The sequence below is a fragment of the Electrona antarctica genome (genome assembly GCF_951216825.1).
Source record: "Electrona antarctica genome assembly, chromosome: 14".
In the NCBI taxonomy this organism is placed as follows: Eukaryota; Metazoa; Chordata; class Actinopteri; order Myctophiformes; family Myctophidae; genus Electrona; species Electrona antarctica.
Window position 1 is genome coordinate 21,502,013 of NC_136795.1, and position 144,179 is coordinate 21,646,191.

At 42.6% G+C, this 144,179-nt stretch overlaps 2 protein-coding genes across 2 annotated transcripts; both read left to right on the forward strand.

The window, feature by feature from the left end:
- Positions 1–6,004: 6,004 nt before the first annotated feature.
- On the forward strand, positions 6,005–112,781 carry LOC306937073 (shisa family member 6; the record flags this gene model as incomplete). The annotated part of the gene is made up of 10 exons (XM_079520745.1): positions 6,005–6,588; positions 21,328–21,482; positions 30,361–30,459; positions 35,524–35,592; positions 97,189–97,251; positions 98,298–98,321; positions 100,292–100,471; positions 102,353–102,501; positions 102,652–102,829; positions 112,018–112,781. 10 exons carry the CDS (start codon positions 6,005–6,007, stop codon positions 112,779–112,781), a joined length of 2,265 nt encoding a protein of 754 aa, XP_079376871.1.
- An 11,758-nt stretch (positions 112,782–124,539) lies between these two features.
- On the forward strand, positions 124,540–124,755 carry LOC306937408 (ATP synthase subunit e, mitochondrial-like; the record flags this gene model as incomplete). The annotated part of the gene is made up of 1 exon (XM_079521146.1): positions 124,540–124,755. One exon carries the CDS (start codon positions 124,540–124,542, stop codon positions 124,753–124,755), a length of 216 nt encoding a protein of 71 aa, XP_079377272.1.
- Between the last annotated feature and the right edge of the window lie 19,424 nt (positions 124,756–144,179).

Below are 144,179 nucleotides of genomic sequence, written 5' to 3' on the forward strand. Positions count from 1 at the left end.
TATTTTCTCAACTGATTCTTGTAGCTTGGGGTCACCTCTTAATAATTCAGGAGGGTGCCCGGTGATATCCCTTGGGCATTTTTAGTTATTAACCCCTTAATGCCCTAAACACAAAAGATCCACCCAAAAGAAAGAAAGTGGATATGCACAACGTATTTGATTTATGATTAATGCATTATTAGTATTACTTAATGCTTATTAACCCCTTCATGCCCGAAAATCCCCAAATTCCATAAAATATATCTTTTGAGATTGTATGCACAATAATCATGTCAAATGTATCAACTTTGCTTTCTACAATCTGTATTAGTGAAAATTTCTTTTCAGGTGGTGGCATTCAGGAAATGTAAAAAAACCCCACCATGAATATGTTCCAGTGGATCTAATGTAGTTAGTTCATTAGTCAGAAGCTCTTGTTAATACATTTGATTGGTTACATATTTATAAACAACCCACAGCCCACAGCCTTAATGTAAAAAAAAAACATGAAAAGATGACATATAGCGATAAATGGTTTCTGCTTGAACTAGCGACAACATAAGTCATGCTTTCGTCAATTACTTAAGACGTCAACTCTATATGGCAGACCACAGAGCATGTGTACCGTACCCACGACAAAGTGATCAAATGAAGATAAACTACAGCTCCAACCAGCCTGTGTGCGTCGTATTGGTGTTCAGAGTGGACCTGTCACACAGTAAATAATGTGACATTGATGCATTATGTATAAATCTGAGAGACAGTGTGGCTATTAGAACAGAGACGTATCCAAACACACCTCTGGTTGAATGGTGTTATAGGGCATGGGTTCTCAATGTGGGGTCCTGGGGGTTCCATGGGAGTCCCCAGCAGAAGTGACATAGCATCACAATCATGTTAACCACTTTATCCATTTATATGTTGGCTATTCAAAAAATAGCAGATCTACAAGATCACAGTGCGCCAATTATAGCCTTGTACGTCTGCTATTTTTGTATACTTTACAGTTATACAAATCTTCTCTTCAGGGTCGAGGGTCTGCTACCACATACATATTCATTTGGGGGTGGTGGCATGAAAAAGTTTGAGAACCACTGGTACAAGGCACTGGTTTTAAATGACACTTAACACAGGACCAAAATGGACTTGTATAAATGATGGGAACATTTGGTTCCATTTGTTCACGCTCAGACTTAAAGAGGGTTTTGACATCATGATCTGGGGGGTCAGTGATCTCATGAAATTGACATCTTTATTGAAAATGTAACATATTATGTAAACAAATGAATGAGTGTGTGTGTGTGTGTGTGTGTGTGTGTGTGTGTGTGTGTGTGTGTGTGTGTGTGTGTGTGTGTGTGTGTGTGTGTGTGTGTGTGTGTGGGTGTGTGTGTGTGTGTGTGTGTGTGTGTGTGCGTGTGCGCGTGCGTGTGCGCGCACGCTCGCATGTGTGTGAATATGTGCACAGAGGCGCGCATGTTAAGGGTCTAGTATGTTTTCTTTTCTCTCTATTTTTGCAGAATTTATTTTCTCTCTATTTTTGCAGAACAGAACAATTTCCCTCAGCATGAGAAGTGGGCCATGCGTTTTAGTTGAATGGTGCTCTGAGCTATCAGCTCATGAAATCCCTGATTGAAAGAGAAAATATAGACCAAGTGCATGAGAGAGAGAGAGAGAGAGAGAGAGAGAGAGAGAGAGAGAGAGAGAGAGAGAGAGAGAGAGAGAGAGAGAGAGAGAGAATATGGGGCATATTCACCACACTTATATCAACGTGACAATTACAAGAGCAGTAGTGTCTGACAGTCTCTGAACATACATGAACTGAACACTCCCAGCGCGTTGCAGGGCTTGTAGATTGTCTATTTTCGGTCTGTGTCGTATAGTATAGTATTATCGTCGCTGTCGGGCAGAAACCTTTATCTTCATGTTTTCACTTTTTGTCCCTGAAAGCTAGATTTGGATATGATGAGGTTTCCACCCGACAGAGTCAATATCGGCCTTAAAGCCTGATATTGTTGTAAGTGATGTGCTGTACAGTAAGTGTGTTGTAAGTGATGTATTTTGGGGAAGTAATTATAAGACATTATATTTGTTAAGTGCTTCTTAGCCTATATCAGATGTCACTGCACGTAATCCATGCACGGGCTGGGGGGGCGGCACCTGTCAGCAGGGAGTGTTGGGCGGGAGGAGTAGGATGAAGGCTCAACAGTAGGCTACATCCTCCCGGTGGGGGTTCCTCACTGGGCAGGTGAGAAAATAAGTCGTAAGACTTTCTTGTGTCTATATGTAACGCCCAGGATTTGAACTTGGGTCTCCCGCGTGAAAGTGCAATATCTTAACCACTAGACCAAAGGGATCTCCCCTATGGACCAGGGGAGATATTAGACTTTTGAGGCCATCAGGCAGAGGCTCAGAGCCACTCTGCTACATATATATCCTTGACACTCCTAGATGAACATGATCTTGTTTTTTCTTGCATGACGTCTCAAATGAGACGTGACAATACACACACGCACACGCGCACACGCACACGCACACGCACACGCACACGCGCACACACACACACACACACACACACACACACACACACACACACACACACACACACACACACACACACACACACACACGTGTGCATGGGGAGGAATTAATTAGCGACTAAATTGGGGAGAAAATTGGGTAAAAAATATATTTTCTGTTTCTATGGTGGATAGACGAGAAGGCCTCTGTTATTGAACAAACACTCAATGAAAACACTCGGCCCAATGTGGAGCTCAGTCATTTCCTGCATGAGGCCAGCGCTGTGCACTCTCTAAACACTGGTGGAAAGTCATTAAGTAGGCTAATTTTACTTAACCACGCAGAAAATAGCAGATCGACAAGCTCACAACACAGCGTAATTGTCAATTGGCTATTTTCAGTGAAAGCTTTCCGCTCCACAATAACAGAAAACAGAAAATTCACTGGTCAACCATATAGGGTTTATGTGGTTAAGTCGTATACTTATATCTGAGCTAGTGGTATCTTTCTTATATGATGGACTGGATATTGGGCTATGGTACCCATGCTTATATAGGCTTGTTTATGTGGTGTCTTCCTATAGGCTAACTGTGGCCAAACCATTGTGTACCATGTCTGTGCCATGTAATGACTGAGGAGCTATTCTGTTGTGCAGACTTTATTTTAAACTTTACATATACCCTGAAGAAGGCCATAAAAGCAAAAAAGAAAGTGTTGTTTTTTGTTCAAAGATGAACCAGCCTAGCTGTGCCTTGTTGTTTTTTGAGCGGTGCTAACTGCTCCGTGTGGCTTTAGTGTGTTTGTGTGTCTATGCTCTTCCCCTGTGATGTCATGTGGGTCAATATACATCATCATGATAAAAGGCACCGCTCAATTCACACAAGTGTGATTTATTCTCAACTGAACATTTCTGAGGTAGGCCTACTTATACTGTAAGTATTGTATAGAGGACTTTTACTTGTAAAACAGAGTATTTCTACGCTGTGGTATTGCGACTTTTACTTAAAAGCAAAAGTACGTCTTGTTGTGCCAGTGCCACTGATGTGGAGCCAGCGGTTCTACCTGTCAGTGCATTGTGCTGAGACTAGCGTTGTGCGCTCTCAGCGCTGTTAAACGCTAATGGACAATCCCTCTTCCCCATCCCGCTCAACACGCCACCTGACGTGCATGCCGTTCTGACTGACAGAGTGACGGGGGGCTCATTTTCAAAGCTCTTTCGTCCGGAGCACCCCGGGCATGCACGGTCGGGATGCATTCGTCAAAACAGCCCATCATCATCATCATCATCATCATCATCATCATTGGGGCCCTCTTCTTGTCTGCTTGATGTGCAACGCAGGCACACACGTGTGAGGACAAGTGAGGTGGGAGCACCAAATCTTTGTGCGATAGGAACTTTTTTTTTTTTTTTTTTTTCAGTAAAGGTATATTCAGTGATTTGACTTAATCTAAATATCACTTATTTTTTCTTTTTTTCTGGATAATCCTCCCTACTATAGAGTGTGCTGACCATATAAGGAGTTCCTCCCTGTCCCCAGTGAGCCCCTGTGGTCAAAAAACCCTAGTTTCAGTTTTGGTGGGTGGCAAAGCCTTCATCCAATCAGGATGCCTCCAATCATGATCGAGTGGGGGCGGGCCTTGGTGCACATGCTGTTGGCCTGTTGCACTTCCCCCCACTGTAGAGCGTGCATGTGCACATTTTGTTACCGGGGCGGACTGGGTGGTTTTCCAAATCACTCAAATCACTGAATGCTCTTGAACCACTTGGTCCATGACTATACCCTTCAGAGTTAAATTCCCTTGCATGATCTGCTGCTTCAAGCAAATGGAAAACTATGATTTGGCTGATTGGAATTCTATTGTAGCCTACAAGTACAACAACCCACATTATGAAACCGCCTGCGCAATGGATGAGACTTTCCAGAGGTGCATTCACTAGTCTGTATAGGCAACTAAGGCAAGTACTTTTACAGTAAAAGTTTTACTGCACTTGAGTATTTCCACCTTTACAGGGTCGTGCACTCTCGGAGTTAAATTAACCCCGAATTTACGGTATGTACTCATGTTCTGTCCCTCTCCCACAGCCAGCAGCCATTTGTTTGCACACGCACGCAAACAAACACCGCGACAGGCGATATGACTGCATGGTGACTGACTTTAGTCACACTCACATTAACAGTCTTTGTATTGAGTTGTGCTTAAATTGTACTGTAATTCTGCAAACTGTTGTGTTGTGCAGTGTGTGTGTGTGTGTGTGTGTGTGTGTGTGTGTGTGTGTGTGTGTGTGTGTGTGTGTGTGTGTGTGCGTGCGTGCGAGAGAGAGAGAGAGAGAGAGAGAGAGAGGGAGAGGGAGAGGGAGGGAGAGAGAGAGAGAGAGAGAGAGAGAGAGGGAGAGGGAGAGGGAGAGGGAGAGAGAGAGAGAGAGAGAGAGAGAGAGAGAGGGAGAGGGAGAGGGAGAGAGAGAGAGAGAGAGTTTTGCCTCCTCGTGTCTTTCTAAGGTTCTTGGATTCAGGCGGCCACTCGCAGGACACCGCTGCATGTCCGTCTGTTGTTATAGGCTATACCAGCCTATACTCGACGCTTTTCATGTATCTTAAACTGTAACAAAGTTTAGGATCAAACCCCCACTCATGTGTATTGGGAACAACAAAGACGGAACATTTGCTGTGAGGTAAGGGAACAATGATGATGATTTCATGTTTTTATTTCTAGATTGCTCTCGTGTGTAGCCTTTACAACGAGATGTTCTCTTACAGAATAACGAGCTACAAAAGTCGTTATAATAGGCATATAGCTAAGCTAGCCTATAATAATAATAATTAAATCAAAGAAGAAGATTTCACAATGTCTCATTTCTGTTGGCAAAAGTGCTGCGGAGCTGTCCAGGCTAGGGTGCTGAAACTGCACATATCGGAGTTCGGACGACCATTAATTTATAAATGCTGAGCGTCAATTTAACTCTGATATTGTGGCGGTCCATTTGGTCACTTTTGCACACCATAGGCTGTCAGAGTTACAAAGGCATGCATAAACTATATCACTTAGTTAGGAACTCGCTGTTTCATATATCTGGCTGTCTGTCTTTGTTCATAGGACAAAATCTGAGTTTTGCCTCAGTCCGCGGTGAAGACAGAACTCTTGGATCAGCTCTTTGAGGGTCGAACCCTCCACCCCCTCTCTCCACCACCCTCCTCCACACCCCACACCACCGGATGACCGAAGAAACTCCACTTTGGCCGCGCCACGCGCTAAGTGCCGCTCCTCCGACTGACTCACTGCGGGTTGATTCTTTCTCAGCGCACAGACCGGAGCATGACACCGCTGACCATCACCTGTGGTGGGAGCATCTGGAATGAAGAACTCCCGCGAAGAACCGTTGAGAAAATCGGCAACTAATAAAGGCTCCGCTCGGTGAGAGAAGTTGGGGTGGAAACGGCCAAAAATAAAGAGAGAGAGAGAGAAACAAACCAGAGTGGAGGGAAAAAAGAAAAACACGGACAGAGGAGCGATGGGGATAAAACACCTCCTGCTGCTTTTCATCTACTTAGACCCGCTAAACGTGCTGTGCGCCGCGGCGCAGAACAAGAAGAGCAAACCGCCTCCGAAGCGGAACCAGCGGAACCAGATGAAGGAGGCGATCGGCAACAGCAGCACCGCGGTGCCCGGAGCCCCCGGCGGCGGCGGCGGTGGTCGGGGCATCACCACCCAGCTGCAGGCGCCCCCGGCCGGCGTCCAGCACGACACGTGCCTCGGCTACTACGACGTGAGCGGCGCGTTTGACAAGGAGTTCTCGTGCAACAACACGGACCACCGCTACTGCTGCGGCAGCTGCATGCTGCGCTTCTGCTGCGCGGACAAGAGCAAGCGCGTGGAGCAGAAGACGTGCACCAACTACAACACGCCCGACTGGATCAAGACGCAGCCGCCGTCCCCGGCGCCCACGGGGGACACGTACGACCCGGCGCTGGACCAGACCAACACCACGGTGTACATCACCTGCGGCGTCATAGCGCTCGTCATCGTCATCGGGATCACGGCGAAAATCGCCTACGATAAAGCCACCAAGCCACCGCAGGAGATGAACGTCCATAGGTGAGTCACCGCTCACCGGTCCTGTTTTAGGCTATTACTAAAACTACAGTACTACTACTACTACTACTACTACTACTACTACTAGCCTACTGCATGCTGCTAAATGGTGCGTTCAATTATAAATCTGAGAATGAGTGTGTGCAAGTGTAAACCAAGTGGACCATAAAGATCCATAATGGATCATCCATTTACATTGAGTGTGTGCAAAGTGAGTGCACTTTGGTTAAACTGAGTGTGTGCAAAGTGTAACCAAATGGATCCATAAGGGTCCACTTGGTTACATTTGCACACTCAGTTACATGACTGAATACATCGACTAATATTAATGTGTCGACTAATTGATTAGATGATTCAACTTGGTATTGGCAGTCTTGACTTGGTATTGAAGGCCTACACTGAGTGTGCATGTGCAAATGTAACCAAATGGACCCGTATGGGTCCATTGGTTACATTTTCACACACTGAGTTGAGTGAGTTCAGACTGCAGTTACAGTATGGTGAGGCTGTCCTTGACCTGAAGACGTCCTTCGTCGACTAATTATGTCGACTGATAATTGATTGGATTATTTAACTTGGTATTGGGTTTGCTACATACAGTCATGCAGAGAGAGAAGCCTTTTCAAATCGGTGTGTTAGAAATGAACAGTATATAATGTTGATTTCAACTTATAGGACTACTGTCTGGCAGAATGAGCAGATACTGTATCGGCTATGGTGGAGAAAAGTAAAATGAAAAATATGTGCATATGTGCGTGTGTGTGTGTGTGTGTGTGTGTGTGTGTGTGTGTGTGTGTGTGTGTGTGTGTGCGTGCGTGCGAGTGTGTGTGTGTGTGTGTGTGTGTGTGTGTGTGTGTGTGTGTGTGTGTGTGTGTGTGTGTGTGTGTGTGTGTGTGTGTGTGTGTGTGTGTGTGTGTGTGTGTGTGTGTGTGTGTGTGTGTGTGTGTGTGTGTGTGTGTGCGTGCGTGCGTGCGTGCGTGCGTGCGTGCGTGCGTGCGTGCGTGCGTGCGTGCGTGCGTGCGTGCGTGCGTGCGTGCGTGCGTGCGTGCGTGCGTGCGTGCGTGCGTGCGAGCGAGCGTGCGTGCGTGCGTGCGTGCGTGCGTGCGTGCGTGCGTGCGTGCGTGTGCGTGTGCGTGTGTGCGTGTGCGTGTGCGTGTGAGTGTTAAAGCACGGTATTCTGATAGTAATCATAAAGTGTTTGTTCAGCGACAGCTCTTTAATACAGAAAATACATTTTCAGGTATGTGACAACATTTCAGCCAATCAGGAGAGAGTATAGGCCTATTTACCAGCTTCTCATTTTATATTTCCAGATAGATCAAAATGTATCTGTCCATTTATTTGTGTCATCAATTCTGATTTCACTTGTTTAATCCCATATTCTGACTATACGTCTGACTTCTCAATCCCAAATTGCATCAAATTGGTATCCTGACCTGAGCATGCATTTTCTGTTACCTTTGCCCAACTATACCAATTTGACTAAAAGCACTAATAATTGATTCATTGACTAGAGCTGCTTTGTAACAGGGGACATTTCCAAAGCTGCTTTGGTATGTTTAAACAACCATGTAATTTACTGTGTGTGTTGTCTCCGGTGGTGACTATTGCATCATCTGCTTAATGCTTTGGCGTGAAATGTGATTAAGCATGCTGTAGTTTGTCGACACACTGCAGGGGCCTGTGCTAGTAGGAAAAGGGCGGTTTGATCTTGATTCAAACTCTCTAAGCACTACTTCAAACAGTTAAGTTAAAATCACTGATTCGTGTGGACTGTGAGAACATTAAATGTGCCTTTGCCCTCCCTAAAATAAGGTTGGCTGCACTTGCCTTTATTAGCAACTATACTGCCTTTATAGAGTACAGTGTACCAGCACTCAATCTGTACACCTACAACAACCCCCCCCCCCCCACACACACACACACACACACACACACAAAATCACACCTGTGTGAAGTGAGGGGCGCTAATATATTAAAGTCTAACTCATGTTGATTAGGTGATGTAATGGTGATGTAAAACAAACGGTGCCAACACAAACATTAAAGGCCATTAACAGTAAAGAGACAATATGACATAATGAGTTACAAAATTACGTAAGTTTTCCCTCCATGGGGACCCCGGACCCCACTTAGAGAAACACTGCTCTAGACAGTATAGTAGAATCTATGAAGGATTTATACACAGTGGCGTTGGGGGTGGGGCTCATGCACCAGAGATGCTTTCATTTTGCAGCAACTGCCTGAAACATTTTCAATTTGTTTTTTTGTTTATTTTTTTGTCAAAGGAACTTGTATACTTGATAGCCCGAAGCATTCTCCAGTCATGTTGATTCTGGCCTTGGAAGCGGTGTTCTAATTGGTCTCTGTAGATTTTACACTAGCTGCGGCTCCATTCTATTTTTTATTACTCAAGAGCAAGTGGACTGCACCGCAAAATCCTCAGTGTTAATTCAAACATTGTGTTACTCCAAGAGTGTACATTTTGGTTGCATTTGTACACTCTTGGAGTTGAAAATGCTTTACTCTTGTTGTTATGGTACATAGGGTACATTGTATGTACCTTGTATCTTGTAAAGAACATGTGTCCATGTTCTATCGATGTCAACTGCATGGCGTACATATGGCTGACGCATGTGGATGATGCTAGGACCAATCCGCTTTGCCAGTCGTGTCAAAGATGTGTGTCCTGACAAATTGTGAAACGAGGGCATCCAGACACGCACAATCCTGAGCGACAGTTTAACTGTTGAGAGTGTAAAAAAAAATAGACCCGAAAGTTACACTGTCAATTTGTCACTCAGGATTTGCCTTCTTCAAGGCTGCGTATCAAATCCTGCAGCATTTCTCACACGTCTTCTTGAACTAAATTAAACACAAAGTTCCTCATCTGAACTGAGCTTATGAAGTTTGAGTGATGCAAGAGGGGTGGGGTGGTGGAATGAAAGTATATGCTTTTTAATTTGGTGTGGTAGTAGTTTAATTGGGTCTAAAGTTCTACCAGAACCACCACCAGCCTCGGCAGATGGCTTTAGAGGCAGCTAAAAACACACTTCTATATGGCCTTTCTTTTTAACTGATATCTTTTTAACTGATTTTACGCTTCTTAATTTCACTGTTTTAATTTCACTCTTGACTAGACTTTAACATATTGCTTTGTTTGACCTGTGTTTTTTAAATTCAATATAAAGCACTTTAAACTACATTCATGTCTGAAATTTACAAACAGGCACATTTTTCCTTTTTGTCTCAATATTCCAGAATACCTTACGGTTCCCCAATTAATTTTCCTCAATGGCCATATTTTGACTAGGGTACCAGGCTGGGGCCGAGTCCGCAACGTGTGAAAAATTGGGGGTTTTATATATATATATATATATATATATATATATACTAGTCCTTACCCGTTCTGAATATATGAACAGAAAATGATGTTGGCCAGATGGGGCAGTAGAGAGTACTCGCTTTGCAGGGCGCAAATGGCCCACGGGCCGCCTATTGGGGAACCCTGGAACATTGTTCTGTGAGAAAGGGGTCCCCGGACCCCACTTTGAGAAACACTGGCTCACAGGCCAGCCCCCTCTGGTATGAAAACCTAAATCTGTCCAATGACATCAGAGCAGAAGACAGATGCTTTTCCAGTGAAGAACAATTACTTACAGACCGACTGAATATTTTACTCAAAGGTCAATCGACCGGTTTATAGATCGGCGTTGTGAGAAAGCACCAGAAAGGCCTTAGTGTGCACAACAAATGTTTTCCTGATGAAAAGCATAAATAAGATCATGCCAATACACAGTGGTGGACAGTAACAAAGTACATTTACTTGAGTACGGCATATATTCTTTAGTTTTTTACTATGGCCCCTTTTCCACTGGTTGGGAACCGGTTCAGTTCTTTTTGGTTCTTAGTCCATGAGCCAGAGTGCCAAAATTGGAAGGTTGATTATGACTTGAGTGTGCAAAACCATATACCTATATTAAATTGTTTATAGGGTCAATATAAGTAAATGATAACCCTTCCACAGGAGCAGCATTTTCATATTTTATTACACATTTTGTAATGTTCACCTATACAGCAGGCCTATACACTGTATGTAATGTAATTAATAGTTACTTATCACCATGAAACGTCTGCAGTTGATAACTTACACGAAGACAATGATTTATTGTATTACACATTTTCTCAAATTGTACATTTAAATATGCAAATTAGGCATTATATAGGAAAATATGCAAGAAATTGAAAATATGAAAAAGCTATACTGTGGGTCTGAAAAGTGTCCTTGAGTGTTCCAAATGACCATGTATGGGTCAGTAACTCTGAGAGAGTACAAATTTAACCAAATGGACCTGTGTGACTTATGGGGTTCCACGTTTGAGAACCACTGTACACTAAATAGAACAGATAGTATCATCGGTGAAGGAAGTAGGGAAGGGGCCCGGAAGTGGAAACCCCATGCGGGTCCCCACGTGATTTTGTGGGGGGGTACCCAGATGACAGGGAAGTGATCTAAGACTTCAACAAACTATAAAAACTTGTCAAACATTGGCCAAATTGTCAAATAATATAAGAAAGAGGCAAACATGTGAAAAGCAACCTTGTAGATCTGCTATTTTCACAACATTTATTGTATCTGTGGAACTAAGTCAAACGAAATTGAAAGTAATAACGAAAAAAACAGTTTTGAACATACAAGGTTTCCACCCGACAGCAATGAAAACGTCTCTTGCCAAAGCCAGCTGACGTCTATTCCAGGAGAAATCATTATGACAGAACTACCGCCGAATGATCGTCGGAAAAAAAAGAAGGGAAAAACAAGGCTATTGAGCATGCCTTCTCATTTATTCGTCCTTGCTCCTCCGGCGCTCTCCCCTCCCTCTCTCTCCACACATCCCACACCAGTGTGTATAATATAAAAGTAGCGGCATTAAGCAGCTCCACTTGAAAAGCGTGCGCCCCGTGGCTGGGGATATGGAGAGCGTTAAGAGGAGATAAAACTCTGGCGTCTACGACGCGCTTATAGACTCACCACAGCCATGGAGAAACCTGCAGCGTCACAAGCTTTAATATGAGATCTCGGTCTGTCGTTTAAAATAAGAACCGTATAGAGTTTCCTGAGTGTCCTGGATTAGCCTCGCAGTGGTGGAAAAAGTACTCAACCCCCAGTACTTGAGTCAAAGTATATAGTATATTGTTAGCCTCGTAGCATAATTGCCTACAAAAGTCATATCTTTTAAGGTTTTCAGAAAAGAAGAAAAGAAAAAATCACTTATCTGCCTTAAGCCCAAACCACACCAAATGGTTGTGTTGGGACAAAACGTTTTTTAAGGTATAGACCACACCAATGCAACTCATTGCAACTCAATGAGGTTTACCTTAAAACAGTTTTGTCCCAACCCAACCCTTTGGTGTGGTTTGGGCTTAAGTCATCTAATTCACTTAATCATGAGGATTGTTTTGCCTAAGGTGACCTTCACACCAGAAAGCTTTACTGCGATTAAAACGAATCCTGCTGCACATTGTCGGAAAGTGTGCTTCGTTTGGCAGGTGTGAAGCATCATTTGAATCCTAATGCGCATCAAAGAACCGCATTCTACTCCGACCAAAAACGGGGGTTTTGCCTCGCTTCCAATCGCATTTGATTACGATTCGGTGCAGGTGGGAATGCAATCCACAGCAAATAAAGGAAATGAAGCAAACAATGTGGTGGGTGAGGAGCTAAACACAGTTGGAGACGGAGGAGGCATATTTTACGCAGCGCAAAGATGTCCCGTTACCGTGGATAGACGTGGTCGAATGAGGAGACCGAAGCCCTGGTCGAAATGAGGACTAGTACATTAACCAATTGCTTAAGGAAACACATAAAAACACTGCAGTGTATATAGCCTACAGAATATTCTGCCTGTATGTCTGTCTGTGCGTGCCGTTGCCGTACACATGGAGTGCTGTCACTGTGTGGGGAGTAGCCCTGTCTGTCTGTGCTCAGTGCGCTGAGCGTGCTCAGTGCCTTTATGCCCAAAGGAACAGTGCGTGCGGACTCCGGAGGGGGAGAGAGAGAGAGAGAGAAAGAGTGAGAGAGAGAGATACAGTCCCCGGCGGCACGACGCATGCACGTTATGAGTATCATTTTAATACCATAGATTTCACTGTGTAGGCTATAGTTTATGAATTGAACACATTGATAAGGTCCCTGCTGCGTTTTCAATTGCTGCGGTTATACAGCACAGTGTGAAGGCAAACCGCAGCAAATTAAATATGCAAGAATCGATGTACTTAGGCAATTATGCTATGAGGCGAATTCTGGTCAAATATTGACTCAACTACAAGTGAAAGTTGCTCAGTCAGATTTGTTCTGAATTGGTCCTCACTAATGCTCATTATCTTATGGGACTATTGTACTCGGTCTGTGTCTCATAGGAGGGCTGTGGACACTTCAGAAACCCACACCAGTACAAACTGTGTATTAATATCAATATCAATATCAATATCCAGGGGACCCCCGCAAACATTTACTGCCAGCTGTGTTTCTCGCTGCGTTTAGCCCTTGTCACGTCTTTTCAGAGCAAGCTCTTATTCTGAAGACCAAAAACTTGATCCGTGAACCGGAAGTAAAACCCGGCTGTGCAACGTGTCGCGCGATCTTAGTTTAATCCACCCGGAACATAAATGTTGTAACCGCGGCCAGCAACATTTTGGTTATGAGCTGTGAATAAAGCTTGTAATGATCAAAAACGCAATCTGGGAAAATAATCTGAGATGAATGGATTTTAAAAAATAGGTTAACATTGAGCGGACGGAGGCGGACCTTTTCATTTCCGGTTCATTTCCAATTTATCCAACGCCTAGCAACCGAGAGCTATTCATACGGTGGTGGAGAATGGAGATCTAACAATCTAACTTAATTCAATAAAAACCTAAAACCTCGTCTAACTCGTCCTTGGCAGTCAATGTAGGATCACAAGCATTTTTACCACTTCATCCATTTCTACGTTAGCAATTCAAAAATAGCTACATTCTACAAGCTGCAAGCTTATGCATCTGCTTTTGAATCGCAAATGTTTGGAAACTTTTTAAACGTAACTTTAACTTAAAGGGATACTAGCAAAGTATAGGCTACATATGATTTTGGGGGTCCAATTGGCACGAGAACAGTCTGAGAACCACTGCTCTAAAGTGGTGGTGATGTCCACCTCAGCGGAGAGGGGGGGGGTGGATTGTGAGCAGAATGCCGGAGATGTTGTTGGCAGTGACCTTTGCCGTCTCACCCGTGACCTTTGCCGTCTCACGTGACCTTTGCCGTCTCACGTGACCTTTGCCGTCTCACGTGACCTTCACGGAGGAGGCTGAAGAAGAAATGCTGCTTGAGGTTTCCACCCGGCAGAGACGATATATACACACACACACACACACACACACACACACACACACACACACACACACACACACACACACACACACACACACACACACACACACACACACACACACACACACACACACACACACACACAGAGGTGGAAAGTAACTGAGTTAATTTAATCAAGTATACTGAACTTGAGTAAAAGTTCGAATTTGACTTTACTTGAGTATTTAGATTTGGTTGATACCGTATACTTCTCACTACTGCATCTCAGAGGTACAATGGACATTTTGTCTTAGCTTGCAGATTAGCTTTTTTAATTTGACTACTTTAATTTACTTTTGCCACTAACTCCCAAGTACATTTTGATCCTTTTGCTCAAGTAAAATGTTGAATACAGCAATCCTATTTGCAACATTGTAAAGTTGGTATTTCTACATTAATGTATACTGTTGCTTAACCACATACCCCAGCATCAGTATTGTGGGGAAAGCTTTTGCCATAGTCTACAATAATCTGCAAGCTTGTCGATGGGCAACTTTCTCAGCCAAAAGCTTCCGCCACAATAACAGAAAACAATTGGGGGCCGGGATAAAAGGAAATCAGAGCACTCTCCTTCAGCACTGTGCAAATGTGACAAAAGGCTCGAATTGGTTGATTTGTATGCAGGGCCCGCCTTAGCCTTTCACGTTTAAACACACTTGGCATTTATGAAATGGGGCTGCCATAACAGCTTCCATGGCACGCTCAGACATCCCATTTGGCTGCACTCGGCTTGTACACTGCAGGGCGAGAATATTAAACCATGCGTCTTTTGTGTTTCCGTCGTCCATGAGTAACACTACTGCAATATCATCGCTGTCTAGTGGAAACCTTGTACTGTATCTCGGCGCTAGCCCCTCCAATACATGGCTTTTGAAGATTACGTCATGGCAACGGAAAGTCTATGGGATACTTAATGTTTGTTTAGAGCACTTATGACATAAATGGTAAATGGACGGTGCATTTATATAGCGCCTTTATCCAAGGCGCTTTACATAGATGTGCATTACATTCACACATTCATACACCGATGGCGGAGGAAACCATGCAAGGCACCAACCTGCACATCGGGAGCCATGTCTATGGACTTTAGTACTTGTTTAGGGCAGTACAAACGCCATTTTGTTCCATACAAGAAACAAGACAGGATGGATAAGGGGATAAGAAACAGTACAACTGTAACCAATGTGGAAAAAGCTTCACAAGAAACAGTCAATTGAAAAGAAAGAAAGAAGCCAGCTCCTTGGCTGCCACCTCGTCATGTAGCAGCCAAGTCTATGGATTATTTTGTTGTTAAATGAGGTGTGAATAACTTTACAAACGCCATAGTATGCTGTTGTTACAAATGTGTTGTTTTAAATGGGCAAATACAAAAAATACAAAAATAAATAAATAAATAAAATAAAAATAAAGAAAGAATTAAAAAAAGCGTTAATCTACAAAAAAACATAAAAACTTATCGATTTAGGAGGTTTCTGCCCGACAGCGACAATATGAACATATACAGACTTAACTACCACTCTCTTTGATAGTGACGGCTGCTCAACTTTGGCTGTGTGGAAGTATTATTTCCATAACTCCTGCTGCATAAAGACATCGCCGCCAACTGGGCCAATTTAAAATCAGGTCGCCTCTCTCTGTGAGCAAGCTATGGTTAAAGTGTGCTCCTCCCTGGAAGGGAATGCTATTTATATGCTGTATATCACCCAAAGTCACAGAGTTGGTTGCTTTAGGTTGACATTGACACAGTTAGATTGCCCTTTGGAGTTCCTTCTAGAAAGCAACACAATGGTACTTCATCTTAGCAAAGGACTCCTACTTCATGTCAGTCGTTCTCAGACTTTCTTCGAATCTTACAGATCCACAGTTTGGTGTGCAAAATTAGGCCAGTGGCACTATATGAAATTGCCCAAGAACTCCAATCTGAAAAAGTTTCAAAATTATTTTCCGCAATTTCATTTTTTCTTTCTCTCTCCCCAAATCCCATCATGCCCCTCTCACGGCAAGGAATGGCAGGGCTGCATGGCCATATATGTCGCATAGCCTATAGTAAAGCATCCTGGTCTCGTGACCATGATACTGGCATGATACTGACCATGATATTAACATGAAATGACCATGATACTGATCATGATACTGACATGATACAAGCCATGATACAAACCATGATACTGACCATGATACTGACTGATACGGACATGATATTGACCATGATACTGACATGATACTGACATGGAACTGACCATGATACTGACCATGATACTAACATGATACTGGCATGATACTGACATGATACTGACATGGAACTGACCATGATACTGACCATGATACTAACATGATACTGGCATGATACTGACATGCAGTGCAACTATACACAATTCAGAAACATGCCTCATTTGACTGCAAAGTTAATAAAACAAGTCTAGGATGAAATTAAGAAAATAAAATGCACTTCAATATATTTTATTTACAAACAAAAAAGCTATCGAATCCAGCTTAAAATGGTTTATGTCTTCAAAGTAAAAACGGCCTAAACCCAAAATATATGGAGCAGTTTGTGTATAGTGCAACCAATCCGTACTTTATTAGCGAAATGCATTTCCTTCGTGACAGTGTGTGTAATTAGGATTTCCAGTATGACTTCGTTGCTGATGGGCAGAAACCTCTTATCTCCATACTTTAACTTTGGATGTTTTTTGAGTAAATTAATGCCCTACTTGGTCACACTATACGTGTCACACAAAATTTGAAAAAAACAGACGATCTACGAGATCAAAACACAACATGTCTTGAGCTTGTAGATCGGCTATTTTTTGCTATTCATGATAGTAACAGTTTTTGACATATGGGTTTCCACCCAACAGCAACGTCTTGTTTCAAGGCTGGGTGATTTAAATGGAATCTGTATCTAAATAAATGAGGCTGGCCTTCTGGGGCGGGAAGATGATGGTGAACACGGCACATTATGATGACTGCAAGGCATCAAACTGTCTTGTTTCATCTTTCTAAAACTCCATCGTTTTGGTTGGGTTTATTTTTCCCAGAGCGCTGACAGATATTTTGTAATGTACTTCTTTTTTAATGCAATTTTGTAATTTCAAGGATCCCCCACTGTGATGAGAGTTGTATCTCTTAGCTAGAGATGTAACTGTTTTTTCATTCCCAATAACCATTCCGATACCCATAACTTACATATATGTCGATAATATACCCAGTACCTATACTATACCAGTTTGTAATGTAAAAACATAAAATAAAATTAAGGCTTTTTTTTAAGCTTTGGCAGATATAGGCTTTAAGAAACATATTCAAAGAGCCTATCTCTGATCTGCGGCTACTCAGTCAGGGGTATATTATATAAACTGAATGTTGGATGATTAAAAGTCCTTGAGCTTTATGGGATTACAGTCACATACTGAGGAGGTGTTTGTTCAGCCTCTTCTTGAAGGCATGAACACTACTTGATGTGATGTCTCCAACAACCGCAGGGGGAAGGCTGTTCCATATTGTTATAGCAGAGTGGAAAAAAGCTCCTATCAAGGCATTTGGTGTTTGACTTGGGGGTTTCCAGGGCGTGGCTTGGTAGTACCCTCTGGGTGATTCGACCTGGGGTATCAGCTTGGGGTAGCAGACTAGCAGTGCTTTGAGACACACTGGACAGCTGGGAGTGTGCATCTTGTAAAGAACAGTTAATTGTTGCTGCAACTGTTCAACGACGACTCAGCTTGCTGATAGAATACTGCTGTAGGGCAAGGTCCTCATCCACCCCAATGATTTTAAAGCCTTTTTTTGGATGACGTCTAGCTGCCTAAGAGTGGAGAGGCATTACTCTATAGGAGCTTCGCCAACGGCAGGGAATGTGTTCATCGCATGCTTAATCGCACAGCAATATTTGACTCCTTACCATAGAGTCCTTACCATATAGGCAGTACCACATCAGCACCAGAGTCAGTACCATATGAGTCAGCACCAGAGTCAGCCCCATAGTCTGTATACCATAGAGTCAGAACCAGAGTCAGCACCATAGTCAGTATACATTACCGTATAGTCAGCACTCAGCACCATAGGCAATTTCCGCTACTTAGCAGCCCATAAAATTGCAGCAGGGCTATATGGTAGGAGAAAGCACGCAAACTACCAGTGTTCCATGCATTGACGGGTTGTGACACTGTGTCAAGCATGTTGGCCACGGGAAAAAGACTACGTGGGCTGTATGGGCTCCTGAGTCTTCAGCCCCACATGACATACCACAGAAGGTATTTCACAGCAGTCGTGTCATGTCACCAGTGTGCCCTGGTTGTGTTTCAACATCCACTCTATTACATTTCCATTAATTAAATGGTTCATTTTGCAGATAGGGATTGTTGAAAATGTTAAAAATAGCTCTATTTTCTTGCGATTATCAAATAAGGATGCTTCTGGCAATTCCAAAGTTCAAAAATTGAATTCTGGATCATAAAAAATGACTGATTTGACACCGAGATCACCCATATCAGACAATCATCGGCTGCCATCTTGAATATTCAATGACAATTTTTGCAATTATGCAAAAGACACTTACCAAGTACTATATATGGTAAATTAGTCTGAAATATCATATTATATCCATCATTCATAAGAAAACAGTTGTTTCAAAATGGCTGCCATGGGTGCCATGTTGAAAATCCATATAGCCTTTGGCTATATGTGTACCAAATTTCATGCTTTTATCACAAACTGAACAATTGTTTTGGTTATCTGCTGCACTACTACTTCATCATACATTTTGTCATGAACTGTGTACTTTTATTGTGTAGTTATGTTCCTAGTGTTTCCTGTCGGCTCTATTTGTTGCTACATGTCTTGTCTCATGCACCTACCCTGATTACTAACTTGAATCCACCTGTGTCATGCAGTTCCAGCGAATCATGTGTTGATTGTAGTTATGTTTCACCTGTGTCTAGTTAATCTGTGTCTATTTAAACTTCCCTGTGTTCAGTGTTCCCTTGCCAGATTATAGTCAATGTTAAAGTGTATTCCTGATGTCTGCGTATATGACCTGCTTGGTTCTGCTTCTGGGTCCTAACCTGACTATAATTAATTTACTAAACGCATATCATGATGATTTAAAAAAATAATACCTGGTAAAACTTTAAACTTGCAACTAGCAAAAGAGAGCTGAGCCAGAAGGCAACGTTCTATACCGAGCAATCTTCGTTCATACTCACCTATGATCATGAAGTGTGTGTCATGAAAATGAGTTTTCCCAGACCAGTGCCTGGCATCTCCCTTAGAGATCGGTTGAGATGTTCAGTCTCATGAGAGAGACTCGGAGTAGAGCTGCTGCTTCTTCGCTTGGAAAGGAGACAGTTTAGGTGGTTTGGGCATCTAGTAGGCTACGTATGCCTCCCGAGCATCTCCCTAGGGAGGTCCTCGCTGCACCTCCCACCGGGGGGGGGGACCCCGGGGCAGACCAAGGACCAGATGGGGGGGATTACATCTCCACACTGGCCTGGGTACGCATCAGGATCGCATCAGTTGCTACTGTTGCTCTGGAGAGGGAAGGCTGGAAAACGCTGCTCAAACTGTTGCTTCTGTGATCAGACTCTGGAAAATCGCTTGAGGATGGATGGATGGATGGATGGATGGATGGATGGATGGATGGATGGACTTTAAACTAGCGATTGAAAACAAAAAGTATTTATGAAAATGTTCCTCCTCCAATATCCAGCTTTTGGTGTGTGTCCACAAACTTTGTCCTACACAAACATTAAATTCCCATTGACAATGAATGGACATTTTACGTCATAGTGTCTGAGCAAATAGACATAGGCCCTCATTTATCACTGGAGTGTAAATTCTGCCTTAAATTCGAGCGTGGGTTTTTCCATACGTTCATGTCAGCACGGCATTTATGAAGTGATCGCAAACAGCTGATCCTTGCGTAATTTCGGTCTTAGCGTTGATAAATGTGATGGCTGAAATCAATCTGGCACACCCTATAAAATCAAACCTCACCCTCGTTTTTGCGACATGAATAACTGGAATACGATCAAACAACATAGGGAAAGAAGGTGGAAAGCCAATAAGAATTAAGAAAAAAGTTTCCAACCAAACACCTCTCGCCTCGCTGCCTCTCATGCCCCCCCCCCCCCCCACACACACACACACACACACACACAGACGCACGCATGCACACACAACTTCCACACCCAACTGTGTGTTGTAGGCCTATATTAAATAAATTAATATATATATTATATATTGGTGACACCTGAACCATGAATTATATAATAAATAGCTGCAGGACTATAACACTATCACATCACATCGTCATGATTGGATGAGATTGGACACACACAGCCCTGGCATAGCCGCACGCACGCTGCTGTTTTGCAATTTTTTTTATAAAGGAGTGAATCTTCTCCTCTGTCATTGTGTCCTCTGTTACTGTGGTCTGTGACACCACGTTTATGAGCCATGACAGATCGATAGCCAGTGGTGGCTGTCAATTATATGAACGTTTATGGAGTGACTGATTATTATATGAATAAACTGGTGTGTGGTGTGGTCGTGGGTTAACCTATATCTCACGGCGGTAGCGGCATCCACCACTCGCAAACCCTCAGTGGCGGTGGATCACTCTACTGAGGGTTCCTGATCGGCACAGTTTATGCTTGAACGAGGACGAGCAGAGGATATTGCACATAACTCCAGAAAGACATGGGCCTACTGTAGATTACAGTAGCCTATACCCACGTGGGAGACATCAGCTGCAGCAGTCACTCCAGTGCCTTTCCATGTCATGAAAATAGACAACACAGGCTGCGTGATGGTCTCCCAAAATCCTCGCATGTTTGCACTCATCCAAAGCTGTTTAAATGGCTTAAGCATCTTACTTGCAACATTGTTTTTAATTGCTCGATTTTAACTGCTTGTACACTTGGAAATATGTTGTCCATTTCATATTACATGCCTTTACAATTTCTTTTTCACATGTATAATATTTAATAGTTTTATATATATTTTAAGAGTGTGAATACATAATATGTTTAGATGCCTGTACAGCCTGTCAGCTGGTCAGTCAATGCTGCCCCGCTTGTTTACGACAGAACAACAGGTGTAGGACAAAGCCTACGACAGCTCCCGACCTGGCGTGATATTTGGTGTGGTGTGCGCCCAAGTTCAAAGTCACGCTGGAATAATAAATGCCGAAAGTTGTGGTGATTCCAGTTGTGGTGATTTTTCAGCATATGCCGCGTTGATAAATGAGGGCCTATAGTCTATTGTATGTCATGATGATGTACGATGATAAGAGCGCCCCTCACTTCACGCTGGTGTGATTTTTGTTTTTCCAGAGCGCTGGCGGATATTATGAGGCAGCAGGCTCAACCGCCTGCGCAGTACGAGCATGAAAACATCACGTCCATGGAGAGCTCGCCCAAAGAGGAGACCCCCGTCAGAACCTCCAAGAACCACTACACCCCCGTTCACACCAAGATCTCAAACCACGGTAAGGGCCCTCATTTGGGGTCTCAGGAAATGGCAATTGCCAATGTTAACACCCCCTTGTGTTAACATTGAACATCAAATTCAGTTATTTTATGCATATTGAGTGTGTCTCATTTCACGCCTGTCCATCATCTACATATGACACGTGTTATTATACATTTTCTTGTCTGCAACCCAACCATACAGTTATTATTAACCACTTTAAACCCGTCATCCCTAATTTGGGCATGTCATTATAGTTTCATACATTAAATGCCTATTTTCTTCTGAAATGGCTTGAGTAATTATGGCTCCTCTGAAACTTAGTTATTAGCAATCATCTGGTCAAAGAAACACAAAAATAATTTTGCTACGAGACAGCCAATGCATTCATGTCTTTAGCTAAATTTCACCAAATATCCTTAGCCTGTTAAAACCGGCATCTGTGTCATGTTCAGTGTTGGGCCTAACGCGTAACTACTTTTTGTGGTAACTAATGACATAACTAGTTACCTTTTCCCATTCAGTAATGCCGTTATAGTTACTGTGGTTTAATTGGGTACGTTACCAGTTAGTGATCCAACTGAACTGTTTCCCCCTGTGGAGTCTAAGCAGGCCTAAGGGAGAGAAGATAATTATTTAATTCTCCCTTAGACAGGTGATCTGCGATCCTATTGGTTCACCAATCCCTCTGTCTGTTGTTTGCCCATGGTGCTAAAAGTGCACACAATGCAGTAGAGCTGTCCATGGTTCTGAAAGTACACACAATGCAGTAGAGCTGTCCATGGTTCTGAAAGTACACACAATGCAGTAGAGCTGTCCATGGTTCTGAAAGTACGACAAAAGGCAGTAGAGCTGTCCATGGTTCTGAAAGTACACACAATGCAGTAGAGCTGTCCATGGTTCTGAAAGTGCACACAATGCAGTAGAGCTGTCCATGGTTCTGAAAGTACACACAATGCAGTAGAGCTGTCCATGGTTCTGAAAGTACACACAATGCAGTAGAGCTGTCCATGGTTCTGAAAGTGCACACAATACAATAGAGCTGTCCATGGTGGTGCAAGTGCACACGATGCACCTACAAATGACACCCGTGTGACGTGAGGGGCGCTCTTATCATCGTACATCATCATGACGTAGCACATATGATGTAAATTCTCCATTCATTGTCAATGGGAATTTAATCTTTGTGTAGCACAGAAATAGCAGATTTGCTCGTCCACATATGACGTAAATTCTTCATTCATTGTCAATGGGAATTTAATGTTTGTGTAAGACAAAATTCTACACTAATAGCTGAATATAGGAGGGGCTACCAACCTCATTTTTATTCTCTTTAATATATGTATTTAGGCAGTGGACACCATTCTGAAAAGGATTTGTTCCAGGGACCCCCAGAAGAGAAGATTAATGTAAAAAGAAAAAAAGGAAAAAGTTGGGATGGTTGAAACACGGGGTTACCAGCTATAGGGAGTAGATAAGATAGTGAGTTGTGAGTTGTAAATTTAGATTTGTTTCCAGATTCTTCACACTATGAATAACATGGCATCCATTATAAATAGATTTATCTAAGGTCACCGGTGATAAGATTATTGAACACAAACACTTATCCTGCTCCAACTGTAGCCGTATATATATATATATATATATATATAGCTAGCACATGTATATAGCACATGTACAGTACAAGCTGTGAACTTGTAGATCTGCTATTTTTGAATGGCCAACATATAAACGGATAATGCGGTTAAAATGACTGTGATGCTATGTTTACTGCCAGGATGGAGTTTGATTGACGTCCACCGAAATAGACGGAACGGGCTCTCTGAATCAAGCCCCCCCCCCTTCACACGCACACGCACACGCACACACACACACACACACACACACACACACACACACACACACACACACACACACACACACACACACACACACACACAATAATCTTTCTGAAGGAGAATATAGAGCAGCAGATCCTGGGGCCTGTGCCGAACATGCTCCCGTCTCCCTTAATGCCGGGGGTCCCATAAGCCTGCTCAGCATCGGCTAAAAATGTAGATGCAAATTAAACATCTGTGAGAAGAAGATGGACATGTTGCTGTTTTTGTCCAGATTTAATTCCTTCTCCGTATCGCTGCCTGGAAACACTCTTCAGTGGTGGAAAAAGTACTCAAACGTTTTACGTGTGTAAAAGTATCACTACTGCAATGTAGAATTACTTATAAGTAAAAGTATAATTCAAATAGTACTTAAGTAAAAGTACAAATGTACAAATGCATCAAAATGTACTTAAAGTACCAAAAGTAAAAGTACTCATTATGCAGAATGTCCCATTTCAAGTTTTCTAATGTATTAACATCTTTTGAAAATAGCAGATCTACAAACTCGCAATGTGTCACATCGCGTCACATTGTAAGCTTGTAGATAGGCTATTTTCAAATATACATAATTTATATAGGGTTGAATTGGTTATGTATGTTTTGTAATATGCTACTAATACAAATCAATAAAGTAACTAGTAACTAAAGTTTTCAAATAAGTGTAGTGGAGTAAAAGTACAACATTTGGATCTGAGCTGTATAGTGGATTAGAAGTCAAATAATTTAAATTTGGAAATACTTAAATGAAGTACAAATACCTCAAAATTGTACTAAGTACGGTGCTTAACTTAACTTAGTTACTTCACACCACTGCTGGAAACGCTCTTCCTGCTCCTATAGTGTTCTATCCAGACCTCCAGATCCCTGGCTGCTCCTATAGTGTTCTATCCAGGCCTCCAGATCCCTGGCTGCTCCTATAGTGTTCTATCCAGACCTCCAGATCCCTGGCTGCTCCTATAGTGTTCTATCCAGGCCTCCAGATCCCTGGCTGCTCCTATAGTGTTCTATCCAGACCTCCAGATCCCTGGCTGCTCCTATAGTGTTCTATCCAGGCCTCCAGATCCCTGGCTGCTCCTATAGTGTTCTATCCAGGCCTCCAGATCCCTGGCTGCTCCTATAGTGTTCTATCCAGACCTCCAGATCCCTGGCTGCTCCTATAGTGTTCTATCCAGGCCTCCAGATCCCTGGCTGCTCCTATAGTGTTCTATCCAGACCTCCAGATCCCTGGCTGCTCCTATAGTGTTCTATCCAGGCCTCCAGATCCCTGGCTGCTCCTATAGTGTTCTATCCAGGCCTCCAGATCCCTGGCTGCTCCTATAGTGTTCTATCCAGACCTCCAGATCCCTGGCTGCTCCTATAGTGTTCTATCCAGACCTCCAGATCCCTGGCTGCTCCTATAGTGTTCTATCCAGACCTCCAGATCCCTGGCTGCTCCTATAGTGTTCTATCCAGACCTCCAGATCCCTGGCTGCTACTAGTGTTCTATCCAGGCCTCCAGATCCCTGGCTGCTCCTATAGTGTTCTATCCAGGCCTCCAGATCCCTGGCTGCTACTAGTGTTCTATCCAGGCCTCCAGATCCCTGGCTGCTCATATAGTGTTCTATCCAGGCCTCCAGATCCCTGGCTGCTCCTATAGTGTTCTATCCAGACCTCCAGATCCCTGGCTGCTCCTATAGTGTTCTATCCAGGCCTCCAGATCCCTGGCTGCTCCTATAGTGTTCTATCCAGACCTCCAGATCCCTGGCTGCTCCTATAGTGTTCTATCCAGGCCTCCAGATCCCTGGCTGCTCCTATAGTGTTCTATCCAGGCCTCCAGATCCCTGGCTGCTCCTATAGTGTTCTATCCAGGCCTCCAGATCCCTGGCTGCTCCTATAGTGTTCTATCCAGACCTCCAGATCCCTGGCTGCTCCTATAGTGTTCTATCCAGACCTCCAGATCCCTGGCTGCTCCTATAGTGTTCTATCCAGGCCTCCAGATCCCTGGCTGCTCCTGGGATCAGCTCGCTCTGCTAAGTGCCCCAGAATGATGTCCCAGATTATTTTAGGCGTTTTGCTCTAGTGTCAAAGTAGACACCCCCCTAGGGCTGGAAGAATCCTCGTTGACTGATTAATTTCCGTGGAAATAATTGGGATTAATGTTTTTTTCTTTTTTTATAATGTTTTTTTTGCATTATATATTATATTTGCATTATATATATATATATATATATATATATATATATATATATATATATATATATATATATATATATACATATATATATATATACACACACACACACACACACACACACACACACACACACACTAGAGCGGAGCCTGTTGGGCACTGGTTTACTTGGAACAATGCAAGTTGGAAATGAATGCCCCACCCAGGTATTGTGTCCCTTTTATCCCCATATATGGAGTTCTATGTCAGGCATGCCCAAATATTGAGTCTATGCAGAAGTCAGAATGATGTCAGACCAGCACCATATATGGACAATGGGCAGGGGCCCTGTCCAGATCCCGGGCAGAGGCCTTTTTGGGGCGGTTCTGGACAACCGTGGGTCCGACCGACTCGACACTGGGCACTGCACTCTCTGTGGGGGTGTGGAACGCATGTGTTGAATTTGGGCGAACGGTTCTCGAGTTACGTGGATTACAGACGTACAAACATACACACACACACACACACACACACACACACACACACACAGAGACTTTGTGCATATAGTTAGATATACTAGACTGGTGGTGCTTGGCTGTAGAGGTGGTGCTGTAACCCCTCCACCTCCCAGCACAGCAAGTATTCACAGCACACTACTTTTGGATTTATTGGCGAAAGGAGGAGATCAACGTCAACGCAAATTGGTGAAGCAGCAAGCAGCAGCTCGACAACACTGGTAGGCTGCAGGTTTTATTTGTATTTTTTTTTCTTCTCGAGGGTGGGTTGTTGTTGTCGGTAAAGCAAAATAATGCAAAAATTATCTAACAAGTTACTTTTCTCAGAAAGTAATCTTGTAACGTAATGGGATTATTTTAATGGCAGTAATCCGGTAACCTAACAAAGTTACTTTAGAAATGAACGTTACCCAACACAGGTTAAACGTGACTGAAGCTCAGCCATTGTGTCAGACTTCAGTGTGGTCACGGTCCCATGCAGGTTTTTCTCATAACGATCCATTTGACACAGTGCTGGATGGAGGCTTCTTCCACCACGGCCCCCCGGAGCGGATCTCGGAGCCACACTATTGACTCTGATGAGGCTTTCTTCTGAGACGCAGCCGTTGAACTGTTTGTCAGTTAATGCAGGGGGAGGTTCGGTTTTATATAGACCGACTCCATCGATCCCGGAGTTTCTTTGTCCGTGGTTTAGATTAAACAAGCCCTAATCAACTGAGAAAAATGTCTGCACTCGCACTCAGTGGTGGACAGGAACGAAGTACATTTTGCTTGAGTGCTGTACTGCATGAATGAGGTTTCCACCCGCCAGATTTGGTATTGTTTGGATACCAAATATTGTATTTTTGAGTGGTGTAAACCACTCCTACAACTGGCTTTGTTAGTCTGTCTGTCTGTCTGTCTGTCTGTCTGTCTGTCTGTCTGTCTGTCTGTCTGTCTGTCTGTCTGTCTGTCTGTCTGTGCAGACAAAATGAGCATGGTTGCTACGGTCACCCAGTTCACCCGGGTGTGATTTCATTACGTCAGGCTATATAAGACCTTACACCCCTCAGTTCACACGGGTGTGATTTTTTTTACTCAAAAAGGTACATTATGTATGAATGAATGAATGAATGAATGAATGTTGATGGGCTTGTAGAAAGCTATTTTTGACAAAATAGTAAAAAACGGCAAATAAGTTTAGGGATAAGGGATAAGGGTGGCACAAGATGGAGCCCATGGAGTGTTTGTTCAATAACAGGGGTCTCCCTAGCCTCGGGACTGCAGGCGTTTTGTTATTAAAAGGAGAACAAAACGCCTGGGCATGCGAGTCAGGAACTCTGGTCTAAGAGTGGGACTGAATCTTGTATTTCCCTAACCAATAACAGTGCAGAGGGTGTCACTCCAAATCTGGTCACGTCAGTGTTCTCCGCTGTGTTCTACCAGGGATTGGATCTCTCCTATTTAGGTTCCAATTTTGTCTGCTTATTTATTTGTGTCATCACTTCCAATTCCACTCGTTTATTCTGTGTCTTACATGAGTTCTGATTGGATAAAATTGATATCCTGACCCGAAAATGACTTGTTTTAACAAAGTTCTGGAGAGACAGGGACTCAACGACTCTATTGCGTCCATGCAGGACTATTTGAATATAGAGCTATTTAACACTTATTTTAACCAAAGACAATAGCAAGTGTTGTCCCTGTGGGAAGTGTCTCTAAACTGTCCACGCCATCCTCTTAGTTGAGACACAGACCGACTATAGACAGAAATGGTGGCGTCTCACAATGATCATCAGTTGAGGACCAATTACATGAAGACAGCTTAAAAACAGGTGAAGTGCTATAGTTTATGTCTTCCACCTGCTTTTCTACTCCACCTCTGTGTGGTGTTGTGGGGGGGTATCTTGCCATGTGATTGACAGCCTAAATGGAGCTTGTCGGCGGGCGTGCAGCTTTTGACGCGTACCATTGTGTACCTCTGCTCTCTCAATTACAGGCTTGGTTCCACGACCGCACAACAGTGGTCCGGAACACATTGCGTTACCAAAAGTGATGTGTTTTGGGGTTTTTTTTTAACACTGAGGGACATTATTGTCGCTGGCATGTGGGAACCTTGTATGTCCAACAACCCTTCCGAAATATTATTATTATTATTATTATTATTATTATTATTATTATTATTATTATTATTATTATTATTATTATTATTATTATTATTATTATTATTATTAGGAAACACCTACAGTATGAGGAGTTTCTGGGAGTTTCTCCACGTTTAGCTCTGGATGGTTCATGATTTTTATTTTATTTAACCTTTATAAAACACATTGAGACTGAGTCTCTTTTGCAAGTGATATTATGATATATGCAAGCACAGGATCCGAAATGTCATTTGGCCCTAAACCATTCACTTACGGGTCCATTTGGTTCTATAGCGTGTGCCAACGTGTACGTCACCAAGAGGGGGGCGGCGTCTAAAAAGCTAGGGACGGCCCCCTGGTGGGCATTAAATTCTAGCCCGCATCACTCAGAATAGAATGACGGTGGTATGTTTTTATAAATATTGAGCTCGTTCTTGGCGATAACATAGTGAACAAACACCAGGATGGATAGAAAGAACGTCGGGCCCAAATACATTACAAGGACAAGGAAAATGTTGTGAACAAACACGGCTGTGCTTAGATACTTTGTTGAACGTTATGTCTCTGCGCCCGTGCGCCGATCCAAGTCATTCTACGTCTTTTTGTAAACTCGTCAATCTGGGTTCCTTGATGCTGTCTCCATGCTGGAAAGCTGAACATCTAATTCCGTTTTCTGGCTCATTTCCTCGACGCGACCTGCTGTGGCACTTATTTACTGAGCAAGTCTGCACCATTGTGAGGTCAGTTTAGAAAAAGAACGTATACAAGCATACGGATGGTCGCTCAATGTAAACAAACCAGACAAGCCAGCAAGTATGGCGGAAGCTACCACGTGACACATATGTTGACGCCCCCTCCAGGAGATTTTGGTACACCCTATTTGCAAAATCTCAGAGTTAAATGAACACTGCAGATTGTACAGGCTAGATTGAGGTAACAATCCCTTGGCATACAGTACTGCATATCAAACTGGGAGTCCCTTAAAATGGAGGGAAAAGTGTTGAGAGGGAACACTGGTTTAAACTTTAACTATATAGCTTGTAGCGCTGCGGTGGGCTTGTGAACTATAACGTTAAGTGGGATGGTAATCCTGACTGACTGCTAATCACTCTCTGCCTTCACCACCTTGGTGTAACCAAGGATGAAATGAGCTATACACTTAACTTAACCAGTCAGGATCATTTTAGGACCATTTTAGGACCATGCAAATGTTTGTACGACAATTAAACATCAACTAAGGGACAGGTCGAAATTTAAATATAGGATACCCCTGGAGGAAATATATGTGCCCTGATATAAAATACCATCACCCTCCCTGTGAATGAAAATAAAAATAAAAATCTAGTCCCCTCCCCAGGTGATTAAACAAAAAGGAATCACCCTCCCCTATTAACCTATTAATTAACATCACATTTACCTCAGTATTATTTATTCCTAATTTTAATCTGGTAGCGTTTTTAATAATTATGTGAGAAAATAAAGTGAAAATCGCGAAAAATCACTGTCCACTGTGAAGTTCGAACTCACAGCCAACACAGGCAATGGTCTTGTAGTCTAACGCCTAACACAGCAAGCTATGCAAGCCATTGAAAAGTGGGGGTTGTATAGTGTGTACTCTGTCTAGTGTGTGTTGTAGTGTGATTGACACGGGGAACAATGAAAACCGGTCCTGTTGGGAAGAACCAAGTGAAAGCAACAGAGGGGTATCGTTGACCAAAGTTGTACTTTAATTCAGAAAAGCTGTAGTATTAGATGTATATATAAAACCCAGACTATTTTATTATCAAAATTGGATCACCCTCCCTTGGACTCGAAGTAAAATTAGCTCACCCTCCCTCTGACTAAAATTAAAAATACATGGCCCTCCCCTATTTTCCTCCAGGGCCCCCTTTTCTAAATTTCGACTGGTCCCTAATGCATTTTGTAAATAAATAAATGGTAAATGGTGCATTTATATAGTGCCTTTATCCAAGGCGCATTACATTCACCCATTCACACATACATTCATACACCGATTGCGGCGGAAGCCATGCAAGGTACCAACCAGCACATCGGGAGCAATTTGGGGTTCAGTGTCTTGCCCAAGGACACTTCGACATGTAGCCAGGAGGAGCCGGGATTCGAACCGCCGACCCATGGATCATTGGACGACCTGCTCTACCTCTTGAGCCACAGTCGCTGATTTTGTAATCATGACAGCCCTATTTTTGTTTTGTTCGTCTGTCAACAGGACACCACATGAAGGAGAACTTCATGCGGTCTCAGTCGCAGGACCTTCACAACTACATCTCGTCAGGCTACGTCACGCTGGGGCGCGGACACTTGAAAGGTACATTTCACTTCAGCCCATCACATCCAATCTGGTTGACTTTAGTTTTTAAGTTTACCTCTGTTTGCCTTTTAGGACCATTTCAGAACCATCTTAGGACCATTTTAGGACCATCTGTTAGTACTGTTTGCCTTTTAGGGCCATTAGGCCACGATGACTCAGCTTTCAGCCTGGCCTTCCTATTTTGGGCCATTGGGTCATTACAAGCAGAAGTAGTGAAAATAGCATTGTCGATGAAGTGGTGGAAACATTTTTATGTTAAAAAAAACAAAAAAACAACAATGTATAGTTATTATTTTGTCTCAAGCTCCTAATACTTTTCATTAGTTCAATATTTATAAAACCCACTTAACCGCTTTCAACCTATTGAGCATGTCGTGAACCTACACTAATACTATACTATACTATACTATACTATACTATACTATACTATACTATACTATACTATACCACACCGTACTGTGATCAGAAACAGTTTTATTAGCCACAGGTTTGCAGTTGTAAATCAGTTGGTTATATTTTTTATTTTTTTGTGCACAATCCACAATCCACAAACATTTGGGAAAATCTGCGTGTCAAAGGAAAGTGTTCCAGGTCAGGCCTTGTTCAGCAGTATAGTCTGATGGCACCCAGGTGGAAGCTGCTCCGAAACCTGGTGGTCTTGCCTATGATACCACAGTAGACATCCTTGCCCGTCCGCGGTCATAGAAGCGGGGTGAACAAACTGGTTGTGGCTTTACATACACACTGTTTCCTGTACAGCTCCTGTAGGGAGGGGAGCCCTATACTATTATGCGTTCAGCAGTCCCCTCAACCCACCGTGGGTTTTCCTTTGCAAGTGAAGCAGTACAATGAGGTCTACAAAAGGCATTAAGCATGTGCTTTTCTCCTCTTGTTCATAAGCAGCTAGTGGTGACGGTGGATTCACAAGGCTATGGCGCTTTTGTGAAACAATCATTCCATCATGGAGCTATGACAGATTCATTTATTTGCTACAAAGCATATACGTGTTGTGTGCTGTACTGCATTGTTCCTCATGAGAATGTCGCTCTATTGTCCATCATGTTCCCTGGCTGGCTGTGCTCACGCACTGAGCCACAGCATGTTGATGAAATAGCCTCGTATATGGAGCGCCATTATCACATCATTCTAGTTCTTTGAGGAACTGAGAGATATATATATATACAGTACATACACACACACACACACACACACACACACACACACACACACACACACACACACACACACACACACACACACACACACACACACACACACACACACACACACACACACACACACACACTATGTTACTATGTTTATATCACACAACAGTACCTATAGCATTACTTTACAAGGAGAAAACAAACACAACAAGTTGGAGAGATAGAGATACATGGTTTCCACCCAACAGCAGCAATTTCTTGATTCACGTTCAAGTGTGAACTTTAATCATGTGTTAAATCTATAACTAGCAGTCCTATATCCCTGCAGGTAGGGTAAGAACAGCCATAATTTTGTTCATGCTATTTCTCCCTATCTGCATGTTTATTAGTTCATGTTTGTGTATCCAATTGCCATCATCTCCTTATGTAAAAACTCATGAACTGCCATCACTGTGTAATCTCTGAATCCATATATAAAAAGTTCACTATTTCATCTGTGCATGGGGTAACAAGGTTGAGGTACAAAAATATGTTATTTACGACCAAAATATCACACCACATTTTTTGTACCACCCATTTGTTGTTGTACAAAGTTTGAGTAGATGGGAATCAAATCATTAACAACTGATCTGTAAAAGGTAAGATAATTATTTGTTAATAGTTTATACGGCTACGTTATTGGGACGCTATTCTAAAGTACTCCTCATTTACTAACATGAGTAAATGAAGAATAATTGCGACTTTAGAATAACATGTGTATAAAGTATTAACAAATACTTATTTAGCCATTATGTAGCCTAAGTGATTTACTAATAGCTTGTTCATAATCTATTAAATGTGTATAAAAGGCATACAAATCTATTAGCTATCTAAGACGTTAAACTATTAAAACACATTTTCACAAGCCACCCATAACTCATTAACTAATAGTGTGAGTCATCTATTAACTATATATTTGTCATATTTATAACTCCTTTATTAACTGTTAACAGATATGTAACAATACATTAACAACTCATCATGGTTTAATTATAAACAATCTATAAACTGATTATAAGGCGTTGTTATTATCCTTAACTATTAACAAATGCTTATAAGACTGTAAGTCATTAATAACTCATCAACTAACAGTTTGTAAATGCTCTATTAACTACTTATAACAAATTATTATTGCTACATTTTAATTTAATAATACCATTAAGGTATGTTTTCTGCGCTTCAAATGTTATCAACCAATAATTACCAGTAGGTTACTTATCAATCTTATCCATCAACCTACTGGATGTAGGCCTATCATGGGAGCCTACTGGCTGTCATTAGGAAACACGGAAGTGAAACTGATTTATGTGGCCGGTGAAGACTGATATGAGGTTAGGGGACTTACATGGCTGGTTAAAACTGATATGAGGTTAGGGGACTTACGTGGCTGGTTAAAACTGATATGAGGTTAGGGGACTTACGTGGCCAGTTAAAACTGATATGAGGTTAGGGGACTTACGTGGCTGGTTAAAACTGATATGAGGTTAGGGGACTTACGTGGCCGGTTAAAACTGATATGAGGTTAGGGGACTTACGTGGCCAGTTAAAACTGATATGAGGTTAGGGGACTTACATGGCCGGTTAAAACTGATATGAGGTTAGGGGTCTTACATGGCCGGTTAAAACTGATATGAGGTTAGGGGACTTACATCGCTGGTTAAGACTGATATGAGGTTAGGGGACTTACGTGGCCGGTTAAAACGGATATGAGGTTAGGGGACTTACGTGGCCGGTTAAAACTGATATGAGGTTAGGGGACTTACGTGGCCGGTTAAAACTGATATGAGGTTAGGGACTTACGTGGCCGGTTAAAACTGATATGAGGTTAGGGGACTTACATGGCCGGTTAAAATCAGAGGTTAGGGGACTTACATGGCATGTTAAAACTGATATGAGGTTAGGGGACTTACGTGGCCGGTTAAAACTGATATGAGGTTAGGGGACTTACGTGGCCGGTTAAAACTGATATGAGGTTAGGGGACTTACATGGCTGGTTAAGACTGATATGAGGTTAGGGGACTTACGTGGCTGGTTAAAACTGATATGAGGTTAGGGGACTTACGTGGCCGGTTAAAACTGATATGAGGTTAGGGGACTTACGTGGCCGGTTAAAACTGATATGAGGTTAGGGGACTTACATGGCTGGTTAAAACTGATATGAGGTTAGGGGACTTACGTGGCTGGTTAAAACTGATATGAGGTTAGGGGACTTACGTGGCTGGTTAAGACTGAGGTTAGGGTTAGGTTTGGGGTTATAGTTAGGTATAGAATTAGTTGGACAACGTGACCAACATGTGTCAGACATCTCCGCGTTTCCTAATTGCAGCCCAGTATGCATGCAGTAGGTCGATAAGATCGTCTTGATAAGTAACCTACTAATCTGCTAAATATATGCTTAAAATGACTATTGCACTGAATGACATTGATGAAGCACAAAATCCACACAAAAGTGCTTCGTGTTTTTAAATATTTGTGTACAATATATTGCCCATTTATACAGTATATGTTGCTGTAAACACTACAACACAATTATGCCATGTGTTCACTTATTTTTTATTCAAAAAATACTTTTGTCATTAATATTTTAGCTCGGGCAGTTATACTGAATGACATTTTGACACTTAAAAGCTGAATATCTAACATCAATATATCAAATGAATAGTTTGCAGTACAAATATGTCTGGGTCAAAAGAAGGGTATGAGTTGAGTCATTTAATATATATGTTTTCCTCTTTTTTTTGTCTCATCTTTGACCGATATAGAAGACACTACTAAAAGACGTGCTCCCGGCTTGAAAGGTATAACATATAGTAGGGGATATTATTGTTAACAAAAATAGCCAAATCGATACGCGGCAGATAAAAGCATGACATTTGATACAGATGTCCCTTGGGTCATCCTAAAACCTCCTGCAATGGGTGCCCAAACAAATCTTAAACGGGAAGTGAGTTATGGACTAAATTCAAAATGGCCGCCTAAAGCAGTTGATACAAAAGAAGGGTCATAAAAGTGTATCGTTTATTATGTACTTTGAGTGGGAGCCTCTGGCAAGAGTGTCCATAAAAGTGTCCACAAATCAGCGACTTTAATCTGTCCATATTTTTTAGAAGATGGTAGAGATTGCATAGCTTTCAGGCTTCTGAACCAAAATGTTAATGTTGTGGCAGTGCAGCCTGTGTGGGAGGAATGTTTTCCATTGAGACATTTTTCTTTAGACCATTGATATTTTCAATGTCAGTTATCTTGTCATACAGATTAGAATACAGCTGTATATTTCAAGCACTGCAAAACTGTTTGATTCCTGGCTAAGTGCTTCAAAAGAATTAACCGTCAGTTTCCGTATCAACTGCTTTAGGTGGCCATTTTCAATTTAGTCAATAATTCACTTCCTGTTAAAGATCTTGTTGGGCACCCCTTCTAGGATGTCTTAGGATGACCCAATGGACATGCATGCCAATTTCAAGTTTAGGTAGCCATTTTGAATTTTGTCCATAACGCACTTGAAGGATGACCCAAGGGACATGTATTAAATGTAATGCTTTAATCCACCGCGTAACGATTTTGACGATAATAACCCCTACTAATAGGTGTTCGAGCAAACTAAAGCATGGCTATTAAAAGGTTCCTCCTCCGTAAAATGTCTCGTTTGTCTATAGGGAAAGATAGTGGAGCACTTGTTTTTATGTTACGTTTTTATGTTACTGTCATTTATCGTGTAATGTGTTTTTAAATATTAACTGTTGCTTGAGGACCCACGATGGAAATTAGTCTTAGGACTGCACTGTGCGTATCCTTGAACTTGAGAACTCTTATTGCATTTCAAATGAATCAAATGGGCTCTCGTTTGTCTCCACAGCCCAGCTCTCTGTGGACGATCTGGGCCAGATGTCCTGGGAGGGTGACCTGGACATTCCAATCTCCTACAGTACGTATAGCATGATGATATCCACCACACACTGCTTCGTAATGTGTTCTGCAGGAGGAGCTCAGCAGCACACTGCACCACCGCACCACGTTCTGTTCACATCTGATAAGAGGTGGGGAAATATGCCATGTGTTCCACATCATAGCCTGGGCCCGCAGAGTGGCTCGGGCTGATAGGGACGTGACAGTCACTGCTGCGTAGGTCTTAAAAGGGGCATGATGTATCATGTGACACCATTAGACTGACGTAGTTTTGTTTTCTTAAAACAAACAAAAAACAAAAAAAGTCTGGGCGAACGAGCCAGGAAATGTGGCATAGGAGTGGGAGTGACCATCGCTTACCACTAACAGTGCCACTCCAATCAGTGTTTTCCGCTGTGTGTGTGTGTGTGTGTGTGTGTGTGTGGGGGGGGGGGGGGGGGGGGGGGGGGGATAATATAACTTTTTTATAACATCTTAACGTCATTCGGAGCTTTTGATAGCTTTGTTATCCACAATTTAGACGCTCCTGCAACCCCAGACATCAAGTCCAAAACAGAGTCTTTTTATTTTTTCGTCGGAAGGAGACGTCAGAATGGAGCATGGTACTGGCCTTGAGGTGGGACATGGAAGGGTGCCAGACATTACCAGGGTCTGGAGCATTATTAATTATGCCAGCTCATGTGTGAAGGTGTCACTGCGTTGGCAAGCTACAGCAACATACACATCCAAGTATCCAACACATTAGAGTGTCTTGCAAGGTAAGTGGAAGTGTGTCTCCTCTCCCAACACTTCAAATGTGTTGAATCAACCGAGTTTTGTTAATTAGCTTGAGTAAATAGTTTTTGAACTAATATATCCCAGAGTACCTCGCAACATCAGTGGAGGTATTACTTTGTTTTTCGCCTCTAGTGTACTGTTCTATATTCTCTCGGAGAGCCCCACCCCCTGCTACTGTATGTGTCAGCTACAGAAGAAGAAAAAGAGTTCCAGACCCACAGGAACGCACCCAGGGTGCCGGCCCGGTTCCGGCAAGCCACCCCGCGTCCGAAACGTTTGAGAAATGACATGAGTTACCATGTGCCGGTCCCTCTACTGTACCCTCTACTGTACTGTACTGTTACTGTACTGTACTGGCACTCCCAAAATCATACAGTTAATATGTGCGTGTGTGTTTGTGTGTGTGTTAGGTTGCGCGGTGGTGAAAAACAACCATGCTGTTTTCGTGCTCATACCCAGACACCCAGACACCCACCCACCCAGCCAGCCAGCCACCCACACACCCACACACATAACTCCGTAAGGGAGTGGTTGCACCACTCAAAAACAGAGATTAACCAATATAATTTTGCTACGATTCTCCGCTTTCATTATGAAATGTAAAACAAAACAAAAAATGTGACAATTTCATAAAAGCCAGCGTTGGCCTACACCTGGCCACAAATGGTGCAGTGTGACAATGCTGGAAACTGGAAATATATTTCACAAGGATTTTGCTCTGTCGGTAGACCCAGAGCCATAGAGTAAGACAGAAGTGAACTCCCTTCACTTCTATTGAATGGGGACAACACATGGGGACAACCGGAAGTTTATGGAATGCATTTGAGTCTATGGACTTGCGCGAGTACATGAACCGTGATCAGGCTGTTTTCTGCCCCCTCAAACCAACTGTGGGAAAGTGGACTGACTAAGTTATCAAATGGAAGGTATGGGGGATTCCGATTCGACAGGTGAGGGGAATTTTGCCAAATCAAGCCTCAAGGCTGCAGTTAACCACATGGAAAACAATTGGCGATGTTGGTGCGGTATAGTCTAGACAGATCCAGTCCCAGATTGAAAGGCATAAGACGTATAGGTTACAACAGGTCTAAACAGGTGTGTGTGTGTGTGTGTGTGTGTGTGTGTGTGTGTGTGTGTGTGTGTGTGTGTGTGTGTGTGTGTGTGTGTGTCCACTCTCTCTCTCTCTCTCTCTCTCTCTCTCTCTCTCTCTCTCTCTCTCTCTCTCTCTCTCATGTGACAGGGCTGTGTACTGTATGTTGTGATGGTCGTATATGTGGCTGTCACTTCCAATTGGAGGTTGTCACTCTGTCTTGTCGTGTCGGCAGTGTAAGTGTGTGTGTGTGTGTGTGTGTGTGTGTGTGTGTGTGTGTGTGTGTGTGTGTGTGTGTGTGTGTGTGTGTGTGTGTGTGTGTGTGTGTGTGTGTGTGTGTGTGTGCGTGCGTGCGCGTGCCTGCGCGCCTGCGTGCCTGCGTGTGTGTGATCCATTCAACTCCTGTCAGACGCCAGACTGACAGATGTGCGTGTCTGTCAGTGCCAAAGTGCCGCTCTGCCCGCAATATGGCTCTATTCTACAAACAAGTCATATCTCATGCGGCCCCATGGGACGTGTCGAGTCGCTTTCGCACCTTCAGGGAGACGTCGTCGTTTCTGATCGTTGCCCCATTTGGGATTACTATAGCACCCCTGATTTATTGTATTTGATGTATTTGGCTGCGGACCCCAGCCCCATCTGAAAAGATTTTGTGCCAGGGACCCCTCTTAAAACGTACCAGGTGTTGTTCAAATGTATCTAAACTATTCCAAATATTTAATTATTTATATATATATATATATATATATATATTATTATTTTTTTTCTGGGGACTGGGGACCCCCTGGAGCAGGGGTGGGCAACTGTGACGATGGAGAGGGCCACTATATTTCCACACTCACTCCCTAGGGCCATACATTACTGTCGTAGCAAAAATAGCCGATCTACAAGCTCAAAACGCGTCGCGCTGCGACGCGTTTTGAGCTTGTAGATCGGCTATTTTTGCTATATTCAAATTGAAATCTTGAATAATGTTTTGCTATTTTTGAATTGGAATCCTGAAATTTTACATTTTTATGTAATTTCAAATGCCTTTAATATACTTGTGTTGAGCAATGAGCTACTAATTTAGACTGAAGTAATTAAAGCGGGCCGTGTTTGCATGTTATGGAATTGTAAACCAATATTATGTCAGTATTCTGACATTCACCTGAGGGCCACATTAAGTGAAGGGGGTGGGCCGCATGTGGCCCCCGGGCCGCCAGTTGCCCACCCCTGCCCTGGAGCCTCCACAAGGACCCCTGAGGCTCCCTGGACAACCACTTTGAGAACCACCAGTGCATCATGAGCTCGTGCTCCTCAAAATGTCACAAGGGCCATGGCGCTGACGGTATCAAGGCAGCCCCGAGGTATATACGTGAAAGCGCAACAGTATATTTATTCATGAGCACGTCGGGTTTACAGAAATCCAATTCGGAACTACTGTCGAGCGTAACGCTGCATAACTTGTATCACGTCCCCAATCTAATTGTGTGTAATATTGCATTTTTGCCTGAGTGAGGTAAACACAGTCAGAGAGACCTCAAGCACAGTACAAGCACAGCACATAACATGAATACAGACCTGAAGCACAGTACAAGCACAGCACATAACATGAATACAGACCTCAAGCACAGTACAAGCACAGCACATAACATGAATACAGACCTCAAGCACAGTACAAGCACAGCACATAACATGAATACAGACCTCAAGCACAGTACAAGCACAGCACATAACATGAATACAGACCTCAAGCACAGTACAAGCACAGCACATAACATGAATACAGACCTCAAGCACAGTACAAGCACAGCACATAACATGAATACAGTACAAGCACAGCACATAACATGAATACAGTACAAGCACAGCACATAACATGAACACATGCAACGACAACAACGAGCAGCAAAAACAAACGCCTCTGGCAATATTGATATTAATATTCATAGCATTATAGTGATATGTCATTCCGGCATATTTTAGTTTTTTGTATCCGATTCCATGCTATACCCTTCTAGGAGTGGCAGCAACACATGGCCACCTGCTTGGGGCTGGTTGCTCAGGATCAGAGAGTGCGTCGGGGACGCCAAGTGACAGTGTAGAAGCCACGGTGCCAAGGGCATATAAGCGCGTGATTTATATATCGTCCCTGTTGAGTGGAATGCTCATTACAGTATGTCCAAAACTGTTACTTCTCAGGATTCAAATTCAAAAGCAAAAGTACATGCGTTTCTGGCTTACGGATCTGCTACTTTTCATCCGTGAAGTTTTGTGTGACGCTGTAGTATTATTAAGTATTGACCTTATGCACAACGCTGCTTGCCAGCAAGGTGCTGTCGTATCAGAACATGAGATATTGTAAGAATTATTGTTTCCAGATTCCACAGTGCTAACTAGGTGCATTTTCCCATTGACAGCCCATTCATCCAAATAGAAAAGTCATATCTGATTGTATTAAACAAAGTGTTTGTTTCATAAAAATCCACTGTAGACATGAAGCTACTTCCTTCCAAATTCCTTGCAGGTGATTTTTTAATTCCTAAGTGTTGGAGTTTGGAAGTGCTCGTTGAATATCGGCCCATGCGTACCACCTGTTTTGAATTTGCACATTCCAAACCCGCTTCCAAACCCTGACACTTCAAAAAATGTCATCTGCAAGGGATTTCTTGACAGGAAGTAGCTCATAACATGTCTACTAATTTGTATGCAACAAACACTTTGCAGATAGAAAGAGGATTATTCAAGCTTTTCATACAGCTGCATTGTTGGTGAGTTTGACATTGTTAGGGGCTCTCAATAGGAAATTGCATGCACCTATAGTTACCACCACCTTGCTGGCAACATGGCCAGCGGTGTGCATAAGGTCAATGAACACAAACACAAAAAGTTAGAATTGGAATTTGGGAGATAAGAGGTTTCTGCCGACAACAATGATATATGCTAGTGGAGACTCGAGGAGACTGCATGGATACCCCTGATCTCGGGGGTCCTTTCAATAAGAAACGTTGAGCAGCACTGATTGATTGATCAAGAGCAGTTGGGATGGACCTATGTTCATTGTACGTTACAGAGGCGAAACCTCTTATCTCTGTATTGCAATTTGTTGTGTTCTTTCTTGCAAATGAATGCCCTACTCGATCATACTACATACAGCATCACACAAAACCATCACAAGAAGCAGATCCACAAGCTCGAAACGTCATATGTAGCGACCCATTTTGAGTTTGTATATCTGATACTTTTGCTACTTTTTTATTTGAAACCCCGAAAAGTATAACCATTTTGGACATTGTATGAGTATGAGGTTCCCCCCGACAGAGACGACATTCCTTTCTCTATCTGTGAGCTATAGAGCCAACACAACACTCCACCTTGACATTGACACAAGACAAAGTTTATTTGTATAGAGAGCATTTTAACAGCAAGGTATTTCATTTCAAAGTGCTTTAATGAAACATTATACATTTAGACTCTTACGACACAGAACATTAAGAGAGTGCAAAAGAAAGTCATTATAAAATGGCATTTGAAGACAATAAATAAGCCACAAACAGCAAGGTCTTCTCACAAATCAAAAACACAAATCTTCTCTTCTGGGGGTCCCTGCCACAAAACATTTTCAGATGGGGTGGTCCGTGGCCAAATACATAATCATTGGGGGTCCTAGCTTCCTTGACACAAAAAAGGTTTAGAAGGTATTTGTAGAATCGGCCTCAGGTCTTAATGGGTTAAAGTAGCCAACAGTTGTAGCAGATCTGCAGTTTCCTGGGTGTTTGTCCCAGATATGCGGGGCATAAAGAAACTGAACACTGCTTCTTCCATGTTTAGTTTTGAATCTATACGATCATAATACTCACATTTCGGTCTCCAAAATATGTCTTGTGGTCTTCGCATAACGTCAATGTCAGAACGTAAATCATCTGTTTTGCTTATTAACAGAGTTAAAGCTGCAGTAGGTGGTATTTAGGCCAGTATACAGTATATTGCAAGACCTCAATGAGCATTATGTGAAGTCCACAAGATTGGTCACATATTTTGGCAGGTCACCAATTTCACTGTAACACGCTGGGGAAACAGGACGGCGGAGGCGAGGAGGAAGAAATGTGTTTGTGAGTAGTTTTTTTTCTTCTTTTTTTTTAATAATGTTTATCCCACGATTTTGTAACCCATTTTTCACCCCTGTGTCAATTATCTAATGTGATCCTGGGCTCTACACACCCTCCGCCAACCTGGTTAGAGCAACGGACTTGAACTCATGCTTCCTTCATGCATGAGTGTCCAAGTCGCTCCTTTACACCTGACAGGGGGGAGTTTCCCTGGTTGGACGTAGCGAGTGGAAGGAACACGTTATTCCAACCAGTTCCTTTCCCCTCCATCAGGCGCCCCAGCTGGCCAGGGGGAGGCAGTTTAGAGACCAGATTGTGAGTAGTTCTTAGCATCCATCGTGATGAATCACAAAACAATTAAGTTATTCTTCGTCACACGGGACCCGAGTTCGCTCTGTACTGTTGGTGCAAGTGGTTAAAAAAAGTTACAATTTAAAATAGTTTAAGCATATTTTCATATCATGATAATGATATGAAAAGTTATCGTCCCGTCCCTAATTGGGATGCAAGAGAACTTCTCTCACAGCAGTGACCCATTTTGATTTAGTCTTAGTCATATTTTAGTCACCTGTAAATTAGATTTAGTCTAGTTTTAGTTGACTAAATATAATAACATTTCTGTTTGTTGATAGAATTGTCAGTATATTTCGTCATAGTTTTAGTCATCATTGCTTCGTTTTGATGTAGTTTTTGTCAATGGACAAAAGGTAGTCGATTTTTCCTCACAGTTTTGTATTGAAACACTGTCTCACAGACCAAAGTGCCAGTGCGCCACGCAGACTGCCTCCGATACCCATCATTAGTAGCTCCCTCCTCTGAACATCATCCCCAACCTCCCATTTATGTGTGGGAGGCTAAATGATATCCTTTGTGCGTCAGGCTAGCATCTCGCAGATATTGCACATACAAACATTAGCCTCCCCCGGGGGCACCCGTGTGTGTGCGTGCATGTCCGTGTTTGGGGGGGTGGGGGGCCCAATCTACTATCCTCTCGCTTCCCCCCTGCCTTCCGTGCTTCTCGCTTCCCACTCATCAGCTCCCATCCTACTTAATTACTTTTTCATGACTCTCTCCCCCGTTTGGGTCCCGGGGGGAATTGCTTTCCGCCCCCTCGTCCCACGGAGCCACTTAAGGTGACCTTGTGTCGTCAGGACACAAACTGACTGCTGCTGCTGCCACCTCTAATCCCTGCAGGCTGGCTGTTTATGCACGCCCCCAGTGTGTGAGCGAGAGAGAGAGAGAGAGAGAGAGGGAGAGAGAGAGGGGGGGGGGGAGAGAGAGAGAGGGGACAGACAGACAGACAGACAGACAGACAGACAGACAGACAGACAGACAGACAGACAGACAGACAGACAGACAGACAGACAGACAGACAGACAGACAGACAGACAGACAGACAGACAGACAGACAGACAGACAGACAGACAGACAGACAGACAGACAGACAGACAGACAGACAGACAGACAATAACACATTTGGAATGTGGCCTGAAGAATCACCCTGTGATTAACTGTCTCTCTTGATAGCAGTCGACTAGTTTCAGAGAACAACCACATTCATAGCCTCCCTCCAGTATATTGTCCATGCTTGTATATACACTATAAAACCCTCTGTCCAAATTATAGCTGCACTGTACTGTATTTGTTGTATACCACCACTGAGCTAATGGAACCTGCCCGCATGCTCTGGGGAGATATTACATTTTGACCAAACCAGAGACAGGATCATGTCAAATATCGTGTCCAAAGAGATACGTCTTAAAAAGACAAAAGAGTGGCCGCACACACTGATACAAGTGCCGATTATTTATTAGGATGCAGAGTAGGAACCAACGTTTCGGCAGATCATGCAACTACCTTCTTCAGGGTATAGTATAAAGATCGTGTCCAACCTAGACACAGGATCGAAATGTCTCAATAGAAGAGCAGTGAGACCAAATGTTACATTGTATTAACATACTCATACTACTTTTACTCAACTCTTAAATATATATTTTTCCATGGTGGCTAAAAGCCGTGCGGCCTCATCCTTCTCAACATCATTCGAGTTGTTCTATATTGTTCATCTACATACAGTATGCAATGATGTTGTACCTTATAAGTCCATGTGGGCTGCTGGGCACCTTTGGCACATATGACACAAAAATAAATACATATATCCATAAAGTCTTTGTAGAGAAGTAGATTGTTTGTCTGCTTCTGGTGCAGGAGCAAGCCTAAGATAATCATCCGTCGCACATTTGAACCATATTCTCAACTGTCTGTATTGATCAATACAGACAGTATTGATCAACTCCAAAGCAAAGCAGTACTGCGACTAGCACAACAATGCTCTGTGTTTCTGTATTGGTCCAAGCCCTCTGAGGACTGCCGGCTCCTGCAGACTACTGCTATTTCATTTGTTATTTAATTTGTGACACATGCGCACAACAAGGTGCAACATCGGCCGACCCATTGCAATAGAACTTTTGGACACCTGAAAATCCGACGTCGGTTGTGACTGCCAGTCTGTAGTAGTCTGAAGTAGTCTATTTGGTGAAGGACCATCTTTACTTGACTTTGTATTAGTGTGAAATTTGTGTAGCAGTGTTTTATTGCAATATTTTATTGTTATTCCTTGCTTGTTTGCTTTTTTGTCCAAAGACTCCATTATGAAAGAGACCACAATCGCAATGGGATATAGATAAAGGTGAATAAAGGTGAAATAAAATAAATAAATGAAATGAGACGAGATAGTCTTGAGCCGTGGGGCTGTATACAATGATAATGAAGCTAGTTCAAGTTTATTCGTGCCATACAATAGTTACAACGCGACTATAATTACGAATGGAAAAGTTTATAACGTAATCTAAAAGATAAAAAACAAACGTGAAGCTCATTGTAGAAATTGTCCTCTGTCGGGTGGAAACCTCATTATGCCCAAAACTTTTCACGATTCAAATTCAAAAACAGTGAAAGTAGCAGATCGACAAGCTCAAAATGCGTCGCTTTGCACTGTGCTTGTGGATCTGCTAGGTTTGATGCTTTGCACTGTGCTTGTGGATCTGCTAGGTTTGATGCTTTGCACTGTGCTTGTGGATCTGCTAGGTTTGATGCTTTTGTGTGACAGTATACATGAATATAAATCAAAATGGGAGTGTATCCAGAATAGGCTCTATGCAAATCGGCGTGTGTGCGATCAGTGGTGCAATGACGTGGCACAAATGGCTATGAGAGAGGGTGAAACAAACAATGCATCCTATTAACCACCTCAACCTAAAGTGTCCATATTCCGGGGCCAATTTTGGTGAAAATTGCCGAACTATAGAGCTCTTGTTCCCTATTCTGGGCATGCCATTATAGACAAAATATTTCAAATATTTTTTTCCCAAATAGTGAAAATAGACAATCTGCACGCTCACAGTTGTATAAGCTTGCAGCACAGATTTTCTATATATAATTTTTTATATTATTTTGCATAATACTGTCCTATGGCAAAGTACTGTAAACAACAACTTAAAAGTTGAAGGTTTCTGGGTTTCTGCCGAAATGCGACCATATCCTCCTATCTGTCTGGATCCGCCCTCTCCTCATGCATTATGCAGTGCTGTGGTACATTGAAATCACATCCAAAAGAGATCTGGCCTTTCTGGCCGGAGTGTAAAGTGTGTGTGTGTGTGTGTGTGTGTGTGTGTGTGTGTGTGTGTGTGTGTGTGTGTGTGTGTGTGTGTGTGTGTGTGTGTGTGTGTGTGTTTTGTGTTTTGTGTGTGTTCGTGCCTGCATGCGTGCATGGGTATGTCTGTGCGTGTGTGACTTTACATACTATCAGAATTCTGATGGGTCGTCGCCCGGCCCTATCTTTCATGCATGCATTGCATATTCTTCCCCAAATAGGCTTTTATCTCAAATTGGAACTAGGGCCTATGTGTGCACCCCCCTCCATCTTCCTATCAAGGGCTAGTAGCACGTATAGCGGGCTTGTGTTGGTGTCAGCCACTTCAGAATATCATTAAATATCTAACCATGAATTCAAATGTCAGCTTTGCAGCACTATTTCCGTATTTTGTCCGTATAAATGATCAAACATTTTCAATCATTTAACCACTTGAACGGACCCCTCCAGCATCCACATCGTGGGGTGGAACATTGGGCAAGAATAAGCCAATCTATTGTCTATTTTTATTTCCAGGGAAGAGATTTGGTGTGGGCGGGGGAAATAAATGGTCCAAGTACAGAGCTAGTCAGCTTAATTGGGCTTAAAGGTTTCATGGCATTCATTTTCATTTATTTGTATTTTTTGTTTTTCTTTTAGGTTTTATAACCTCAATTACACCCACACAATCTGAACTTTGAACATTCAGTGGATTTTCTGTGGTCTGGGGTTTTCTCTGTGTGTTCTGAAGCCTTTTGAGCTGCAATGAAAACAGGCAAACAGGCCTCAACAGTGACATCTGCTGGCAAATTGGTACGTCATATATCACAGTCCATAGGGAAATCAGAGCACTTGTTTGAGCTAGAAAACCCCAGACCACAGAAAATCTACTGGATTTTAAAAGTTCAGGTTTTTTGGGTGCAATTGAGCTCAGACAAAAAAAGTAAAAAAAATAAATAAGAAAAATTACATTTGTTTTATGTCACGATCCCTTTAAAGCTAAATTACACTTTGGCAGAGGTTTGGATTGTGTTATCTCGCGCTATCGTGCCGTTGATGTATCGATATAATATATCTGATCTTCACAATAAGATCCAGTCCTCCAGGCCAGAACGTGGTGTCAGTGCCAGACAAATCAACGAAAATAAGCATAGGAGACCTCCGCCCGCCCGCCTGCCCCAGAAGTGATTAGTCCTTGCTATGGTTTGTATAGGGAAGGGGATGGAGCGGACAAGATCAGCGATGGTGATCAGTGTGGCGTGGATTAACGTATTAATAGGCTATAAAGATGGCATTTTATGCCATTCTAAGCATAAATAAGACTAATAACCCCATGCGTGTGTGCACGTGTACCGCGGATTATCATGTACGCTGTTTCTACAATGAGAGGCCTATGGATGCCAGCCGCGGCAGCTCACCGAGACAAAAAAAAGGTAAATAAATATTTTTTTAATCCCACGATTTTGCAACTAATTTTTCACCCGGTGTAATCCTGGGCACTAACCTGGGGAGGGCTGACCCCCGCTTCCTTCTATTCATATTTTCACCTGACGGGGGGAGTTTTCCCGGCCGGACGTAGCGCGTGGAAGGAACACGTTATTCCAACCAGTTCCACTGGTTCCTACCCTTCCATCAGGCGGGCCATGGGGAGGTATAGTTTAGAGACCAGGATTACTGCAATGTTTTTTGTGAGGGTAAATACCTGAGGGGACACGGGGAGAACATGCAAACTCCACACAGAAAGGCCCTAGCCAACCCTGCCTTGGGTATGGGCACCGATGACGCATGCGGAGGAGAGAACACGCCCCCAGCGCCCACAGTGTCCTCAGCGGGAATCGAACCCAGGACCTTCTAGCTGTGAGGCGACAGCACTACCGACTGTGCCACCGTGCCCCCTAAATACATATTTTTAAATCATTGTTAATCAAATCTCGTGTTTTTCGTAGATGGCCCAGGTGACCGTAATACCTTGAACCACGAGATACATGTTTGGCATAGATAGAGTTAATCCATCCAGATCACTGAGGTCAGCTAGCCAATTGCTGCTTGTCGTCCCTAATAAGCAAAGAGGCCAACAAGCCTTCTCAGTTATTGCTCCCAAACTGTAGAACCAACTACCCATACATGTAGCCTGGGTCCCACACTACCTGTTTTTAAAACTCATTTTTATTCCTTGGCTTTTAAACCCTGATTGATGTTGTACTCTTTGTATTGTATGTTCTCTTTGTATATATGTTTTTATTTGTCTACTGTACAGCACTTTGGTCAACTCTTTTTTTATGTGCTTCATAAATAAAGTTGGATTGGATTGGATTTGATGTAATTCTAAATTTTGGCAAAAATATAACCAATAGTTGATCCACTGATCAAAAATGCATATTCCAAATTGGACGTAATATAACTTGATGGGAAATATGAAAGTAAATTAAAGTACAAGAGCTGTTGGCTGTACCTACCCGCATGCAGCATGGATTCCATCCCATCTAATATACACACTGTAATATGAGCCAAATATAATGAAAGAATGAATAATTCATTTGCGTCTTAATGATGGTGGAGCAGGTTGATTGAAACCTTCCAGCGTTGTTAAAGAGGGGGGGGGGGGGAGGGGGCAATTGTTCTGGTTACCCCTGTGAGCCTGACAGAGAGCTGTTGTATAGAATACCGAAGTCCTGACATCACTCCCACTATAACCCTGGGTCACAAAGTTATTTTTTGTATCGGAATTCCCACTGGCAAGTCTTAGATAGTTCATTTATGAACTGTGTTCCTAAAATTGGGGCAGCGGGCAATAGTTGGCAGCGAGAGCCACACTCCACCTGGCTCCACTGGCTAGGTGCCAGTGGTAGGTCAACTACGTCAATTCCGCTATGCAGCAATTCCAGCAGTCAGATTTGTCGTACTGGGTGGCAAACTGCAGCCAGGATGTTCGATGGAATGCATTGCAGTCAAAGAGGGCCAGATAGACCAACTTATGAATGATTGAGAACCTTATAAAAGACTTGGTCAAGGAAAATAAACCGATTAAGCGACAAACGCGTTTGTTCCGAAATATCGTTTGTTCAGGAGCTGGTCCAGACGGCTCTCATCGACTCCAATGTATTTCACCGACCTTCCGGATTCCAGTTTTTGCCTGCATGCGAGTCAATGGTGCTTCCTGCCTGGCCAGTAGGCTTTCTTTACTGTCTTCTATCATAGCCTTGTTAGCAGGCAGATTAGCATTATGTCCACCCCGGCTGTCAATATCTATTATGAGAGGAGAGCAAGGACGGGTCAGTGGACTGGACACGGAAATGCTTCTGTCAGCACACGCAGCCGGAGTGAGAGGACACTGGCAGCCTTTAACCACCACCCACAATGAATACTTAAGCAGGAGAGAGCTGCTCTACGGAATGCATAGTCTTATACTGCCCTGCGAAGCCCAAAGTGCAGTAATGCAAAGAATCACACCGATAAACCCAAGCTTTAACCCATTAAAACCTGATTCTACAAATGTGTTCTACATCAGTATAGTTCTCAAACTTGCAAAGGAGGACCCCCCCCCCCAAAAAAAAGACATATATTTGGCCGCAGACACCCCACAATGTTTTGTGCCAGGGGACAGAAGAAATTATTCAAAAACTTTCAAAGATTTAAAAGAAATGTTGATGTACCAAAGCACCAATGTTCATTTTGACATCATCTTTTGAATACAATTCCATTTAATTTTAGTAATAGAGCACCGAAGTCTGACATCACTTTCAGTAGAGGGCACCAACACACAGGTTTATAGGTTTTTTATTTGTATTGAAATCTCCATAGGGCGATTTTATGTCGCTTCATATAAGAACTGTGTTTGAAAAATAAACCGACCACCCCGGCGTTTCTGTCAGGGGAGTGGCTGTGCGTCGTTAATGATGTCCATTCATATTTGATACAGCCAGTTTCTAGAGAAAATGGAATTAATGTGACCGCAAAAGCCTTGAAACTACATATGAATGCAATGTCGCTGAGCATATACGTCACGCCCAGCTGTCAACATATTGCGTTCCTGAGATTCCTCGTTGACATAAGCTCAGCTGGTGGTGACTCGACTCGTACTAACCACGATAAATTATATATCAATAAAATAAAAATAAACTTAATTAACGTTCAGTTTCTGTTGCGGGCAGAAGCAGCCTACCCGGAAATGTAGTCTCTGGGTTGTTTGGCTCGTTTCTAACGCTTATTTTGTTACTCTTTGGGTATATTTGTACATTTCCACCTTCAGTCGATGCTTCATATCCATATGAGTGAAAAGGCCGGGGTGATCGGTTTATTTTTCAAACACAGTTCTTATATGAAGCGACATAAAATCGCCCTATGGAGATTTCAATACAAATAAAAAACCTATAAACCTGTGTGTTGGTGCCCTCTACTGAAAGTGACGTCAGGACTTCGGTGCTCTATAGTTTAGTAATCTGAAATGTTTTAATTTTTATCTAGTTTTAGTCGACAAAAATGTATTTTGGCAGGCCGTGTTGCCGTAATACCTGATTCCCAATAGACCTTTCGCTAAATCCCGCCCCAAAAGCAATAAGGGCCTTTCTCGGCCCCACCCCTCTCCCATGTGTTTAGGATCCAAGATGGCCACAGCACCAAGAGAGGGTGGGGCAGAGGTGAGCAGGGCGGGGTCGACATATGCCCTTACTGAGCTACATTCAAGACACTTGCCTTGTGTCTGACACTTGTCTTGTGTCTGAACACAGCTTTGATGGATGTGTTCTGCCCCCCTCCCCCCCATCAAACAAAATGTTTGGTCAAACCATATGGGCTTCCATTGGAAATGCATTGGAGCGGCCATTACACACAGACACAAGACAGACACAAGACAGGTGTCTTGAATGACTGAACGCAGCCCAGTAAGGCCACCCCCTCCTGGTGCTGCGGCCATCTTGGATCCGAAACACATGGGAGAAGGGTGGGGCCGAGAAAGGCCCTTTAACAACCATTCCTAAGCTAGCATATGGTTAGACAAGCTTCCATCTCCTGCCATAGCTGCCAATGTTATTTTGCCTGCACACACACACAATCATTTGCAACACTAATAGCAAGAATAGGAATACCAGTATAACGCAATGGTGTCTATTTTGGCCACATTGCTGCATTTTAAATGCTGAACGTTCAGATTTCAAATGGACTGTGACGTGCACATGGAATCACATCACCCCAATTTGGAAAACAAATAACCTTTAGTGAATGCACAATTTCAAGAATGCACACCCACAATCCCACATATACGCACGCACGCACGCACGCACGCACGCACGCACGCACGCACGCACGCACGCACGCACGCACACACACATCGCTGTGTAATAAGAGGCACAATGAGCTCATCGTGACAGCGGGAGAAGAGTGCAGTACAAACAAATCAGCGTGTGCAGTTGTCGGGTCACGGCTGTGATTTGGATCCCACAACAAACCTCTTTACTCTCTCTCTCTCTCTCTCTCTCTCTCTCTCTCTCTCTCTCTCTCTCTCTCTCTCTCTCTCTCTGTATAATGTTGGTGGGGGAGCATCAAACAGCCATCAGTCGAGTAACAGCCGAGTTAACACTCCACCACTGACAGCGTCAATAGAGCTTATCGTTGTTGTTGGGCAACGATAAGCTTTTCTCCACTTTTCTCCACGTTTTAACTGTTTTTATTGGGTTTTTTGAGTGGTGCTAGCCACTCCTATGCGGAGCTATGTGTCTATGTATGTGTACGTACGTAAGTGTATGTATGTGTACGTTGCTGCAACACCTAAAGTGGCCAGTAGAGCGCACACACACACACACACACACACACGCACACACACACACACACACACACACACACACACACACACACACACACACACACACACACACACACACACACACACACACACACACACAGTACAGTACAGTAGTTTTGATATGCTTGGAAACTTGTAAAGGGCACATTCTGCATAATAAGTACTTTTACTTTTGGTACTTGGCCCGGTGAAATGGCTTTTTGCGGTAATTCTGTTTTGAAGTCAAACTTGTACAAAGGAGGACCCCCCAACAAAAACAAAAAACAAAAACATGTAATGCACAATCTATATAAAGCACTTTGGATAAAAACGCATTGCAATACACCATTTACCATTAGCATTTATTTACCATTTTTTCACCCGGAGCCAATTCACCTTTAGCTAAGCCCCGTCCTCTCCCACTTAGACACTCCCACTTGGACACTTTCCAGCCGGGCTCATTCATTCCAATGTAAATATCATTGATTTTACACATTAAATACTGGTTCATTTTTGGTACCAGACCTTCAAAATCTCTTCCAAATCCGTCAACAAGGCCTGCCGTATATGCACTGGAAAAATATGTGCGCGACGTTTCTTTTTTAAAACAATGTTTTATCATATAGGAAAACTATTGGTGGAGATGTTTGTCTAACCCATGTTATGCTTAGCTGTGATTGGACGATAGTCGTTTGGGGAGGGGCTTAGCTATAGGTCAATTGCCGCCCTAAACTGTAATCCTGGGCGATACTCTCCCTCAGCCAACCTGTGGAGAGCCCCCGAACGGCATGCATCCTTCAATGCGTGAGAAGTGAGCAGGCCACTTCTTATCACATGACAGGGAGGAGTTTCCCTGGTAGAATCAGAATCAGTTGTACAGGTAAAAAAGTGGGTGAAATGCATTTTTGTGCATAGTTCCCATCGTGTCATTTTAGCAAAACAAAAACAGGGGAGAAGAATATTGTGGTCTTACAAGCTTTGCTACAAACTGTACAACCAAAGGGTCTCTTAGCTAGCCAACTATCCCCTAGTATAATCCACAGTAGGTTCAGGAAGAGCGGAAAAAAGGTCTAGGAGCCAGCCTAACAACATTGCCCTGTCATCAGGCCACTTAGCAAGACTTGCGCAGTGTTCTGTTGGCAGTCTCATGCCATGTTTCAGTGTTCTGATGGCAGTCTCATGCCATGTTTCAGTGTTCTGTTGGCAGTCTCATGCCATGTTTCAGTGTTCTGATGGCAGTCTCATGCCATGTTTCAGTGTTCTGTTGGCAGTCTCATGCCATGTTTCAGTGTTCTGTTGGCAGTCTCATGCCATGTTTCAGTGTTCTGATGGCAGTCTCATGCCATGTTTCAGTGTTCTGTTGGCAGTCTCATGCCATGTTTCAGCAATCTGACGGCTGTCGGGTGGAAACTGTTCCTTAGCCTGGTGCTGCTGCTCTTGATACGAAACGCGTGGAGGGAACACATTATTCCAAACAGTTATTTTCCCCTCCATCAGGTGCCCTGGCTGACCAGGGGGAGGCAGTATAGAGACCAGGATTACTGCACGTTTTTTTGTGAGGGTAGGCTATACCTACCCTAGGGGGCACGGGGAGAACATATAAATTCCACCCAGAAAGGCCCTTTCGCCAACCCCGCCTCGGGTATGGGTGACTTTGACTTTTAATAGAGTATTTCTACATTGTGGTATTGATACTGTGAGTGAATGTGTTAGGACTTCCATAACTGACTGCCTCCAGCCATGGACGCCTCAGCACAGGCGGTAGGCCTATATACCCTCGGCCCGGGAAACTTAAAAGATTGAATATCCGGCTGCATGTGATGCACCGAGACACAGATCAAGGAAAAAGCGGAAAGACTAGCAGAGGCTCGGCTTTTTGAATAACGGAGGGGTGTGTGTGTGTGTGTGTGTGTGTGTGTGTGTGTGTGTGTGTGTGTGTGTGTGTGTGTGTGTGTGTGTGTGTGTGTGTGTGTGTGTGTGGAGAGAGGGGTAGATGATAGGACTTTTATAAGCCTTGTCCCCCGTGTGTCGTCCTGGAAAGATATGCCAACGCTGGCAGACCTGCCTGACAACACAGGGGAGAGAGAGAGAGAGAGAGAGAGAGAGAGAGAGAGAGAGCAACAAATAGAATTTTAGACTCATATGGAGTTGGGGAGGGGGGTACTGTACTGTAATAGGGGGCGTCCCCTGTAATGTAAGCCATCTATCTAGGGGTATGTTCGCCTGGCTGTCAGGCCACTATTTTACTACCTCATTAATAGTGCACATCATTTGGGAGGACTGCAAGAGAACACAGCCATTCTGCTCTCTGCGTACCTTCGGCTGAGACGGAGTCCCACCTGCAATTTTGGGGAGGTATTACATTTACTCAGTGTACAAATGGAACCCTAATGGACCCATAAGAGTCCATCTCAATTACCATTCGCTGTGCTTTATTTCTAAGTTAGAAGTAGTGGGAAAAAAAATCTTCAAGCTCACAATACATCACCTCGAGTGTCATACTACTTTTGTGTGACACTCTTATATTAATTTAATTTAAAATAAATAAATCATCATAACGTGTTGAAATATGCAACTTGCAGATCGTCTAGCTCTGCGTTGATTTAATTATAAATGTGCTTTTTTCCCCTTCCTAGAAATGTACTGGAGTCAAAAGTGCAATGTTTGTCTTTGAACTGTATAGGCTTTATGAGACGCAGCAAGATCAAAACGCCAACCGACATGTTGGTCGGTCTCGCGGGATGTTGGTCGGTCTCGTGGGATCTCCCGCTTGACCAACCTATATGGAAAAAAGATGATATGACTGGTAGGCGGGTTTCTGAAGTGTCCCTCTTATGAGATAAGGACAGGGTAGATTTTTATATATTTTTAACCATTTCATCATGAGCTATAGAGGACCAATTATATGAAGATATGTTGAAAATGGGTGAAGTCATCCTTTAAGTACATTACTCAAGTAAATCTACTTATACTGTCCACCACTGAGGCGGGTGGGTTGGCAAACGTTAGCTCAGGGGTGGATCACGTTCTTTTCATCTCTTTGGGTTCCACACAACCACCAGGCCTCGGCAAGAAAAGGTCTGCGGGCTTCGCCGACTGTGAAATTAATTGAACTTTGTGATCCGAGGGAGTAGGAAGCGACATCCATGCGTCTGTCTCTGTGTGTGTGTGTGTGTGTGTGTGTGTGTGTGTGTGTGTGTGTGTGTGTGTGTGTGTGTGTGTGTGTGTGTGTGTGTGTGTGTGTGTGTGTGTGTGTGTGTGTGCGTGTGTGTGCACGTGCACGTGCATGTGCGTGTGCGCATGTGCGTGTGCACATGTGCGTGTGCGCGTGTGCGCGCGTTTATGCTTATACCTTTGAGCCAATGACCAAAAAAAGAAATAAACAGCAACAGCCGGGCCCCACGGGCCCCACGGACGGCGTGCCGGGCCCAGGTCAAGGCTTTCCTCCGAGATGCAAGATGTCTGCGGACAGATTACTGCTTCGCTTGACTCGCGGTGACATTGACAGCGGTGTTCTTCAATCGACGTCAGGGGGAAAGATAGTAATATCCAAAACTGTGACTTTTCAGGACATATTGAACATGAAGAACCCGTGTTCCGATGCAGTTATCATTTAGTCACCAGCTCTTGTCAATGTGTTGTTTGTGTGGGTTAAATAAGTATAAAGCCCACAGAGACACTTAACCACTATTTTCGCTACTTTTGTGTGAGACTGTTTAGTACGACAAAGTAGGCGGGCACTAATTTATGAAAATGCATAAAATGTGGAGATTTCTGCCCGACAGCAGCGACTTGCGACTGTACTCTACTGCTGCCAAGAATGAGAAGCAGTGTTGACCCAGTACATTCACACATGCAGTACAGTACAGTACAGTACACGGTAACCTCCTGTTTCCCTCTTTTCCATGAGTTGCTTTTTGTCTCCATTCTGATTCGGAACTGTCTGCAGCATATCATCATGAACATTTTGTACATCCCTAAAACGCGTTGAGTTGCTACCATGTTGATCGGCTGTTCCCAAACGTGCTGCATGGAGCAGTTGGACTAGTGTACCTATACTAAAGGGACACTCGTGCTTGGGCAAAAACGAATTTCACCCATTGATTTCCACCTCTAAAGCTTTAATGTGACAAATGAGAATGTATGTTTTTCATTGTCTTCGCACCAGATCACAAATGAACGGTTGGGGGCGTAGGCCATCGTTACTCTAGCAGTACATCCCCATCCTTGCAACACTGATAATAGATTCCATTAGAACTATTTGTGTTAAAAACTTTTCAATAAAAATCATTCAGACCCATAGCATAGTCAACAGCAACAGCAACAAACTACAACATTTGATGAACATAATTGTAACGATAAAAATAGAAAAAAGAGAGAACCGTGACTCTACCTTACAGATTGGACAAAATGATTGTATTATTCTTTTTTAAGTTCTTAAGTTAAGTTCTAAATACATTTCCGTGTAGTACTGTACATGGTTCATTGTTTATACTGTCTTCGTGCAAGTACATTCACTTGAGTACTGCACCGTTTGTATGTTTTGGATGACTTTCATCCACTACAGTACATTTCCAAGACACATACTTTACTTTTGACTCCATTACATTATTGGTATCAGGAATTAACCCTATTTCAAGTAGTGGAAATAGCAGATATACAAGCTCACAACTTGCAAGCTTGTGAGCTGTGATATGTTTTGGGGGAAATGTCAAAGATTTAATACAGCAATTAATTGAAATTAAAATGAAAGGTGAAGGTATGTTGTGCATTTGAATACTTTAACCTGGACCAACTTTAACTTGTGGAGTTCATTTTTGACCAGTATTTATAGTATTTATACTTCGACTTCGAAGTACTTTGACCACCACTGCATACCATCTCTACCAAGCACCTTGCTGTAACCCATTAAGACCTGAGACCATTCTACAAATGTCTTCTAAATCCTAACATTTTTCTGAGGAAAGAATAAAAGAAAGTTTGCCATATCAGTGGTGCTCAATTTTTTCACATCAAGGACCCCCAAAAATATATTGTTTTTGCTGCTGACCCCATCTCAAAATACTGTATGTTCTTCCAGGGACCTCCCCCGGAAGCAGTAATTTTAGTTTAAATGTTTGCTTGAAAAAATACAATATTTTCAAAGATTTGCACACATTTTTAACATCTTTCAATAATAGCATATCTAGTTCATATGAGCTCTATGAGCTTGTATATCTGCCATTTCTGAATAGCCCACTACGGATACAATGTTCTGTGTGCCGCCCCACATTAGCTCAGTATCCTCCGGTTTCCTTATTATCCAGGTCACATTGCACCCGCGCAGAGTGCAGAGTGATGACGGGCTACGGAGACTGAGCCTGGAGGTGCCTATAGGAACACTGTACTGCCGCATGCAGCGCTCTGTGACAAAAAACACCATACTGCCAGGCAGGCCAAAAGTATTCCAGGTCAACTCCAATGGTGTCACAGCCAGCACTGTTTGGAAAGTAACTATCTATTTTTACTTTCCTTGAGTATTTCCATTTTTCAATGCTTTTACTAGTTTTAATTTCATCGACTGGAAAGTACATGTCGACTACCTGATAAAAGTTATGATGACTAAAACTAAATATATTGGCAATTTTGTCAACAAATAAAAACTAGACTAAAATGTTAGGGAGGGACAAGTCGTGTTATGCTTGGTTGCATGCTGAAAATAGCACATCTACAAGCTCACAATGTGTCGCAGCGCAACACGTTGTCAACCCAACCGTTGCCACAGCCAGCAACTATGTCAATCATTCCCATAGATTTGGTTAATAACGGGTCATATAAGAACTGTGTTCCTTGATATGGATATGAAACATATACTGACGGGGATAAATCTCTAACATTATCACCGCCCGCATTAATACACTTTTAGCCAGAAATGGACTGTATCAAATTTGAGTGACTGACAGTCACAGAGTGACAATATCGGGACAGTTTCTTTATTCTTGAACCACAGTTCTTATGAGACGATTATAAGTACTTATACGTGAACCAGGGGATGAGTGACGTCAGGACTATAGACTCAATGTTGCCTGCGCATATTTTTGCAATCCATAAACTAGATAATTCCTGGCTGCCTTTGCCCCCCCATAGCTGTGGCATGGAATGAGAATATCTTTGATTCAGATGATGTTACAGTGTACACGTGTAAAGGGATTCATCCTAATTGATCGCATTGGCTAGGTCTCACAGTGTGTGTGTGTGTGTGTGTGTGTGTGTGTGTGTGTGTGTGTGTGTGTGTGTGTGTGTGTGTGTGTGTGTGTGTGTGTGACTGTGTGTGTGTGTGTGTGTGTGTGTGTGTGTGACTGTGTGTGTGTGTGTGTGTGTGTGTGTGTGTGTGTGTGTGTGTGTGTGTGTGTGTGTGTGTGTGTGTGTGTGTGTGGGGGGGGCATCATGCCGTCTCATTACACAATCGGTGGCTTCAGCAGGGCAGATGGTGCAGAGGTACGCTACTAGGGGACTTTGAGAGGGGCCTTAATTAATTCGGCTAATTACAACAGAGCCAGGTGCATTGTCACATGTCACTGAGAGGAGGGACGGTCTGCCACGGAGGGCGTATGGACAGTTCACCAGCCAGTAAAGCGTCCAAGTACTTTTTACTCGCCTGCCGAAGCACTTCACTTGATTTCTTTCCATTTCATATTTTTTCACACGCTTTTCAGCCGATAGCGAGAAGCAAGAAAAGGTGGACGACATTCTAAAGATCTTGGACTTATAGGTAAAAGTAGGTAGATATACCACAGTGTGTAGTGGAGTAGAAGTAGAGCAGTGGAATCTCAAACCTTTTTAGTCCCAAGGACTAGGGATGGAGCTCGATACCTGATACCCGAAAAAACCCGAACAAGCTTATTGAGTACACGGTATCAATAAGCTTTGGGCTTATCAAGCCTGTTATCGAGCAGAGCGGCCCAAGACGTCGTCATGTTTAAACAAGCAACACAAGAGGCGATCAAGAAATAAATCGCACATGCTGGCACAAAAAAGTGTAAACCAGGTATGTCCAGGTTAACAAAATTACACTTTTAAAGTGACGTTACACATATTAACCAGTTAACAGTTTCTTGCCTTCTGTCTGTTTGAAAAGTATGTATTTTAAGGCCATAATAAAAAAAAGATACTTTTATGTTGTCTCCCGTCTTTCCACAAAATAATAGAAAATACTCGATAGTGGCCTCGATACCAACCCAGCTTGATTAGCCTTATCGATAAGATGCTCCTTATAAAATAAAATAAAATAACAAGCTCCATCCCTACCAAGGACCCGTATAAAGTGTAGAGGAAATGAAATGCTCAAGTAAAGTACAAGTAGAAGTACCACCAATATTGTACCTTGTGCCTTTCTCTCTCAAAGCTAGGAGAGCCAGATGAGGACAGTGCACAAAGGGAATGATGGTTAGGCTATAATGAACAAAGTCATATAGAAGCCCATACCAGTGGGAATGTCTGGATGGAAATAAGGTTATGACACAGAGGGGGGTTATTGAAAGAAACACAATTTCAATGGAACTTCGGAGAGTGGACACTGATAACATTGACACCTACTCTCCCTGCAAGAGAATTGATTTAAGTCTGAGAATTACATCTTCAATCCAAAATGTTTTTGTGTGTGAGTGAAAAACCTTATTTTTACCATTCTTGTATAGAATGAAGACTGTTAATTAAGCACTATTACATAATCACCTAATCACAATTATTTGTATGTGGTCGCTTTCTTATAATTATATATATTCTTTTACTTTTTTATGCACTATATGAGCTTACCCGCATGACCCCTGGGGGTTCCCAGACCCCACTTTGATCACCACTGATATATACATTTGTTTGGGCTTGTTTTCATAAACCTGGTTGCTTGTTTCTCTTGCAAACTGGGGGTCCTAGAAAAAAAAAAAAAAAGGTTTGAGAATCCCTTCTTTAAACGAGCATTCAGGACGTCACAGTATAGTATTAATACACACATGACCTGCAAACACAGCAACACACTGCTGAGGTGTGAAAACCAAGCAGACCGTTCCCAAGTTAATAAACACAGCACACACTTCCTAATAACATCCCATAATGATCGATTGCAGCAATATGAGTGCTAATAAGAGAGGCCTCCCACGAGGCCCAGATGAGATTAGATATTTTGTCTCTGTCGGGTGGAAACCTCATATGTCCGAAACTGTTACCTTTCAGGATTCAAATTGAAAAGCTTCGCGCCGCGTTTCGAGCTTGTAGATCTGCTACTTTTGATGCTTGGCGCTGCAGTACGATCAAGTAGGGCGTTCATTTACGAAATATCACAAGTTAATATATGGAGATGGAAGGTTTCTACCCGACAGTAAATGAGTGCCCTTGACATGGTACCGCACAAAACAGTGGCAATCAAGTCGAGTGCTTAATTAGTTACGATGTTTCAGTATTCAAGTAGTTTTTCAAAATAATATTTAATAATTAGTATTTGGTTTCTGTCGGGTGGATATTATTTCTTTCTTCCAAAACTGTTACTTTTAAGTAAATGGACAAAAAAAGAACCTGTTGTTCCAATGGACCCAATCTAGTAATTTGTTGCTTGCTCTTTTGCTTTTCACCCCCTTTTCTACCCATTAGTTATGGGTTATAGTTACATACATTTAGTGTGTTGTCACTGCTTTTTACTGACTCACATGCCAGTGAGGAGCCCCCACCGGGAGGGCACAGAGCGTCCTCCCGGTCGTTTGCCCTTGCAATCCTTTGTACAATTGATTTGAAATCAGACAAGTAGGCTTGCCCTTGAATTAATATAATCCAATAGTGATCTCTCCTGATTATCCTCGACAAACTTTCTTTTCTTGGACAGCATTTTGATCACAGCAGCAGTCTCTTCTTCTCAGTCCTTGGTTTTAAGGTGAATGTTGAAACATGGGTAACCTGAAGCCTGCATGCATGCTGTGAAAGACCACGTAAATGAGGCCACCCATAGTGAAACTATAATGCTATATAGTAATTACGTGCGGCCAGACTATTGTTCTCTTGTCGCTACGATGGAACTTAAGTATATATGCTAATTCTGAGCGTCGAGGGCACTGGCATGAATGGCTGTTGTCCTCTTACCACCATAGACGAACACATGTGGGGTGGTGGCGGCGGATATATACATTTTTTTATTTTTTTATGAGAATCATTTTGGGGGCCGAATGGGGGTGCGGTGGATTTGAACTCTCGGTGGACACTTATTTGCTGTGACATTGGAATCATGTTTGTAACCACCCTTTGAAATAAATCTTCCACACCGAAGTTCCAGTCTAATATCTATGCAGTGATATTAGTCTGGCCAGGGGGAACATTCGGCAAAAATAGACGATCTACGCCTTGTCAGCTTTCAGATATACTGTAGCTCTTTTTGGTGCTGTATTTGGTGTAGACGGGGAAAAAAGGACTCCAGTCCAAGTACAGTTGCAACTAAGGTCCGTTTCTCTGAGACTTTAAGCGGCTAAAAAGATCCATTTAATCTCTCCCGTCACCTTCCTCCACGTACAGCTCCCCTTAATGACTGAAGTCTGATTCACAATCGATTAAGCGTTCACTCGGCCGCTCCCGTTTTGGCGATAAGACCGGGGGGAGTTAATTATGTTGTGGCGTCTGTGCATGTGTAGCCCCCTAAAGAAACAAGAACCCCCTCCCCCTTTCACCGCACGACAAGACAAAACCAGCTGTGCAGCCATGTTTGAACAACAGAGGCATGGGGTGAGAAATAATTGGATATTCTGATAAAGGTGCAATACCACAACAAAGCAATGCTCTATTAAAAGTAAAAGTCTGGATTTTAATTGATTGCCATCATCTCTCATTACTGCATTACTGTATTGCACTCTGGCTAGACGTCACTATTAAGTATTTGTATACTCTGTGCAGTGACAATAAATTGAATCTAATCTAATCAAAAAAATCACTTCATCACTTCACTACAATTGGTAGCAGAAAAAACAGTAGCAGATCTACGAGACATCAAGACGTGTCACGTTGCAAAGATCTGCTATTTTCTAATAGACAACGTATAGGACTCCACTACTTTTACTTTTATCACTCCACTACTTTTATCACTCCAATACTTTTACTTGTATCACTCCACTACTTTTATCACTCCACCAGTGATAATTGGGATTGTTTGCTCTTTTGTAAAGTTCGCAGGTAAATATTGGTAGTTGTGGGTAGTGAAAATGTGTTTGTGCCAAGGACTTTGAATTTGTGTTGCTAAAATGTTGTGTTCATTTGGCTCTATAGTCACTTCTTTTGGGCTTGTTTTCCACACACAATTTGTAAACAGTAACACCGGTGTCAGCAGACTCAGCATTGACACTATAATTCAACACTTCAAAGTTGCTTTCAGTGCTCCTGACCCGGACATGCAGCATGTTCTAATCTGGAACTGGAGAGCCTTTATCCATCCATCCTTACATCTTCAACTGCTTATCCGTAGTCGGGTTGCGGGGGCAACGGCTCCATCTAAGAGCTCCAAATTTCCCACTGCAAAGCAACATTAGTAACTTCCTCCTGGGGTATCCCGAGGCGTTCCAAGGCCAGTGAGTCATGACACACTTCATGACCATAGGTGAGAGTAGGAACTTTGTAGACAGAGAGCTTTGCCTTCTGGCTCAGCTCTCTTTTCGTCACAACAGTGTGGTACAGCGACTGCAATACTGCCCCTGCTACTCCGATTCTCCGGCTGATCTCCTTCTCTGTCCTCCCCTCACTCTTGAACAAGACCCCGAGATACTTAAACTCCTTCACCTGGGGTAATGTCTCATTCCCTACTTGGACTGCACAATCCATCGGTTTCCTGCTGAGAACCATGACCTCAGATTTGGAGATGCTGATCCTCATCCCAGCAGCCATACACTCGAGCTGAAGGTTTTGGACCGATGGGGCTATCAGGACCACATCATCTGCAAAAAGCAGTGAAGCAACCCCAATTAGCTCTACTTTTACCACTCCACTACTTTTACCACTCCACTACTTTTACTTTTAACAGGAGTCAGTCAGGAGACAGGAGTCCGGCCTGGCTGCGCTGAATGATCATGATCCATAAACTTCACTTGAAAGTTACGTTTGGCAAACTTAAATAATTGTGACAACAGCGTACGTTTTTCTAACATGAAGGATCTGGCTCTTCTCTGCGTGGCATGTTTCTGTCGCCTGTGTGCCTTCGAACATGCAGTGGAGTGCAAGCGCTGTAGCTCCGCCCCCAGCCGATTTACAAGTCCACCTCACGTCACTGTTGCAACACTGTGTGGGTTTATAGGTCAGCTCAGCTGTATTCTACATGAGAAAAAGCAGCAGGCTGCTCTGGACCGGAGCGCACAGGGGCATAACGCGGTGTTTTTAATACAGTACCTGTCCTGCAAGGCGAGTAGGGGTGATGTGATGGCCCCATACAAAGCCATAAATTAGCATTTCTACGGCCGAGGGTAGCTTCACTAAATGGACAGGCGATTGTCTGTGTGTCCGTGATGGACGAGTTGTCAATGGAATGCAGCGCAGCTATTGTTGTCTGGAGAGGTGGTACATTCATTCCATTTCTTTGCCGGCACACTTTGGCATTTCAGACGGCACACTAAAGTGCCGCGGCACACAGGTTGGGAATCACTATAGTCGACTATAGTTGAATAGTCGACTAGTTGCTTAAAGCCCTACGTTTCAGCGCCTCTCATGCCAACAGTGCCCCTGCATCTCCCCTCTGGGATGTTTAGTGCCCTCTGGGTTGCATTTTGAATGCTCCCAGATGACACTACCACTCTGCGTGTGTAAACAGGAACTCTCAACACACTCCACTACTACTACTACAAAAGTCAGCCCTCTTTGATGCCAAAGTATTTCCCTGGTGAATAACGACAGACACAGGCTGAGCCACAAGGCTTTGTTTAAACAACCTGATGCACAATAGATTCACTAAGAACATTCTGAGGCACGCTGTGTGGTTAGCCTACAGTCCCTGTTATGCCTGTTACTCAAACAACCAGCTGCTGAATCCCTCCTGCATTTTTATCCTTAACCACTTGAACCCTTAGTCTTAGAAAACTGGACTTAAATTACAACAGTACTTTTTCCATCTACACCAAATGTCTTCGCCAAACATAGCATATCTACAAGCTTGTAAGATCTGCTATGTTTTGGTTACTGTCCACTATGGAATTCACTTCTAGTCATTTTTACTAGTTGACTAGTGGCCTAATGTTTTTTTGGGGGGGGGGGGGAATAAATATTTGTACATTTAAAAACTGTGTACATTGGTGACTATAACTATAATCTACCTGAGCTTGAGGCCTACAAAACTAGTACCAACAAGGTCGACTAGTGGATTTACTAGTCGACTAGTTGAATAGTCGACTAGTTGCTTAATGCCCTACTGTCCACAAGTAGGCCCCGGACCACAGGCCAGAGTCACTGCTTTATCATGCTAAGCTTCAACAACATGGACAGCACTCACATATCCACATACCAAGTTTCAGCACCATGCAGCACTCACATATGCACATAACTAAGGTTCCGCACCATGGACAGCACTCACATAACTAAGCTTCAGCACCATGGACAGCACCCACATATACACATACCTAGGCTTCAGCACCATGGACAGCACCCACATATACACATACCTATGCTTCAGCACCATGGACAGCACCCACATATACACATACCTAGCTTTCAGCACCATGGACAGCACTTACATATACACATAACTAGGATTCAGCACCATGGACAGCACCCACACATACACATAACTAGGCTTCAGCACCATGGACAGCACCCACATATACACATAACTAGGCTTCAGCACCATGGACAGCACCCACATATACACATAACTAGGCTTCAGCACCATGGACAGCACTCACATATAGAAAGAGAAAATCCGCACGCTCAGTAGTAATAGTCTTATTTAATAATAATGAGGATCTGCAACAGCAATCAATCCAGACAAACGCGCTTCGGCGTTAAATTCTGACACTGACGAAGGCCTGCGTGCCGAAACATGTTTGTCTGGATTGATTGCTGTTGCGGATCCTCATTATTAATTAATAAGACTCTACTGAGCGTGCAGATTTTCTCTTTCTATATGTTCTCTTTGAATCTGCACCCAGCACACGCCTGAACCTTTAAAAGACTGTCTGAGTTGAGCGAGCCTTTTTCCTTCAACAGCACTCACATATACACATACCTAGGCTTCAGCACCATGGATAACACTCACATAACTAGGCTTCAGCACCATGGACAGCACTCACATACACATATTCCACACTGCTTAACCACAGGTCAGTAACCTGGACAGGGACAGCACTCACCCATCCACATCTAAGCTTCAGTACCACATGTAACAACTGACACTAAAATCAGCACAATAGGTCATAGCAGTGGCGGTCATTTTATGATTTCCAATCATATAAAAATATATATATATATATATATATATTTATAGGTATTGATGTACATGGTATGCACTACATTGAACATGCCAATTTTATTTTTATTTTTTTCCCTCCAAAAGACAAATACACGTAAGTTACCATACGCATATTACAAATAACAAGTATACAAAAATGAAGGAGGTGAAGGAGTTCAAGTATTTCGGGGTCTTGTTCACGTGTGAGGGGAGGACGGAGAAGGAGATCAGCCGGAGAATCGGAGCGGCAGGGGCGGTATTGCAGTCGCTGTACCGCACTGTTGTGACGAAAAGCGAGTTGAGCCAGAAGGCAAAGCTCTCTACCGAGCAATCTTCGTTCCTACTCTCACCTATGGTCATGAAGTGTGGGTCATGACGAAAGAATAAGGTCACGAATACAATCGGCTGAAATGAGTTTTCTTCGCCGGGTGGCTGGCAGTGAGAAGTTCTGTCACACGAGAGAGACTCGGAGTAGAGTCGCTGCTTCTTCGCCTGGAAACGAGACAGCTTAGGTGGTTCGGGCATCTTGTTAGGATGCCTCTCGGGCGTCTCCCTAGGGAAGTCCTCGAGGCACGTCCCACTGGGAGGAGACCTCGGGGCAGACCAAGGCGCAGTTGGAGGAAACACATCGACTCACTGGCCTTGGAACGTCTCGGGATCACCCAGGAGGAAGTCACTAATGTTGCTCTGGAGAGGGAAGTCTGGAACACTCTGGTGGAGCTGTTGCCCCCGTGACCCGACTACGGATAAGCGGTTGTAGATGGATGGATGAAGTATACAAAACAAAACAAGCAAACAGACAAAAAAACAGACAAAAGAAGACAAAAGAAAGAAAAGAGAAATCTAAAACATGTGTAGTTCAGTTACCATAGTGTGGTCTGACCTCTTATTGACATAACTATAGAGTGCCCACAACTTGCTGGACGGCCCCCAGTGCTCCCGTTGAAGGGGAAAAAAGTGTTTGAGGAGGATAAATATATAATATATATTAAAAAAAAATAAGTCTAGAAATAATAAAGCCATCCAGAGTGCAGGTGAATCATGACTATAAAACATGTGATTCTGTGGAAAAAAAGAAAAGAAAAACAATATTGTATATGGGGAAATGTTTTGTTTGAATCTAAATTCAAGAAGAATTACGATAACGCTGACCTATTAAATGTCAATGGATAATGGATAAATAAAGGATGCGTTATTAAATGTAAGTGTAATATTAGAATAACAAATATTTTGAAGACACATGAGTACTGGCATTACACTGGGAAATGAAAATGTCTCTTAGTTCAGCCATCATTATGATTTGGAATACTGAGATATAATTATCAAGCAATTACTATTTTAGTAATGGGGTAAACTCCACCCTTATGTAAGCTGATCTGGCCATTTTAGTGATGGATCTCAAAATAACATGAGTCAAGCTTTAAACTGTAAATACACAGCCAGGAATTCTTTCAAGCTAGTTTGTCTTTCAAGAATCACTTCGAAATCCTCTGATTTTTGTATTTAAATTGAAGTAGCAATAGTATAGAAGAAGAAGAAGAAGAAGAAGAAGAAGAAGAAGAAGAAGAAGAAGAAGAAGAAGAAGAAGAAGAAGAAGAAGAAGAAGAAGAAGAAGAAGAAGAAGAAGACGACTTTGGTAAAAGTATAAAAGTATCGAAATGTGTCAAACTAATTTGTATTAACTAAAGTACAAAGCAGGGCCTAAGTGGTTCAATATGTTTCATAATAATAGTCTGAATCAGCAAAGTAACTTTTAACTAAAGTGGAGTGGATTGAAGTAAAAAGTACAATGATTGCCTCAGAGATGCAGTGGAGTGGTAAAAGAACCTCACCTCACCGCTGCTTTTTGTCGTGATGTTCCAACTTCTAAAAGGATTGTATTGGAGCATGAGAAAAGCCAAGAATGTGATGAAATGGATAAATCGGATGAACGCCTCAACAGCCACAAAGCTCACATTTCCTGACACTCTGTTAAAAGCCATTGATTTATGCTGAATAGGGACAAACCTATAAGTACTCACATAGTTTCAAGTGTTCTGCATCAAATCTAATTTTATTTAATCTAACTTAATCTGATTAGACTGTAATGTATCCATTTGTAAATCTGATTGCATGCAAATGACCATAATTGTCCATTTACATTTATGCATGCTCAAAGTTAAATTAACGCAGTGATTGGTGGCTAAATGACTCCATGTGAACAAACCTTCGATCCAGGGACCAGAAGGGGTCTAAATGGACACGTATGGGTCCATTTGGTTCCATAATGTACGCTCTCAGAGTTAAAGCTGCACCATGTAAATTTTCTCTTGATTTAAACTCAGGTTCCTGCATAAGTGCTGCCATTGACTAACCTGACTCCGCCAGATGGGGCAGCAGAGAGTACAGCCATTGACCACTGAGCTAACAGATTGAATCTTGACCATCATATCAAAATGTGTATAGACCAGGCATTTTGCATTGAAGGGTGGCAATGGTGACATTTCATTAACTTAATGGCCGCCATGGTGAATAGTGTCAAAGGTCATAATCTCACCAAGGATCTAATTGTCTCAATAGAAGAACAAGGAGATGAAATACAACCACCGCAAAGTTATATCGACATACTCTAACATACCGATTGGGCAAAAAAAAGTACATATGTACATATGTGTAGATTGGCATCCCAGAGATACAAGTTGACTGGTCTCAGAAAGTCAGAATTCAATTACGAGGTCAACTCCAAGCCGGAGAGCAGGAAATCTGTAGACTTTCTGGGTGATTATATACACTACATTTCAAGGCCTTTTCTCAATCGGAAAACAAAGGGTAGTGATTTTTGTTTTGTTTTGTTTCCATAACTGCTGAGTCTTTCAAAACGACTAGGAGGAGTTGATACAATATTAATTTGTAGGAGAAAGCCCTGTGCCCTTGACAGAACTGACTTTTCGTCTACCTTGCAAGATGCCAATTTACAAAATACTGCATGTAGCACGGAGCCTGCGACAAGCCCCACCTGCTTCTCTTACAACCTAGTTTACATTTTTGCAAGGAGTGACTGCATGGCTTCTTTTACCTTTATAAAGCCTCAAGTCCCTATAGGGCATGTCATTATAGGTCAAAATTCTCAAAAAATAGGCCTACTGTATGCTTTTAGCTATACAGCAGTGTCGCGCCCTAGTACATTCACAATTAGGCAACACGTTCTCACTCCATGGTGTCAGTAGCCCTAAAACGTCAACATTGCAACATGACGGGTCACCAACCCAACCGATGTTGCATGTTGCACTATGCCTAACCAAAACCCTAACCGATGTTGCCTGTTGCACTATGCCTAACCAAAACCCTAACCGATGTTGCCTGTTGCACTATGCCTAACCAAAACCCTAACCGATGTTGCATGTTGCACTATGCCTAACCAAAACCCTAACCGAGAGCCCACTGGTTCGCAAAGTGGGACCCCCACCTTCACTTAATGCGGAATACTGATATATTATTGATTGATGTTTTTATGTCCAATGTAAGTTCATAAAGATAACATAAGTAAACGAAATGCATACAAAAAAACAAAACACTTAAGGATTCCAAGCGAGTGAGCAAAATCGCAGATCTACAAGCTGAAAACACATCACACTGCAACGCGTTTTGTGGCCAAATAGGCGTGTTGATGTGCTTTCCTTGAAAGTGCCTCCTCAAACCACCCGCAATGCGAATTCTGTTTGATAGAAGAAGTCGCTCCTGAGTTGGAGCTGCCAATTATTGAAAGGCTTGATGGTAAGGAAGCAATGGGTGTGATTTCCAATGTTATTTCGCCTCAGTTCATCGCAAGTCTGTTTAATTAATCCAAACTTTGCTTTTCGCTTGATACGGTTTCATAGAGACAATAAAATCCCGATATTATTATCAAATATAAATGTATTCAAAGGCAGCAGCTCGCGTGGCTCTTCTATGGGCCATAGTGTAAGGCAACATAGCACTGGGGATAATGGGTAATGCATAATGGGTTGTGCAGTCTTTTCTTAAAGGCAATGGCATGTGGCACTGTGATTGGTTTCATTATTGTAACGCCCAAACCACACTTACAGTATGCATAATGTAACATGCATGCATAATGTTTTAGGGATTTTGGCTGGGGTACAAGATAGCAATTTTTACGGGGGAACGTCTCTTAATGCAATGCTAAATGCCCAAATTACGGATTTAGTGTCTCTGATGCAAGATAGGGCCCTCACTTTTTTATAGATTTCATAGATAGCTTTGTATACTTGCTTCATCCATCAGTGTCGGATTTGTGTTTATGTGTATTTTTCAGACATAACGTGAACGTGACCTTTAGCTCCGCAGAAAATAGCCAGTCTACAAGTTCACATTGCATCGCGCTGCATGTAGATCGGGGTAAATTGTACCCCCAGAATAGGGATGCTAGCGTTCAAGTGCATTACTTTACAAGTACACTATTTTATGTTTTTCTTTTTTTTCCTTTTTTTAGCTCCGATCACACAACCAATGACTAATGTCTAACCAATGACTACTCTAAACTAAGTATGCACCCCATGGTATAGAGGGTTTAAGTGGTAAAGAAAAGGAAAGGGTACAATTTCATGTACCTTTAAGTGTTTAAAGAAAGCTGTACACTCCATTGCACACCTCCGTGCACCTTTTTGGAGTCCTCTGAGGAAAACATAACCAAGATTTTTTTTAATAATAAACAATGTTGCATCCTATCTCCCCCACACAATGCCCGAGCATCCATATCCAGTAATGAGGTCATTACTATGCGTCTCAGAGAAGGCTTTTGGAGCACCGCGGCTTAAAAGCAGCTTACACATTTTAATTGATGCTAGGCGAGGCGGGCGGCAGCCGTAGCACTTTTGTAAGCGCCGGGCCGCTTGTTTCTTGAAGGTCGTGATATTTGCAAGCCATATTCAAAGAAACTCAAATTAAATATGACTATAACGCTGACTTTTATAAAAACGCCTTTCATTATTGGACCCCGCCACAGAGCCGGTATTGTGTCAACGTCGCCTCAAGACACCGGGTGAACGTTAAACAATAATATAAAAAGGAAAAAAAGCAATTCATCCACAGACCGGTTTTTTAATTATTTTCCCCCCATAACAATGTAGTCTAGAGCAGTGGCTCTCAAAAGTGGGGTCTGGGGACCCCAAGGGGTCCTTGGGGGTGGGTGGGGGGGTGGTTTTTGTAAACCAGTGCCATACTACATTTGTTTTAACTACTTCTGAAGTTAAGTTAAAGTGGTCAAGTGTGTGTGTGTGTGTGTGTGTGTGTGTGTGTGTGTGTGTGTGTGTGTGTGTGTGTGTGTGTGTGTGTGTGTGTGTGTGTGTGTGTGTGTGTGTGTGTGTGTGTGTGTGTGTGTGTGTGTGTGTGTGTGAGAGAGAGTTTAAAAAATATTGAACCAATTATTTATTTATTGAATGCAAAGTCCTTAAGCCAAGCGGTTGCCTCCTGGTCTGCTGTATGGAGGGTGATTAATCCTCCTTCCAGTCTTTGGAGAGGACAAACTTCTATGATATGCTCCATAGTTTGCTCCTCACCACACGCACACAGTGGGCTTGGGCTACTGCCCCATTTGTGAAGGCTGGCCAAGCAGGGGCCATGTCCAGTCCAGGGTGGTGCCAGGGACCTGTTGGTTGGGGTCTGACACCAGGTGTTTGTTTGGGACCTCATTGGACTCCCATTCCCTTTTCCAAGCTGATTGGATGGTGAAGTCAGCTGATGGGGGGTTCCTCCAAATTGGTCGTCTGGATGAGAGTCGAGTATGGCAAGTATTAACAAGAGCTTTGTGACTAAATAATAGCTATACATTGGGTCCATTGTAACAAAAGGTTATTTTTTCCCCCATTTCCTGACAAGTAACAGTTTGGGACATACAGGTACAAGGTTTCCACCCGATAGCCACAATAATGTTTAATTCAAGCAGGAGATGTAAATTCAACAGTGGATAAAGAGTGGATAAAGAATGTAATTTTTTTCCCTTCCCTTCCCTTCCCTTCCCTTCCCTTTTCTTTTCTTTTCTTTTCTTTTCTTTTCTTTTCTTTTCTTTTCTTTTCTTTTCTTTTCTTTTCTTTTCTTTTCTTTTCTTTTCTTTTCTTTTCTTTTCTTTTCTTTTCTTTTCTTTTCTTTTCTTTTCTTCTCTTCTCTTCTCTTCTCTTCTCTTCTCTTCTCTTCTCTTCTCTTCTCTTTTCTTTTCTTTTCTTTTCTTTTCTTTTCTTTTCTTTTCTTTTCTTTTCTTTTCTTTTCTTTTCTTTTCTTTTCTTTTCTTTTCTTTCCTTTCCTTTCCTTTCCTTTCCTTTCCTTTTACTGGAAACCTCAGGCTGATCTTTGAGTAAGTAACCTAAGTAAGTGAGGTTTGCCGTCTTTGTTTCTGACAAACCATAATTATCTCCCCTGGTACCAGGCAGAGTTGTTGTTGCTAATTCGCCCTAAGCCAGCTCATTTCTGCCGTGGAATGAGGTTGCATAATGAAACTTTGTTTACAGAAGAGGGAGTGCATTATCGCGGCTAGCAGCGCGGCTGTGCAGCACAGCACGATGCTAAGCCGATATCCACTGTTTGTTTTAACTGAACAAATATCACTTACACTAACTTTAGCTAACTTTTAAACGAGGCATTATAAAGGTCAACGTCTATTGATATTGACCCAAAATCCTATCAGACACAGTTTGTGTTTGGTAAACCTTATACTGTAAGTGAAATAGTGTTTGTTTCGTAACAAGCCGCCATTGATATTTAACCACTTATAATAGCCTCGGGGACCGCAGGCATTTTGTTTTCAACGTTTTTCAAAGCCTGGGCGAGGCCGGCAGATAAAGTGGCATAGAAGTGAACCTTGCATTTTGCTAACCATTAACAGTAATGGTGGTGGAGGTACACATTTTTACATATATGTCCGATAGTGATGATTTGTTACAGTCTGTGGAGTCACACATGGTTAAATGAAGATGTTTTTTACTGCGTACTGCAGACATACAGCAGGGACATGACTGTCGCATTCAAGTATGAGTGCAGATTCATATTACACACACGCGCACACACACACACACGCACACACACACACACACGCACACGCACACGCACACGCACACACACACACACACCTCCCCCCAGGCGTTCCGAAAAACACGAGTGGATTTCTGTCAAGGTGTGTTGCCGTGGTTACTGCCATAAGGGTCTGCCTACAGTATATGGCAAGGCATTCATAATCAACCTAAATGAATGTGTCCTTTAACCCATTCTGGGCGGGACCCCCTTTTGTTGTTTCAAGCATTCTGTTGTACTTTAGCTATTGAAAAATAGCAGATCTACAAGCTCATAGCGCGCCACTCGGTGGCGCGCTATGAGCTTGTAGGTCTGCTGTTTTTGAAAAATCGTTAAAATGTGCCTCAAATCTTTCAGAAATTGTCATGATTTAGAAAACATTTTGTTTTAAATTTCGACGTCAGGCCTGAATGGGTTAATATACAGCAGGGAGGCATACATAGTATAATGCCGATTTACAATAATTAACCTCACAATGCTTCATTCACTACTTTTTTGTTTCACAACTTGTATGATGTAAGGCATTAATTTACTGGGGGAAGACAAATAAAACATGAAACGATGAAATATGGAGATAGCAGGTTTCTGTCTGTGTTAATTTAAAGCAGTGGTTCTCAAAGGCGGGTTCCTTGGGGGGGTAACTTTGAGAGTGTACAAATTGAACCAAATGGACCCTTTACAGGTCTGAGTGTACAAATGGGACTCTTATGTCCATTGTTTTTATTTGTACAGTCAGAGTTATTGGCGTTCTTGAAATGAAAAGGTTTGAGAACTATACTGATTTAAAGTAGCATATGCCTCTTGACTTCTGTAAATCTGTATGCATAATATGTTAAGTCTCTAGAAAAAGAGAGGTAGGCCATTCTCATTTGCGATGGACACATACGTTTCAGCTTTGCAGACAAACCAATCTGCTTGTCATTGGTCACAATTATGACTGGCTGCCTTCAAAGAGCAGCGTCCATGTAGGACTATGCACTATGTGTGTGTTTGTGTGTGTGTGTGTGTGTGTGTGTGTGTGTGGGGGGGGGGGGGGGGGGGGGCAGTAGAGTGCTCTGTTCAAGTGTTTAGAAATATGTCGTGTTGCAGTGTGTGTTGTGAACTTGTGTGTGTAGCTAAATGCAACCCCATGCTGTAGCAGCCTACAGTACGACAATGACATGAAATTGCATGCACCTCGATTAATAAGAAATCCATGATGATCACACGTGGCAGTGCCACGGTGCACTTCGACTCCATTGGCTCACACTTTAACTGAAGATCGCAGTAGTGTCCTCCCAGTAGTGTGGGGACATTGAGAAGCAGCAGAGTTGCTAATGGAAGTCAGAGGGTACAAATGGAGCTGTGGTACGTGTGTGGTCTGGCGTCCACTGAGTTATAACCTCTCACTGTCTGAGTTATAAAAACTGGTTGAACCCAGCACCACCCGCACAGCAAATATGAGTGACTGACTATCGAAAGGGGGGGACGTGGTATGAGTTGTCAAGTCAGCATGGAGCGCCGCTCGGTAATGGTATGCAGCGGCATCCGTGTAGTGAAGGGTTTGTTGAGCCCAATGGCGTGGCGTTCAGGGGGATAATTTTGGCTTGAGATGGAAGCAAATGGACCCGTGGATATGTGTATGCTGTCAGAGTAACCTGTGGTGTGCTGGAGGCGGTGCTGTGTGTACTGTACTGTATGAGGAGAGTTGAAGTAAACAAAGTCTTCTGCCTGTCTCTGCCCCCCTCTGTCATTCATTGTGTCGCGTGTGTGACAATGTAATGCAGTGCGTCGACGCACGTGTCACGTCATCGGCCGTAGCCAATCAAAATAAGGAAACATGGAAAGACGGGAGCGCACTTTATGGCGTTTTAAGAGGCTGTTTGCTCGCAATCTAGGCTGCATCCGCGTGAGTGGACAGAACACAGACGTTCTGGGATCATTTTGGATGTTATGCTGTGTTGAGGTTACAATATTAACACTTCTACTGAAGAGAAGTAGAAGTTTACGATGGAGGGACTGAGTGTAATGGCCGCTTTCACAAATGGAAGCAGCCGTGACCGGAAACCGAGAAGCTTGGTCAACAACGCAGAGTTGAAGTGAGTGACGTCAGAGCGGAGGCAGAGCAGAGGCGTAAACGGCCGTTCTGCATACAGTGCTGTGTCTATGACACAGGATTGTGAACTCAAATGTGAGCAGTGAGCAGCCTATCCTCAAATATATGATAGAAAATAAGTCATTTTTGGAGTGAACTGTAACTTTCACTTTCAGAATCTTTCTAAATGAACTGATCTACTGATCTAGCTCATGGCATGCCACGTTGTTTGAGCTTTTAGATCAGCTATTTTCTCTACATTTTCACAGCTACATTTGAGACAGTGATGATATTATAATAAATATGCCGCATGTTACAACTGTTAAAACCGGGAATGCTATTAAAAAAATAGCAGATATAAAAGCCCTTAAAGCTTCTCTACTGATTTAGGCATTAATGGGTTAACAATTCATTGTTAGATCTTGGCAGATGTGTGAATGCACGACAGTTTTCTGAGATAAAACACAGTTCTGTGCAAAACACACCTCTTCGCTTCGCCTACATAATGGGGTCACATTAAATTATGTTTGGTCTCGCTCGGATTAGGTTAGACTGGCCCTCCCTTTTTATTGGCATTAGGCGCTTGCTTGCTATCAACATTTAATTTACCCGAAAGCTGTGAAATCCTCTGTGACAATCTTAACTCTGAGAGCGTATGCCGAGTTACAAATTATTAAAAAGAAGTACTACTGTTTTCAACTTCTACTGAGCAGAATTAAATAACTATAATATAATTTTGTGATAAATACAGTCTATGCGTAATGCTCATGAATATGAAGTAATGTTCCCAAGAAAGGGGTATAATGTTTTGAACAAAAATAAAATTAAATAAAGAAACCAATTTAATTTACTTTATTTGTTTATTCGAGAGGTTCTAATGAACAATGCATTCAAATACAGCCCAGTACAGTGTGGAAGTGTGGAAGTGTGTGTGTGTGTGTGTGTGTGTGTGTGTGTGTGTGTGCGTGTGCGTGTGCGTGTGCGTGTGCGTGTGCGGGCTTGCGTGCGTGCGTGCGTGCGTGAATGGGTGAATGCTATGGATAAAGCCACTATATAAATGCACTATATTTACCTCAAGATACTAGCAGACCTAATGCAAAGCCCTGGGGCACTCCGGTCAACCAAGTATAGGCCTATTGGGTTTAAGCGGATAACAGTATCTACACCCCGTCCTTGAATCTCTTTTCTAATATCACCTTCCACTGCTTGTTGCGTTGTTTTGTGCTTGGTGCAGTCGATGGTTGTTTTCTTTCCATCGCAGCCGCGCTCCATTTTAAAAGCTGTTTTCTTTTTCTTTTTTTGTGTTATCCTCGGATCCCTGCCAAGCGCGTCAGGCTAATTGCGTTCGGCCTCTTCCAGAAAGAAAAGGTTCAGCACTCGTGGCACGTACTATAGCCCCGACAATAGATGTAATCATTTAGCCAGGGTGGCATATGGGCGGCTGGCTGAATGACGCACCCAACAAATCCTGCTTTTTCCTCAATGTGAGAATTTATTCATGCCAGGGACCCAATTAGTGGAGATCTGTGTGCTCGCACCGCTGATCCGCTCTGCTTGTGTAATGAGTATCAGGTGGATGGGTTCAGAGGGTCGTCTCTGTCGGGTGGAAGCCTTGCGTGTCCAAGACTGTTACTTTTCAGGATTCAAATTCAAAAATAGCAAATGTAGCAGATCTTCAAGCTCTCGCTTTGCGCCATGCTTTGAGCTTGCGGATCTGGTACTTTTGATGCTTTTGTGTTACGCTGTAGTATGATCGATTGATTGATTGAAAATGTTATTAACAGTTTGCAGAATTACAGTACATTTCAAGCACAAACTCAATACAAAGGCTGTTAACTGTGAGTGGACGACCCAATTAAGCATTACACTTGTTTACAACAGGGTCCACCATGTTCAATTCATCAAAACATTTAGAGACGTACAAATAGACACTTCTATATAAACAAAGAACAGAACAGGAATTAATCATAATGGAGGTAAAAAAGGGAAAAGAAATATATACAGTGAGGGGAAAAGGGGTATAACTATACGATATAGGAGAGGCTAGCAAAAAAACAAACAAAAAATAAATAAATGGTTAGAATATGGACATATAGGTTTCTGCCCGACAGCAACGATATACGATACTCGGACCAAGACAGAGATTGTGAGGAAAGCTTTTTTAAGTGCGCTCCAGAGAGGTATATGTTGCAGTGGTTGGAAGAAGTATACTCTCAGATTTGTCTTTTTGATTAAGTTAAGTAAAAGTAGATCCCACCACAATATGGGAAAAATAAACTGTAAGTAACTGTAAGTAAGTAAACTGTGCAACGAGTAAAAGTACAAAAGTAGTGACATCAAAATATACTTCAAAGTACCAAGTAAACCCTCAGAAATAGCAGATCTACAAGCTTATAGCCAAAGACTAAAGTACAATATAAAATACTGCTTGAGAGATTGATGTTTTGTATTAATAATCTAAATCTGCAAAGTAACTAGTAAGCTGTTGAATAAAGTGTATTAAAAAAAATATATAAGTCCATCAAAATTGCACTTAAGTAGGCCTACAGTACTTATAGTTACTTTCTGCCCCCTGACTTGGGGAGAGAGATTATGGCGAATGCTTTAAGTGTGCTAAAGGAAGGTTTGTTGGGGTATGAGTGATGCAACCCCAACGCTATTAAACAAAGCACGCCTTTTTGTCTTACAATGCATAAAAGGGTTATAAGACTCATACTACGTACTGTATGTGAGTTATTGTTTATCCATCCATGTGTAACTCTGAGAGTGTACACGTTCAGTAATGGACCCTTAAATGTCTTTTGTCAAAATAACTCTGTATTCTGACATCATTGTTATAGATAGAGTGTTTGTTCAGTAACAGGGGTCTACGTGTCTCTCAAGCTCTTCTTTTGTGAACTGAAAATGCATTTTCAGGTCGGTATACCGTACCAATTTGATCCAATCCACGCTGGGCAAGACCTACACTGTAGGGTGCATTGCTGGAATTTGGCAGAAGTAGCGGGATTTTTGCGGAAGTACCGCTCAAGGAAATGACGTTGACCCTTTACAAATCTGTAAAGGGGACATACAGTACATCTGACGGATGTTCCAACCCGACACTTCTGGCTCTGCACTCTCTGCCTTAGGTTGTGACCAAGCTTTTCTCTTCGCAGATGAGTAAGGCTGGGACCGAGGCAAGAGAGAGGATAGACACGTGAAATTGGAAGTGACGACACAAAGCAATGAGCAGAAAGACATTGAAATGGGAACACTATAAAAAAAAAAAAAATTAAGCTGATGAATGGATACTCTCTCCTGGTCATCTGAAATTGGCGAATCTGATAAAGGGGACTGCCCATAAGTCCGACATCCCGTTAGTCAGACCTGTGAGGTTATAGTGTTAGGTTATAGGGTTTGGGATAGTCTTAGTTCGGAATTATGGGAGGTCGGAATATTGAGAGGTCAGAATAATGACATGCATGGCACCCTGAAAAATGCATTTTCTGTGTATTAAAGAGCTGGAGGTCAGGAGGGAAAGGGTGACACGTGTTATTGGAGAAACACTCAATATGAATTATGATTAGAATTTAGAGCTCTAACCTTTTCACATTTATTCTAGGCTACCCTGATCCATCTATGTTTAGTTTGTCAAACATATTATTAATAGACCTGCGCGGCAGATAAATGACAGCGAACGGTCTAACCATTAAACTCCTCGTCACTGTGGTGCACAAATCTCGTATCTCCATCCAATATTTGAACTTTTTTTCCCGGTAAAATTAAAACGGCACTACAGTTGGAGGCCATCGATATTGTCCTTTTCTTTTTGCTGAGGTTTGCGTGATCTGCGCAAAAGGACAGTTAACCCATTTTGGGCGGGAACCCCTTTTGGTGTTTTAAACATTGTTATAATTTAGCTATTGAAAAATAGCAGATCTACAAGCTCATAGCGCGCCACCGAGTGGCGCGCTTGTAGGTCTGCTATTTTTGAAAAATCGTGAAAATATTTATTTCAGAAAACTGGAGGATTTAGAAGGATTTTTTAAAATTTTGAGGTCAGGCCTAAATGGGTCAAATGATAAGGGACAATATCGGTGGCACCCAACACTATGTAACTTTTGATTGTGTCCAATCTGTATGTTAATACAATGTAACTTATACAATCTGTATGTTAATACAATGTAACTTATACAATTGGTGTTGTTGTATTTGGTCTCCCTGCTCTTCTAGTGAGACATTTAGATTGTGTCAAAGGTCATGTCTCACCTATAGACATATGATCTGACATAAATGTTGCCCTGATGGTCGAGATTCAATTCATCCCCTGAGTAAGCAGGCAGGCTCTATTAGCTCATTGGTAAAAAAAGAAAGAAAAAAAAATCAGCACTTCCGTCGTATAGAAGAGAAAAGTTACATAGTGCAGCTTTAATGCCCTACGTACTTCGTAAAGGACTTCACCACTTTTCATCTTCATATAATTGGTCCTCACTAATGTTCATGATAAAATACCACAATTATTTTCTACTCTGTCTCATATGGAGACAGGACGGCTGTGTGCAGTTCAGAAATCCATCCACTAGTGACATCGTTAGGCAGATTTTTCTGAACTGCCCACAGCCCTCCCATGAGACAAAGACAGAGCAGAAAAAAGAAAGAAAAGAAAAGTGGTGAAGTGGTCCTTTAATGCTACAGCGTGTTATACAAATGTATCCGATCTACAAGCTCAGCTCACAACTTGTCGCCATGCGACACAGCAATTCATTGTTGCTATGTTAGAAACATTTTTAAATTAAATGTGTGGGTTCTGAACCAGAGCATTAACAAGACCTTGTGATACTATATCATTAATTAGGTATTTATATTATGCCTAGGATGTTGCACAATCTACCCAACAACATTCCGCTGCTTGTTCTTGTAAAATAAAAACAAGTCCTTATTGGGATCCATTGGAACACAGGTTATTTATTCCCCCCCATTTTGCGGAGAACTAATGGTTTTCGTGACATACAAGGTTTCCACCAGACGTCTTCTTGTGCTTTGCAATAAGGGCGTTATTGCAATCGGATAACGCTGAGCCCATTACCTGGACCTCACAGGAGCCCTGTGGACGACGACTATCATGACTCACATTAGATTACTTCCAGGCCTTTCCTTTATTGCTCTCCGGGGACGCATTCATCTGCGAGTCACCAAATATTGGCTGTAATGGTGACAAATGTGGCCCCGCATAGTACAACACTTTACAATTTATATTGTACCCTTCCCCATGCGAGGGGCCCGGCCTCCAGGTTCATTAATGGAATTCATTATGTGCGGTTGGACTGGACAGCGGCTGTGGGGTGATATTGTGGAGGATTGAAAGGCACCAATTTACTTTTTAACAATATGCAAAGGGAGCTAATCCCCTGGCCGGAGAGCTCATCAATGGAAAGGAGATGTGGGGCGCCATGAATCTTGTTTTAACCCACCTCGCTCCGTCAGGTTGTTTTAGAAAAAAAGGGGCCTGATTACAGAAGTTTGCTTCAGCTGGCAAAGTGGTGGAATGTAAAATGGAATGCTCCGCCGTCTCAAACTTTGTCATGGCAGGGAACCCCAAATTGATATGCATTTGGCCGCGGACCCCCCGTCTGAAAATGTTTTGTGTCGGGGCCCAGGAGAAGAGAAAGAAAAGAATCTGAATCACACAAAAAAAACAGATTCTGTATTTTTCACAGAGCAGAGCTTGCCCGCGGACCCCACTATTTTGAGAACCTTTAAACCACTTTAAAGCTTTAAAGAGAGCTTTGAGAGCTTTAACCCAATGGTTAATATCGGGTCCGGAGAACCAAGGTTCCAGAGTTCAATTAACGTTGAGGATTTGACAGTAAATAAAAAATAATTAAAAAAAGATCAAATGGTTCAAAATTTTAACTTTTCAGGATTCAAATAATAAAAAAGCAGAAGTAGCAGATCGGCAAGCTCAAACGTGTCGCTTCGAGTTCCGAGCTTGAGGATCAGCTGCTTTCAATGCATTTGTATGACACTGTACAGTAGTACTGTATGATCAAGTAGGTTGTTAATTTACGGGAAAAAATAATATATGGAGAATGTTAAAATTGCTCGACAGCAACAATATCAAATCGGCGGGGACCTTCAAATGAAAAAGGTCTAGAAGCACTAGGTCTTTGCGGCTTCAGGGTGGTGTGTGTGTAAACGTGCTATGCTGTGTGCTATGTGGACAGGTTAAAGCAGTGCGGCATGGGTGTAGCGCTATACCCCCAGCCTTCACGCACTGCCCTAGTTAAAGGGGTATTTTAAGACTTATCCCAGACGGCTTTCTTTGCCCTCTAACTGTCGCTTGTCTCCTTCTCAAGTGTGGCCGCTCTTCCTTCCCGTGCATGCATCCTTTTTTCTGTCACAAGAAATGGGGCCCAAGACAACAGGGCATGGCAGCATAGGGCCGGTGCCGTGCTTAACACGGTATATGCATCGGAAGATAGTGATACTGTATTGTACGTTCAAATCAAATCATTAATTCCAGTGTGTTTCTCAAACCTATTCTGTGAACAAAAAATATACACTTTGACTTATTTCTCACTGTTATATTTAACTCTGACGCACATGAGATGATGTGATATTCTGCGTTTTGTTTAGTTAAATAGCTTTATTCAGTATGACAGTATTTAATACATTTTCACTATATGAATATAGCCAAAGTCAAATACGTACACCCAGCCCTATCAACAAACCCTCCCCGGGACATGAGGCTCACAGAACGGATACATTGTCAGCTCCTTCTCGCTGGCTAGGGAGGGCGAGAGGGAGGGACAGAAATGGCGTGTTGGCACGTTCTAAAGTGACTGTGATTGGCCATATAGAGGGTATGCACATGCATGAAGTGAGTTTAACATTGTTTAATGCAATCAGACTGGACTTTTCTGCTTGGATGTATGGGCCAGAATGTAGTTTGTTGCTACTCAGTAGGCGTTCCCGCATAACTTCCGGGTATATTGACGATGTCATGCATACCCTCTATAAGCGAATACCAAACGACACTGCCCTTAACATCCCACCCCTCAATTGCTGTGATTGGTTTAGATGCGCAGAGGGAGTGTTCAGAGCAGGAAGCCAGACGGACTTTAGACGTACGGATGCTTCAAAGGGTCTAAAAAGTTGAGGTTTTCGGTGAAAATTCCTATAGTTTTCGTCGTTAGTTTCATTAAACTTTTCCGTTTTTAAATGTCAGCTGATTATTTTGAAGGCCTCGTGCCAAGCACAAACGTTGGCAACATAGTGTCCATACACACTCCTCGGGAATGCCCCGGGCCACGCCCCAAAATACCCCTATGTGTGTCTGTCTGCTATTCTCTTGGGTTCCTTTTAATGTGGTCATGCGTTAAACGTGTCAATAACGCATTAACTCGGACACCACTACACACACACACACCACTACACGCACACACACACACACACACACACACACACACACACACACCCACACCCACACCCACACACACACACACACACACACACACGTTACATGACACTCTGTTTTCAGATATCCCTCTTGCCCTCATCTCTTGCGTCTGCTCACCTGCACCTAGCCAGTGTCTCATATCTATACAATATATCTAATACTGAGATCTTATTTCACGTGTGAGCAAACACAAAGCATCAAGGTTTTGTTTCAAAGCAAATGTTGCTAGTTAAAGTTACATAATGTCAGGATGCTCTGAAGCGGCCCCCACTGTTGTTATAATTAGTTGTCACTCCTGTGATGGGTGGGGGAGGGGAGTCTGGGTAGACCAGTGACGCTGATTATTGATTATATGAAAACCTGCATCTACCGTCCGCCCGTCCCTCCGTCAATTAGTCACCCCATGCCTCCATATATGGTCATACCTTGTGACATCACACCTCCATATATGGTCATGCCCTGTGACATCACCGTGACATCACACCTTCATATGGTCACGCCTCGTGACATCACGCCTCCATATATGGTCACACCTCGTGACATCACGCCTTGTGACACTGACCTCATCTAACCGTGGAGGATAACCATACAGCAGATATGGAGCCGGCCAGCAACTCTACATCTGACCTCAAACCCTTAGATCTCCATATATGGAGCTGACCTGTTCTGACATTCCATATGTTGATCATCCCCACCCGTCATTCCTGTTCTGACATTCCATATGTTGATCTGACCTCATCAAACCCTGTACACTCAAGAGACGCTCCATATATGGCCAGTACAGAATTAATTCCATATGTTGATCTGACCCCCCATGCCAAAGACAAAATGTTTGTTGTTACTTTGCAGATTCTGAATACAAAACCCCAATTTTGCATTGGAAAATAGCCAGTCCACAAGCTCACAATTTGTCGCATTGTGATGTGCTTGATGTTTTGAAATATACTCACAGATGTGTGCATGCGTTTGTATACTTCAAGTATTCATTAGTGCCAATATGTTTGCACTTTTACGTCAAATATGAGGGACCGGCAGAGTCTTTCCATGCACGTTGAATTGTATACGTCGGTGGAGAGATAGGGGCAGCGACTTTTGCAAAGTATTGCTACTTCTAGGTCCTGGGCAACAAATCGTGATCACCGGTGCATGGCAACAATCACTGCATGTCAGGGTGTATTATTTCCAACGACATAGCGGACCCTGGATTGCATCTCAGAGCCCATGCAGGCAGGTACCATGGCTGCAAAGCCCCGAGGGACGCCACAGCCCAGGAAGCTCTGGGCACAGTTCCACTTGAAGGAGAAACCAGACACTTTTGGGGGTGTTGTTTTTTAACCAACCAACCTCTTGACATCATCTGACCTCGCCTATATGTGGCTCCGGGTAACATGAGGACAGCAGTCGGTCCAGTCCAGACAGAGTGTCTGTCTGGGGAGCTGAGCTCTGAGCTCTTAACAAGCCCCACACAGAGCCACGTGCAGGACCCAATATGGAGCTAGACAGTGTCGATATATCACCGCATAGCGCTTGGTCGCCGCAGTACCTCATAACAATAATTTGTTGAACTCCTCTCGCCCCTCACGGCTAGGGTCCAGTGCACAGGCGCAGTGCAGCGGCGGAACAACTATATTCACAAGTAAAAATATGAATATTACAATGTGGAAACATTCTGTTACAAGTAAACATCTGGTATTCGAAATTGACTTGTTAAAAATGTACAAAAGTATTGGCATCAAGATATACTTCAAGTGCCAAAAGTACAAGTACTCGTTATGCAGGATGTCCCGTTTCACAAGTCATCATTGTCTAAAATGTATATACAAAATAGCAGATAGCTCACAACAAACTTCGCAATGCACTGTGAGCTTGCAGATCGGATATTTTCAAATAGCCACATTTTAAATAGGGCTGTATGTTTTGTTATAATCAAAGTCTACAAAGTAACTAGCAACTCAAATAATTTTAGTCCAGTAAAAAGTACAATATTTGCCTCTGAGATGTAGTGTAAGTAAAAATATAGATCATTTTCAAATACTCCAGTAAAGTAAAAGTACAAATTTTACTTAAAGTACAGCATACTTGAGTATATGTACTTAGTTACTTTCCACCCCTGCTGGTAAAGCTTTAATTACAAATAGAAAATGAATACCCACGCACACGCGCATGTGCGCGTGTGATCTCGACACCATTGCGAATGAGGGCATCTCAATGCTCTTTTCGAGAATAAAGGTTTCTATCAATCAATCAATCAATCAATCAATCAATCAATCAATCAATCGGTCAATCAATCAAAACAAAAACGGATTCCATTTTCTTCTCGGGAGCTGGAAATGTTACTGATTAAAATAAGCAAAAAATAAACAAAATCCAAAATGGTCGCAGTAGTTGTCCTTTTGTAAGTGATCACGGTCATCTTTTTGTATTTCCTTCAAGTAGCAAGCGTATGAACATGACTTGGCGATCGATATTGTTTTAATCCCATCAATGGGCTGGCATCCGAACGCGGGCATAACTCTGCGGAACAGTCTTGACTTTTCCTTTTGTCATCCTAACCTGTCGCCTGACGTTGTGTTCTCATAAACCACGCTCCAGCCGGTGCCAAATTCTCTGCCCCTTGTATGTCTCCACCGGCGTATGAAATGCCATGCGCACGTTGGCAGGGTACATGGACACTTATCCAGTTCAATAAATCACAGTGGTCAGACTGAAAAAAGGCTTTGCCTCATAACATTGACCACTCCTTGAAAAACCGCCAGCTGCAAAAACAAAACGAAAATCTGCCCGGTAACAACTACATTTCCATCCGTAAAAAAGAAGGTCTGTTGATAGAACAGCTAGTGGTGGTTGATTATATCACGTCCTATGTTCCTTTATCTGTTTATCTATATCTCTGAGAGTGTAGTAATGTAACCAAATACAATTTTACTCTTAAATTGTAATAGTGTCGTATAGTGGCATAAACAGCGTTTGCATCTGAATCAACTTTGATTATCACATTACAAGTTTTCAGGTGTAAAGAAGTGGATGGAATCGTTTCATTATTACTATTTTAATTCTATTTAAAAATGTGGTGCAGGCTCCGTAGTTTTTAGGCATATAAAGATAGCAGATCATCATCATCATTTTTCGACCGCGGTCGAGATCATGGATTTCACAATGCCATGCCAGACTTCCCGGTTCTTCATTGCCATCCCCAGTTCCTGCTTACTGATGCATGTGTCCCTAGCGATGGCATCAGGGAACGACAGTTTTCTACCTCTGGTCTGGTTTGAGGCAAGACTCCAGAGAAGAAGGGAAGATATAACCTCATTGTCAGCTCTGTAGCAGTGGCCGGCAAACTGTGTTCTTCTGGATCGGACTAGTGAAGAAACACGGGGAAGGTTGCCGTATATTAGATTAGTCGATGGGTGGCTCTTCCAAGACAGATTTTGCGCTCTCATTAGAAGGCGGGTGTAAGTGCCATCCAACCGTTTCTCTAGTTTCTTTGAAAGTGTCCATGTCTCAGAGCCATAGAGTAGAATCGACTGAATGGTCGTCCTAAATATTTTTTACTTTTAACATATTACTAAGCTGGAATGACCAGATCTTATGCATGTCATTGCAGGCTGACCAGGCCATACCCTTCCTAGTTTGAAAGTCCTTTTGGGAAGAAGATATATGAACCCAAATACTTGTAGTCATCAACCTGTTTCAGAGGAGCGTTGTTAAGTGTTTGTATAATGTGGTTATTGTTGTATTTGCATATATTTACGTATTCAGTTTTCGTCTCGTTGAGATAAAGACCAACACAGTTGGAGGCCTGCTCAGACAGACAGACAGACTGCAAATCTTTATCTCAATGCACATACTGTATCAGGCTTTTACCACTGCAGTGAAGCCAGCTGCAAACGTCTCTCGTTGTCTGACATCCTTACAAAGCTATATGGCAGATGAAGGCAGCCAGCCAGCCAGCCAGGCAGGCCCCCGACTCCCACAACTCATGTGGCGTTCCCAAACAAGTGTTTGGCAACAGCCAGCCTCTCCCCTCCCCTCCTGTCAGGTTGGAAGCTGCTGGGCCTCCAAGCTCATTATGGCGCTGTATTAATCAAAAGTCTATACTATTAAACTCTTTTAGACAAATGCCATAATAGTGTCTGAACACGCAGCGCCTCGCGGGCGCTCAGCCACTATTAATTAGCATCATCGTCGCCAAATGTTTATACTCGTGGTGACTGATCATTTAATTAGGTTACACTCAGATGATGGATCCAAATATTATGGCTCAGATTACAAACTGGATCACCACGGCAAGCATGGCGGCAACTTAGAGACGGGCTTATCTCCGCAGGACAAGTATCCATCACATTTTACGTAATTAAGTAATTTATGTAAATAGATACAATTATGGGGCTTTAATCATCGGGCATAATTCCTTTCGCATTGAGTTTATTACCCACGAGGTCGGGGAGAAATTAGACGCTGTTAGGCGGAGGGAAAGTAGGCTACCAAACGTGTGGAGGAGGAGACCAATGGTGGAAGAAGTACTCTTTAAGTATACTATTTTAGTATTTGTACTCAAAGGAGTAGTTCACCCAATTTGTTTTTTTTACTTATTATCTTACTGTTTTATTACCCATCATGAAAAGCCTTGAATTCATGTAGGCCTAATTTCTATTTTTTGGTTTGAATTTCGAAGCAAATCATTTGATGACTGGCAGAGTCCGGTAAGAGTAGAGTCTTCTACTGAGTCTCCTATTGACCAGCGATGACCCGGTCATCACATTATTGGCTCAGGAAGGTGACAAAAACAAGAAAATCGCCATGAATACAAGGCTTCGTGAGTTGTGTAATTGAGTTTTAATGCTACTGAGTAGGCTATTATTACTTGCGCAAGCAGAGCGCGCAAGTAATAGTTTTCGTCCAGGACGATGTTTGATGCGTATGCGCCGTGCCAGCGTATGACGTAATGACTACTTGTGCCTGATACAGCAGTGGTGCCAGATTACATACATGTATACATAGGGGCATGCCGCATTACCTTTAATGCTCCCGACACTAAAACATATCGTCATTACGTCACCATCGAAAACCAATTACACCCTGGCATTGGGTCCTTTAATCCACATCTTTATTACGTCATCATTGAGAGCTAGTTATACCAGTTATACCCTGACGTCATATGCTGGCACGATACATACGCATCAAACGGGGCGCAAAGTAACCACAGTATACCGCGAATCAATTTACAAATTAAATTACATATACATATACATAGAGGCATTTCCTTTAATCCACCCGACACTGATCGACATATACGTCACCATCGAAAGCCGTCACTCATGCGTATGAGTAATGACTACTTGTGCTTGATATGGCAGTGGTGTCAGATTACATACATGTATACATGGGGGCATTACCTTTAATCCTCCCGACACTAAAACATATCGTCCTTTCGTCACCATCGAAAACCAATTACACCCTGGCATTGGGTCCTTTAATCCACATCTTTATTACGTCATCATTGAGAGCTAGTTATACCCTGACGTCATATGCTGCTACGATACATACGCATCAAACAGCATACGCAAAGTAACCACAGTATACCGCTAATCAACTTACAAATATAGAGGCATTTCCTTTCCACCTTTCACCTTTCCTTTAATCCACCCGACACTGATCGACATATACGTCACCATCGAAAGCCGATTAATCCACATCTTTATTACGTCATCATTGAGAGCTAGTTATACCAGTTATACCCTGACGTCATATGCTGCTGACTACAAATGACATAGAGGCATTTCCTTTAATCCACCCGACACTGATCGACATATACGTCACCATCGAAAGCCGTCTCTTACCAATACTACTTTTTTACCTCCAAAAACTAGGTACGTAGCAAATAGCTAAACCTAATAATTCAATATTTCAAACGTTCTTTCACAGAGAAGCTGAGATTTGACAGTTTGTAGCGGTCGACAGTACTTGCACGCTCTGCTTGCGCACTAGTAGGCCATTTATGGCCTACTTGCTTTTTTGTAAATGAATGCCCCTTGCAAAGTGACACGTTTTGAGTTTGCAGATCTGCTGCTTTTGTTACTATTGAATTTGAACCTGAAATGTAACAGTTTTGGACATGAGGTTTCCACCCGACAGAGACGATATGTATTACAGAATACATATCGTAAGCTTTATATTTGAGTGCATGTATAATGTGTGTTTTGTACTAATAATGCAAAGTAACTATTGTAGTAAATAAAAAAATTAGTAAAACATTTTCCTCTGAACTATAGTAAAGGTACCTCAAAATTGTACCTAAATACAGCCCTTGGCCTTGAGTAAATATACTTCACTTTCCACCATTGAAGCTAAGGAGACAAAAGCCCGAAATGGCTGTAAAATAACACCGGCTTACTCACAGCTTCCTGATAAAAGATGCCATGACTAATGGCTAAGTAGCAAGAGAGCGATTGCATTACAGCTCTTCAATGCTATCCCCCAAGGAGCGTCGAGGAGTGAGCGTGGGCAAAGCTTCAGAAAGAGGGCACCTCTGTGCATCTCCGAATTAAACAAATGGGTCTGTGATGAGATGGAGGCTGCTATACAAAAGATACAAAGCTTACAAATCTGAACAACACGCTCGTTGACGTCAAGCATGTATGTATGTGTCCAGCGAGCGAGGAAAATGTAAAAGGAAACATTTTGCTTGGGCTAAAAGTAATAAATCTATACATTTTCAAAAAATAGCAGATCTCCTGCTCTTAGCTTGTATACCTGCTATTTTTGAGAACCACTCAGTTTTCTGAAAAAAGCTTAGCTAAAATCTAAAATAACGCTTTCCCAGTTTTAATGGGTCAAACAACACTTTTTTCTTTTTCCCTTAGTGGCTGCAGTTGAAAGCCAGCTCAAGCTGAAATGTAGAGCTTTGTAGATTTTGTAGCAGCTACAAGGCCCGGGTGTCACATTGTATCTTCATCTCTCTGGCTTCCATTGAAAACAAATGCTAGCCTACAGTATATACAGCTTTGTATCTTCATGTCACTGTCTACCATTGAAAATTAATACTATATAGCCTATATAGCTTTTGGGAACACTTAGATTAAAAAATAGTTCATGAAGTTATTAGATTACACTGATCGCTGTGAAAACGCCACACGATTTGAAACGCCTGTGTGTGTGTGTGTGTGTGTGTGTGTGTGTGTGTGTGTGTGTGTGTGTGTGTGTGTGTGCGTGCGTGCGTGCGTGCGTGCGTGCGTGCGTGCGTGCGTGCGTGCGTGCGTGCGTGCGTGCGTGCGTGCGTGCGTGCGTGCGTGCATGCGTGTGTGTCCTCTCTCCCTGTGTGGCAAGCTCACAATGTGTTGGGAGCTATAGTAGGTCAGCTATGTTCACTACTTTCAGGTGAGGCGGGGGAGTTAAGCCATTTTACAATAGGGAGGGGGGCTGCACTGTGTGGGGCTATAATTATGGCTACTTCAGGGACCTTACTGGCACTGAAAGGTTTGGGAATCCCTGCCCTGCCCACTGTGTGTGACACGACACCGTTGTTCATGAAGTCAACAAGGTCAAAAGGCGGCGTGTGGCGAAACTGAGAGGCGCGTGGCTTCAGTGAAGTGGAACAGAAGCACGTCATGGGAGCGTATGATGCACGCAGGCTGCTCCTCCTGCAACACACTAGCTCTAATCAATAAAACCCCAGGGGCACCTGGTGGGGAGACGTCATATGCCAATGCCAGGCACTGCGTGCATGTGCGTGCGTGCATGCGTGCGTGCGTGCGTGCGTGCGTGCGTGCGTGCGTGCGTGCGTGCGTGCGTGCGTGCGTGCGTGCGTGCGTGCGTGCGTGCGTGTCTGTCTGAGTCGTGCAGAGGACAAGACACTGATATCGTCACTGGTGCGTGGAAACCTTGCATGTAAAATATATATATATAGGCTACTTTAACCCATTAAGACCTGAGGTCGATTCTACAAATGCCGTCCAAATCAGTATTTCTAACTCTTCTAAGAAGAATTGCCAATTGGCAATTATTATTATTTTTTCTTTATTTTATTCTGCTTGTACAACAAAGTAGGGCAGCCATAAACAGAACATCACAAGTTCAAACATGGAGATACAAGGTTTCTGCTCGACAGCGACGATGTGTAATGCCATGCCAGGCCCCTCAGCACCCGGCGCGCGCGCGCGCGTGTGTGTGTGTGTGTGTGTGTGTGTGTGTGTGTGTGTGTGTGTGTGTGTGTGTGTGTGTGTGTGTGTGTGTGTGTGTGTGTGTGTGTGTGTGTGTGTGTGTGTGTGTGTGTGTGTGTGTGTGCGTGTGCGCACACGCACATGTGCATGGATACAGACACAGATATGCCAGAGTAACAGATAGTCCTTTCAGAATAGATATTCAGTCGCATTACACCACAGTGTGTGTCAACCTCACAAACAATTTTGGAGAGTATACCTGGCTTGAGAAAAATGAAATGAACAATCATTTTATCTTCTTCTCGATTTTGCTTCATTGCTTTACCCCTGACATCTCTATTTTAGTTTCGAATATAGTTAATATTATTATTTATTTTTCTCTTACAAAACTGCAACTTTCTCAAATGTCATCATTGTCAACATTAGCCGATGCAACCTTCCAGATGGGCAACGGGAAGATTTGGACTTCAGATTTGTCGTACCACAAAGTATACGGTAAAGCGAATAGGGCTTAAGCAGATGAAGACAAACTGAAAAATGTCTTCTAAATCCTAATCTCAGTGGTGCTCAAAACGTTTTCATGTGCAGGTCACTACAGGACCACCAAAATGATATGTATTTGGACACCGACCCATCTCAATATATAAGGTTCCAGAGACCCCCATACAGTATGTATGTATGTATGTATGTATGTATGTATGTATGTATGTATGTATGTATGTATGTATGTTGATATTCAAAGATTTGCACAAATGCAAAAGATTTTTGAGTAGCCATCGCTAACATCTAAAATGGCCTAACCCGCTTTCAATGGGTTAATATTATGAAATAGTCGGCTGCATTTATATTACCTATAACACACAACATCACAGCATCATCATCATCACAGCATGTCCCTCATCAAAGTGTGTATTTCTCTGTGAACTTGAATTAACAGTGTACAGTAGTATGTATGTAAGTATGTGAGTATGTGAGTAGTGCCTGGAGTGCAGCTATGAGCTCGGCTCATAATTGCAAAGACATTAATCTCTGATGTAATTTTCCTACTTTGTGGTGCCTGACATTTCTCCTTTTCGTTGAAATGTAACCAATTTGAGCATATCTATTCTGCGTATCAAGCGCCAGCTATCGTCTGTATCGGGTGGAAACCTCATATGTCCAAAACTGTGACATTTCAGGAATTAAGTTCAAAAACATCAAAAGTAGCAGATCTACAAGCTATGCGCTTTGTGCCACATTTTGAGCTTGTAAATTACGCTGTAGTGTGATCAAGTAGGACATTAATTTATGGACAAAAGAATCACACCCGTGTGAAGTGAGTGGTGCAACTCACTGTGGGGGTCCCCGGGAGGTCCCCAGAACTTCCAGACCCACAGGAACGGGACCCAGGGTGTCGGCCCGGTTCCGGCAAGCCGGCCTGCGTCCAAAATGGTCAAGAAATGACAGAGTTACCGTGTGGGGGTCCCTGGGGGGTCCCCAGACCCAGCTGTAACACGGCTTGTAACATTGGCTAGTTGGGCCGTGCACATTTTCAGAGCATGTGGTGATCAATCAATCAATCAATCAATCAATCAGTCAATCAATTGGGTTCTGGTTTCGTTAACGTAGCAGCCTATAGTTTAATTTACTATAACTAAAATAATCTATCATTTCAATCCTTAAAATCATTATCCTTTAAAATCTTGGTGTTAATTGGGGGCCCACTTGCAACATCCTCACGGCTCACCAATGGGCGCCGGCCCACATGTTGAGAACCATTGGTTTAATCAACATCACCACCAGTTCTGCAACACAATACTCTCCTCAGCAAGTATTGTCCTCCTGGATGCTAATGATGTGTGGGATTAATAAAGGTCTATTTGTTTTATTTCATTGCATTTTACTTTGTATTTGTTTCCATTTGGGTTTATAGCCTTAGGTGCACTTGTTTGTTTCTCTTTGTATTCATTGTTATTGTTATAATTTGTTACAGTGCATTGTGGATTATTTTGGGGTTTTAATAACTAAGGACACATGCAGGCCCTCTGGCTAGTTGAACCCTGACCTCAGTGGTTTTAACTGACCGACTGACCAACCCACTCTGGCATGTTTAGAACCTTGTGCTAATTAACTGACCGACTGACCAACCCACTCTGGCATGTTTAGAACCTTGTGCTAATTAACTGACCGACTGACCAACCCACTCTGGCATGTTTAGAACCTTGTGCTAATTACTAGCTGGGCTAAAACCTAATAATAAGAAAAGGGTGGGTGGGGGGGGGGGGGGGGGGGGTCATTTTGTTTGTCATTATAATGGAGAGTGGCAGGGATTGGGAAGAACAAGAAGCCAAATTCATGTCTCAAGTAGTGGTGTACGCTTTGTATTCAACATATTCAAGTTATTATTATTTCTGGATGGAAATACAGCACAATTTAAGGTTTTCTAGATTGAATGTTTTTGAGATATCTCAATTGTTGTTATTGTGAATGAATGCCTGGGACCCAAATGGAAATGAGACCGCAAGGTCTTTCTTCGGTGCTCTCCTTTTGGACAAATGTGCTTGACTATACCCTGTACTGTTTGCATTTTATGTCTAATAAAAATGTATCAATCAATCAATTAAAAAAACTGATAATAGACCATTTTCACAGCAGCCATATTGAAACAATACTAATAATAGTTTTGTATTGTTACTTTCTTCACCAGTGCTATCAATTATATTAATTAAGGCTCTGTTCCATTCAGCAGAGTGACAGACTTTCCTATGAGCCAACATGCACAATAGCAGAACACTGACTCTGTTTGACCTTGGAATATACCGGTGTAGTATCAATGGTAACAACACTGTGAAGGAATGAACACAATGATTCATGTCAACATGGCTGCTGCTAAAAAGATCACACGTTGTCAACCTAACTTAACATAATTGGTCCTCACTAATGCTCATTATAAGATGGCACTATTTCTGTCTGTGCAGCCTGTGTCTCACAGGAAGACAGTTCAGAAGCCTGCCTACGAGTGACATTGAGAACACTGAAAACAAATATTGCTCTTTTTACTCCACTACAATTATTTGAACGCTTTAGTTACTTAATTCATTTGAAGATTTTTAAATATTATTACAAAACTTTAACCACTTCAGCCCTATATTTTGGCTCTTTGAAAATAGATGATCTACAATGGCTATTTTGCGTCGTGTTCTGAGCTTGTACATATTGACCTCGATGTGAAATGGAACATTCTGCAATGACCACTTTTACTTTTGGCAAGTGTATTCTGATGCCAATACTTTTGCACTTTTACTTGTATAACGGAGCATTTCTACGTTGTGGTATTGACCCTTTTACTGTGATTCTTCCACCACTGTCCCTTGCTGTCTGCCACCATCTCTGCCCCTTAGGCTGCTTGTTATAAGAGGCGTCCCTGACTGTCTGTGTTCCTCTCCCGGCATGGATAATGGCAGCTTTGTATGATGTTACTTCTGGTGTATTGAAGAAGACATCAGATAAATCTGTGCTTATCCCTGTTAGAAACTCACATGCTCCATGGACACCCGCTTCTCTTCAAGATGCCATCGTCGGTGGACAGTAACTAAAGTACTTATTTGTTTTGTTTTTACGTTTATTGACTTTTCACATACTCACAGGTCATAAAGGCAGCATGTTCTGAAGCAAATAAACAAGGTAACAAAGTTAGTCAAGAGAGTGAGTGGGTAACTGTAGGAATACATGAAATGAAGAGTAAAAAAAGATATATATAAATTGAATAGGGTAAAAAAACAACAGCAAAACAAAGCAAACACACAAGGGCAAAGGGAGGTGAATGGCGGCAGCAGGCCCTCATGGTACAGTGCATCACAGTGTGCCAGCGTTGTGGCATGCATGGTACTGTAAGGCGTTCTGGTCGTGTGGGGCTCGTTGTCCATCAGGTCCCCCCAGAGCAAGCCGTTTAAAACAGATCTGGGTCACAGTGGGATCCCCCCCATCCGTCTGGCCCGCGGACACACCGGGCATTTGTTCAAGTACTGTATCTGTTTCCCCAAACAGTGGGCCGGGACTCTTCAATATTAGAATAAAACAAGAAGCGCTGCAGGGATCAGGTCTCTTCTTATACAATCTTATAAATAGATAGTCTTTGGTGATACAGGTGGGAACATGTGAACAAAAATGGGTTTTCAAAGAAGCACTGCTTTATTCCCAAAAGGTTGGACTACAGACTTGCAAAGAAAATAATTCCATGGCAAAAAATATGAAGGATTTATTTTGAGCAAGGCAACAAATTATGACCAATGCATATCGACCTATAAGGTTTTCATCAGGGTCTATATATCTACATTGTGGCTAATCAGTCACATGGTTTTCAAATATGTCCGTACGTTATCATGTCATCATGTCATTTGAATAACTATTCAAGTGAACACAAATGCCAGAATAAACCCGGCCATTTGTGGGTCGCAGCATATACTTTTACCTCAGTAAAATAATGTGAGTTTTTTTCCCTGCCACTGTCCCGCATTTATTCATTGCAACTATTCATTGCTTCTTGATAGCCTACTACTGAGCAACACACCGACTTCTCCTTGCTTCTCTGTCAGTGTTTCCAGACCTGGGAAGACAGGCACGGCCGTTTTCCGCTGTCTGCCGGCGTCTCTTTCGGTTTTTAGACAGCTGGTGGATGGAAAAGAAGCTCCACCCATGCGGCTGAATGCCGCGACGGCCAGATTCCCGGAAACGCTTGCCCCCGCGGAGCTTCTTTTCCATCCACCAGCAGTCTAAAAACCGAAAGAGACACCGGCAGACAGCGGAAAACGGCCGCGCCTGTCTTCCCAGGTCTGGCAACAGCTTGTACCTTCCTTATCTGCAGGCGTAAACATCAGGGAGTCATGCGGTGTGCGAGATGGTATGCGTAGACACGCACGAGGGCGGACAGCTTTAAGTGGCGTCGAGTCCCATTTGCCATTCCACTCGTGCCACTCCTCCTCCTCCTCCACCTCCTTATCATCATCTGGAGGGTCAAGCGGCCCGCAGTCACGAGCCGTCGCGCCGGCAACGCGTGCCTGCCCACATCACTTGACTGCTCTCCAATTAATGGGAGATATATCGTCACTGTCGGTCGGGAAACCTTGTATGTCCATAACTGTTCCAAATGCATCCGATGTAGTTATTTTTCAGTCACAAGGCTGTGCTAATATTTTCCGTTGATTAAATGTTTATAAAACCCAATAACCACTTTCACTTTGGGGAGTCGTGGAAAGTAATCATGTGCTGTACTTAATTAAGTACAATTATGACTTTTACTTTAATTGAGTATGTCATTTATTTTCAGTACTTTAATACTTCCACTCCCCTACATCTCAGAGGCAAATATTGTATGTTTTACTCCACTACAATTATTTCACAGCATCAGTTACATCTTTTCAGATTTATCTGCATTTATTTGCATTCATCTGCATTTATATTTATTTATTAATCAACATTAACCACTTACTGTAAGCTTTGGCTATATCGAAAAGAGCTTACAAGTATTTTTACTTTGGTTCTGTATATTTTGATGCCAGTACCTTTGTAGTTTGACTCAAGTAAGAATACAGGAGTTACAGTATGTGTGCGTGGCGTGTGCGTGTGTGTGTGTGTGTGTGTGTGCGTATTGCTACTAAAGGGACTCCAATTCAATATCATGACTCATCATTTTGCCACTTCACAGCTTCTCACAAGCAAATAATGATATGTCTTGTTGACCTGTATAAGACTACTTTAGAGACAAAGTAACTGCAAAAAATGTGAATGGTTACAGATCAGTGTGTCGAGGTACACTGGTGTGCCATGAAGTCCAGATCTACAAGCTTGTAGCTTTTATTTGAATTTTATGAATTTATTTAATTTTTTGCCATGAATACAAGTGTGCCTTTAGATTTTGACTGCCCATTGGCAGTGGTGTAAAGTAACTGGTTTTCAGATTTAGATCAATAACAACTTTAACCACTGGTTATCGCTGGTTTGGGAGTGTTTTAAGCCGAGTGGCCTCAGTGGACAAGACCCCTTACACAACTATTTATGTACAGTATGTCCATATGGCTGCCACGATGAAAAATAGCAGTATGATTATAAAAAGATTTTCAAAAACCCTGCCAGACCTACATGTTCACAACGTTGTGAACATGTAGTAAACCTTTCAACATAGATTTACAGTAAAACTAGCATCACCATGTTAAATATGTTTTCCCACATGGAACCTCTATAAGTGATCCCTTGGATAAACATACATGGCTGAAAAACAGTTTTGAAATGTTTTTATCAGTTGTGTTAATCAGTACAAGAAACACAGACCCTACCTTCCAATGTGACTGCCAATGCTTATGCAATATTTATAACAGAATACTGTTGATATGAAACATTGATTAGCAGTCTTAGCCCAGATATGCGACGGAATAATAAAATGGCTTTCTTGTGCCAACCAAAGTTAATCCCAACTGCACAGTGCTGCTGACATCCCCAAGATAAATCTTGGTAATAGTAAGTCATTTTCAAGCTCACAAGTGTGTTTTACTCTGAGTTTTACAGAATTGATTAATAGCCAGAAATGAAATGTTGGCAAACTTCACCCACATAGAACCTGTCACATCACCACAAATCAAGTTTGACAATAGAAACTCGGACAAGAACAGCCTGTCTGAAGAACTTAGTCTTTCCTGTCTTGAATGAATGTCCTGTATTGTTGTCTAAAACTTGAAGACGATGATAAATGGCGATATTTAAATGCAAATTCTGTCGCCAAATAATGCTTTGTGTCCTGTCATTGAGGAAAGCCATGCACTTTGTTGCAGAAATTGAGGGAATTAATATTTCCACTCCCTGAAGTGACTTGAAGTAACCACAGAATCAATTTCCTTGCTCAAATTGGTCATTAAGGCACTGACAGATTGAAAGCATCAAAATCCCTCGCGTCAGTGGCCCGCGTCAGGAAGACGGGTCACTTGTTCACATCGAAGGTGGGATGATTTGAAGCATCAAAGTGCCACTGCTGTATATATTCGGCTGCATCGCAATTATTTTGGAACTGCACCAAACTGTGAGGGAGGATTTGAGGGATTTGAGGATGGCACATGTGTGTGTGTGTGTGCTGGGATTGTTGTGTTCAGTATTGCCATGCCTGCTTATTATAAGTGAGCATGGATGCATTTTGTTTTTGTTTCCGTTCTAAACAATGGCCGCCCTCAGATCTTTTGATGACGCCAACCTTCTGATACTTTGAAAAAAAACCTCTTATCTAAATATAAGGCTACCACCCGATAGAGACGATAATTTTGTATTCAGTACAAAAGTGTATCGTGCCATATATATATATAACCAATATGCTGTAACATATGCTGTAGTACACTGTAGTGTATACCTTAACTTCCTATTTATCGGTACCACAATTAATACTTTTTTGGGGGATCCACATGCAATATCCTCACAGGTTGGGTTTTGGAATCACTGTGTGGATTAACTGGATTTAGTGCAGCCGGTCCGGTCGATATACTGCCCTGCCCCGTCAACCTGGAAGACACAATGTGTCACATAATTGCAGAAGATTGCAGGAAATGTCAATGTGCTGAACTCATATCAAAGCCTCTCTTTGAAATCAAGATTGAGGAAGATCCGACAAAGTGTCGACAAGTGACTTCATTCTGGTTCTGTTTAGTCGATGTTAAAGGTGCCATATATGTTTTAAATATCTTGGACCCCAATCTACCGTTAAATATAAGTACTTATTTATCTCTGAGAGTTACAGACTTTTAAGGTTCCAATCGGAACCCTGGTGGTCTCCCGATCCCACGACAAGAAACTGTGCTATAGACATCATTCCGTCAACGTAATTGTCACGTCACAGGTGTACTAATTGTGTACCAGCCGGATTAAGAGTGTATGATGCCTAAATTGTATAAGCGACATGGATAATGGCATGCAGCCAGGTGTAATGTTTACTCAAGTTTAAAACAAAACAATCATTTTGGACCAAACACAATTAATCCAATGATTATTTCACAATCCTAATAATTATGTTTAGCTTGTAATCAATGTTTTACAAGCTTTGTGTTATTATTGTTATTATAATTTTTCAACATGAAAATGTTGTTCTCACCACAGGTAACCCCCAACAGGACTACCAGCGGAGTCACATGGACCTCACAGCCCTCACGCCCAAAATTGGTAAGTTCTGTGAAAAATGTATTTTTCTTTTTTTCTTTCATTTGTTTGTGTAAATCAACGCCCTAGTTGATCACACAACAGCGTCACACAAAAGCATCAAAGGTAGCAGGTCCGCAAGCTTGAAATGTGGTGCGAAGCGTCGCGTTTTGAGCTTGTGGATCGACTACTTTTGTTTTTGAATTTGAATCCTGACGAGTAACCGTTTTGGACATATGAGGTTTCCAACCGACAGAGACGATATGTGAACCATCCGTGTACAAGTGGGAAGTCGGCCAATAACACTGTCTCCCAGATATGATCTGAATGTAATAATAGACCCTTTAGAATAGCCAAGGACAAAAGTATTCATCACAACGGGAAATTAAAACCAGTGGTGGAAGAAGTAGTCCTGTTTTTGGGTTGTTTTTAATGTTTTTACTTAAAGGTAAAGTATCTTTACCACAATATGAAAAATATGCAGTTACAAGTATAAAAGGCCTGTGTTCAACATTTGACTGGAGCAAAAGTATTGTCATCAAGATATACTTAAAGTAGCAAAGTAAAAGTACTCACATTTTTCAAAATCTTTCAAAAGTAATCGGTTGTATAATCTGGAAGGTAACTAATAAGTATATTAACTAAAGCTGTTAAAAATGGAAACGATTAAGTGAAGTAAAAGTACCTCAAACTGTACTCTAGTACAGTACTTGACCAGCAATACTTTCCACCCCTGATTAAACCCAGACATAAAGATAAAGCAGGCCGTGGGGAAAGGAAGAGAAAAACTAAATGTGTGATGATCAAAGGATCATATGAGTACGGCTTGCAGAAGTTATTGAAAAACCAATTACTGTCATTAGAACCTATATCTGTTTGATCCAAATGCAATTTTCTATGATAAGAGAGAGGTGTGTGTGTGTGTGTGTGTGTGTGTGTGTGTGTGTGTGTGTGTGTGTGTGTGTGTGCGTGCGTGCGTGCGTGCGTGCGTGCGTGCGTGCGTGCGTGCGTGCGTGCGTGCGTGCGTGCGTGCGTGCGTGCGTCATTTCTTTCTGGCTTGGATTGGTTAGCCCACAGGCAAATGAGACATGAAGGTAAGTAATACACATATCTACACCTCGGTGTATATGTGTATATCTGTTCTTCTCACTCTCTCACGTTTCCTGCTTACATGTGTTGTGAATAAGTGTTGCTGATCCAGAGTGACACAACGTGATTGTACATGTGTTGTGAATAGATGTCGTTATAGAGTGACACAACGTGATGGAACATGTGTTGTGAATAGATGTTGTTGTGGTTGTACGCTGGGGGTCAAGGTTGGCCGATCTTCTGTCCATTTATTTCCCCGTCCAACAGTTACATGGAACTAATCGATTGAATCGATTATAAAAATATATAATCGATAATCAATCATTTAATGAAATAATTGATTATTATTAATCAATCCCTAGTTTGGGTGTGTCATTCTAGACAAAAAGATGCAGATCTACAACAACGCGTTTCAACACATCACGGTGTTGTAAGCTTGTAGATCAACTATTTCCGCTATTTTGTACATTTTTTGGATCGTTTTTTTTTTAAAGTATTAAATATCATTGATTTCTTTGTATATTTAAGTCATCTCTGTCATATCTGCCCTGTGCAATTTGTGATTACGAAGCCAAAAAGGCAAACAGAAATACAAATTGTAACATTCCAATGTTCAATGCAAATAAAAAACACAATTCAATCGTTAAACGCAATATTTGTGTGACAATTAATCGACACAGCAGAAACCATTCAACATGCACGGCTGTCAGACACAGCAGAAGGGCCTCATTGAATGCAACAACACCAATGTGTCTGTCGGTGCAACAGAGGTGTGAGGGTCGCGTGGCAACCCAAACCTCTAGGGGGGGGGGGCATCACAAACATAACTTGTCCATAATGGAGGCCGCTATAAACTAGATCTGAAGGCAAATCTACAAGCTTACAACACATTACAGTACTCAGTACTGTTTTATAAATCAGGCTTTATTCCCTTTTTCTTTCTCTACACCTGTGGTACACTTCAACTCAAAAACACGGTAACACTCCAATTTGTGAACTTCTGTTGGATACAATCTCTCGAAACAAAAACAACAACAACACGTAAACAAACTCCTGTTTCCTTTCCTTGCACTGCACTGTGGACATCACTCCATCCACGCTGCGTTCTGTGGCCCCGCACGGCTTCCCGCAGGAGTCTTCCAACCCTGTTTTAAGCCTCCCACCACGACTAGAGATGATAAACCACTCCCCTCTGTCCCCCATGCAGTGGTGGAAAAAAGTAGGCCTTTTTCAATTCTGCAATGTAGAAATACAGCTGTTACAAGTAAAACTCCGGAATTCAACATTTATTTAGGTAAGTATGGAAGTGACAGGTGCGTAGAAGAGGGACAACTAAGTGCCCGACGTCATCATGACTTCTTTTTTTCACTGCATCTTCAAATGCAGTGAAAAACTTTAATAAAGGGAACCAGCAACGTTGCGGCCTATGCGGCCTTCATCAGGCTATTTTTATCCATAAATCTTTATCCATAAAGCTAGCCAAAAGTACCAAAAGTAGAAAGTACGCATTGTACAATTACCTCCAACTTGTACTTAAGTAAATGTAGGCCTATATACTTAGTTACTTTCCACCACTGCCTGCATGAGGTCCTAGCCTCGAATCTGCCGGTGACAAAAAAAAAAGAAAAAAAGAAAAAGAAAAGGCTAGTCTGGCCCAGTACAGCCACAGACCTGTAGTAGACCGTAGACCTAAATGCAGCCACATGTCCACTTTTCCTCTAGCGCCACCCTTAGGTCATAATGTACAATTGCACCCCCCCCCCCCCCCCAGCTGCCACAACCCCCGTGCATTCTACCAGCCAGAGGACCCTCAGTGTACAAGCTCTTCTAGCAGCATGCACCTGTGTTCCAATACAATGGTTCTCAATAGAGCCCCTACAGTATTTGCACTGCACTGCACTGCATCACACTTTAACACTCACCCTCTTCACCCACACTCTCGCTCTCTCTCTCTCTCTCTCTCTCTCTCTGGTAGAGAGACCCCAGGGCCATCACAACATTCTGACCGCGGCCACAGAACCGTACAGGACGGGCGAGCCATACGACCTGTCCCTGTCTCGCTCCTTCCAGAACCTCAGCCACCTGCCGCCCTCCTATGAGCTGGCTATGAAGCCTGAACTAAGTAAATACTACTCCTCATCTCTCCACAGATTAAGTAGGTGCTACCATCTTATACATTACATCCGGCATCCGCCTGATTTGTATTATTTTTGCTTGAATGCTTGCCCTGGAACCTGTGAAAAGAATGGACGAAGGGAGCCGCGCACGTCACCCATTGGTTTCAACAGACCTGTTTTTAAGGCACTATTTTATCAACTTCAAATCCACCATCTTGGAATTACCGTTCTCCCCAATTTAATTGTGAAATTAATGGGACCATAATTTACAAACTAGCGACTGAAAACAAAACGTATTCATGGCAATGTTTACTAAAGGTACTAAAGGTAATACAATCAAGTGCAAATTTGATAAGAAGTTGCCTGCTCACATGCATGAGCTCAGTTCTGGGTGAAGCGCCCAGGATTACAGCTTAGGCAATAATTGGCACCGGGTGAACAAATTGGTTACAAAAATTGTGGGATAAAAAATGTATTAAATTGCGTCAAATCACCATTTTTGAAGGCTTTGTCGTATCTTATGACACGAGATTCGTATCCAGAACGGGATTCCTGCCACCTGCCTGGGACACTGGCAATGCACACAAACATCTAATCGTAGTGAGATGACTAACTTCTCAAAATGCAAGACCACACCACACAGCATCTATACATTGGGCCGCATGACTGACATCCTAATTGGCATCTAATTTGGCTCCCATCTGCAGCCCACATTGTGTCGCTAATGTCCGCTAATGATGTATTAACTGCCATTTAGTCCGGCGATACAGCCGCTGTATGGCATCAAGATGGTTGCTCTAATGTCTCAGCAATGCAAATCATGGGCCCCATTATTATTATAATGGCGGTCCCCCCCACCACCGCTCTCCCTCACCACTGCAGTGATGTGTCGTCTAACCATTGTCCTCGTGCTCCTTCCGTGACGCTTGCAGTGCTCTGTGAAACCTGTGATTGGTTTGCTTGCCCGTTCTGCAAACTTTGTGATTGTTTGCATGTGTCTAATGGCCATTGTCACTGTCCTTCCTTCTGGAATGTTCCGTTTGTTGCAGCAGGAAGAAAGTGTTGTGCTGGATTGTTTTGTCTTGTTTGTTTGCTTTATGTTTTGATGCAGCACAATTTAAAAGTGAAAGTAGCCTATATGCCGTAGGCTTATATAAAGTTTCACTTTTTAATTGAGTTTTCAATGTGACTTTGGCATGATGCTCATTCTTATAACAGAAAAGGTTAAAGCAGAACCTTAGTTTAGACTTGAACATTATGTTGCAATGAATAGAATAGAACTTTAGGGTTCCACTGTTCTTGTGTTCTTAACAATGAACGGTCCCATTCATAGATAGCAGCAAAGGCACTGAAGATAATTTATACTACAGAACATGAATGAACTCATTCACACCAAGTAGAGGAATTGATTAGAATACGAATAGATTTGATTCCAATCCCTGCATAGTAATAATCATCAGTGTCCATGTATCCATTTGTTAGGTAGAGTAAGTGATATCCAGGTAGGGTAAGGAGTGGCCATTGAGAGAGAGAAAAAAAAAGAATAAAAAAGAAAAAAGATAATCAATTCACGAGCGCTCAAGTTAGTAACTTGAGCGCTCAAGTTCGTAACTTGCTAACTTGAGTGCTCGAGTTACTTGAGTCATTGTCAATGCTCTATATTCTGAAGAATAATCACTGTCCTCGTTCTGGATTCTTTTTGAGGAAAAAAGAAGCACAACTCACTTTTGCACATTATCTTTTCTTCCGAAATAATTTGAACGGGGTGACAGCAGAGGGTCACGTCTAAGGTCCTTTACGCTCAACTCCGCCACTGAATAATTCAAACTCCAGGCCAAGGAGGCCCAAGGAATTGTTACTTGAACAGTGTGCGTCCCGCAGCAGAACGCTCCAAGTGAACAGTGTGCGTCCCGCAGCAGAACAGTGTGCGTCCCGCAGCAGAACAGTGTGCGTCCCGCAGCAGAACGCTCCAAGGTACCTCGGTCTTGAACAGTGTGCGTCCCGCAGCAGAACGCTCCAAGGTACCTCGGTCTTGAACAGTGTGCGTCCCGCAGCAGAACGCTCCAAGGTACCTTGAACAGTGTGCGTCCCGCAGCAGAACGCTCCAAGGTACCTTGAACAGTGTGCGTCCCGCAGCAGAACGCTCCAAGGTACCTTGAACAGTGTGCGTCCCGCAGCAGAACGCTCCAAGGTACCTTGAACAGTGTGCGTCCCGCAGCAGAACGCTCCAAGTGAACAGTGTGCGTCCCGCAGCAGAACAGTGTGCGTCCCGCAGCAGAACAGTGTGCGTCCCGCAGCAGAACAGTGTGCGTCCCGCAGCAGAACAGTGTGCGTCCCGCAGCAGAACGCTCCAAGGTACCTTGAACAGTGTGCGTCCCGCAGCAGAATGCTCCAAGGTACCTTGAACAGTGTGCGTCCCGCAGCAGAACGCTCCAAGGTACCTTGAACAGTGTGCGTCCCGCAGCAGAACGCTCCAAGGTACCTTGAACAGTGTGCGTCCCGCAGCAGAACGCTCCAAGGTACCTCGGTCTTGAACAGTGTGCGTCCCGCAGCAGAACGCTCCAAGGTACCTCGGTCTTGAACAGTGTGCGTCCCGCAGCAGAACGCTCCAAGGTACCTCGGTCTTGAACAGTGTGCGTCCCGCAGCAGAACGCTCCAAGGTACCTCGGTCGGAAAAGCACTTTCCTGTGTGCTTTCACACCACAGTGAGCAGCTTTTGATCCATGAACCGTGACGCATGCATGGCGGTGGCTTGGTTATACTACGAAAGTAATCAAATTGTGTCAGGGACTCTGAAATAGCAGAGTAGAGCGGCATTTATTTTACTGTAAAATGCTGTTAATGATTAAAGTGATTGCATACACATTTTGTCCGGGATCTCCTTGAACCCCCTCAAGGACCCCTGGGGGTCCCTGGACCCTACCTACTTTGAAAAGCACTGCCCTAGGCCTAGACTTTATTCGTCACCTTTTATTACAATGTTGTTATGACAAAAAAATAAGGGATACAATCTTGTGTTACTTTATTGTCGCGCTCTTTTATATCGTCTCTGTTGGGTGGAAACCTCATATGCCAAAACTGTAACTTTTTATAATTCAAATAGCTAAATACAGATCGACAAGCTCAAAATGATTTGCTTTGCATCGTATTTCAAGCATGTAGATCTGCTACTGTTGATACTTTAGTATGATCACGTTTACGGAAATAACAGAACAAGTTAAAATATGCAGATAAGAGGTTTCTGGCCGACAACGCCGATATGTTGCCGACCATCGGCCCTCCCTTACCCACTTGAGGCTTTTGCTCTGTTATCTTTGCTGGGAGCCTTACAGGAGCCCACCTAGATCAATCACATTGAGTTACAAAGAGGATTTCAACAATACCAAAACCCCGCAGGATTTGTCCAACAAGCAATTTGCCGTGTGTGCAGAAACCTCTCTCTCCACCAAAGTGCACCGGCTGTTATTATTTCCCCCCCAAACCAACTTCTGCCATAATCACAATTCCAGGAGTACCCCGCGTGGCAATGATGATTTCATTGGCTGGCGACCCAGACGGAAATGAATGCAAAGTCAAAACCAGACGATAACATATAGAAGAGATTCTATCAATCTCCTTTTTAGTAAAATAAATTGTTTCACATTTTGATTCTGATAACGCAAGACAGGCAGTGTGATGGCCGTGCTGTCGACTCAGCGATGCTATAATCTATTTCATAATTGCACACGGTACAATTGGAAATAAACTAGCCATTGTAAACATAAAATGAAGCAATATATTGAGAAATGTTAGACACAAAAATGAAATGACAAAGTAACTATAGTGCCTGAGGGCTGAAGTATCAACAACAACAAAATACTCAAGTTAAAGCAAAAGTACTTACTAAAATTGTATTTACACTGTACATATAGGCTACAGCATTTGAGTAAATGTACTTAGTTACTTTTCCCCACAGGTACGCATGGATGCGTAAGGACATCACTGTGCATTGGCCTTCAGTTCAGTGATATCTGGTATGGATGAAGACTTGTTGGACTCCTCAGAGGAGAGGATTGTCTCTACCCTGACTAATCACCCTATAAAGGGGATTAGTGCACCCTTCAGACCAAATGAGCCCTCCTTAATTCATTAATTAATCCTCGCAAGTCGCAACAGAGTCAAATACAAAAAAAGAAAGAAAAACATTAATTTCATGCTTTATTGGCATGATACAATATCGTTTACATTTCTCTCTCTCTCTCAGTACATTCTCAGTTGAGTTAATTAGATCAGCGGTTCCCACCGCACCCCCCACATGGAAATATAAATTGCATAAGCTATATAGAGATATATATTTCCTATTTATCCACATGCACATATATGAACCTGAAAATGGAATATATATGCAGCATAGGCTATATTCTGCATATACTTGCCATATATTGGCATAATATGTTAATATATTTAAAATAAAACCATAGCACCACCATTAGCCTTTTTATGTCGCGCACCCCCGGCCTAGATAGAAGGTACTCGCGCACCACAAGGGGTGCACGCACCACAGTTTGGGAACCACCACATAATAAGGCTAGAACAGTGTCATTGAGTAATAACACAGTTATTACAGTGTCATATATTATTGCAATTTAACTCTGAGAGGGTGCATTATGAACGAGACTACAGGACTCTCTCTCTCCCACTCTCTCTCCAAAGATCACTTTATAATTGCTGTTTCACAACTTTCACAAGTGTTTTGTTGCATTATGTGATTACAGTGGGCCGGTGGCTCCCTTCCTCCCTCCCTCCTGGCTGCCTGCTGGGATCAATAACTGACCCATGAATGTACGCACCACATCCAATCTAATCTGGGAGAGTGGGGGAGCCAGGGTTTAATTAGGAGTCGTGAGCGAACGGCACACATCCTTCATGGTCCCAGTGGTGGGAAGTAATATTTTTGTTGCCGTCGGGCAGAAACCTCTTATCTCCATATTTTAACTTTTAGTATTTTTTCGTAAATTATATACTTGCTGACTACAACTGACTACCTTTACTTGAAATAGAGTATTTCTACACTGGAGTATTTTTCGCGCCACTGTGTTTAATTTGGCGCAGTGAGTGACCGGCCCACATTGTCTTGTGGTTCCACTTCACGTGTAGGTCCCTCCTCGGCCCTTCCAGCTAATTGTGCCGTGCTGCATTTTTTGCCTGCGGTGCAGAAAATGAGCATGGTTCAAAGACGTGGCGTGCCACGTGGTCCCCTTTAATCTGTTTCAATCACTTAGAGTATATACAGGGGCTTCAAACCACTGTTCTTATAGCCCAGAAAGGCCAGCGAGGACCTTAGAAGAGCATTTCTAGATGGCTATATGAGACAATTCATGTTGTGCCAAAGTCCTGACAGTTTTATATACAGGGATGTAAGCAGTAAGTAAAAATTCATAAAGCACATTTCAACAACAAGACAAGAACATGAAAGCTGCTATAAGCAATAATATGTCAAAATATTAATGACCTTTTTATTTTATTTTTTTGTGGTATCCAGACAGCCAGCAATGGGTAGAACGCTCGCAAAAATAATGTAGTCTCTGTGACACATCTAGGGGCCGCAATCTGCATTCAAAGATGTTCCTAGAAGCTTTGTCATTGGTCGAAAAAAACCCGGTCGCAGTGACTAACCAATCAGGAAGCAGACAGGCAAATCGACCAATGGAAGGAAAATCTTTGAATGCAGATTGCGGCCCCTAGATGTGTCACAGAGACTAAATGTTTTTGGGAGCGTTCTACCCATTGCTGGCTGTCTGAATACCAAAAAAATAAAAAATAAAAAGGTCATTAAAAATTTGACATATTTTTGCTTATAGCAGCTTTAACCACTTAAACCGTAACCCTATAGTCTAGATCAGAGCATTGTTAAAATGCTAAAACTATGATAAAAAAATGTTCTTGGACTACCTTTTTATTCATTGACGAAAACCAAGAAAAATGATTGCAAGAACTAGAGTAAATATATTGAACATTTCTTCAACAAATTTGACAAAAATAATCCGAAACATGTTTTTTTCCCCAATATCTTTCGCCGCTAGCCACCGTCTAGCAGCATCCTCGTCGCTATAACGCTCGGCTCGCCTGTGGTCCCTCAATGAAATGATTCCCCGCCGTCCACTTCCATGTTATCAGCATTCTTAAAACGCTTTTTTCTCTTAATCCATTCTCAGATTGAGGTGTTTGAACGTCTATGTTAGCGGCGCATTACTAAATCGTCACTACCTCGGTTACAATATTAATATTAACGCTTCGGATTACTTATAAAAAGACAGTATCCAAATTAGCTTTAGTCGATTTTTCTTCCGGTTAATTTTGGGGTGAATTTTTTGGTCTTCAAAATAAAAGTCCCGGCTGGATCCGGTGGCAGGGACGGGACTACAGACTAAATCGATTCTAGCAGTAAACTAGAACTGCACTCTGTCGAGTGCCTGATATCTGATGAAAGAAAAAGGTATATAAACTGAAAGAAAATATGTTATCACGTATACAGTATAATTATTTAATTATTTATTTTAAAGTGTCAATTTACATTGCTTTAAATTTACTTAATCTTGGACTATAGTGATATTAATACTAAATCATGGTCAGAGTAATAGGTGTCTCTAACTTCAATTTATGTAATAATATTTTCACATTTGTTAAAATATACATGATCTAAAATACTTCCGTAATCTGTAGTTGGATTTGTGATTAATTGTTTAAAGCCTAATCTGGACACCACTGCCATATCAAGCACAAGTAGTCATTATGCTACTCATACGCATGAGTGACGGTGGTGACGTATATGTCGATCAGTGTCGGGTGGATTAAAGGAAATGCCTCTATGTATATGTATATGTAATTTAATTTGTAAATTGATTAGCGGTATACTGTGGTTACTTTGCGCCCCGTTTGATGCGTATGTATCGTGCCAGCATATGACGTCAGGGTGTAACTGGTATAACTAGCTCTCAATGATGACGTAATAAAGATGTGGATTAAAGGACCCAATGCCAGGGTGTAATTGGTTTTCGATGGTGACGTAATGACGATATGTTTTAGTGTCGGGAGGATTAAAGGTAATGCCCCTATGTATACATGTATGTAATCTGGCACCACTGCCGTATCACGCACAAGTAGTCATTACGTCATACGCTGGCACAGCGCATACGCATCAAACATCGTCCTGGACGAAAACTATTACTTGCGCGCTCTGCTTGAGCAAGTAATTAGTTAAAAGATACACAGAAGTCAACTTATGCCTTTTGGTATGGGTTTCACACCTGATGGCGTGACTAAACACAGACCTCTGGGGAGGAACCGTTGCCTTACATCATGGTCCGAGAGTCACCCCAAGTCCCCACATGAATCTCCCAGAACCAGGACATCCTTGAGACTGACCTAGTTGTGGAGGAGCTATACTTTCTGCAGGCTTGAAAGCCGATGCTTTAGTGTGGTTTGACATTTACCACCATAATGTGGCATCATCTTCTCACTGACCCCTGAAGAACAGAACGCCAGAGCGGCTATATAGCCACCAGCCAAAGTTAAGCATCTTTTATTAGTAATCGGTAGGTTGGGGAGGGGGCAAAACCCATCCCTTATATTGAGGGACAATGGAGTGACCTTCTTCTTCCTCTCAGGGAAGTTGTGCATCGCAGAAGCACTCGGCCCGTACACTAACTAAGCTGCATCTCGCCCTCTCAACACCCGAGTACTTGTGAGTCAAAGTATAGATATACTCCCGGTCAAATCTGACTCTACAAGTAAATGTGCCCCCGTCTAATTTGTATACTTGAGTTACCTACTGCATGGAGTACTTTTCTTTTTAAAGGAGTAGTTTGCCCAAAAAACTACATATTTTCTATCAGTTGCACACCTTAATTCATGGAGATTTTCTTTTTATTATTTTTATTATTATTATTATTATTATTATTATTATTATTCATTCCTAAGCCAATCATTTGATGACGGGATCTCCAAGAATTCAAGGCTTTGTGAGGTGTGTAATTGATAGAAAATAAGTCATTGTTTGGGTGAACAATTCCTTAAATATCAATGCATTGGCTGTATTAACACTGTGACGCCCCTCCTCCTAAAATGCTAAGATGTTCCCGATAGTTTGAACATAAACATCAATTATTCTTTTTATTGATAGGTTTTAAATATACACTGCTGGTCCTGAGTACGATTTTCGTTTTATATGTGCAAACATGTGAAATGAAAAAATAAAGTGAACCTTGAACCTTGAATACTGGTGAGAATAGCAGATCTACAAGCTCACAATATGTCACTTCACAATGCATTGTGAGCTTGTAGATCTGCTATTTTCACTGTTTTATATATGGCTTTTTTCCATCCTAGAAATGTAGTGGAGTCATCAAAAGTACAATATGTAGGCCTATATGAAATATAGTGGAGTCAAAGTCATACGTGTCCAAAAATAAATAAATACCAGGGTTCATGGCCATGGCCATGAGCATATATAGCGTATCTTGAGTGTAGAGGGTTTGATGATGTCAGACCAGATGTCACGATGCGTGACCTGGAGGCGTGGGGTGACGGAATGACTGACGGGAAACGCAATTTTTTATAGACAGATACTCAAGTAATTGACATAATTATCCTCAAAACCTCAAACGCCCAAAACTATTCAGGATTTAAATTCAAAAATAGCAAAAGTACCAGATCTACAAGCTGGAGCTGGAGATAAGACGGTTTCTGCCTCAAGTAAATGCACTCCGTCACTGCCCACCACTGCTCCCTCTCGGCCTGACCCGCTGAAGCGCGGCGGCATGCTTCCTAATATGGGCATTTCGACCTCAGTGTCCCGAAGTAATTAAAGTGGCCCCGAGGCCACAGCACCCCCCCGCGGCCTATAACAGTTAATCTGAGCACTTTGCAGGGTGCCGAGGCGTTCGCTGGACTCCGCCCCAAATAAAAACAAGCTTTAGCTTTAGCCTGTTTCTAGGAGGTGAATGCGGCTGTCTTTGCAGCAGTGATGGAAGGGGTACTTTTACTTATTACTTAAGTAAAAGTATCATGTACTCTGTTACAAGTAAAATTCCTGTATTCAAACGGGTAAAAGTGCAAAAGTATACGGACATCAACATGTAAAAGGTAAAAGTACTCATTAGGAATAATGCCCTATTTCACATGTTTTCAAAAGGCATCAAATGTAGGCCTATATTTTGAAAATAGCAGCTCTACGAGCTTACTCGTGAACATTTGGGCTAAAATAGCTGTCGTATTATGTAGCGTTGAAGTGATATGATATACTTTATTGTCACTTCACACTGAAATTTGTCTTGCAACCCAGCAGCCATGTATGCATGAACACATACACACACATTTGACATAGCACAAAGAACAACACAAGATTACATACATAATGCCATGAAGACAAGAGCAATGTTCACCGCTCAAGCCTACCCCTGGCCAAACTCCTGATTAAGCCTCAGAGTCTTCACTGTCTTGTAATAATAATTGTAATCTACAAAGCAACTAGTAACTAAAGAACGGTTGTAGTGCGGAGTACACCATGTATTGAAGATTGGAAATACTCCAGTACAGTGAGTACTTAGGGTATAGTCACTTTGCACCACTGCTTTGTGGTAAACACGAAGCGAGTAATGACTCCACGCCAAAGCCAAGAAGAGCTCCTTCTGGATTGCTTAGCAGGAGGAAATAGACGGAGGGTTATCGCCACCGGTTGCAGCTGAATTGTTGCAGTGCGCTGATTGTCCTCTGCTTGCTAATGAAGGGCAGCCTAGTTTCCAGGGGATGAAGGCACAGATATAGGATGGAAGGGGATTCAGTGGCGTTTAAATAGGACTTGTGTTACACACTGGCATGTGCGCTCAAATTGCAATGGCGTAATAACCTTGTTATTACACTGCACTATATTGCAATTTAAGTCAGAGAGTGCGTAATTAGAAAGCGTAAGCCTTGAATGGATACATTAACACTGAGGATTGAATGTTGCAGTCATCCACAGTCTCATCCACAGGCTCCGCAGGCTAATGTATAGCTTATATACATTAGTATAATATTAATATTCTATACAATAGAATATTCACAACCTTGCCCTATACAGGTATGTCTGTCTGTCTGTCTGTCTGTCTGTCTGTCTGTCTGTCTGTCTGTGTGTGTGTGTGTGTGTGTGTGTGTGTGTGTGTGTGTGTGTGTGTGTGTGTGTGTGTGTGTGTGTGTGTGTGTGTGTATGTATGTATGTATGTATGTATGTATGTATACTATGTATGTATGTTATGCATGTATGTATTTCTATCGTTCTTTCTCTTATTATCTTAATAAGAATCTCTCTGTGCTGCCTTAATTGGACAGCCAATCAGACACTATGTCCTTTTTTGGGAACACTGTCAAACACAACAACATAGAAATAGACAACCTAGACTAGAGCACAGCCATACCTGTCCTCATTGCGCACATAAGGCCTCCTGCATGAATACATTTAGAAGCAAACCTGTTTTCCTAAAGCCTCTTTAGCCTACACACACCTGTCGACATGTGGCAGTAGTAAAACCATTCGCAGAGAAATGTGTGATGTGAGTGGTGACTTTCTTCATCTCATTTAGATATAAAAAAATAGGTATAATTTTTTGTAAGAGTGAAGAGAGCCTACTGTCAGCTGTCCAGCAGTCCACATATTATTAAATTAAATTTCAGAGGCGAAGTGATGTTGGCAAGGTAAATGTAGGCCTATATGAAAACACTACTGTCCCATTGTGCAAGTGAATTAAATTGAATAACATTCGGTTAATAAATATAGGCCTAGACAAGGAGGTTAAATGGGAGGCTATTGTGCAGTCAAAGTTACCAATACAAGCTAGTTAATTCAGCATTCTTTTACTGACCGGTCAGGCCGGTATGGTACCATAGGCCTCAGGCCTACCATACCAGGCCTCAGGCCTCAGGCCTACCACATCTATGTTCACAGTGAAAGGGGGTGTTGTTGAGAAGAACCACACGCATACTCACTATGCATATTTCCTTTGGGAAACCCAGCCAATGTACACAATGCATTTATTCACTCTCAGAGTAAAAAAAAAAAAGAACACTGAGGATCTTAGGACGTAGTCATTCATTCACCCATAGAGTACACAACCTTCCCCTAATAGATAGGGAAAGGCTATAGTGGCCTATGTATGGGTATTTTCGGGGCGTTTCCGAATCCGCCATTAAGCATTAATGGATGGTTATCATGGGGTTATCATGGGGTGAAAACAGCACAGCTTAGGGAACATACATACATGGTTACATTTTATGCTTTTTTGTTGTTGTCATACCGCAACATATGGTGAAGTATTGTATTCTTTGAGACACACAACCGGCTTTTTGCAGCATCAAACAAAGAAGACATTGATCCCCTATTATTCGCTCATTCTAGGACATGACCTATGTGTAGTCAGAAGAACAGGGCATATACAGTATCTCAATCCATTTCTCTATACTTTATTATATTTTCTGTTTTCTCTCTCTCTCTCTCTCTCTCTCTCTCTCTCTCTCTCTCTCTCTCTCTCTCTCTCTCTCTCTCTCTCTCTCTCTCTCTGGTGTCCTCAAGGCGACAAGAACGCTGATGACTACTATAACGGCCGGAAGCAACACCACCACCGCGACTTCCAGGGCGCCACGCACATGGTGAAGCTGAGCGCCGCCTCGCCCCAGCACCAGCACCAACACCAGCACCAGCACAGAAGAGAGAGCCGCGAAGAGCCGGAGCAGAGGCAGCAGCGGCGCCCGCGCGTCCAGCGGGCCATGTCCCAGGACCACGTCCTGTCCCCTCCGCGGACGCCGCGCCGCAGCGCCGGTGGCGAACGCGACCGCGACCGCGACCAATACGGCCTCTCCTCGTACGGCGGCATGGCGGCCGCCGCCTACGGCAGTAGCCGCCACCTCTCGGAGGAGCAGCTGCTCTCGGCGGACCGCCTCCGCTCGCAGGACCCGCTGCTGTCGCCCGCTATGCGGCGTGACAAGTTCCGCGAGAAGGCCATGGCACGCGCCATGTCGCACGCCGACATGCTGATGCCCACCACGCCCAAGGTAGACCGCCACAAGATGACCAAGATGCACTCCCACCCGATTTCCCCCCCCGCGAGGGATGCCTACAAGCTGCAGGTCAACCACCACCAGGGTGGGGGAGGAGGAGGCGCCAACAAGAGGCAGGCGTTCGGCGCGCGGCGAACGCACACGGTGGACCTCAATTACATCCCGGGACACCACCACGGGGACCACCACGGGGACCACCACGGGGACCACCACGGGGACCACCACGGGAACCACCACGGGAACCACCGCACTGCCAGCAAGAACGAGGTAACTGTTTAACCCCCCGACGGGTTGGCTTGTGGACAAAAGCGACAGACAGACAAGAGACAGACTGACAGACAGACAGACGGACGGACGGACACACAAGACACCGCGACGGGAATCGGCAGAAAGGTTTCGCAAGTCTCCCAGGCAGGGACGAGATTTTGCCTCGTTCAGCTCGTCTTTTTTTGGAAAACCCTCCACGTTCGAGACTCTCTCCGCTTCGTAGCGCAAGCCTCCTCCTCCTCCGCCCATGTCGTCTAGAATCCTGGGCCGACGTAAAACTATTAGGATCAACAATTGCAAAGACATTATGTACTTTTCGTCTCTTAGAGCAACATAAGGGCTTTGCACGTTGTCACACGAGGACCGCTCCATGTCCATGGGTTTAACGCCGTGGCAAAAAAAGATATTTTTTAAGAGCCGCGGTCATGGACATGAACAACAGGAATTGTATCAACTTTATAAATAATATAAATACACTATATTTACTATTTGTATTTTCAGTCCTTGTTATAGCTTTAGAGATTCCTATTGACTGGTGTTAAAGCACTTCTCAAGTGGTGCCTCTTGAAACTGTCCCACTTTAGCAAAGTGGATTTGTGGGTTGAAAAGCACAATTAATTGATAATTCCATTTGTTTCCTTTCCTTGTTTTACTCTTCTTTGATAACACGGCCAGAACATGTCAGCTTATTAGTGAAAGCAGTCTAATTTCTTTTGTAACAATTAGATCATTGTAAATAGGCTACATTAGCAGCATTATAGGCCTACAGAAGGACAGCTGGCCCTTTTTGGCATTCTTTGTTTCTTGTTTTTACTTATTTTTATTTTATTTTATTTTTTCTTTGTTGGATTAATTCGCACCCAAAATCTGCTATAGATTCAATGATCTTGATTTTAGATAAGTCAAATTTCTTGAATAATTGATCAAATTGAAATATGTCTACAATAATGTGTAGACATAGTGTACTGTATGTTGTTATTTCTTTTCCATTTTATTTTTTCCCCCTTTTCGAACTGTGCTCGTTAAGGAGAGACCGTGGTTGGATTAACCTCGTGACACCTTCAAAAACCGTTTAGGTGCAGATGTATGACACCGCCTAAACCCGACGTAGACCTGGTCCAACGGCGCATGTCGGAAATAACTCTGTCGTGAGCTTGTAGAGCTGCCATTTCTGGCCAGGGACAATGTGGTACAGCTGAGAATAAATCAGGATGGTTTGAATAAGTTCCATTTCATCCGTTCACCCATTTCCTCATTTTCGAGGACGAGCGAAACTCCCGTGTCGCATTAGCCCAGGAATAGTTATTTCCATCTCTACATATCAATTACTTGGTCCTGTACAGTATATTTATGATGTCCAGACCGAACAGCGACATTTTAAGGCAGATTTAATACCTCGTCGCGTGAGGCTTCCATGACCATTTCGTTTTTTCTTGTTTTGACGCCACTTTCGGCGCGGGACACGCCGGTCGACACTCAAAGCATAAATTGACCGGTCTGTAACTCCAAGAGCCAAGCGGGTCCATTTGGTTCCATATTATGTACACTCTCTGAGTTATGGGTATTCCGCATGATGATGTCTGAACCGAACAGCGACATTTTAAGGCTGTTTGGTACTTCGTCGCGTGTCGCATTGCCGACCGTTTTCAGTCAAAATGTTGGGTTTTTTGTATTCCCTTTTTTTTGTCACACGGCACCGTCGCTCGACGGAATATGAATTAGCCTTTAGTCGTGTTGTGGTCACACTGGTTGCATTGTTGCTGCTGTGTCGAAGTGACTGCCACAGTCAGTACACAGGGCGTTGTCGTGATCTCTAGCTAAGCTAAAGGATTAAAACTGTGAATCGTATGGCTGGACATTTTTATTTTATTTTTTTTTACTCCTTTTTTTCATTACAGCAATGCCTTATTGTGTGAACTCCCATATGCTCTTAACTGTACAATCATGCTTGTGTTGCATCTTGTGTCGGCTTCTGTGCAATATTTGAAGTATGACATCACTAGTCGTGTGGAAAAGCTTGTATGTCTAAAACCCTTACTTTTTTATATTTATATATATAAAAACAACAGGTTTAAAGTGGAAATATGGAGGTTTATACCTAACGGCAACGAGGATTTACCCACAGAATTGGAAGCAAACGATGTGAATCAGTGAATGCAATAGGCTGTGGCATGCCCGTTTCCTGTTCCCGTTCATTTCCCCATAGCTTTGTTTGTTTGGCTCGACAGCAATCCACTCAAATGAGCCAATCAAATGAGCCAATCAAATGAGCCAATCAACTGAGCCAATCAACTGAAGCTATATGGGATAAATGAACCGGAACAGGGAACCTTCAGCCCAGGACTACAGTTATGCACATAGCCTATACAACCGCTTAACTGCTTGAACCCCAGCATCCATATGCCTGTGGGAAACATTAGGCAAAATTAGCCGATTTACAAGCTGCATTGTGAGCTTGTAGATCTGTAGAAGTTAAAATCTATTGAGACTAAAGTCTGGTGGTAGAATTCATGTAAATGGAAAAGGTAAGGCATTACATTTATTCGCAGGATCACATTCTGACTGAAATGTAGGCTATTATTATTATTACTATTATTATTAGTTAATAAAATATGTAATTCTTAGAAAAAGGTTTTTAGATGACTTGACTGTCCAAAGATGGAACAAAGACAGTATGTGTATGGCCAAACAGCGATATTGACTAGTTCCCACTGAAAAACAAGTTTGTCAGTAGCTCTGCACAGCACTTTCAAATGTTCAAAATCAAATGTCTTCTTGGTGTCCAGAGAGACGCACATTACAAAGACAATGTACTGTCCATTCCCAAGACTAATAAACTCTAGATGGAATTTATCTCTGTGACGGTACCATATCAATCTCGCTAAGGACAGATTTGGGACTCTTGGTTTTTATGAATTGACTTTATTGGGCAGATAAAACATCAGCAAATGCTGTTACTGTCATCCAATCTTTGAGTTATATGCTTCTGTATAAAGAATGCATGTCTTATATTAAAGAATACAGCGTTACTGCAGTTGGGACCGACTTTCAAGGACAGCCATTGCACATCGTCGCTGTCGGGCGGAAACCTCTTATCTCCGTATTTTAACTTTTTTATGTTTTTCCGTGAATTAATGCTCTACTTTGTCCTTCTACAGTGTCACATAAAAGTAGTAAAAATTGCAGAGCTTGTAGGTTAGCAGTTTTTGCTGTTTGAATTTGAATTTTGAAAAGTAACAGCATTGGACATATTAAGTTTCCACCAGACAGCAAACACATAATACTGTGACCACATTTTTACCACTTAAATCCAATATACTTAATTGGTTGAGCAGAGTCCCCCAGCTAGGGCTCTATAATAGATCCTCAGATGGTTCCCTCTGCATCAAATGTCTCCGTCAAAAAAAGCAGATCTATAGAAGATCACGAAACGTTGCATTGCGTCCACTGTGAGCTAGCTTGTAGATTGTAACAATTTCCGTTGACGTTTGTTCACCCCCAGAATAGGGATTCACGTGGCTAATTTGTCCACGTAGAGATGCATTTTTTTTTAAATATTTCATTAATGTCATGACAGAATGTATGTGTTACAAATGTATTGCAAGCTCAACAGTGTTCTTGAGATTTACTTTGGAATCAATGTGATGCTTTTAATTGTCTCACTGGCTTGCATTACTTGATGTCAACAAAGTAGTGTATTTAATATATATACTTTTCTTTCTTACCCCAACTTTTATTTGGATTTGTTTTGGGTACATAAGCCAGACAAGACAAGGAGCTTAACTCCTTTAGCACCATCTAGTGTTAGCATGCGCACACCTAAGAAATGCCGCCCGTCTGCTCTCACTCTACGGAGCTTGTTTCCCTTCCGGGTTAAACAGGAAGGTGGGGGCCTTTGTGAAGAGCACAACACCCCTCGCATTAGCTCACAGCCTTTAGCTAGCAGTATACAACCAGTTTCTCAGCGATGCGGTACAAACTCACAAATGATTTACGGTCATTGGGTGCGCGGCGGCCCGCCTTGCTTTGAAAATCCTGTTATAATGGAGGCTCAACGGAGCTGGATTTAAAAATCCCATCGCTGATGGGGACGGGGGCTCTCCATAGCAGGAGCAATGCTAAAAGGTAAACAGACGTTAAACATTACTCCATATATTATATGGAGTATACGGTTGTCTACGAACATACATGTAGATAGCACCAGTAGGTACCATTAGCCTAGCTACATTTATAAACGTAGAAAAGGTTAAGGAGCCATGAACACAGAAAGCTACAGTATGTTGAGCTGCCAGCGCCTTTCTGTCATGCATCTACCTTTAAAGCGGAAAATAGTTAAACTGTGTGCCGTACTGCCGCTCGCTCATCACGTTGTCACGTGAAACAGGGACCTGGCCCCTGTTCCATGCCTGGACATGGGAGCTCTTGGCTCCTCCTGGCTGTGCCTGATGAATGATTTTACATGAATCATTGCCATGAACATGAGAAGTCCATGCCGTCCATCGTGTCAGCTACAGGCCAGAGCATAGACATATAAAGGTAGATGCCTCCTTCTGCTCTGGGGTGTGGGAATCTTGAAAGGAGGCAAGCTTTTGTGATGCACGTGGAAGCTTGCCACGGAAGCTTGCCAAGCTTCGGCGTGTGTCACAGAAGGACAGAAGGGGACGTTCGGTAGGCCAATCAGAGGCAATGTAAAGGTTTGTTTTCTAATGCCAATAAAGCTCCTTTGGATTGAATTCCCGGAAAAGACGTGCTGTGATTGGCCAGTTGTCACTTGAGTGGCAGCGACGCAGCGTGCCTTCCGCACTTCCACTTGACTTCCTCCTTACAGTGCGATACATGTCGATCCAATGAACTGCAGCGGCCAATGAGACATCTAGCTTTTTATATCTGTGGGCCAGAGACCTGTAGGATTTTGTTATGGTATTCATCATTATTATTTATTTTACTTTAACCACTTGAACCCCAGCATTCATATTCTGGCGGTGAACATTAGCTAAAATATAGCCGATCTACAAGTTCACATTGCACCTGCAAAGTTTTTGGCGAAGAGATTCGGTAACACCGGAAAGTGTTAAAAAGAACAGTTGTATAAGTCCAGTTCTCTAAGACTATAGAATCAATCGATTGATTGATTGACGTTCATCAGCGCATCAGCGCTTCATGCAACGCTGATGAAGCCGAAACACGTCGGTCAGAGACTGCTGCTGCAGTAGAAAGAAAATTCACCTTGTGAGTGTAGACTGTTTGTATATAAACTGTTCCCCGGAGTCTGCCACTCGTATGTCCTTCTCTAAAACTACTGATAGTAGAACACTCTCATCTCGGGACGACATTTTTATACCCTGATTTTGTAACCCGTTTTTCATCCGGTGCCAATTGCCTAAGCATTAATCCTGGGCGCTAGCATACTCTCCCCCTGCCAACCTGGGGAGAGTATGCTCAGTCATTCCTTCAATGACTGAGGAGTGAGCTGGATGCTTTTGTCACCTGACAGGGGGGAGTTTCCCCGGTAGGATGTAGCGCGTGGAAGGAACACGTTATTCCAACCAGTTCCTTTCCCCTCCATCAGGCATCCCAGCTGACCAGGGGGAGGCAGTATAGAGACCAGGATTTCTGCATGTTTTTGTGAGGGTACCTACCCTAGGGGACACAGGTAGAACATGAAAACTCCATACAGAAAGGCCCTTTCGCCAACCCCACCTTGGGTATGGGCGCTGATAATGCGGAGGAGAGAACACGCCCCCAGCGCCCACAGCATCCTCGGCAGGAATCGAAAACAGGACCTTCTAGCTGTGAGGCGACAGCGCTACCGACAGCGACACCATGCTCCCTTCAGCTCGGGACTTCTGTGCCCTTCTAGCATTGTGATCATTAAAATTAAAATGCCCTGATCCAGAGTCCAGACAATGTTGAGAACCGTTGAGTTAGGCTGTATGTGTGTGCGGATAACGCTGATGACAAGACGTTTGGGAACATGAACGGTTCATAGCATTTGAACGTTGCGGGCATAAATGTATGTGTGTGTGACTGTGACTGTGTGTGTGTGTGTGTGTGTGTGTGTGTGTGTGTGTGTGTGTGTGTGTGTGTGTGTGTGTGCGCGTGCGTGCGTGCGTGCGTGCGTGTGTGTGAGCTCTCTGGACATGAGATCCAAGGTGCTCGCCTGCTCATAACACTGTCAGTGTGGACACGACTCCTAACAGATTTAAATCAAGTTAAAGTGCTGTTTTACTGCATTGTGTGTGTGCGTGCGTGCGTGTTTTGCAGCACTTGAAGGTCATGGCCAATTTGTGGCAACCACCAATACGCTGTAAAATCCCGATTGTAAATTTAACACTCACAAATTTCACGGTGTCGATTTGCTGAGTCATGCCTGATTTTGTTGTTGTCGGGCAGAAACCTTTGTGTTTTTTAACGATCATACTACAGCGTCACACAAAAGCATCAAAAGTATACCGGTAGTTGATCTACAAGTTTGAAACATGGTGTGCAAAGCATTTCGAGCTTGGTTTGGACATGTGAGGTTTCTATAGCCTGGTTAACTCCCACTTGAAAACATTTCATTTCAAATGAAGTGTTTTCACGAAGACGTGATGAGGTTTCCACCCGACAGGCGATTTATACTTGCTTGCCCACAGATCTACAAGCTCAACCAGCTCACTATGCACATGCATTGCAGTGCATTGTGAGCTTGTATGTAGAACTTGTAAATCTGCTACTTCCGGTCTGTGACGCACGCAACTCATTTTAAAATCAGGCGTCACATCATCTGACAAATCGCCATTCTTGTCGCCAACATTTCTACAATCACTTGGTCCTGATTTGTATGTATTTATTAATTTATATTTATCAAAAATGATGTCATTCCAAGAGCCTTTTAATTCAATAATGTGCAATACTTCCTACTCATGCAGTATAATAATGTTGCCAGTTATTTAAACAGAGAAAAGAAAAAGAACAAAAAATATATGACTCATCTGCTGTCATAAAAGCATTGGTGTCTTGTTTTTTATGTCTTGTAATTGTCCTCTCCAGTCAGAGGGAGTTGGTTTTCTATAATGGCTAAATGTGGTGTGATGGATGTCAGCGGTTTCCAACCTGTGGGGCCGGGGCCCACTGGTGAGCCGTGAGGATATTGCAAGTGGGACCCCAATTAATAATTGGCAAAACACCCAAGATTGTATTGAACACAATAGTAAATCATGATTATGTAAAGAAATTAAATTAAATAGTGAATGAGTTTTCATTGTGATACTGATAAATAGGAACTTAAGGCATGCTATGTTGGTGCCGTCGAATCAAAGCCAGAACGCAATCATTAACCCATTAAGACCTGAGGCCGATTCTACAAATGCCTACCGGTATGTCAGTTTTGCCAATAGTTTTCTGAAAAACATAGGTTGCTATTTCAGTGGTGCTCAAAATTGTCACGATTTTTTTTCCTTTTCTTTTTTTTCAAAAAGAGAAGATCTACAAGCTACAAGCTTGTATCTGTAATTTTTGATATAGCCAAAGTATAAAATAATGCTTTTAAGCTAAAATAAATAAATACAAAATAAAAAAGCTAAAATGTCAAAGATGTTCCCGGTTTTAATGGGTTAAAGTAAACATGCTCTGGAAATGCACGCGGGCCCACCAATCTGACCACTCATCGGACTTAAGCCGCCAGATGGGTGAGTGGGCCCTGATGAAATAGCAAAAAGGTTGTGGACCGCTGGAGTGTGTAATTGCACAAACCATGGGAGACTTCATTTTAAAAGGCTTTCGAAAAACGACAAGATATATGACTGTTCCTGTGTATTGTTCTTCTTTTGTTTACGAACCGACTATTAAAGCACACCACATGTATTGTATAAAAACGAGCTAAAAATCCCCTTTTGTGCTTTGTTGTCGTTTTATCACCAGCGCCGCAAACTGGCGAAACATTGATTTAGCGGTTCACAACTGCTTTTGTGAAGGGAGTTCACCAAGAGATACATGGGTCAGCGTCATTATTCCCGACAGCACGTTGTTCCGACTCGCCCCATTACTAACCACATTTCCCCAAGGCTTAAACAATACCAATCCAGTACAGGAAACAGGATAGTAAACAAACCCTTAAATGCTAAACTTCTAAATTGCTCTTAATTAGAGCAGAGCCAGGACAATAGCAGAAACACAAAGCCATTCAGATTCAAAATCAGACCATCTTGGTCTGAGGTTGACACTAATGGTCTTGATGGGTGGACTTAATCCCCTCAAAGGTAATCACACTTTAATCATTGACCTCAGATGTAACTAGATAAAGCCAGACTAAAACTAAATATAAGATTGAGAAACTTTTAGTACTTCTAGTAAGACTAAAACTTAATTGCCCAGACTCTTCTTCAACAAAGATGGCGAAAGCAAACATTCTTTGTTCGGTACTCATACAATAGTATGGTACAAAACACTGAAGTCCTTAAACCAGAAACCTAACCATGTTGTCCCATGTTGTCCCCTTTACAAACCCGGCTATCCCTAACCCTAACCATGTTGCCGGACTAATGCGCCATCGGAATTACGAGCGGATCCCAAGAAACATTCATACACACAATAACCGCAATGTTTCCTACTGTAAACGATGGATCGGGACTCATTTTCATGGGTCATGACTCATGAGTGAAACCTTTTTCATGTTTCTTCAAATAAACACATAATAATAATAATGGTAATAATAATAATAATTGCCCCTGAAAAGCAATGGCACTGAAGACAAACTTAAAAGTCTAGCTTTCACAATAACAAGTGCTCTCGGCATTGAAAGTAAAAGCCACATTTATTTCCAAAGTATACAACAAATGGATGTGCCTATACTTGATAAAGAGGCTCAGACACCCCATTGCCATTTTAAGTCCACATAAATCACATAGATCTCTCCATCTGGTTCTGGCCTATCAGGAGACTCTTCTCTTTTAAGCTTATAGATTTTGATAAGATGACCTTTCCATCTAAGAAAATTACTGCCTCCTGAGACGTTTTGCAGCACATATACACCCTTGGAGTATGGCAGCCTTTTTGCCTGTATTTCTGTCTGCCGTTATCCTCTGAGCCAGCTTGTGAAGGATTCAAAGATCTGAGAATGACCTTACTATGTGCAGGTGTGTGATCTGGACCCATAGCCAACATTAATGTATAAACTCTTAAAATGATTGTGATGCTATATTAACTACTTTTGCTGGGGATCCCATACTAACTACTATACTACTGTGGATGTATAGTATCATCACATCTGATCAGAGACCAGCGCAACATGAAGGGCGAGGTCCTCTGTGATTGTTGCTACTGAGCCAAGACCACAGTCTAATAAATCAGTGGTTCTCAAAGTGGGATCTGAGGAATCCTGCAGGTCCTTGATGAGGTCCCCAGCTAAATGACCGATGCTAGTTAGGAACCGAATGAATGGACAGGTCCGTAACCCTGAGCAAATAAAGACCAAACAATAAATAATAGCAAAGTTGGTCAGATCAGTGGTTCTCTACAATGAATGATTTTATTTATTTAAGTGTCATGCCACCTTGTGGCCCATCCCTCATGGGATTATATGACACCTTTTCACACAAGTTACAATAAACAGTTATACACTTATAGTTCTTTACTTATACTGCTGATCGCATGCTACTGATCGCATACAGCATAAATACAAATACAATAAATCAAATCAAAAAAAAAAAAAACATAAAACAAAACACCGTAACTAGCATACGTATTTCTTACTGGCTGTACATGGCCTTTTTCCTCAGGTCCCATGCTTTCTCTAGATAATTTGCCAATTTAAAGTATTTTTCATAATAATAAACGGTTAATAAGTTGTGCATCATTCATATCCATCATATTAACATAGTTTATATTATTAAACAACACTTCTCTCACCGCACCATAAAAAGGACAGTACAACACAAAGTGACACTCATTCTCTATTTCATTGAGATCACACATTTGGCAGATTCGATCTTCTTCATCTAGCCCAACATAACGACCCGTTTCAATATAAAGTGGCAGTATACCTCCTCTAATCTGGGCACAAAGTGATCTTTTTTTCTTTGGCAGATTAAATAAAACATAGTTTTCAGTATAATAGTCGTGTTTGATTTCTCTATATGTACGTAATTTTGGTTTGCTCCAGATCTCTTCTGTCCAAGTACGTTTGATCTTATCAAAAAGTATCCTCAATTCCATATTCACAGAACCTATTACGCATGTCCTCTATCCATGGTCCATTCTGTTGTTTGTCCCAGTTAAATACTTTTTTTGTTAGTCTATTATCATTCATATTTACTAATCTGTTCCACAACCTAGCAGTGCAGACCTTCCACCGGACCTCACAAGGTTCCCATCCCATATCTCCTGAGACTGCTGCCATTGGTGCATATTTATGTACACCCAGGAAGTATCGGAGGGCTCGGTTATGTACGGCTACACTCTTAGGGAATCTCCCATGACCCCAGACTCCAGCACCATAATCTAGAACTGGGCAAACACATGCCTGATAAAGTGTTGTATAGGTGCGGAACCCAACATCTCTAAGTACCTTGATTTTACCAATTACTCCTCCTAAGGCTCTGCCTGCAGACTCAGAGAGGACTGTGGAACCATGAACCAAACTCATATGCTCATCAACATAGAAACCCAGATATTTATAGGACTTTACATAGTTAATCTTTTTTTCACCAAAATAAAACTGATATTTACTAATGGGAGTTAGAAAGCTTCTGAAATGTATCACATTTGTTTTCTTTTCATTAATAGACATCCTCCATTTTTTACACCACTCATTTGTATATGAGAGCATTCTTTGCATATCAGATTCACTTTCGGCCAGTAAGAAAATGTCGTCCGCGTACAAAAGGATACTCACTGCAAAATCTCCACATTGCACACCACAGTTTAGTGACTTAATTGTACATGCTAGATCATTAATATAAGTTGCAAATAAAGTAGGCGAAAGATTATCTCCTTGTTTTACTCCCAGTGGTGTTGGAAACCAATCTGTACAAAGTTCATTTATTTTAACACAGGCTACCGGTGCACTGTATAATGATTGTAATGATTTGTAGAACTTTCCATTCACTCCATATTCAGACAATCTACAAAAGAGTAGGTCCCTGTTGATAAGATCGAAAGCTTTTTTGAAATCTATGAAACAAGCAAATGTGGGTTTCCTTTCATCTAACATAGTCCTTATTATTGTACATAGTGAATAGAGATGGTCAATACAAGCTCTGTCTGCAAATGTCTCCATATATGGAATAATGGAGTAGCCGTCAAGTCACATGTTGTCAATGTCATATTTGGTCACAATATGCCTTTTGGGGGTGAGACGCTACGTACTAATTCCTACACGGGTTGTGCTTATAACCACGCCCAAGGGCAAGTTAAGTTTACTGAGGTTAAGGTTAGGGTTAGGGTATAGTTTTACAGAGGTTAAGGTTAGGGTTATGGTTAGGTTTAGGTATAGTTTTACTGAGGTTAAGGTTAGGCTTAGGTTTAGGCTGTCAATCACAGCGACTGGCCAATCATAGCGCGTCGACTGCACAACCCTGAATTCGTAATTTCAGATCCATCATCCCGCTGTTTGGACAACAACGACATCATCAGTATGAGGTCATACATATGACAACAGAGCTTTTGTGTGATGTTTGTTCTGCTCTACCAATTCATATAATGTAAGCAAAACCCATTGAGTAGTGATTGATCCATTCCACAGTGGTGTTGGTGAGAGATCTCTGGGAGTTCACTTTCATTAAGTAGCATTATGGTTCCTCCGGTTGCCGTGTCGCCGCTCATCAAGACGGCCAGATGGTCGGCCCTCTTCCTAGGCATGTTGTATGGAAAACAGCGGTTAGAGTACCTGAAGCCCATCGCAGAGAAGGAGAGGAAGACTGAAGAGGCAGAGAAGAAGGCCAGGGAGGAGCAGGAGCGGATCTACAAAGAGCTGTCCGAAGCAAATTCTGACACCATCCTGAAGTAGAATCTATGGATCTGATGTCATGTTCTTTCCACAAATAGAACTGAGAGCCAAATGTTTTGAGCATATTTATACATCCTTTGAAGACACGGATGGCATCAATAGTTCCGGGTATTCTAACCTCAGCCAAGTGACTTTAGTCAATGTAATTGCTAAAATAAAATTGCTACGACTCAGGTCGCTCATTCTTATTTGTATGGGACCTAGTCATGATGTCATCAAAAAAAGAAAATCTCCCTAGCCCCTTATCTGGAAACTTCAATCTGGTACTGAGCCAAGCAAAATAGTCAAATAGATCATGACCAGCAGCATGTCATCTTTGTACAGCAGTTCAATGCTCAAGATGTGGGCTTAATGCACATGCTTCAGGGTCTGTAGCCCTATTTGTCTGATCGTCCGTCCATCTGGAATTTAAATTAAACGCAGTGAGCATGATTAGTGGTCTGCCCCCAAGAAATGGATAACTTTTGGATCGTAAAAGGACAAGGTAAAAAAAGTGGATTTTTTTATTCAACTTGGTGGGAAGGATCTGTGTTCCGCCCCGAAGACGTGATGCACTTTTGGATGAAAAGGTCCAGAGGTCATGTCAAGGTATGGGCCGACAGGAGGAAATAATGATGTTAGAGCTGAGGCCGATTCTACGAATGCTACTCTAAATCAGTAGTTGTCACACTGTGAAAGATTTTTCAAATAAATTCAAAATTGACAATTAAATTGCGTCGCGGTGAGCTTGCATACAGTAGCTGCTATATTTGAAGGCAGCCAACGCAAAAATCTAAAATGACACAGTCGCTTTCCTGGTATTAATGGGTATTTACTGTTCGAGCAGTTGTAGGCTACCTACTTTTCACTCATGCAGGCACGTGCACTGAAATGTTGGCGGCGCATGTGTCCGCAAGAATTTGCAACGTCAGCAACAAAAGAAAATAAACAAAATAACAAGGAAAAAAAATAAAGACGAGAATAAAAAGTACAGGAATAGACAGGCCACGCTGACTATGGTCCATTACATCAGTGGTTCTCAAAGTGTGGTCCGGTGGACCGCCAGGGGTCCTTATAAGGGGGCTTCCAGGGGGTCATCTGCAACATTAGTTAAAGACGGAGTGCCGTGAACATGATCATCAGGTATTATGAGACAGAAAGTCTTAAAATTATGTATTTATGTGGCCATTTTAGTCACATAGAATAGAACAGTGTGTCTGGTTTATACTCTTTATAATGACACTTTGAGTCTGATTCCATATAATTATCTCACCAAGTTCACAGCAATACATTAATAGCACCACATTGTTTAAAGTGCGAAAAGTATATACTGATGTCGTGTAACCCAATAAAGACAATTTTTGTTTGTTTGTTTGTTTGTTTGTTTGTTTGTTTGAGGTAAAGTCCCGTGTTGTTGCCCTTATACTCACTCGCAACGTAAGTTTAAGAAAATATATTGATTACAAAAAAGATAATCCTGGTACAACGGGCTCTAAACACCATCAAATAAAATACAATACAAAATGGCTAATCGCTAAAATAGTATTCTAAAATTTTAAATTGCTTTAATTATTGACTTTAAGTAGGCCCTATTGGCATTTCAGTTGTAGGCTACAAAACATCTGTGTGAGTTGCATTTTGAGATCCATTGCTGAAAAAGTACCCTTACTTACTTCCCACTTGATGAGGGCAACACAAAACTGCTCTCACGATATTTGAGGCATTTTACCGTCGCTCCCCTGATCGCCATATTTACGGTTATGCCAATTATCATCATCCTTTACCAGGCAGCGCTGCCTCCATCCTGCAGTGTTTATACGGTACTTAGTAGCGCCAGTGATGTTGAGCACCTAAAATAGCCGATCTAAAAGCTCAGAACGCACCGCACTGTGTTGTAGATCTGCTGTTTTCGGTTGCATGGCTATAACTCAGCATTGACCGTCAGGCCTGGTAGAACGGATTTCACCTCATGTGTGGGAACAATGCCACGCACGCACGTACGCACGCACGCACGCAGTTAGCCACATGGATCATTACCTGCAGAAAAGTGCTGCTGCTCTCTCTCTCTCTCTCTCTGCGAGAGAGAGAGAGAGAGAGAGAGAGAGAGAGAGAGAGAGAGAGAGAGAGAGAGAGAGAGAGCCTTAAAGAGCATTTTTTCAAGCATCTCAAATGACCTTCAGCCTTTGTACACACAGTATACAGTGGTGAAAAAAGGTACTCTCATTTTAAAAGGTAGTCCCCCCACCCCCAATGCTGAGGAAGACCCATTTGATGAGAAGCATCCACATAAACCTATGTGGGGAAAAATGGACACTTATTGAGTGCTGGCAGTTTTTTTCTTCTTACTTACCCCATGGGATCTCCCTCAAGGATCCCCGGGGTTCCCCGCTCGGACCCTGCTTTGAGAAGCACTGCTCCACACCCAGTGAGGACATTGTGGATATTGAGCTGCTCTCATTAAACCATGTTGAGGCAGTGTGCTGCACTGATCAATGTGCTGGCCCAGCGGGCTGTCCACCACACTGGGGTGTGACTACCAGTGGTGGAAAAAGTACTTGCATGTTTTACTTAAAGTTGTAGTGAAATAAAAAATACGTTTTTCACACTTTTAGACCATATCCGTGGTCATCATATGGGCATACCTAACAATGGATGCCAAAAAATGTTGGCGTCCCTTTATATCAAAGGTCCATACGAATCTTTTTTTAATTGCTTCCTGAAAACGAAAACGTGCTGCGTGATGACGTGTCGAGGTCCACATTAATAAAAGCCAATAAAAATGAAGCTCACCAGTTTGATTCCCACATCTGCGCGTCCGTAAGAACACAGGTGCTACTGATTACAGAAATCCTCCGTTTTTAAATTTTAATCCAATTGAAGATGACATCCAGACAGTGTATTACTCGTTTTCAACCGAATCATCATGCTAAAATATGTATATAGGTTGTGTACAAGTTAGAAAAACATCCCCTGGCTTTTCTGCCGTCTCTCTGTCACTTTGTAAACAAACCACTGTGCATGAGAAGTTGGACGTATAGGACCCATAACCTGGAGGGATGCAACGCGCTAATTGGTTCAGAAACTTCAGAGCCAGCGTTTCCAGCATAGACAAGCTGAAACTTCAAAATAAAATGCCCACCATTTCCGTTTCACTACACCTTTAAGTAAAAGTATCAGTGCTGCAATATACTGTAGAAGTTCAGAAATTCAAAATGTACTTTTTGTGCAGAATGTCCCATTTAAAGTTTTCAAATGGCTGAAATGTATGTAGCCTATGGCTTAATGGCATAAGTGTGTAACTGTGTAAAAGTGTGTAAAAAGTAACTAGAAATGCACTCTGTCAAGATGCCAACTTGTGCCTTGCACACAAGTAGGCCATGCATGTATGGCCTACTTGTGCGCAAGCAGAGCACCCCATGAGGTGCGCTCACCACTGCTGGTACGACTGCTGCTCTGAGTCCTAAAGCTCTCTGCTGCTGTCTGGGTAGGACTGCTGCTCTGAGTCCTAGAGCTCTCTGCTGTCTGGGTTACGACTGCTGCTTTGAGTCCTAAAGCTCTCTGCTGCTGTCTGGGTACGACTGCTGCTCTGAGTCCTAAAGCTCTCTGCTGCTGTCTGGGTACGACTTCTGCTCTGAGTCCTAAAGCTCTCTGCTGCTGTCTGGGTACGACTGCTGCTCTGAGTCCTAAAGCTCTCTGCTGCTGTCTGGGTACGACTGCTGCTCTGAGTCATAAAGCTCTCTGCTGCTGTCTGGGTACGACTGCTGCTCTGAGTCCTAAAGCTCTCTGCTGCTGTCTGGGTACGACTGCTGCTCTGAGTCCTAAAGCTCTCTGCTGCTGTCTGGGTACGACTGCTGCTCTGAGTCCTAAAGCTCTCTACTGCTGTCTGGGTACGACTGCTGCTCTGAGTCCTAAAGCTCTCTGCTGCTGTCTGGGTAGTGGTACGACTTCTGCTCTGAGTCCCTATAGAGCAGTGGTTTTCAACCATTGGTCCGGGGACCACCAGTGGTCCTTGGGGGGGTTCCAGGTGGTCCCCAGCTAAATGATGGAGTTGGTAACCAAATTGACCCTTATAGATCTTTAACTCTTGAGAGCGTAACATTTTTACACTCTCGGGTTACATTATTGTTAAACATCTGCATTACTTACTTTACAAGACATCTACATAATTAGAGAATGTAGAAGAATTATTGTCCTTTTGATCAACGATAACAAAATATTCAAAGTTTTGGTACTGAGAGGCAAAATCTCATCAAATGGTGGTCCATGGCTGCTCAAATGTCGGATAAATAATGGGCCTTAATATGAAAAGGGTTGAAAACTACTGCTATTGACGATATGCGCACGGCTGCCATCTTGCCAGCAAGGTGCTAACTAGGTGCAACTTCCCATAGACAGCCCATTCATCCAAACAGAAAAGTTCTAATTGTATTAAATAACGTCAAACTCACCAACATGCAGCTGTACGGAAAGCTTGAATTATCCTCTTTCTATCTGCAATGTGTTTTTTAATAAAAAATCACACCCGTGTGAACTGAGTGGTGTAAGGTCTTATATAGACTGATCAGCTGTGGTCTGACGTAATGTCTGACGTAATGAAGTCACACCGTGTGAACTGGGTGACCATAGCAACCGTGCTCATTTTTTGAGCACAGACAGACTAACAAAGCCAGTTGTAGGAGTGGTTTACACCACTCAAAACAAAGCCAGTTGTAGGAGTGGTTTACACCACTCAAAAATCCACCGTAGACATGTTATGAGCTACTTCCTGTCAAGAAATTCCTTAAGTTGCAGATGATTATTTTCTAAGTGCTGGAGTTTGGAAGTGCTCGTTAGATATCACTCAACTGCCCTGCCTACCACCAGTTTTGAATTTGCACATAATGCAGGAGGCAGCAGGACATTGCTTTACTGAAAACGAGTGCTTCCAAACTCTGATGGCAAGATGGCCACGGTCTGCAAACAAATGGTCAATAAGGGCAAATGTTGAAGACTGAACCAGTTTTGCCAGTAGACATGGCTGATGACACACAGAGAACTCCTGTGAGGAGAGAGGATTGGTTGAGGATTGAGAAGGAACCATATGTGGACCCCCACTGGAAAGGGAAGTTAAAAAATAACCTCATGCACAAGCCATTTTAATCTGCCATCTTGTATTTTAAGCATTGCACATTCTGCATCCTACAGTGTTTTCTTTAATGATCTGAAGCCCCCCCCCCCCCCCCTCATTGAACATTGAATTGAATGAAATTGAATTTGTTTAATGCCTTTTGTAAATCTCTGTCGGTGAATAAAGCACTTTTTGGTTGAACTTCACAAGTCCCTCTGTACTGCTTCCAGCCACCAAGACAGTCATTCACACAAAGTGGTTAAAGTGTTTTGTAATAATAATCAAAATCTACAAAGTAACTAGTAACAAAAAGTAGGCCTACAATATTTGGATCACAAATATTGTTGGTACCGGATCACCAAACCTCCTCGCCAAAAATAGCCGATCTACAAGCTCACAACGCCGCACAACGTACCCTCTATTGGGATGCTGGGTTTCAAGCGATTAAATGTTAAGTAGTTATTGTCAATCTGTAATGGAAACTACTATTCTCTCAAGTTTTCCTCGTGAATCTGTATCTTAGAAAGATAGACACATTTGCGTACCTTAATATTTACAGGTGTTATTTACAGAGTTTGACGTGAGACAAAAACAAGTTTGAGAGCCAGAACCACTGGTGTAGTCCATGCATGTGCAATAAGCAACTCAGGTCCATTTTTTACTAAGAACAGTGTTTAAGAGTGTTTAAGTGGTTAAGGCCATCAGACTCCCACTCTGTTCACTTCCTGAGAGAACATGTCTTCAATTATAGTCGTCGCTTCCTGCCAGACTGACAAATTAATATCCCGGCTGCATTGTCTTGTTGACGAGCACCTCCATTAATCACCAAACATACGTACAATTCAGGCCCCATCTGCTGCCGAGATAACAATGGCACCCCCCCTCACACATACAAAAGCTCAGACGGGAGAAAGTGTGCAGGATCGCGCACGCACGCACATGCACGGCACGCGGGCGCACATGCATGGCGCGTGCGCGAAAACAACCGCGCACACAAACCTCCACTAGACTCCATACTTCTCTGTCTCACTCAGTCAGTCAGTCAGTCAGTCAGTCAGTCAGTCAGTCACTCACTCACTCACTCACTCACTCACTCACTCACTCACTCACTCACTCACTCACTCACTCTTTCTGTATTTCTGCCACTCTTTCTGCCTCCTCCTCCACTCTGTCTGTCTGGCCTCCTCTTCCTCTTGTAGAAACTGATGAAGCTCCATAACTAAGCATAATGTGTGCCTGGTCTGTAACTTTGTGTTGTGCATGTTTGATCATAGTTTGTTTAAAGATCACCAACTTCACCAGTAAAGGCTTCAATAATTTATAATTTACAGCTTCATCAGTGGGTCTGAAACTGTGATTGGTGTTGTTTCTCAACACGCACATGCAGACTGAACCTCGGACCCTGTTGAAGCTCTCTGATGTCTCTCCCGTATATGAAGGCCTCACACTAGGTTCTTCAGTTAAGCCCATGGGTTGGCCAATCAGGGATTTATACTTATTTGACCATTTCCCCCATGGTTCTATGCTTGATACTAGTGATGTCCCAATACACTTTTTTCGTTTCCGATCCGATCCCGATACCACAATTTCTGTGTTAGCCAATAGCCGATACCGATACCGAATACCAATACCAGAGAATAGTATTTAGAATAATACAAAAAGATAAAAGATCTTATTTTGAAGTCCACCGACCGGGAATAGTGTTTATAGCTATCTAGCTATATATCTCGTGTTGTGTTTATAGCAGACTCCTCATTCAAATGTGCACTTGCAGTTTGGGCAACTCCAAAGCAAACTCCACATGCCCCAACATTTTATTTACCTGCCATAGTGTTACCTGCCCTTACCCCTGTGACGGATCGGTGGTTAGACTGGCATATTTGCCGATACCGATATGACCCGATATGACCAAATAAGGGCCGATCCGATACTTGAACTTGATACGCTCTTTTTTATCCCTCTACTCACCAAATCTCTTAGCCAATCTACAAGCTTGCAGATCTGCTATTTTCCCCAAATGTTCTCCCTTGAATATGGCCTCTTCATTTCAAGTGGTTCAATATTGGCAAGAGAGAGAAAGAGAGCAATTCACTTTTTATTTTTTTCTCCCACTCCATGAGAAGTTAAGCGTCATTCCATCCCTAATCTAGGCAACTAGGCTGGAACCTCTCGGAGGAATTGAATGCAGGACTCGGTAAGCACACAATGGGATGGGAAGAAAATGGTCCCTGAAAGTGTATGCGTGCGTGTATGAACTTGTGTTACTGTACTTGCGAGGGCCAAATGTCCACAGAATCCAAATAGGCGATATACAAGCTCACAACGTGTTGCACCGTGACATGTTGTGAGCATGTAGGTCGACTATTTTCAGCTTCAGGGTTGGTTAGGGTTCAAAATGCCAAGCAAAATGGTGAAAATGACATTCATAAAATTGTTGTCCTCAAATGTCCTCACGAGTATAGTAATACTAGAAGAAAAGTGTGTGTGTGTGTGTGTGTGTGTGTGCGTGCGTGCGTGCGTGCGTGCGTGCGTGCGTGCGCTTGCGTGTGTGTGTGTGTGTGTGTGTGTGTGTGTGTGTGTGTGTGTGTGCGTGCGTGCACAGTTGTGCACACGTGCGCACACAATGCAGGGACAAAAAGAGGTCTCAAAAAGTAAAGCCCTCGTTCTCCACAGCGCCTCCAGCAGATTGGCAGTTCAGGAGTTCATCTGGACTTCTATTAATCAAGAGCGAGTGGTGGTGGCCCAAGCCCCGAGCCAACACACACACACACACGCACGCGCGCACCCCCCGACACATTACTATACTTGTGAGGACATCAGCATAAGTGTGATTTCATAACGTACGTAACCAAGAATGAATTAAGCATTAAGCTCTAACCCTAACCGGTTAAACCTTACCTCTGAATGTCTAATCCTGATTGCTGCGTTCACACTGGCAGATACAAAAGACACAAAGGTACAAAGCTACACAGAATATCTCTGCATCTTCAGAAATGCATTCGCTGTTTGTAGCTGCTACAAATGCTACAACAGCTACAAAGCCGCACATAAATTGAGCTGGCCTATAGGGGACATATACGGAGAAGATGCAAACTCCACACAGAAAGGCCCTTTCGCACCCACAGCATCCCCGGCGGGACTCTAACCCCAGGCGTTCTAGCTGTGAGGTGACGTCTCTACACTCTACCAACTGCGCCACCATGTCCCCATTTTTTATTTAATCTTAAATTCTGCTACATTTGTGAGGACATTTGGCCCTCACATAACACACACACACACACGCACACACAGTTGTGTGCATGCGTGCACAAAAAACGATGAAGGCCACACAAGACAGGTCCACTAAACCATCACAGTTCACACAACGCATTTGCAGAAACGTGACTGGCGCCCGAGGCACCTGTGCGCACATCCGTGCGCGCTTATCACGCGCACACATCATAAGGTGAGCGATGAATGGCATGCCTCGCGAGGCGAGCCGTCCCAGATTAACAAGATACTCTGTGACCTTGATCTGTGCTGGAGACAAGCCCACCGCAGAGTTCACGTTATTAAAAAGGAGGAAAATCCTACATGCCATATGAAAGAAATTATCAGCTGCCTGCTGCCTTTTGTACATGTGTCTGCGTCACATAACACCGGCACATGCAGTTTGTTCTGGGGAGTGGGCAGAGGTGGAAAGCAACTAAGTAGCTTACATTTACTCAATACTCAATACTGGAGTAGGCTATTTCCATTTCTCCACTACTGCACTTGCCACTACATCTTAGGCAAATATTGTACTGTTAACTGCAATCATTCGAAAAAAATAATTATTCGTTACTTTGCAGATTATTACCTAACAAAACATACATTAACCACTTCAGCCATATGCATTCCGGCCATTTGAAAATAGCCGATCTACAAGCTCATAATGTGTCACAAGCAATGTGACACATTGTGAGCTTGCAGATCTACTATCTTCAATATATTTTTATACATGTTAAAAATTTCAAAAATGTCTTCATACAACCTTTGGGCTAATGCCTTTTCGATTGTTTTTAAAGCTTGACTTAGTTTTTTGTCATGGTGAAACCTGACATACAACAGCTCATGCAATGTAAGCGACCTATAGTCATGATTGGCTGCTCCCTAACACCGCCTAAGCCAATAGGAGTCTGACCCCATACTCTGAAACGCCGCCTAAGCCAATGGGAGTCTGACCCCATACTCTGAAACGCTGGCAGCCTCCTAAGCCCTGACACGACATAACACAGAAGTCTGCTCCCACACTACAATGCCACAGCGAGGAGCCACTGTGACTGATGACAACTAATGTTATGAGCTAACTTTAGCTACACGTACCGCGTTGTGAACTTGTAGATGACTCTCCTAAAATCTGGATTGGCATCGGACAGAAAAATCTGGCCTACTCTGGGCTTCTTTTCTATATGGTGGCAGAATTGAATTCACCAGCCAGGCGCACAAGGACTATGTGAAGAAAGTGGGGCACGGGTCTCTCGTCTCTCTCTCTCTCTCTCTCTCTCTCTCTCTCTCTCTCTGTCTCTCTCTCTCTCTCTCCCCCTCTCCCACGCACTTTTAACCTAATTACGTAGACCTATTTTGAGTCAGTTTGCTAAGTGGCAAAACGAGAGGTTGCAGATTAATCAGATCCCTGCTCTACCAAAAAACCCAAAAGCACTACTTTCTTCACCAGGACTGAACTCATTGCCAGGGTCCTCACGACTGAACACACACTGTGTGTGTGTGTGTGTGTGTGTGTGTGTGTGTGTGTGTGTGTGTGTGTGTGTGTGTGTGTGTGTGTGTGTGTGTGTGTGTGTGTGTGTGCGCGCACATGCGTGCGTGCGTGCGTGCGTGCTTAGATCGGCTATTTTCAATGAAGATATTTAATGTAGAGCGAAAACCAAAAAATCACCAGAAGTCCCCCTGAGGTAGGCCTACTCCGCTCAGCACGTGGTTGAGGTCAAATCTCTCCATTTGTCCCCTATAGGTTGTGAAGGATAATTAAAATGCAGGTGGTCGTTGGGAGCAAAAAGCAGATGTGGTAGGAGAGAACACACACATCACACCCCATGAATAATTCAGCATGTTAGTCTCTGGGCAAAAACACCGTCTCTGTAATGAACTGTGAGTGCAGGAAAATTAAAAGCTCCCGGCAATATTATGTTGACACTGACAGCGTTGGAGTCTATATGACATGAGCAACTGTTTCTCATCAGACACAACTCTCATACCGTTGAGTCTATATGACATGAACAACTGTTTCTCATCAGACACAACTCTCATACCGTTGAGTCTATATGACATGAACAACTGTTCCTCATCAGACACAACTCTCATACCGTTGAGTCTATATGACATGAACAACTGTTTCTCATCAGACACAACTCTCATACCGTTGAGTCTATATGACATGAACAACTGTTTCTCATCAGACACAACTCTCATACCGTTGAGTCTATATGACATGAACAACTGTTCCTCATCAGACACAACTCATACCGTTGAGTCTATATGACATGAACAACTGTTTCTCATCAGACACAACTCTCATACCGTTGAGTCTATATGACATGAACAACTGTTTCTCATCAGACACAACTCTCATACCGTTGAGTCTATATGACATGAACAACTGTTCCTCATCAGACACAACTCATACCGTTGAGTCTATATGACATGAACAACTGTTTCTCATCAGACACAACTCTCATACCGTTGAGTCTATATGACATGAACAACTGTTTCTCATCAGACACAACTCTCATACCGTTGAGTCTATATGACATGAGCAACTGTTTCTCATCAGACACAACTCTCATACCGTTGAGTCTATATGACATGAACAACTGTTCCTCATCAGACACAACTCTCATACCGTTGAGTCTATATGACATGAACAACTGTTTCTCATCAGACACAACTCTCATACTCTCATACCGTTGAGTCTATATGACATGAACAACTGTTCCTCATCAGACACAACTCTCATACCGTTGAGTCTATATGACATGAACAACTGTTTCTCATCAGACACAACTCTCATACCGTTGAGTCTATATGACATGAACAACTGTTTCTCATCAGACACAACTCTCATACCGTTGAGTCTATATGACATGAACAACTGTTTCTCATCAGACACAACTCTCATACCGTTGAGTCTATATGACATGAACAACTGTTTCTCATCAGACACAACTCTCATACCGTTGAGTGAGTCTATATGACATGAACAACTGTTTCTCATCAGACACAACTCTCATACCGTTGGAGTCTATATGACATGAACAACTGTTTCTCATCAGACACAACTCTCATACCGTTGAGTCTATATGACATGAACAACTGTTCCTCATCAGACATAACTCTCATACCGTTGAGTCTATATGACATGAGCAACTGTTTCTCATCAGACACAACTCTCATACCGTTGAGTCTATATGACATGAACAACTGTTTCTCATCAGACACAACTCTCATACCGTTGCTGAGTCTATATGACATGAACAACTGTTTCTCATCAGACACAACTCTCATATACCGTTGGAGTCTATATGACATGAACAACTGTTTCTCATCAGACACAACTCTCATACCGTTGGAGTCTATATGACATGAACAACTGTTTCTCATCAGACACAACTCTCATACCGTTGAGTCTATATGACATGAACAACTGTTTCTCATCAGACACAACTCTCATACCGTTGAGTCTAGATGACATGAACAACTGTTTCTCATCAGACACAACTCTCATACCGTTGAGTCTATATGACATGACAAACTGTTTCTCATCAGACACAACTCTCATACCGTTGCTGTCGGGCAGAAACCTTGTATCTCCATATTTTACAACTTTATTTATTTTATTTAATGAATGGCATTCGTATATGGCATAAAGTAGAGAAAATACACAATCTACTAGCTTGCGAATGGGCCGAGTTGTGAGCTTGTGGATCGGTTATTTCAGTCACTTTTGAAAAACGTGGAAAGTGAAAGGGAAAGTGGTTAAGTGTAAGCTTGTGACTAAATTGGATGCCCTGGAACGCAGGTTATTTTTTCCCCTCATTTCCCGTAACAGTTTTGGACAGTGATGATATGCAGAATGAAAAAGCATGTTGTTATTATGAATTCCATTTGGAATCAAAATACTGTATACTGACAGTACCAATTGTTAAAGAACTCAACAGTGTTTCACAATCATATTATAGGATTGTAATAAGTATGCATTATGTGTTCATCACTTTCATATTGCAGCTGGTAAAGGTGGGTCTGGTGTTAATGACTTGCTGGGTAGATTAACCTATAGTTATACATCATCATGTATTACTTAATGTTGCATTAACAACCTAAATTGGCAAAGTATACTAGTAAGTAAAGTTGTCAATTAATTGTAGTGCAGTAAACTACTTTATAATTTTGTGGGACATAATATGCTTAGGCCTATAGTTGTTAAAAAAGTAGGTTAGGCTAAAGCGCTGTTTTATGTTGATTACTTGAGTAAATACATATTTAGTTACTTTGCACTATGCAAGATAGTGAGCCCATCCACATTTCCTGATAATAAATAAATAAATAAGATGTCAGGCTGGTGTGATGAGCTCCTCTTCTTTTATGAAGGCAAAAGAAAAAGAAAATCACTTGTCTCAAAAGAGACACAATCAATGTTATCGACAATGTGCAGAACAGTCTGCATTTCTGTGGCTTTGTTGTGGCAGTGCAGGAAAGACAAGGCAGGAATTTCACGGGGAAACCAGTTGACTTCTTCAAACTGGCAGAATATAAGCACACGAACACACAGGCAACGATAAGCAGTTGGGGAGCAACACCTTATTGAATAGAATATGACAAAATATCAATGCTTGTTAATTTAAAAAAATCAGTAAGCGATGCAGACTTTGAGCATGTCGTTATGGGTGAAAACATTTCTAAAACTCGGCTATTTTCACTAGTTTTGCATGACACCGTTGTGCAAGTAAGTATAAAAGGGTATAAAATAAGGGGTTAATTGATTTGTCTGACATATGTGGCTAATCTTGCAAATTAAAAATGGACCCATAAGGGTGCATTTGGTTCCATATGCACACTCAGTGTATAAGGATCTATTTGGTTCCTATAAGTATCAGTCATTTAGGTGGGCAACCTCCTGGAATTCCCCAGTACCCTGGGGGGGTCCACATGTTGAGACCCAGGAAGTTGTTGCATAGCACGAGGGATTCCCTGAGATTGCATGGGCTGGGGACTGGGTTACTATGGCGATCATGATGCCAAACTGGGGAGAAGTTCAGCTTGCCTAATAATTGGTCAACCCAACCCATTGCCTTCACTGATTGGCAACGCTTTGTATGATGTTGTGCTGCTGTATAGGCATGATAGGGTGGAACCCGCCTCACAATGTCATGGTCAGAGATGTTCATAGGAAGGGTGAAATGTGTGGTGCTGGTGAATGCATTCCTGAATCCTGACATTAGCATACCTGTAACAGGATATGATGGCTGTTAGTCAGACAGCACACCACTACATTTAACCTACTGTAGTTAAAATCCCCATTTACAAGGATGAGAGAACTAGTACTGGTATATAACTGTGTGTCCTGCATGTCCGTGAGTACAAAAGTATCAAAGTAGATCTCTAAGATCTGCCAGCTCGAAACTGATACTTTTGCTACTACTTTGTCGTTATGGCCTGGGGTCATATGTTTCCCTATGACTGCATCCACACAGTCTCGTCACAAAGATGCCAAATGACACTCACGGAAAGAGTCTCTTCCTGGTTTTTAGACAGCTGGTGGATGGAAATGAAGCTCCACCCACGCTGCAACTTGCAGCGTCGGCAAACGGTGCCCACCCTGAGGTAAATTATCCATGTTATAAAATTTTGTTAATAAATCACAGTTTCTTGTGTGTTTGTGTGGCGGGGGGTCTCCATCAAAGATGTTTACGCCCACCCACAGGCCAGAGATCGACACCGCGACCTCTGAACTCTGTGTGTCGGCAGAGCCACACCCTCCAATAGTTCCACTGCTCTGTTGAGATGGCCCCCAGTTACCCCGGACGTGTGACAAAATAAAGTGGCAGAGCTGTCATAGCTCAGTCATATTTAAAGGTGGGTGTCAGATGCCCGCTCTTTTATCCCTTTGACCCCCTTCCCCCCTACAGGTAAATTGCTCTTATTTCCCATGGCTCTCTGGACGCACACGCCCTGCGATAGCGTTAAGTCACTCTCTTGACTTGTGAAATTACATGTCAGGGAGTCTCTCGTGAAGTGCAATCATTGCTTTCAAGCCCATAATGTATAGCTCTACCGCATGGCGGTGCCGCGTGCGACATAGCTGACCTCCAAGCTCACAAGGTGCCATGCAGCCTTGTGATGGCAGTATGAAACTCTGCCCGGTAACCTTGATGCAACCAGCTCAGCCCCCCTGGTCATTACAGCTTTATTGCTTTTTAGACAATCACACAACACATGGGATTGTACACTATCTATCTATCTATCTATCTATCTATCTATCTAGCTGATTATCTACTTTTATTTTATTGGTGTATTTTACTATTTTTAACGGTGCATTATAATGCTTATTAATGGATTGAGATGACTTGACTGGACTGGACTATGACGGACTAACAGTTTTATGCCATGAAGTTGCCCCATCAGTGTTTTTTTCTTTTGTCCTTTTTGTTCTCTCTCTGTTGATACTGTTATATGTTATGGTTACACTAAACGAAATTTCAGTGACAATAAAGATCTTATCTTATCTATCTATCTATCTATCTATCTATCTATCTATCTATCTATCTATCTATCTATCTATCTATCTATCTATCTAGCTTGTCGGTGGCTGTGGCTTGTCGGGCGGCTGTGGCTCAGGAGGTAGAGCAGGTCGTCCAATGATCCATGGGTCGGCAGTTCGAATCCCGGCTCCTCCTGTCTACATGTCGAAGTGTCCTTGGGCAAGACACTGAACCCCAAATTGCTCTCGATGTGCTGGTTGGTACCTTGCATGGCTTCCGCTGCAATCGTTGTATGAATGTGTGTGTGAATGGGTGAATGTAATGCACAATCTATGTAAAGCGCCTTGGATAAAGGCGCTATATAAATGCACCATTTATTTTATTTATTTTGTCGATCGGCTATTCCCCACAATACGGATGCTGGGGTTTAGTGTTTAAGCACAATTTGAGGTACTTTTAAGCAGGCACGTGCACACATAGACATCAAAGGGGGCTTGAGCCCCTGCCCTTTTGCCCACTTGTAAAAAACTGCCCTCTCCAGACCAAGAATGCAGCATTTACTATGGTGAAAGAAATGCAAATTCCCCCATTGCCATGCCATACCCGAAGGGAGCATTCAGGAGAATTACCTATTTCCAAACTCTCCTGAACTCGAACACAGCATTTTACCTTGAAAAATGTGTCCTCTGTGTAGAAATCCATGTTGTACGCCTTAGCTTAAAGAGTGCAGGTCGCCCCGAAAATAGCTGATCTACAAGCTCTCAACGCATCGTTGTGAGCTTGTAGATCAGCTATTTTCGCCAATTTTGGCCAAAAGTGCCTTTTTAAAGAATTTCAGCCCCTGCCTCTCTAGCATTCTCTGCATGTCCCTGCTTTTAAGTTACCAAGAGTATATCCATATTTCAATATTTTATACTTAATACGTGTTTCACTATATTTTAAAACGTTAGGTACTAGTTATTATTATTATTATTATTATTATTATTATTATTATTATTATTATTATTATTATTATTATTATTATTATTATTTAATCTAAAAACAAAACCTACATGAACCCCTAAGCCCTCATTTATACTTTGTCAATTTGAAATTTGAAAGCTTTTAAGGTATTTTTTAAAATACATTTTGGTACTTTACTGTATTACCGTAAGTATATTTTGAAGCCAATACTTTAGTACTTTTGTATTGCTATAGCTTTTGCTACTTAGTTATATCGTCTCTGTCGGGTGGAAACCTCATATCCAAAATTGTTACTTTTCAGGATTACAATTCCAAAATAGTAGCAGATCTACAAGCTTGAAACGTAGCACCAAATGTTTTGACCTTTTGAGCTTGTACATCTGCTATGTTTGTGTGACGATCAAGTAGGGCATTAAAGGGCATTAAAGGAAACACCAAAAGTTTGCATATGGCGATAGGAGGTTTCTGCCCGACAGCACCGATATACAGTATCTGAGTGCTTCTTTCTCACCATTCCAACTTAACTTCTTCTTGAGGCTTTGATATTCGCTGAAAGGTTAAGCTGTCGGCTGGTCTCTCTGTGGAGTGTCACTCAGAGGCAACCTCAAGCCGTGGGGACACTGGCCGGGGCACAGCCAGTCACTGCCATGGCTAACCCTGCATAAATACGGAATAAATCTTCATACATACTAACCCTGACGTCCCTGATTTGGGCATGTCATTACAGGCGAACACTTTTGAAAAGGGCATGTCTTCGCCCGTAAGTGTCCATTTGTTTCCATTTGAATACCTTAACAAAGAAAACATACCAATGGTCATAAAAAAGGAATGTCTAGACTAGAGTGCTCGGGAGACAGAAAACAAGTGTAATGAAGGTGCTCTTTGGTTGGGAACCCTATACAACAAACAAACTATACTGTAAACAAATATTACTATATACAAATATTGTCAAATAGGCAAAAGTTGAGAAAATAGCCAATCTACAAGCTCACAACGGCATTGTAGTTCGGCTAATTTGGCTATTTTCACAATATTCATCTGTGGAACCGAGTCAAACTAAAGTTATTGCCTTAATTCCTACAATTCCAAATGCTGGTCAGGGTGGGGAGGTCCCACAGTTGAGTATTATGAGTATTTGGAGGGGTCTGTAAAGTAATGGATTCAGACTTACAAGGTTTCTACCCGACAGCGAGGATTCATAAACAACCTTGTTTCAATAGTTTTGTGCTTGAGGTTATGGCGAGCTACGCCTCCATTCACAAACCAGCACAATGAAACAATAAACCATCATTATTAACAACTAATGAATGTTGCATTTTCAACACATAGTCTGAAATGAGTTATTTGGAGTTATTGTGCCTTTATTTTTGATTCAACAGACATCTCCGTCATGCAGCGTTCACTCTTTTTTTTTTTACTTGCCATTCACCCAACATGAACAGAATGGAAGCATGTGAGTCATCATAGAAACCTTGTATCTCCATGTTCCAACTTTTTATGTCCTTTCACAAATAAGTGGCATAGTTTGTTATATAAAGCTGTAACACAAAGATAGATAAAAAAAAATTGCTCACAACCGCTGTGAGCACGTGGATGGGCTATTTCTGCTATTTTCTGAAACATTTTGATAATCAAAGTAAAAGTACTTAACTCTGAAAGTGCGCAAATGGAACCAAATGCAAGGGTCAGCTTGGTTAAATATATTTGCTATTTTCAGCGTAGATACTTGTATGTAATGTAGTGTGAAAACAGAATAGAGTCCTGAGGGACTCCGGCCCGTCCATCAGATTAACGAGAGGAGTGAGCCAGGCCAGCTCCTCCTGCCCAGTTACCAGGCTGTAAGAAATGCTATTGATCTGTTTATACAATTGTGTTACAAATGTTTGTGCAATCTGTTCTACACCTTTCCCCCTGGATTGTATTAGTGTCGGCTGTCTCTCTCCTCCATCAGTCCCATGTCACAGGGGGACGGGGAGAGGTGGAACAATGTGCCCCCCGGTTGATGTTACCGCGGTCATCAGGTCGAGGGGACCATGGATACCTTCCTCTTTTGATCGGTGGAAATTCAGTTTACTCCGCTGGTAGCCTATAGTGAATGTCGTTCCTCTTTTATTTGCTAGAGGTTCCGGCCCTCACACCTACGTCGCACCGCCGATCTGTCGACGCGGTTTGTTTGGGTCAGAAAGAAAGAAAGAACAAAGCTCTAGTCTAGCTTGAATTTAAAAGGAAACAGCAAACTCACACATAGGATAATTCAAGTGACCAAGAACCACATACTGTACCTACACATAAACTGTTCTCACTACCTTCAATGCCAGACAAAACACAACATACTTTAACTGTAGATTCAAATCCGCAATTCCAGAGCAGCCTTTGGGCCCCAAAATGACAGCATTGAGCAATAATACAACAGCTTGAGTCATATTATTAGTATTTACACATACCATACAACACAAGCAGCAGCAGAAGAAAATAAAAGGGTCCCTACCTTGAGCTGTCTTCTGCTTGACTTCATCAGTTCTGGGAGTGATGCCCATGGTCAAACTTTGGAAGCCATGGATAGAGAGATACAGACGAATCAACAGAATCGCGGCCATTACTGACGTGTACCATTAACTGATTTGCTACACCTGGCCTAGAGGGCACTAATCCATGGACTAGTGTCCTGTAGGTCAGGTATCAGTTCATGGTACACCTCAGTAATGGCCACGCCCAGGGCACCCCTCTGTGGATTTGTCTATAGCCAGTAGCCACTCTCTAATTCATCCCCGGATGATCCCCACAGTGGCGTCTCCAATCACATCAAACCGCCATACATCTATCTGGCTATGTTGTCAGTAGTATTGAAAAAATATATATCTTTAAGAAAATATATTTTGGGCATGTCACTATTTTGGGCATGTCATGACAATATATTATAACAGTATAATAACAAAATATTATAACAGTAAAAAATTGCTGATCAAAATGTGTCATGACGTGAGCTAGTAAAAGTAAAAGTATAAAATAGGCCAGGCTTAAGTGTTTAAATGGTTCCTCCTTTTTTGCTGGGGACCACTTGGAACTCCCTCAAGGACCTCTGGGGACTCCACTTTGTTCACTGGTCTAAATTAATGTTGAATTAGGATACTTAATTCTTTCAGCGCCATTGCCGTAGATGTAGGTCAATTGAAGCCTATTTTTTTATACTACGCTTACCGCCATTGCCGTTGATTAATGGCAATTGCGCTTTTATAGTGCATTCGATCGATCGAGCCATAATGCTACTTACGTTAGCCGGTTAGCTAGCTATGTTGTTATCACAGCACTGGATCATCCATCTTATTTTTATTTTTTATTTATTTTATATAATTTTTATCCCACGATTTTGTAACCCATTTTTCACCCCTGTGTCAATTATCTAATGTGATCCTGGGCTCTACACACCCTCCGCCAACCATATATGGGGGACATGGGGAGAGCAGCGGACTTGAACTCATGCTTCCTTCATGCCTGAGTGTCCAAGTTGCTCCTTTACACCTGACAGGGGGGAGTTTCCCTGGTTTGGCCGTAGCGCGTGGAAGGAACACGTTATTCCAACCAGTTCCTTTCCCCTACATCAGGCGCCCCGGCTGGCCAGGGGGAGGCAGTTTAGAGACCAG